The sequence below is a fragment of the Tetrao urogallus genome (assembly GCF_951394365.1).
Source record: "Tetrao urogallus genome assembly, chromosome: 5".
NCBI classification, from domain to species: Eukaryota; Metazoa; Chordata; class Aves; order Galliformes; family Phasianidae; genus Tetrao; species Tetrao urogallus.
The window spans coordinates 58,305,404-58,449,582 of NC_136818.1; the positions used below are offsets into that span (position 1 = coordinate 58,305,404).

Genomic DNA, 144,179 nt, shown 5'->3' on the forward strand with positions numbered 1-144,179 from the left:
CAAAGAATATCAATGAAGTACCCCAATGCTACACGCCCTAAGTGACTGAAGCTTCCACAGGTGTTGGTGATAGAATGGAGGGCCCACAATAACCTCCTCAGCTCAGCTGGGTCTTGCATATTGAACTTACTAAATGCAGATTTTTTTCTTTACCGTCCCTAACATCAGTTCTAGTGCGACTTCTAGTTAAACTAGTTTAGAACAATATTTTGAAGACTTAAACAGAAGACAGAAGGCCTTTCACACTCTCTCTTAATAGTGAATGTTGCTTTCTAGGAATTGACCTCGCACGATTCATTTGTTGTCTGTTTGCTCAAATTTGGCGTTTGCATTTTCACCATACACAACAGAATGTAACGTTCAATGCAAAGGAACTCCTTCTAGAAAAGAATTGGCCCAAATTGTTCTCTAAAAAAATTATTAAGGAAAAAAAACAACTTTTGTTAACAGCACAGTTTGTTTCTATACATTTCATAAGTTCTTGACTATAATAAATAAATGCAAGGTTTCTTTTCCCCTGAAATCTTTCAGTGGAGAAATAAAATGTTGCAGGGAACACTGGGGATTTTTCTGAATGATTTGTTAAAGCCCTATATGTTGCTGAATGCCAGTTTCTGAAAGAAAATGATATATCAGTCCCATTACTAACTCTCTTCGACCTCTTACATGGTGCTGAGACATGGCCAAATTTCCTTCAGCATAAAAATTAATTAGCTCACAATTCTGCATACAGTGGCAAAAGCTTTGCATTCAACATATACATAAAGGACAATGTAAATAATAATAGCAGTTGCAATTCTGTTGCAGTTGTAAGACAGCCTGTTATAATTCACTCCCTTACATTATTCATTCGATCATGATATGTTAGGTTTTGTGATATATGAGACTGTCAACTTCTTTCTAAATAACACGTTTCCCTTGGAGTAGTTTACTGCCGTAATGCCACTTAATATTCAAATTGCCATAATTAGTTTTCTGTAATGGGTTTCCTGTGTATAAGCTACAGAAGTAGCAGACATTAGATTACTTAAAATTCCCAGCTCTGCCACTGATTCACTCTGAGATCCCAACCCATACACGCCTGTCTTTCTACTCAGATCTCTATGGAACTATACTTTGGTATCCCATAGGTGGAAGACGCAACAGGGGATAAAATATTCTGAATTTACAACCGAAGAAAGAGGGATGATGAGATTTTTTTTACTTCATAAAACGCCTAATATTATGGTCAGGATAACCTGGCACTATTTGATAGCTGCACGTAGTGCAAAATCTAAATAAAGTGCCACTACTGTTACTGCTGCAGCAGAGCATGTGCTCAGTCAGTGCCACTAGTCCCTCTGCAGCAGATTCTTGAGTGAACCATGCTGTCCACTCCTCCAGCTGCCCTCACTAAGAGAACCTGAGAATATAGAAGCATTTCTGTAGCAGTGGCAAGACAAACTGGAGTGATCCCCAGGACCCAGGCAAACAAGGAGGCCCTCCCAACAGGCTATATGCATCACTGGCTCTTTTGAAGGATCTTCTGCAGCCAAAGTTCTAATTAATACAATCTTAGATACACTATTGATTGTACACACTGTGCTTGAGAAGCAATATTTTGAAGCCTAATGAGACAAGTGCTTTCTTTAATTAAGGTTTTTTCCCCTCTTATGGAATCTATTGTATGAATGTATTTTTCATATTTACTGAGCACTGCATTTGGTATATGTTATTCAGAGAAAAATTCTTTGACATAAGACGAACAATGTTGATCAAAAATACTTATTTTTTCTGATAAATAAGCACAAAATTTGATTTTCTCTATTTTACTGAGTAGGAAACCACACCACTTTTTAAATGGCTAAAAATACCAATGTGTTTAATGCTTCCTTAGAACAAATGTGAGAGACAGTCAGCATCAATAACCTGATATATGTAGCTCCCAGGCCACCCTGTAACTCTGTTACTGTATCACATACCTAGTCTCAGCTTAAAAATCAATATCAAAAGTAGCTGGCCAGGCAAGAATCTTCATTACAATTAAGTATATATCTTAAAGTAAATTGTATTTCAGCTGAAGAATGTAGCCAGCTAATTCAAATTACAGCAATTTATCTTTGATCTGAGAAAAATGCCTTATACCATATCTGCAGTTTCATAAAATTTCTCCCAAATCCATCAAAGAATTACAAAAGGTCACAAGAAGCACACGCTGTTAATTCCAACCATTGGTGCTGCAATCACAGCTAGTTCTAATACATGAGATACTGAAAAAATCTAAGCAAAATTTGAATGTTGAGCACAGATGTAGTTATGGATAAGGACTAAATATAAAATAAAATTTGGATCTGGGGGGGGCAAGGTATGCACTCTTCCAAAAATTGTTATATTTGGAGAAAAAAATTAGTGGTCAGGCACTGGAACAGGCTGCCCACGGATGTGGTGGAGCTACTGTCACTGGAGCAGTTCAAGAAGGGGGGCATGGTGGGGATGGTCAGTGGTTGGACTAGATGATTGTAGAGGTCTTTTCCAACCTTAATGATTATTAATGAATCTTAATGAAAAATATATTATGGTTTATATGCGATATAAACAATTGCATTATATGTTATGTTTTTTAAGAAATATAACAGCAGTGAAAACCAGTACTTTCAAAATGCAGTGTCTTAACATCTTGCCTAGAGGGAATGTTCTTCTGCCAAAATCCTGCCAAAGACACGATTTCCTTTTCTGCTGATGTAAGCTGGGAGGTGTCCTATGACCACTAATGATTCTAAAATATGGCAGCGATAATCTTTGTGCCAAAATATGGTAAAAGTAATTAGGGCAAGGATCACTGAACCACGACAGCAAGTTGAGGGAAACAAATCTAGCAACCCCAAAATTCAAGTCAGTAATCTTCCTTGAGATCCTTGGGAGTGCTCCAACTTCTTGTTAGGTAAGGAAAGCTGCTGTCAACAGTACTTCCAATGGCAGAAAAGCATGTTACCTGACATCTGCTGCTATCATCTGCCTATCACTACCTTCTGAACTTTCAAAATTTCACTTGTACTGCCTTGCATAAAGTAATCATGCATAACAGGTGAATAAAGTACATTCTGAACCTGAATGAATCATCCCTAGCACAACTAGGATGTTCCACGTCCTTCAATAGTTTTGTTTTTATGTACTTTTGTTGCTGTTGCTATTTGATACTCTCCAAAATGATTTATTTCAACACTGACTCTTCCACTCCTTTCTTGAAAGACAGAAATGCCCACAAATATAAGAGAACCACATCTTGCACATGCTTTTTATTTTAAAGAATTGCTCACTTTTATATTCTGGTTTAGATTATTGTTCTTCAGTTTATTTTTCAGTTTATTTTATTATTACTTACACACCAAACCTTTGACTTCCAGTTACATTCCAAGCACGTATGTAGAACATACTGACTGCTGCATATATAGGCTTGTATGTGCAGCACTAAAAGTGGGGTTCTTCATCAGAAATGATGATTTCATAGGGCACTTCACATTTTCCTAGGGCAATCTTCAGCGTTAGGCTTTTTCTTGTACTGAACTACATTCTGGTATTGCTCAATTTATTACTGAATTCAAATGAATGGGTCTTTCTATTTTTTAAACTCTTTTCCATTCTTCTTTTCATAAAAGTTCTAAAATGTTACTGAGCATGAAAAGAAAACAAAACAGTGAAATTCTGCTATTTTGCTTACTGCTCCTTTCTGTAAAGCTAATGAGAGGGAGGAAAAAAGACCAGAAAAATAAGATACTTTAAGCCAATCATAAAAATTTAAAGAGCAATAAATATTCAAGATTTAAACAACCTGAATCTCCTCAATACTTGAGAAAATAATTATGTAATTAAAGCCTGTTCCAGTTAACAATACATAAACCAAAAATAATTTGTCATTTCAATTCGTTTCATTCAGTCCATAATTTTCACTCAGGAAGTTCTGAGGTTTTTGTTGGTGATTACACCTCCATTGTTAATCTCAGATGCTAAATTTTCCATGGTTGTCAGCATTCTTCGTGCAGTTCTCAACAGCACCATGTGCTTTCTTACTGACCTGAACATCAAGTACGTAAAGCACTACAAACAAAGTAACAGATCGAAAATACAAAGGCATACCAATTTCTATTTCTTGCTCTCTCTCTTCAAGACACTTTAACCCCTTCCTCAGTGTAGGCTCCCTAATGTAGGCTCCTCACATCTCACGGTACAGACGCATCATTCAGAGATTTCTTAAAGAAAAGTGGTCTTTTTCATGAAAGGGATGCAATGAAAATCAAAGCCTTATTTTAATCATTTGCTCTGCCAATGTCAACCCCACGTACAGAACAGCAAGAGAAAACTTTGGCAGCACCTCTCTTGAGTTCCATTTCCTGGGCTGGTAGCAAACAGCACCACTTAAATGGCATAAGACAGAATCAAGCAGAGCCTTTAACTGAAAAAAAACTTTAACTAAATTCTAAATTATGGCATTTCACTATTATTTTAACTGTAGTTACTTATTACATTATTTTGTCAATTTTTTAGTCTTCTTTCTCATTTTAATTTTAGAATAACGTGCTGCCTTATGTAAGGCAATCCAGATACAATTTTAATTAGAATTTATTTAGACTAAGAGCAGGCAATTTCTTCTGAAAATTTTCACAGTAGTAAAAAGGAAGACTGAATTTGAAACCTGAATATCTGTTCTGAATGATTGCCTAAAGCCATGTTTCGGGTGGTTTTGAAAAAACATTTTGCAATTAAATTTTATGTTAAATTTATTATCAGGAGATATCAATCTCTGGAGTAATATATGTGGTTTAAAATGAGTTTTTTAATGACAATCTTCTCATTGATTTTTAAGCTTTTCCTTTTAATAGCAGTGTCCAGTGAAACTATTTTAGTTTGAATTATGTTAAAAATGCTTCAATTATAAATTGTGGTGTGGATTTACAAAAAATAGATCAAATTTGACTAACAATATCTTTCTTTCATAAGACAGCAATTGGTTAGGCAAAAAAAGTGCAATGTCATCCATCTAGATGTTAGTAAAGTATTTGATATCCCACTATTAATTAAGCTGAAGAATTTATATTAAAAATTTTGAGCAAGTAAATGACTAATAGGAACATCAGTAATGGTAGTGGGAAAAAAAAGAGCTGGAAGAAGGTAACTACAGTCACAACTGATCTTACTTAAGTTTCTCTATGTCTTTGGAATAGCAAATGTTTTAAGAAAAGAAAAGAACTCTGGTCCTTATACAGCAAAGAGAGGAGGAATGTCTTTACAACAGAAACAAAAACCAAGAAATTTTTGACAACTCCATTTGGAATCTTTCACCTCACTTTCAAGAAAGATGCATTCAGCCTGGAGTGGGGAATGGAGAGCCCACATTGCAAAGGAAAACAGGGATGTGTCTTGCTAGCTCTAAGAAAATACTACATTTCTCTTAAAACAAAGCAGCCCACTATAGAAATAATAATTCCAGTGATAGGACAGTTGTGCCAATCCCCCTAGAGAAAAATCTCATTTTACCTGTACTGTACAAAAGTCAAAATATTCGAACTAGAAGGATGCTTGACCCGTATTTATTTTCCATGCCTTTCAATAGGAAAATATGTTCCAATGGTAAGCAGTCCATACACCCTTGGTTTGCTATCTGTGCAGAAGATCTTATTCTAAATGTGCAGCTTAATTTCATGTGTTTTAAACTTTCCATGTTTAATCAATTACAATAATAATATATTCCTTAAAGCTCTTCCAGCGAAACCACCAGTTTTGTACTTTTTTTGAAGAACAGTGTTCTTCTATTTATTTTCATTTACATTTAATTCCAATTGTTTCATAGCCTAGTATACTGTTTACATATATTACATCTTGCTAGCATTTATTATAATTACTACATCTTAATTTGTATTCTATTTCTGACCCATCGAACGTGTACTTTTATAACTTGTCTGTTGAACTCAAGAGCTTGAGTTTGTGTTTCAAGATACTAAATCCCATTTAGGACTCATTTTCTCCCTTCCACAATTAATTAATAATAGTCTGAAGTTCATTGACTGCTCCAGTTGTACCAATAGTATTTTTAGTTTGATCGTGTCAGCAAATTGTAGATACCCTGCAAAATCTTGTTCTCGCTTTTTTGCTCTCAAAATACACATTAATCTAGTCTCAGTACCGCAGTGAGACTGCGTGGCCCCAGTACATTAGCTTTGGTTTGGGCCTGAGACTGTAAGCCAGTCTTTTATTCTTTTCTTCAGTTTGAATAAAACCTTAAAACCTTGATAAATGTTTCTCCTGACCTTTGTGATAAAAATTCAGGAAAATCCACATATATACTCCTGGGTTTATATATAACTTCTAAGAGAACTCCCAGTTTTGTATCATAAATCCTATTCTTTCTTTACCAGCATCAAGCAATTTGATTTATAATACTCTAATGTTTTCCCTTGTACTTACAGTTAAAAAACAGAATGGCAATCATATGCAAGTTGGAGGCAGAAGGAAAGAAGAATACTTTCTTTCTTGTCTCACTAAAATATAACCAAGAAATGCTCTGGTCCTTCTGCAATTTCAACAATAACCAGGTCAGGTTATCTTTTGTCTTCTGCTTGGACAAAAAAGCTGCTAAAATGTATATTCATGCACCTATCTGAACAAAGTATGTCTTCTTTGAGATCCCTTTACATAAACTTGTACTTAAATTGCAGGTTTGGGCTACTCAGTCTTGATCCAGTATTACAAGTCTGTGGATGATTTTTGGACGGATCTGTCTGACAGTAACGTTTTTTTTTTCATCACACTTCAATTCATAATACCAACATCTATTGATTTCACAATTATTTTTCCTATTTGCCTTCTGCATATACAGCTAAAATTCAAGCAGAGTGCATATCAACCACAAATGCCAATGGTATTTAATAGATGTGCTCATTTCACAGCTGCAAAATCGATCATCTTCAGTGATCTCCACCTTCATCTCTTTGTCACTTCTAGTATTCCAGAGTAATGGAAAATGGACCATTGATAGCTGAGGTCAGCCTTGGGCAAGCTAGCATTCAAAAAACATTCTGGTGCTATTGTCCCACCTACTTGATTTAAGGCTAGGTTCTACTATTGCCATTTATCTTAAATAAACTTTTTCAAACTTCCTTTCACAAATAAAGGACTTCTGGCCCAGCTTTTCATTAGAGCCCACTACCTGAAATTCAGTAATTTAACAATCCAATGTTAATCCAATGCAATTACATTTTTTTTAAAGTATATTTGATGGTCTCCTAGAACCATTTAGAAAATGCTAAAAACTAAAACAAAGGGCGTGCAAGGCCAAAAACTAAAATGTCTTCTCAGATTTTTTTTCAATAGATTTGCTTTCTATCATAGTTGTTAGGGGGGTATAATTGTCATATTAATCCTTGTTCTGGCAAGAGGTACATCTCTTTCCATTTCCGAAGGTGACAGAAAAGCTGCCCTACATCTAGACAGTATAGTTCCATGAATAATTGGTTTGCACATTCAATCTGATAGTGAAAAGATGAATATGAATATCCTGCTTATCTGAAATGTAAAATGAAAAAAGTTAAGTCTCCTTCCAGGTTAAGCATTATTTTGAATAGTTCCATTGTCTCAAATTCCTTCTGGTAAAACTTCATCATTTATTCAGTAACTCAGGCATTTCCAATGCATTAATTGTGTAGACAGCCCTTGTTTTGTGAATATAACATTCCTGGCACATACTGCAATTATCTAGCTTCTAAATAAGAAAAAAAAAAAGAAAAAAAAAAAAAGGAAGACCTGAATGCAGAATCAATTGATTAATGCAAAAATTAAACACCACGTTTGAATAAATGACTTTTATCACTGCTACCCAGTGCTTTACAAGGAGCTGTGCTGTCGCCACTTTAAAAGTTTTCTAAAATATTTTAAATAAAACTTAAAAATCCATATGCAGAGCTTTACAGTTTCAAAGCACATCATCGGTAGTAATTCATCCACAATCCCAAGACACAGATAAGCACCTGTTACTGCTTATCTTCCAGTTGTTCTGCCCTTAGTGTACACCTAACATGGACAGGTATCACTCTTAGCTGACTCTTAGCACCAAACAGGCTGTGCATCAGTGCTGCAACGTCAAAGACAATGAGAGAACATTTTCCCAGAGGTGAACAGATTATGACTTTCCTTGCAGTAAGTTCAGTAATGTAGGGCTTTTGTTTCTCTTAAAGGAAGGTTCTACTATCCCACCAGCAGAAAGTGCAGAGTAAAAACACGAGGAGAGAAGGCAGTGAGGTTAACCTGGTTTAATCAACATCAAAAGCTTAACTTAGACCTTGAATTAAATTTTCCTCAATGAAATGGTCTGTAAACTAGCACTGTACTACAGTACTCTGAGTATTTAATTTCTCAGAGTTCAGAATTTCCCATTGTTCAAACTCTTGTATGTGTTATGAATACAGAAGAAATATTTCCAGAAGGTATTTCCTGCTTCGTAATATGCACACAGGGCTGATACTGCTTCTATATTGATGGTAAGATATTTATGTTTTCTAGAGAAACAGCAGAAGAAGCTTGAGGTTCAGTCCCACACTACTATTCTAATGCCACAAGATAACATAGCTATTTTTCTCACATTGAGCTATGACTTTTACTATTACCAAAGCCATTCAGAGATCAAACACACATTTTCTTGTGAAAAAAATCAAGCCTATCTTGGTGAAGAAGAGCATTATTTATATAAGATTAGATTTTTTTTCTTTTGTATACTATAAGAACCAATAAAAGATTGCTACCTCTTCTTTCAACCTCAGTAGAAGCAGGGTTCTGCTTTGATGCATTAGATTAGCTATTTAATGAGAACCAAAACATATACCTTTCCTCCTTCTTTCAGTCTGTCTGTATGGCCCGCAATACTCAGCATCAGTTGCTGAAACTGCATGAAGAGTAAGCAGCTTCAGCTCTCTTGTGATGCTTCCCTTCCAACAGCCATGGAAAAACTTGATGTAAAGTATTCATCAGACTTTTAAAAGCTCTGGCAGAGTTATTTCTTGGACGCTGAGCAGTAATCTAAACCAATGTAGTCACTGCTGAGAAAAGTTTCGGTGTCTACTTTTAGAATGACAAATGTCCTACAGGTTGCTTAAACACTGATGTTCCTCTTGGAATCTCTTTTTCTATAAAGGTCTTTTTTCCTCCCAGATGAACTGCATTTTTCTGGATTTCAAAAAAATCGATCTGTGACTCTGGTTTGTAGGCAGTGCTAGATAAGACAAGTCTTCTGTCTCTTTTTGTTCTCTGAAGATATTTGGCTCAGTAGCTGCAGCACTTGAGAATCCTGTTGCTGTTTGTTTTTATAAATTGCTTCCATACCGATGGTAAAAATAGTTAGGCGCTGTTTGTAAATACTATTTCATGCCTCAAGCAGACAAGAAAAAGCTCTGATTTTCCATCTGGCACCATACTGTTTGATTTCTTAACAGGTTTGAGCCAGTTAGGAAGCTACTGATGTTTTTAATTAAAAATAATTTCAGTTAATATTTTTAATAGAAAATTTTTACTGGGGGCATCCTGTAAGGCTGAAAGAATGGGAAAAAAACCATGCTCTTTTCAATAGGAAAAATCACTACATTAAAAGTAGTCCTTATTGTAGAGGAGCCTATGGATGGTATGGAATCCTGACTGCACAAGAACTGCCACACTGGGTCAGGCAGGGGGCTCGTCTAATCCAGTGTTTCTTCACTGGCATCGACGAGTGGATGCTCAAGTAAACAAGAACAGCACCATGCTGTGTTTCCCAAGTATCGACACACCTAACCTTAAACAATGAAAATGATAATTAATGAGGTAATTGGTCTAATTAAGCATTTAGTCAATATACACTTTTTAAAAACCTAAATTGCCATTTTCTGAAGTTCTCCACATTGTCACCATAGCTGGCAGTGGTGAATGAAATCCAGTGCTAACGTGTGAGAGCAGCACTTTTGCCAATTACAAAAACTAGCAAACTTAAATCCTGATCGTGCAACAGATCAATGAGAGTTTTCTCACAGTAGTCAAATTGACAACTGGGACCAAAACTGAACAAAATAATCCAAGCAGCAATTTGCTGCTATAAAAAAAAAAAAATTGTTAATTTCTTTGTACACAGGCTTAAGAAAGAACTGGAAAACTACAAAGATGATGACTGGGAAAGCATCTATGAGACTCTTCGAGCAGAAGTTGAAATTCTGCAAATGGTATGCTATTCTCACTACATATTGTAAGTGCTTGATATTTATAAAGGTGTAATTTAAGATGATTAGCAGTGGTTTCAGATAAGCGTTTTATACTGTATACAAAGCCAACCATCCTTGCATTGCAGGTGCACTCAATTCCCATCTGTTTTAACCTATTGTTTCCAAGTGTCCAGGAGTATAAGCAAAGAAAGAGAATTCAAAGACACATTGTTAACAGAAGAAAGATCTTTACGGGGTACAGCAATAATCATTAATTTCTTGAAAGCTGCAAACTACTATGCATTTAGGAGCTAAGTTAATCTTTAACTCCAGCTGTCAGTTAAATGAAAGATGGGAATATGGAGAAATAAGACCATAATTGCATCCTTTTAGGGAAACATTTTATTTTGCCCACTCACAATTTCTTCACAAAAATCTGTTAAATTATGTTTTTCTCTAGATGTCAGTCCTAATTCACATTTTTTGATTGTCTGTGTAACAACACAAAGAGAAGAAATGTTTTGAAGTCTCATTTTTGAAAACAAAAGGTTTTTAAAAGTTCATTTTGGAGCCCCTGGTTGAGCTGTATGAAGATGCAGCTGTTATTCTGCATCAATAGTGGAATATCAGTCATGGAAATTTTGTATTACTGACTCATGATCATTTTCAAATTCCTGTTGGAGGAATGTAACTTTCTTCTGCTTCATCCATTAATTTTATTATGCCTGTCAAACTTCAGAAACAAAAACAGTGCAATGTTTAAAAGCTTCTCTGTAAAGAACACAGTGAACTCATTCAATTTGATTTTCTATAATTCAATTCTTTCTGTTTTCCAGAAACTATCACAGAAAAAGTCTTCAGACAAGTGAATAATGTGTGACACATCTTACGAAGTGTCACAGAAGTTAGTCTGAGTATTGTAAAACAATTTTACTCGGGGTCTCTCAGGATTGCCTTTCGTGTTTCTCGTTTGGTTTAAACCACAAGTTTGTATGTGCCTTTATTTTACATTAAGATTGATTTGTATTAATTTAAAAGTGGGGGTGGGGGGGTTTGTTCGTCTTTTCTCTTTTTCTCTGTGTTCATCCGTCCTCAATTCAACAGCTATCCATCCTTAGATTCCATCCTTAGATTCCTCTGTTGCTCATGAATGGACAACACTTCATCTGCAACACATACAGCTGAGTTACCATATTACAAACTCCATTCCCTATGTACTGTTTTTTCTCCTTTTAAGTTAGCAATGCGGTCTTATCTGGGAGGAAGACTGCTATTATCATCAATAAATAAACTGTATTAAACAGCTTTGGCTATTTACTTTATAACTTGACAATGCAGTTCTCTGATAAGCTCTCTCAAGCAGCTCAACTCAATTAATACAGGATGGTTGTACAGAATAATTTATAACTCTGCAGACCAGTAGATGTCTCCAGTTATTGTAAACCAGTCTGCTACTTAGCATTTGTGCCATAAAACTTATTCTCTTCTCCCACAACCTATGAGGTACTGAATGCACTTCATCACTTGACAACAGACTAAACTCTATTTAAATGAGTTCACACTTCTGGGGAAGCAGTGAAGAAATTCCATTGAGTAAGGAACCCTCTTCACTCAGGAATGGGCAACATTTTTTCCACCTGAGTGAGACAAATAACTGTTCTGCACTGGTTTTTCTACGCTCAGAGGCCTCAGAGCTCTGCTACACATCAAACTGCAAGAGGTGTTCTATTAAGAAGGTAGGAATCAAACTCTTTGGAAGTTGACCACGTTCTGTCTCAGATGTTGACAGTTTTTTTTCCTGTTCAGACACAGCTGCCTTTTCAAATTTCTGTCAAGGTTTAATCTGCAGCATCAGGATCAAAGAGCATTCCGATTCTTTCTGTTAACTAAGATAATTCCAAGAGGTTGGAACTATCCTCATTGCCAGTGCTGTTGGAGAAAATTCCTTATAAGGTTTGCCTTTCCCTAAAAGAGATCCTCCTAAGATATGTTTAATTTTTAAAGCTGAGATGCTCTCACTCCTATGGGACTGCCTGACCCTGTAAGTTAGGCACCTACTGCTTGTGGGTTTTGGTCAAATTCAGAGCATTTACAAAGTGCCACAGTTGCACATTAGAGTGTCTAAAGACAGCAATCTTTCAGGGTTTCGATGCTGGAAGCAATTATGAATTCATAATTTGCTAGCATGGCAAAGTTTATCCTTGTCATTTTATAAATCTAATTGAGCTTGCCCACATTAAGTATATTAATTAATCAACCAGGAAAAACTTACTTTTAAACTTTTTTTTTTTTTTCCACATACAGTTGCATTATGTACAAGAATCCCTTGCATTTCTTTGGAATGAGCCAATATTTATACTGTTATGCAGTCCATACATGGGAGAAAAAAAGCAGAACAAACCCTCAGGTTATTACATAAAATAGAACTCAGTGGCTTAGATCAGAATTGCAAATGTACAATTTACAGGTAAATGAAATGAGCAATAGCATCCAATAGCCATATTAGATCCATAAATATGATAAATTTATGTCCCTAAGTGGCCTGAAAATACAGCTGGGGAAAAGAAATACAGCGTGCCCTTTTCAGAGTTATTTCTGATTCAACAAAACTTGTTGCAGCTTCAGATTTATTTTTTTGCTTTTTTAAATAGTTGTGAAGGTCTAAATTTTTCATTATTTTAGCAGAATTATAGCATAAGTATAGCAACATTTGTAGCAACTCAAATGGCTAAACCTCTCAGAATCAATAGGACAACAAACTAGGAATAAAGCTCACAGAAAAAAAAAAGTGAAACAAATCAATATAAATCCCATTGGGCTGAACAAATCCCTCAACAGCTTTAATAAAATGTGTATTGTTGGACTCACCCAGCTGTTAGAGGAAAGAAGTTAAACATACTGATTGCTCCAAGTAGAGAAATACATTTGTCACCACAGTCTCATGATTCATATAATCTGGGACCGATATAATGTTTCCGTCTTGAAAATTCAGGCAAAAAGTTAAGTAAAAAATTTGCTTTGTGAATTATCTTTAAAATTCTCCAATCCAGGAGTGACTAATCCTTAAAATAAAGAGCGAGAAAGAATCAGAACTCTTCTTATAGTTAATTAATTTGTCAAAGAAGAGAAAATCGCCAAACTACCATGAAAACATAGATAGAGTTAATGGGAATAAATCAATTATTTCACAGATGACACTCTAATAAATATTATTTTTTTAAGTATAGAACATATATTGGATTGAGAACTGTGTTTTTTAGGGAAATAGAGAAATACCTCACTTTTTTACAGTGGCTAAAGAACTGCTTAAGATTAAAATATTTACCTGATAGGGATTGAGATATGTCAAGAGTCACGTCCTACATGCTTTATAAATGATGAACTCCAGCTTTATCTAGGCTTACATGCTGACACCACAGCACCTCTGCTCTGTGACCATTTCCCCTTAAGATACAGCTGAGCAGACTGAAATGTTTTAAAATCACAGCTCCTGATCATACTTTCTAAAAGGCACTTCTTCCAAGTAGCAGCCCAATGCAAACAGGTGATTCCAGTGGAGAACCTCTGGAGAAAGATAATCCAACTGCAAACTAGTTACGCCAGGATTTAGACCCAGGACTTGTCATACAACTAAATCTACAAGACTGGCTGCTGGGGAAACCCGACCAGGAAGTTGTCAGCCTATGGGGCCATGCTCAGAAGCAGGAGACTCAAAGAGCAAAATACTCAACAAGCCAGAAAACAGAACAGAAATGACAGGAAAGATGATAATTTAACAGTACCAAAAGCCCCTGATGTTACTCACTTTACTCAGTTATCTCCCTATTTTTTTGGTGCAACTGGCAGAAAAGGGTGAAAGAAACTAAACAGTGCACTTATTTTGATCCTTATAACAAGGAGTTAAACCACCACATTTCCCTGTTCTTTGTTGATTATTAACGGCCAAATGAAAGACTGTACATAGATGAAAACCACTAAGATATCTGACCACAGAATAAACTTACAGTTAGCTAATGCAACAGTACCCACACAAATTATCTCTAATTGGTTGATGTAAATGCAATTGAATTCAGAGTACTGACAAATTATTGTTAAAACAATAAACAAGAAATAAAGAATATGTTGTGCATAAACATACATTAAAAGTACATACAGCACAGTGACACACCGAGTTGGGGAGCAAAAAATCATAATATATGGCATGGGACAAAATGCCAATTAATGTCCCAAGTGAAAGGAATATTTATTTTTAACATCTGAAACTGAATTATATGTATAGATCAGAAAAGGCTAGAAAAAGTACCTGCAAGGCCAACCTCTGCCACAAGGCTGTGGTGAGGAACATGAGTGCAGGTCAGTAAGGAACTGGAGCACTTAGAATTGGGTGTGCATCCTAAGAAAGAATATATATCTAAATTCGTAAAGCATCTCACTGTGATGAAAAGCACAGGAGAGACAACAGGCGGGTGTGAGAGAGTCACAATTCCTGCAATAACGATTGGAAAGAACAGGAGAAAAGAGAGCTAACTGGCTTATGACAGCCTGATCTGGAGTAATGTCCAGAAGCTTTCAGCTACAGAAAACAGCCCTGGGAGATTTCTATGAGAAGATAACAGATTTAGTAGGTAAGCTGTATGCCCATTTTGTAAACTTGACAATGCAATAAATAGCTACTGGGTGAAGAGAACTAGCAAAACAGTTCCAGTTCTCTGCTCTGAAAAGAGCTGTGGCACTACAGTATGTTATCTGGGTAAAGGATCAGATTCAACATCTAACGATCTATGCCTTGGTTGTCAATAGAGTATTTAAGTAATTGTTCTGTGTCTTTTGAACTGTTCTAATCAGAGCTGACTTGCACTGCTGATATATCTCAGAAATAGTCCAGCCTTCCAAATTCCCATCATTCTCACTGTATGTGCTGGGATTTGTCAGCCTCTTACACCAATGACTTGTGTAACTATTTGGTTCTTTTACATTCAGTGAATTCGGGGAGGGAGCTGATTTTTACCAAATTTCTCTATGCTTCTTTAATTCTCTAGATATCAGACTAATATTAATAGCTCCTTTTGTATGAAAATATCTATAGTCTGTGCTAAAATGATTAGGTTTTGAAATACCTACAGAATGACAGTTTTCAAATGTCTCGTGAGTAAACATCCTAAAGACCAGATTGGTAAAAACTTCCATTGTGTAGATATTCCAAGTAGGCAATAGACCTTATTCAGCAGGCCAAAGTCAAGGCACCATTATTGATTCACAGTCACCTTGAGTTCCCTGCTGATACATGTAGGTTTTGATGGTCTTCTTAGCATGTTGGTAGAAAGCTCATATTTCATTTATCGTTTGACTAAAATCATACCACAAAGTGAAATACAACAACACTTGCATCTTCTAAAACATTGGATGTGTCATGCTAAGCTATAAGCTTTCTGCATTTCTTTACAGCCAACCTATGCAGGAACTCCCAGCTTTCTCTATTCCTTTGATCGCTCCCATCAGCCTGTTGGTCAGTTTGGACGGCTGAGAAGCCCAACAGTTTCTTTGGAAACGTGCAGTGGGAGCTGATCCTTTCCTCCTGCTAGATATCACGAGTGTTTAAAGGCACGTACACTTGTTAGAAAAATATTGCCTTAGATTTTTACATGAAAATAATATTTTAACTAGATGAAATGCCAGAAATGACTCTTTACAAATACAAAGAACATTTGTTGTTTTATTGAAATGATAATTCCTCTTACTGTGTACTAACTTTCAAGTGGTCTTGATATCATATCTTAGTGAGAAAAGAGACCATACCCTCTCTTTCCCCTTAGAATAGAGCACTGTAATTTATTTAACTGAATTCATTCTAGCAAGAAGAGAACAAGATCCAGCCAGCAATCAAATTGGATTGGAATGGTGCTCAATTCTCTATTAAAAGGGGCATTTGAAATAATTTGATGCTGATTAAGCTCTTTTAAACAGACTCCAAACAAATAAGTGCATAAAGCTAACTCAGTCATAAACTAAACAGTGAACAACATATTGTGTACATCAAACAGAAACAAAGAACATTCATCCTGTCTAATACCATAATGTTATGTCCCTTGGATTCTTCATACTGCGGTTCATAAATTCCTTTTGGTCTTGATTAAAAAATAAGGATAATCAGGCCATCATCCTAAGTGAGAAGACTCATACAGGGATATTCCAGTGCCATCTAGTGGACTTTTTTTACTATAGTACTAATAAATTTTCTCTCCTGAGTGACAATTTTCATTGTAGTATTGCAACTAGGAAATGCTTATTGTTACTGGCAGATGCTTACTTCCTATCTCATCATTTGTACATTATGATGCTGGACACATCAGCTTTAAAATAATTCCATTGACTCTATGTATGCATACCACTTCTGTGAAAAAATCACATAAATACCATGCAGAGCAGGAATATACCAAACTGCATTACATGCAAGGAGCAGACATCCCACTGTGAGGCCATCAATAACCTACTCAGGCTAAAAGACACCTTTTGGAAAGGGGCACAGCTTCAGTTTGAGGACTTCAAAAGGGGGGATACATCAGGCCTATTCTGCTGACTAATTTGCACAGTAATCTTTGTATAATTCATAGTTCAAATGTGTCTGCTGTTGCTTCTAGTGCTTGTTTTTTCGTAAGCTTTTGCTTGTGAGATTAGAAAGCCTTTTAACATCAAGTATATTCCCCTTGTGCTAGTACTTCTGTGCTGCAAGCAAGTTATGTTTCAGACTCTTGATAAGCTTAACAAATTGCATTCTTCCTTTCTTTCAGAGCAAGGCATTTTTCCAGTGCTGAAATAATCTCTGCAGCTTTCTTCCTGCACCCATTTCTTACCCTTTTAGAAACACTGACACATGACTTGCAGGCAATATTCTAGTACCTGTTTCATCAATGCTTATATAAACGTAAAATTGCCTTCCCACTCCTACACACTGCTCTCCTGAATAGATTTCCAGATTCCCATTAATCGTTTTTACCTCAGACATCACATTTCAAGTTGGTGTTGACTCAGTTGTTCAGGCTGATCTATAAGCACTTTTCAAAGTTGCTGCTTTCCCGAATTCTTTACCTCCTCAATACTTATAACCTGGATTTTTGTCAGATGTGCAGCTCTGCATGGGACTATAGCACCATGTTAGCATGGGTTCTGCTTGCCAAGCTCTCCATGTTATTCCGTGCAACCACCTTTTCTAATCCTGATGTCAATCTCAGTACCATTTGCATATTGTGTCAGCAGTAAGGCTGTATTTAGATCCAGGTTACACAAAAAGCCGTAGCATTACCTTGGCTTGAGCACTCTACTTTGGAACACCGTTGCAAACAGCCGCACTGAATAATTATTCATCTCTGCAGTCATTTCTCAAAACCATTGGTTTCAGATTTCAGTCCCTGATTACAGCTGTATGTGCCACGGTGTTGCTTATTTCAGAAAACTGTACTTCAGAACTCAAATGACACCACAGTAGTAGATGCACACTAGAGATCTTAGAGATTTACTGTGATTTTGCACACCATAGCACATGGGATCAAGATGACCTACTCTGCCTTTCCAAATAACCCTACCTACTAACAGGATTCTCATACAAGCTAGCTGCTTTTCATTCATACAAGCCCACAGCTGTGTAGTTCAGAAGCAGTCTGGGTGGGAACGATGCTTACTGAATGTACATGGAGACCAAACAGTGGATGTGGTCACAGTGAGATGGTGGGTAGTGCATTTCAGCAGCAGTATCAGGGATAGCAGTCACCTCCTCTGGGGCAGATTTTTATGAGGGCAGCATGCAGGCTCTGGTCCATCACTGGTGAGAAAGCAAAGCTAATGGAGGTGACTGTGTTGAAAAACAGTGTTTTGTAGCTGAGAATCTTCTCTATTAAATAGTGATACTGTGCTCTTTGTATCTGTTGCATTTTCCATGGAAATAAATAGGAGGCATTACTTTCAAAGCAACATATGCATATTTTGTTTCTGCTGTTAATGATGAGTTACTACTATAATCAATAAGTACATCAGCTAGACTAATCATTTAGAAAAATAAAGACATGCTGATGTGCTCAGGCAGAAATTGCAGTAGGTGGTAGTGTGAGCATGCACATCTTCAGTAAATGGTTTAGTAACTGTAATAGCTGTGATAGCCATTAAAAAATCTGCAGTGCTTTCTTCTTTAACCAGAAATATTTTGCCTAAAAGAATACTGAATATCCGAAGTTAGCTTCCCAAAACAACACAGCTGTATTTCTTATTCATGCCTGTACATCTATAACCAGATACATAAGGAGCATCTTAACGCTTCTCAAATACCAATAAGATTCTAAGCTAAATACACATGGAGGATACCAAAATATAAACAAGTTGTATTCCTTTTCCCTTTCCTTCAGTCGCTTAATTGCTTCTTCACAAAGATTTTTTCATACTGCAATGTCTTAATTTGCCCACTTATTTTAGAGATCTTTGCTTTGCCTTTTCACTTTTTTCTCTGGGCAGCTCACACGTCCTGCTAACCACTTTTTCAAACAGCAGAGAGCACCATCTTCAAGTTTAGAAGGACACACCAGATTTTGAAAACCTGTATGATCACCAAAAAAGCTCCAATTTCCCTCCCTCATAACGGCAGCCCTCCTGTGAGGCCCAGAGACTTTAAAGCAGAACTTTGGATGCCATTTCCCATGCATACGGCAGTCAGAGTGCTCCACTAGAACAGGGCCAGGTTTGGATCGATAGGCATAGATGTAATCTTCATGCAAAAACTACTGCCTGTAAAATGAGAATGCTCATATTTATTTCTTTATGGCACCTGGAAGTGAACTGTTGCCCTGTGGCACATATCATCACAGGAGAGATAAAAATCTCATTTCAGGCAAAAGCGAGAAAAAACTGCATTGAGAGGAGGGAGGAGGAGAAGAGATGCTCCTGCAAGGAGGCTGCAGGTACTCAGAGCAGAGCTGAGGGCGTCATTATGATGCTTGCACATGAAGTGAAATAGAGGAATGTTTTGCAGAAGTTGTGTAGGAGGGTGGCAGGTGATGGGAGCAGACATCAAGCCCTAGGCATAGGAGTGGCTTAGTAGGAGGAAGGGCACCACAGCAGGACTGACAAACAGATCGCAGCTGAACTTGCTGGTTCAGGAGTGTCTGGGGCAATATAAAGAGTGTTCTGAAAACAGGTGAAGAGCTATGTTAATTTGCCTCTCTTAGGATACCAGCTGTAAGGAAAATCATTAATTCAGAAATACCTGCAAACTATTGCTGGGAGATATTTATGATTACCAGCTGTCGTTTGTCCCTGTGTCACACTCAGAGATGTAAACCATAACTCTGGCTCTGGCTGCAGCAATGCCAGGAGCTGAGAAAATAAGCACTCATGCAATCAGCATATACTCTTTCACATTTTATCAAACAAAGCAGCACAAATACTAAAAAAGAAAAAAATAAAAGACTGCAGTAAGAAGGATCCTTCTCAAGTTTCCAGGGAAACTACCTTAACCAATGGGTTAATGAAAATCCTTTTAACACAGTTGTCTCCAAACGTATCTACAATGCAATTATGTAAACCAAGTGATTCATCCTAGTGCTTCTCAGAAAATACTCGAGCAAAAATAAGAAAACAGACATATTTGAAAATCAGGTTACCCTGAGTATGATTTATTCCTGTTGAACTGAATGCACATAAAGAGCTTTTCAAACCCTTTGAGAATTCAAGTAACATAAATTGTTATTTTCTGCTTGCATAGAAGATACGGGTGCGTGCCACTTTCATATGCCACATCAAAAAGCTCAAATCTACTGACGCAAGTTTCTATCATAAACCCTAATAGCACCATACAACAGCCACTTGTGAATATATAACTCATATCTGTGTGCAAATATTGCTATTTACTTGCCAAAATTCCAAGATTTTATTTTATTTCTAATATGGAGCTCTAATAGATCTCCACTGAATGGCACTGTTTTGTCAGGGTGTGTTTTACTACCAGAAAGATAGGTTTCAGGGATTTCTCTCCTTCTCACTTCAAATATAGTTCCTCCTGCAATTTCTTCAAGGAAATAAGGCATCTTAGATTTATTATTCAGTCTCTGTGAGAGGAGAAGTATTACTCATCTACATGAAGTCTACTTGTAACCCTCAAAAAAATGCAACCACTTTTCATATGTATTTAATATGATGCACAAGCATCAAGATCTTTCCTTCTCATGTTTGAGTGGAGCTGGCCTCTAGGTGCTGCTGTGATGCAAATAACTGGCAATGGGATGATGGACATAATGTTATAAATTGGAGCTGAAAGGTGAATGCAAAATTACCCTCAGTTTCATGGCCCTCTGTATTACCTCCTGAGTTTTACCCTGTATAAACACATACAGGCATTTGTTTATACAGCAGGAGGTGTTTCTACAACTGTAATTATGCTTATTGGCTTCCTATTAGCATCAATTTGTTTTCGTTTTTTTTTTTGTTTTTTTTTTTTATGAAGAAAGTTATTGCATGTTGGATCTCATCCTTGTATAGAAGGAGCACATTGCCAGAGCACAGACCCCAGCATAGGAACCAGGACATGTTCTTGGGGCTGATAGTATAGATTAATCATTAGGTCTAATTAGGGATCACAGTGTTTCTGCAAATCAACTGCAACTGTGGATAAAGATGCTGGTATTCAGACATCAACACAGCTAATTTTGGGTGTATGTCTCAGCAATTCAAGGGGCCCTCTAAGAAAATGAGGCCATGATTCTGTTCACAAAGGAATCATTTTTGAAATATATCATCATTATCAATTCTCTGAAAGTATATATTGCCTCACTTTGAGGTATATGAATGTTTATAGCAGACACAGGCAGAACTACAGCGTAAAAGAAATAACTTCAATCATTATATTTCACAAGTTTTTAAAGTTATATTGCAAAGTGAGATATGATAACAGTTGCAGTGATGAAATCCCAATGGAATAAAGGGTGCAGCTGAGAACATCTATAAAGGACAAACCAAAGACCCTAAGCTCTCATGGCTTGTCCTGTGCACAGCTCTGCCCTCTTATGGCTGTTGATAATTCCAGCTTTGGACATTGGATGTTTTACATTAACCTTAACCAACTCAACTACAGTTGGACTGGTCACATCCTAGGTGACCAATGCCTCCAGGACATGGAACATCCAGAACACCTATGCTATATTCATCACAAGACAGGACAACTGAGGGCTTAGGAGACCTTTGTTGTCACTGGAAGATTTTATCTAACATACAATGTTTAAGAAGTAATTTATAAAAACATCTAAGTAGCTATTTCTTTTCATAAAACTAAATCAGACTCTGCTCTGTGAAAACAAGGCCTGCAGACTGCAACCATTGACAAACATTCGCAACTGCCCAATTGGTTTCATAGAATCCCAGAACAGAATCATGCAATCATTAAGGAAGAGACAACTAAGATCATCCAGCCCAACTGTCAGCCCACCCCCTCCATGCCCACTGACCATGTCCATCAGTGCCACATTTCCACAGTACTTGAACGCTCCCAGGGACGGTGCCTCTCCCATCTCCCAGAGCAGCCTGTGCCACTACTTCACCACTCATTGAGAGGAAATTTTTCCTGATATCCAACCCGAACCTCCCCTGGCACAACTTGAAGCCATTACCTCTTGTCCTCAGCAGCATGAACCAACACACAAACCAGCCCTGGGTGCTTTTACTCCTCAGTTCTTCACACTTGGTATTTAGTGTAACAGATCTCTGAAAATATGTTGATATCTGACATTTTTTCAGATATTTTTGTGCACCTCAAATACAAACCAAACTGTACACGCACTGAAATCGATGCTGAAATGCTGGTTCTGCCTTCACTTATTGAAAGCAATGGGAAGAACTTCAGCTGACGGCAAAAAGAGGCGGAGCTGGGCTCAGGTTAAGAAATATTCCAGTTAGACTTATTTATATCTAATCATCGTGTTAATGCCTCTGTATATTGCATGCTGGGCTGATGGCAGCATTCCACTCCCACACTCCTTACACACGAAATGAGTTTGTGACCATGCCGCACGCCACTCTCATTTGGGATAGCTTTTTTCAACACTGTATTTAAAGAACAATTATCTCTGATCCTCACGGCTTCAAAATCAAAAGGCTTAAAATTTTAATGGTAATGCTCAGTGTTTCTGAAGTTCTATTGATGAAACACCGATCCAACTGGCCTGTAAGGCAAAAAGATGCCATCCTGCAGCTCACTCAGTGCATTTACAGGAAAATAGTGCAAATTACTTACTTTTCTTCACAGCCCTCCCCGTATTGGCTGGCCTCTCTCAAATAAGCAAAAATAAGTGCTGTGCCAAAAACAGCAGAAGGCAAGAATGCTTCTGTTAAAACCTGATTTAATTCTAATAGTGCTCCCAGACCAAACTTCCTCTCCGGAGGAGAGGTAAAACAGGGACATGCACAAACCCATGGTGCAGGATAAAGGATGCCGAAAAAACAATACACAGCTTTATTAAATCATTACATGGGTTGCCAAACAAGAAGGTAAGAACCTAAAGATAGTGAGACGAACATAGCAACACTTTTACGTCAACCTGTACAGGACCAAAGTTAGAGGAAGTGCAGAGGAACAAAAACAGCGCTTGTGAAATAGCAACCAAACCCACATAAACAAGGCCACATACAATATAAAAGGCCTGTTATGAAGCCACATGGTTATAAAACTAGTTGTTTCTATTTAAGAGCAGCTAATGGCTTGCATAAGCTACTATCACTGTTTGGCACTATCATTCATTTTTCAGCATGGAGTGCTCTGCTCCAAAAACTACAAACACTGAGAAAAGTGAGATGTAAGGATATTTAAATACCCAGCTAACATTGAAATATACAGAAATCTGGCAGAACACTAGAAAGTACAAAATGACTGTGTCTTTACCTTTAGTCTTTGGACTTCCAGAAATAAATAGATAAGAATTTCATCAAGATACTGAAAATGCTCCAGTCAACCTGCAAGTTATTGTTATTTAACATGACTTCCTTTGTTTCAAGCAAACATTAATTAAGAACTAAAAAAAGTCTAGAAATGTTTCTAAAAGCACGTTTCAGTGACTGTGTGTGCAGATAGTTCTCCCAGTTATCTCATCAAGGATAACCTTCTATGCTGCTAATAACCACCAAGTTTAATTAAGACGTTTTAAAATTTAGAAATACAAATTCAAAGACCTTCAGCTAGAGCATCTATTCCACCACTCCATGTAATCCTTAAAGCGTGTAACAAAATTCATCATGATCAATTACAATTCATTTAGCATAGCGTCCTACAACAGGGTTGTTGAGAACAGCTATGGCTTTTCCATGAATCTGTGAGATCCATTTTGTATGGTATTTAACTCTCTTTTCTTGAACTAATTTCCAACTTCAAAAAGTACCAATGCAATAATTTCAAGGTACATGGCTGATAAAAGAAAAAAAGAAATGCCTGTTATGGAAAATCACAAAAGTTATGGATGTCTTTCACTACTTTTTGCACTATCGATAGCTAATCAGCCTTTTGAAAGTATCATTTTTTTTCCTTTTTTTTTTTTTTCAATCTAAGTTTGATGTTACTGAATTTTGCCAAAAGAAAGTTAAGCAGTACAAGGACTGAAAGTAGATGCCTATCTCTACTCTCTGACATAGACAAAACGGAGCAAAACTCAGAAGCGTAACAGATCAAATCTTATGGTATCTCTAGACTCACATGGAGAAATACAAGAAAAAAAATGTAGGCTTCCACTGGAAGTATAAATAAATCACACAACTGTTGGCTTAAATCGTATTAGAATACAGAGCAAGTCAAACTTTACATTTGGTGCTCTTCCTCTATTTAAGAAATATTTATTATTTGAGTGATCCCAACGAGATTAGCATTAATAAAGATATTAGAAGCTGGATCATGATGAAGGAATAGCAGATAATCAAAAAGTAATCCATTTCTATTTCAGCAGGCAAGCAGACTGGGAAGAATAGAATTCTTAGTAGTATTTAAGTTTTTACTTAAGGAAGTAAAAGTGTTGCTTCCTTGGGGACACTCCTACAGCAGACATACCAGGAAAAGGTGACCTTTACATTACTGCTAGCACTAATAATAAAAACTATTCATACACTCCCCAAAACTGAGTTACATACTCTGTGAGTGCACAGAGGCAGACAGGTAGGTTCCTACCCAGAAAGCTTACTCTCTAGGCTAAGACAGGACGTGTGGTTGCAATTGCAATTCAAGATTAAAAATAAAAAAACTGCATGAGCAGCTCTGCACAATGACTTAAAGGATTTATCCCTTTAGTCCTATCTTTAAAGTCATATTATACGCAATGCCCTAATCACAGAAGTTTCCCTCTTCCACATGTTGCGACAAAAGGGAGGTTTCAGGAGACTGCACAAAGCTGCAGAAAGAATATTTGGTCAATTGTTCCCTCAAGAAATCAAAAATGAATGGATAAAACTTTAAGACAGAAAGAATTTTTCTTTCTGGTTTTGGTAATGAGAGGCAAAGACAGATGTCCATCTACTCTCGCTGAGTGGAACAAGAAGTTTGTTTCCCAGTTCTTCTGGAACAGGAGGGAAAAAACTAAGTTCTCTGAGAAATAAGATAGGTGCATGAATGAGTTCTATAAAACCAAGGCAAATAATATTAAAGTAGTTAACCCAATTACAGCAAAGACTTCCAGAAGCTGACAGGAAAGTGCTGACAACCAGCAATCTTGCTGAGCTATGAGCTTTCCTGGCATTAGCAAATGAGCATGAAAAACCCATTTCATGCTTGTCTTCTGGGTACAAATATGAAGATACCTTGCCCTCCCAGCAACCTCTTCTCAAACACCGGAGGAGAGCTGTCACATTTGACTGCTGCAAAAAGGCAGATGAACTTTCTTAAACATCCCCATCATGTTTTGAGCAAAGCCTATAGCAGTTAAGCTCCCATTTCCAGCTGGAATGATTATCTACAAGGATTTCGTGGTGCACAGCTTTGCATCTAGGACTATGATAACGACGCTGCCATCCTAGGTAAAACCAAGAGACCTAAACCACCTTGTCACTCTAGTGTTAATTTGACAAAGTCACCAAATCTTGTAAGTGATATGAAATTTTCCCCATCAGACTGCCGTTAAAGTCCACATAGCAGCAGGGGGTTGAGGTAGGTTTTGGTTCCAGAAAGGATACTTATTGTAATGGATAATTCAATTTTCTTTACCTCCCCAGAGGGAATACGCACCAAAATACTCCAGTTATAGGTAAGATCTATGAGAATGAAGTAACAATTGTTAACAATTATTAACATTTATTAAACCAAATAGACTACTTTAAAAGTTTGAGTGACCTACTCCTGCAGTACACTTCTAAAGTAGGAAGAAATTGGGAGGATAGAACAAAGTCAGGATGATGGGTGATAGGTGAATATGTGAAGGTAAATTATTATAGTTGGTAGAGTTAAATCAGAAGCAGGTTATGTAGATTAGATACTAATTTTGGGGGGGTGGAGGGGCTTCGTGGGGTCTATTGAATCATCCTTTCTGAGTTTGTCTGTTAATGCTTACAGACAAAAACACAAACATTCACTCCCTTTACTTTGAAGTTATATAACACATCTGAAAATACCGTGCACTGTAGCATCACAGATCTGAGCACTTAAGCTATCACCAAATCCAGTTTCTACCAATATTACCTGGGATAACTTACATGTAGATTTTTTTGTATGTATGCTTCATTCAGCCATTTCTTCTAAAACACCAGTTGGCATTTTTGTTTGCTGAACCCTATTTTGAACCTAGCACCCCCTAGAACTACTTAAACCCCTGTCATATATCTATACATTAGATAGGAGAAAAGAATCATGAGTCAGTGGAAAGGATTATAAAAAAAGGGAGTTTCCCCTTCCTGCACACCCTTTACTTAGGAGGAGCCATAGTAATCCAATAAAGGATTTTGCATTAAAGTGCTGAGATGTGAGTTATGCATTGGCATCTACATACTGGAACAAAGATTTCTAGGAAGGTCTGATCAGAAATGTTAGCATAATAGTGTGGCAGTTGTCACAGTAGCCACAGTAGACAGTAGTGTGACTGTTGTCTGTGAAAAGATGTTGTAAATCTAAAAACTAAAAACTAAATTGACTGCAGTTAATACAGTTTAATTATGATGATCCATGGCAATTGGATGTGGTGGCAACCTGTCCAAGGAACTGTTTTCTCTTGGAGAGCACTCCTGTCATTTTCTCAAAGAAGAGTCAAGTAATGCATCCACTAGCAAAACTACATATGAGATAACTATAAGATGAACAAATAACAGAAGTCGGAGCATTCAATTACATTTTTAACCCTTTTTCATATGTCTCTTTGATTTTTCTCAAGTAACAGCTTATACTTTGAAAACATACATGCTACCTGATCTCTCAACACATTTTTCGCGTGCCGCTGTAATCATCTGCCAAATACAAATTTGAAAAGTTTGCTTAAGACTGAAATATTTAAGGCAGGGAACAGGTCTAAGTGGGATGGTTTTGCTTTTAGAAGTTTGGAACAGGATCCTAAATACTGGGACTCAGGCATCATGCAGATGGCTGTAGCAAAGTAACCTGAAGCCCAACTCAGCATTGCATGGAGATGGAGCACCTAGCTGATGGTAGAAACCCCACTTCTGATGGTGAACGGCTGCATCCCACCTCCCTGTACTTTTTAGCTTTAAATTACTGACAAATGACAGTAACACCCTATTTGAAACTTTGCATTAAACAGGCGGAGTCTCACAGCAACTCGTCTAAACTGGTTCCTGACATCTTAGCATTCCTGACACAACGATAACTCTGTTGGCACCAGGCAGTGTAGCCACAGATGCTGCACGGTGGTGGGAGGGTGAGTGTCCTCTCAGAAGGTGGGCCCAGAGCTGTCCCGCTTCCCAATGGCTGCTCCAAAAGGCTCCTACAATCGCTGCAATCAGCCACGGCGGACTCGAAGAACTCACCTGATCCTTGCCAAGGTAAATGGGATACACAGGAGCCAAGAGTATCTGAGGGACTCAAAACATGGTGGGCATGGGGTATTTTGTGAGTGGTGGAGCAGAGGAGGTGGAAGGAGTACACGCATGAATCTGCAGTGAGTCCGACAGGGACGAACTCTTGGCTCCTAACAGCAAATTACCAACTCCCGGGGACTGTGGCGGGAGGATATGCAGGACTTATTGTAGGATCAGAGCCTGATACCAGAGTTTTCAAAGGATGAGCTGTTAACATCCACAGCATAGTAAGCATGCCCTTCTTTTCTTCTTTTGTCCATGTTATATTCTGCACACCTTGTTAATATGCAGAGTGTAGAAAACAAGTTACAAAGTCAAACTCTACGTGTGTTATCTCACTGACTAATGGTACCTCAGTAATTCCTCATCTTTCCTTTAAAGATAAGTTACTATGACTAAGATTACTCATAAAATACATGCCCTACTTTACCTGAAACATGGCTGGTTCCATGTACTCTGATGGTTACGTATCAGCTAGTGATTAAGTGATCAAGTACTGATAAGTGTACAAGGATGACAGTCTTGAAAACTCGTTTTGATCTTTGCTATTGGCATGTTTTGGAAATGCAGATATTGTGCCTCTGTTCTTTTAAAACACAATCACTGATTAGCACTTATGTGAGTAATTTTTCTTTTAAAGCCTAGGAGAAACTTTACTCTATTAAAAAATGTTGTAGCAAATCCCTTACAAAATTCATTCACTTGCACACGAGTTGCAGCTCTACAGATCAAAAAGCTTCTGTTTGTCAAGGTCAGGAGGGGAATCTTTAAGAGATGCTGAGAGGATATCTTCTATACTCAGTAGTTCCATGGCAAACAAAGAATCTCAAAGGTATTTTCTCGAAACATTGCTATCTTTAAGGAAATGTTCATTCTTTTGGTTCTAGTTCATTAAATGCCTGAATTTCTTCTGTGGTCACTATTACTTCTATTACTGGACCAAGGAAACTTCTAGGTGAATTCTGGATTTATTTTTAATTAACTTTGAATTATGTTGTTTTGGTTTTTTGCTTTAGGTGCTTACAGTATGGATCACTACTCTTTTTCTTCTTGATGCAGCCAAAGGTAAGACACATAGCTGATAAAGTCCATAAGCAGCTGTTGTGCGCAGCTTACTCTGGAATAACTACATTTTAGAAAAAGAACATGTTTCGGAATGGATATCAATAGATTTCTTCATTATCAGTAATGAATTCTGTCATGCCTTTTTAACCTATTTAACCTATCATTCTAATTCTTTAAAGGGTTCTGCAGCAAACAGAAAGGGAATTAGAAAGGTATTGTTATATAATAATGGATTCTAAAATTCTTCCAGAAGTGTTCCCTACCCATGCCGACCAACCAGGAGCATTTATGGCAACCACAACACTTTGCCAACCAAGGCACATACACTGCACAGCACCATGCAGACAACAAGAAAATAGTCCTGGTCTCAAACATCTTCTTACCAGTAGGAAAGCATAATTCCATTGGGATGGATGCACAGGGACAAAAAGGAAAAACACTGAAATACAATCCAGAAGTTCCCTAGCATCAGAGGAAAAGAAAATGACAGAATCTCTAGTGAAGTCCTAAATTACAGCTCTGTAGAGTTTCCTCCTCTGAAAGCATTTCCAATATATGGTGCCCTACCCTGCATTTTGTACCAAGTTACAAATAGTCACGGTCTGATGCATTCTGGTTCTGTCAGCTATGCACGGTGACAGTAGCTTCTCTTTGTCTTCATTGCCTTTTTAATAACCATAAAAATGACTTGCAGTTCCACAACTGTTGTGCTATCATGGTGGATGAGAATGGCATTTAATGGCAACACCCATTTGTCATATTTGTTATTTTATTAAAGCCATCACAGAAATTGGGAAACTCCTGCCATACAGGAACAGATGACACTTCCCTGGGCTGTGCTGTGCTCCAGGCTTGCACTTAGATTCACAGAATTGTAGAATAGACTCACAGAATCATCAAGGTTGAAAAGGACCTTTAAGATCATCATGTCCAACCTTCCACCTACCACCAGTATTGCCCCCTATATTGCATCCCTCAATGCCACACGTACCCTTTTCTTGAAAGCCTCCAGAGGCTGTGACTCCACCACCACCCTGGGCAACCTGTTGCAGTGCATTATCACTCTATCAAAGAACAAGTTTTTCCTAATATCCAACCTGAACCTCCTCTGGCAAGACGTGAGGTAATTTCCTCTCCTCCTATTGACATCATCACTTCCACTGAATCCTTATGTTGATAAAATTTAAGAGAGGTGGTTTATATAAGTGGTAGAGCAACTAGTAGTGTGTTTTGCAAAAGAAGAAACAATTTACATGAACCCCGGAGCATTAGCACAAAATGAAGGACTACTCTGAGCTGGCAGCAGAGGCTGGTTTGTTCTCAGAACACAGAAAGGATCCAGGGCTTTTTTGTCTTTTTTCTGGTGGCTGTTTTAATAATATACTAGACAAATTAATCATACTTTCTCCTGAGCTCACCAAGCTGAGTTCTAGGCTGTTCATGATGCACAAGAACACAACAGAGCCCATAATGTAAATGAACACATGTGCCATGCTGATCTGAACCATCCATTTTCCATTTCCCTGCTATTAACACTGCCCCGTCAGCTTCTTGTCAATGGTCAAAGCTGGCCTTTTGCATTCCTAGAGCACCGACGCTGTTCTTCATGTTCCTCAGGAAAGGAAGTGTGCTATGACAGGCTTGGGTGCTTTACCGACAATCCCCCTTGGTCTGGGATCCCAGGCAGAGAGCTAGCAGGTGTGCCCAGCTCTCCAGCAGCTGTGAACACTAATTTCCACCTTTACACTAGGAACAACATCTGGAACTCCCAAGTAAGAAACTCTTTCTTCTCTCCTACACCTTTACTCGTAGGTCTCCCAGCAGAGGCCCTGATCCGTATTCTACAATCTGTACATGGCTCAAATCCAGTTACAGTTTAATCATTATAAATCTAGAGGCAGGCAAGGCAGTATAAAAGGAAAGCTCAGTTTTGGTCCCATGTCTCAGCTGAAAAATATATTGCAGGCCCACACACATCTTTTAACAATACATTGGTCTCAGAGACTCTGCTCATGTGAAGGTCAACACTGAGCCCTAAAAGCACATAGGGAAGATAATAGAAGATTGGAAGAGAAAGTAAAAGTAATTATCAGAGATGGAAAGGAATGGATGAAAAATGAATGCTGGATGAAAAATTAAAGGAAAGTTAGAAAGGAGAAGAGGAAACTAAAGGAAAAAAATGGAGAATGACCATCACTGCAAATTTGACTTGGGCAAAGCATAAGGATAAATGAAGTAATATAATATTAAAAAAATGAAAAGAATCTGCTTTGCTCTGGTTGTCTTGAAGAAAACTTGACTGTTACTTTGTTTGCCTGTTCTATTTTTTTTTTATTTCATAAATGGCAGTCACAGATAATAGAGGCGTTAATAACTCTTTGAGTCAGCTCAGAACAAGCACAACATCTCCAACTAAAGAGAGCCTGTGAAGTTTTAACTTGAATCAATCTTTTGCTGAAGGTCTATGTGTGCTAACTTGGTCATGACAATCTTTTTAAACTTGCCAAACTATAACAAAAAATAACTAAGTGCCAAGTTTCAAAACAACACGTTATTCAGAATTTTGTTGCTAACAAAAATAATGCCTTAGCTCATGATAAAGCCCCAAGCCTGTGATGTATGCCTGATGGCCTTCCTCATGTTGTCTGGGTTATCGTTAAGATATGAATAACATGAGAGATAAAAGTCCTATGTAAGAAAAACAGGAAGGAAGGAAGATAAAAGTGCACAGAGTCAAAGTCAGCCTTGCAGAAGATTTCTATTTTTGTGACCAATTTTCATAAAATCTTATTATTTGCACAACACATTGTGCCAATGTATCTCAAAGCACTGAGGAAAGGATGTCAGTATCATCAGTTCAATTAGCTAGGAGTTAATGTTGTTGAAGCCATTAGCTAACATTCCCAAGCAAAGCAGTTTAGGATCAGGAACAAGATCCATCTGTTCAGATTTGAGAACTAAGCCTAACTACTGGGTTACTTTGCCCTGTATCAGTGTGCACTGGCAGAGAACATTCACATTGTTGATGTTTTGTTTGTTTGTTTTGACACAGAAAATTTCCGCTTCAAATCCCTCAACTATCAAAACTTCAAACTTTCGAGCATACAGGAAAACTCGCTTCATTATACACGGCCACCTTGCTGGAGCAGACCTGCCCTGGATAGCAAGCATGTGCAGAGTACGGTGCCATCATACTTGTATTGAAAGTGCAAAGATCCACACACACTCCAAATCAACTGCCTTATGATTCCTATCTAGAACTTACTTCTCTGTTTTCTTGTTAATTCTGGGAATGCACGAAGGGGAACCTTAGAAACAAGTTCAGCTTCACAAGACTGACCTGTTCCTACCTATGAGCACAGTGCACTTTAGCCTCTTGCTAAATGCCCTTTTGCTGCATTCACCCCTGTGGTGAAAACTGTAATTGATTGTTTTTCAATTCCTTGACAATAATAACGGGGAAAAAGTCACTTTCTCACCTCAGCAAAAGTTCAAGCTAAACATTTCAGATTTAGTGAGGCATTTGATCTACCAAAACCAAAATGCTCTGTTCAGCAGATTGATTTGGTTTTATTTAGGCATACTTCAAAAATGAAATTGCTTCCGAATGAGCCATCAGAAAGTTCCCCTGCCTGAAGTGTCTAAATAGAATCGTTTGTTTGAGATGAATTTGTAGGCAGAACAGTTCAAGCACGTGAACTCAAATTTGTGAATCCCATTAGATGATCCAGATGTATACATTTTCAAGACTACGGCTTGGACAATAAAAAATAAATCATTCTTTCCTCTTTTTCTAACTGAGGCACTAAGATAAGCTGATCCCCTATAACTAATAACAGCAGCTGACATAGAAAACAACTGAAACTGCTGTGTGTCAAACCTGCAGCATTCAAATCTACCTCCATTCTGCCTCCTTGTGTTGATTCTGTAGCAGTTATGGGGAAAAGGTGCATATTTACCAGTCACACAAACACAGCAGGTGCATATGGCATCATTCTGCAGTACAGCTTTCTGAATAAGAGCGTAAGATTTGAGTAAGAATAAGATTTGAGTTTCTAGGACATTATTAGAAAAACACACTGCTAAATCGAATCCCCTAAGAGCAGTTTAACTTTCTTTTCTTTCCAAATTAATCACCAGACAAGTCCTGAGGATAAACCTGTACTCAACTGTGCCTATTCTCAATAGGAGTTTGAATCAATGATCCTTATGGATTTCTCTGAACTCAGGATAGTCTGTGATTCAATTTATCCTCACTGCTCACCAGTGGGGTTCAGCCCCACTGACAAGAGCAATCACTGCTCTCTGCCCGCAGGTTGGAGCCTACTGATGCTTCACAGGCTTCTGTGAAAGCAGCACTCACGACAGGAGCGGTATGCCAGTTCTGCTAGAGTGAGATGCAAAAATCAGAACTCACAGAACTGAAGGGAGATCCCCACATAGAGTAAAACTAATTTTGATTTGTGTCTAACCTGGAAGTGTTGTACTTCACGATTGTTTCCTTCTGTTTCTATCCCTGACAGTTCATGCTTTATGTTGAAGATGTGAACTGCATTCTGACTGACTGGAGAGGTGGTTCCAGTGGTTTGTACACGGATGCAGTCAACAATGTCCGCATTGTGGGGGCTGAGCTGGTCTATCTTGTGAACTTGCTTGAGGTACAAGTGGAACATGAATGCCAGTGGATCGGTGTCATCTTTAGATTTGATACAACACGGTCAGAAAGTACAGAACACAGTACTACAGCTGAAAATGTTACAAAAGGTCTCTAATCCTGCACAAACTGAGATGCTCCTCAGGATCTGGGTGGTGGAGAACCCAGATAGCACAAAGCCCACTATATTCACCCAGAGGGCATGGCATAGAAAAAGGTGCTGAAAACCATAGAACACTGTAGTCACTGAACAGACAGGTTCAGGGCTGGATATGAAGAGTCAGAGGAGTCATTCACCTTTTGGATAGGCATAATGCTACTTGTGAGAGCAATGTTCAGGACAAGGGGGAATGGCTTTAAACTAAAAGAGGGGAGATTTAGGTTAGATGATAGGAAGACATTCTTTACTCAGAGGATGATGAGGCACTGGCAGTTCTGTCCAGAACAGCTGTGGATGCCTCATCCCTGGAGGCATTCACGGCCAGTTTGGGTGAGGCCCTGGGCAGCTGATATTGTGGGGGGCAACCCTGCCTATGGCAGCGGGTTGAAATTAGATTGGTTATAAGGTTCTTCCAACTCAAGTCATTCTGTGATTTACCAAATTCCCTTTTCCTAATTTCTATCTAAAATGCCCAATCCTAGTGGAGGTTACTGTCTTCAGAGAGTGACTTGGGAACAACTTCTCTTCCACACCTTGGTACAAATCCACCTCCCACAGCAGTAACTTCCCACCTACAGCACTCTCCTTCATCACCTGCCCTTCCCAGTGCATACAGATCGCATTCTGGTCACGAGGGCATGCTGCAATGCCTTTGGCTTGTATCTCCCATTTAGTACCCTAGTTTTCTTTATTTTCCTTTCATCTTCACAGAAAGACTACGGATACTCCCCTGCCAACATTCATTTCATTGGCCACAGTCTTGGAGCACATGCTGCAGGGGAGGCAGGGAGACGAAAACCTGGCATTGGAAGAATAACAGGTACTGAAGCTATTTCAACTGTAGAAGATTTATATTTTAATTCTGCTTAAAAAAGAACCAAAGAGTCACTGCTACCTAACAAATATGTTACAGACACTGTGCTGCTTTCCTGTAACTGTACAGCCAGCACGACATCACTCAAAGGAAGCCATTGCACATCCTATCCCATGCCACTCATTTCATGTCACCTGTCACAGCCCTGAAAAAGGCTGAACTGCAACAGGAAGGTAAATCTCTCCCTATTGGAGCTAAATATATGTTACTTTGCACAGGTCCCCAGAGCACACTGCATATAGTCTTTAGCAATACCAAAGAGCAGGAAGAAGATACTCTACAACATGTGAAATAACAGACTTGTGTAACGTTAGCAACTCTTTATCATGTTTGGATCCAGGAGTCCACTCCAACATAGTATTTCAGTAGGTAAGACTGAAAATCTGAAATGAAACTTTAAACCCCCTGCATTCACTATACATCACTATGTATGTCTATGTATTCACTGTATGCCACTGTGTCATTATTGCAAATAACAATAGCTTTCTGACCAAATAAAAGTTCTCAGACAAAAATGCAAGCTTAGAGTAACATATCAAAATTTAACATCTTTTAGTGATGTGCAAGAAAACACCAAGGAAACAAAACAGACTTATAGCCACCACATCTTGTGACATTATTCCCCTATAGTAAGCCAACCATCCATCCAATTTTTACTGCACCACAATGCCTCTAGACACCATTCTATTAAAACCTGGCTTGTTATTTTTCTGGCTGTCACATATACACATCAACACAAAATAGATTTTTACCTGAGGAGTTAAGAAGGAAATGCAATGACACATTTAGAAAATAACTAAAGTTATTATTTATGTTATTATTCCCATCTCCTTTCATTTAGGTTTGGATCCAGCTGGACCTCTTTTCCAGTACACTCCCCCAGTGGTTAGGCTGGATCCTTCAGATGCAAAATTTGTTGATATAATTCACACTCATGCTGGTCATCTCTTCTTTGACTTTGGTAAGTTTTTACGTAAAGGCCAATGCATACTCAGAGGCAGACTACAGCATATCATAAGGTGATCAGACTCCACTGATTCTGAACGTCCCATCCCTGGAGGTGCTCGAGGCCATGCTGAATGGGGCCCCGGGCAGCTGATCTGATGGGAGGCTACCAGTCCCTTCCAACCTAGGCCATTCCATCATTGTATGATTCTACATATTCCAGCTCCTGGGATTCTTCAGACTTGTGGCCACCTGGATTTTTACCCAAATGGTGGGAAGAAAATGCCAGGATGCAGGCAGCTTCGTGTACCTCCAGCAGTTCGGAACATCAACGACCTTATGAGAAGTACGTATGTTGTAAAGAAGTAATGCCTCATTAGAACTGCGTCTTGAAAGGCTGAGCCAAGGCAAAGCCTTTTGAATGCATCTATTAATTAAATATCTTAGATTTGGATAATCCAAAAATGACTGTTTTCATCCCAGTATTACTGCCATCAGATATATCATTAGCAGCTTTAGTGTCTCCAAAGGGAGCAGCACAAGCTTGAAAACATTGATGATGATCAGATGACTACTGAACTGACAGCTGATGCTCTCCAAAGAAAGCTGGGCAGTTACTAACAGTTATTCTGGGATAAAGCAAAATAGATGCCCCAAATCCTGTCTTCTAACCCTAGCTTATAGAAATAAGAATACCTGTTATTCATAGCTACATGTTTTGAAATCTCAACCACTAGTAGGTATCTGGCTCTCAAAAATGCTTGGTATCAACTGGTTTGAAAAGTTAGGAACCAAGACGGAAAGCTGCTATGCACAGAGTTAATTGGAGGCAAAACACCTTCAAAAGTGACAAAACAAAAACATCTCATTTTTCAGCAAAAATTAAGTATTTCACTAGGCTTCCTTCCACGTTTTGTCATAAAAATCAAACCCAGCTCTACTGAACACAAGCAGATGGAGTGGGTTGTTCATGCAGCTCCTAAAAATAGAGACAGTGTTAACTCCTGCCTCTCATATTAACCTTGCTTTGTGCATATCTCTTCTGTTTGATAATATTTACATGTACACAGTGCTTTTATGTAAAAAAGTGCTTTAGAAATGCTATTTAGTAAGTTCTTTCTACAGCTTTTGATGCGAGAAGGAGAGAGGTATTGTGTTTCCTTTGTGTAGATGTTAAGTGAATCTGGCACTAGCACAAAGTAAGCTTACCATAAGGGCTGAGATTTTTAAATTTAAAGCACAGACTCTTTTGAATTGGTTTGAAAGAAGGAACTGAACTATAAAGAAAACATATTCTGGAAATTCAGGAAACCTTGATGATCCAAGTTGTTTTTGAGAAACACAGATGAAAATACGTTTCTGTTTGTTTCTTCTTTCCCTCTGTGTAAAGAACAAAGGGTTGACCAGTTGATACCTGGTCAACATCAACCAGTATGTCTTTAAGATGCATAAATATTGATGAGCAACTATAGGTGAAATTTTGATTTCACTAGAAACTGTGCCTCCTTGCAATTACTTCAGTGCCTCCACGACATCACCCTATAATTGAGCAAAGTCCCCCCACGCTGCAGCAGAGTGGAGCCTATTTTTATAGCTTGCCATTGGTATATTGTGCTTCTATAAAGGAGAGGCTTCAGACTAATAAAGACAGTACTTATAACAAGGAATACAAATTACACTTTCTTCTGCTCTGCATTAGCAGCTCACAAATTTCTCTCAGAGGGCAAAATGCACTTATTTCAAATAAATCTGACAAAATCGAGGACACGCTGCCAAGCATCTTGCTTTTCTGAGCATTTCACAGAATCACCAATGTCAAATGACCGCACATTTTTCAGAGCTTAAAAACACTGAAAGCCACTGAAGTTAAAATAATTACTATAATTATCTTTAATTCTAGAAGTGAGTGGAAACTGTGGTTTTACAAATTACCACGTTGTGATAATGGTAAGCAAATGAAAACTACTTCATAGTAACTACTACATGTTTTGCAAATGCTGCAACTATGAATTATTCCAGTCTTTGAAATATGAAAGGGAAATTCTGCTAAATTCTCCTCTGTTCTCATGTAAAGTTCAGGCAGTCAAGTGCGTGCATTGCAGGACTGGGGGCTGTGAGAGGGCTGTCAGGTGCATCTCCACCTCAATGGGCTTTCACCTGGCACACACATGGACAGCACCTTGCTTTTCTCCATCGGAAAGACAGATGTAGACACAAGAGTGCTTTGTGCCATAAAGACCCACATATGCTGTTCTGGCCTGGATTTTATGGTAGATACGCACCTTTAATCTTATCTACACGGGGTTTTTCCCAGCATATAGATCTCTTGGATGTGGACATAAAAGAAGCCTCCAGTATTATGCTGAAAGTATTATCACTCCAAATGGGTTTGTTGGCTACCAGTGTGAAACGTACCGAGCTTTTATATCGGTGAGTATCAGGCATGTGTTTATGAAGGAGGTAGGGTTACAGCCCTGCTCTTCTTTCCCTAGTAATTTCTGAGATGGCTTCTGGACTCCAGGTGATATAATCAAGGCTGGCTCTGCAGGCCTACTGACTGCCCTCATCCTCACAGCCAAAAAATGGGCAAAATATAAAAGCAGCAAACCCCAGAACAGATCCAGAAGAAAATGAAGACAATAAATGTGCACACTCTAAGCAGTTACAAAAAAAAGATGAAGATATAAGAAGGCTAGCAAGGATTGGATTCAGCTGTGTAGGTTTACAGCGAGGGGCCTGGGCTTGCTGAAGGCAGCCCGCTTAAACCAGTGCTACGCAAACCTGCTGAAACCCATCATCAAGAGGATAGGTATATAGGATAGATATTTTGTCAATGGCTAAACATCTGTAAACAATAGTAAACACCCACAGCATTTAGAGCAGAGGAGACAAATATTTATACAGCACAGCAGTGCCACACACAAAACAGCCCCAAATGATGCACAGTGGAATTAGTTACCACCAGATGTCCCCAAATAGCAGCAACCCCAAAGCCAGTTCCTCCAGTCCCTACTGTTCAGCATGACACCATATAGAATGGATATGTTATGTTATGGGACTTCTTTTTGGTCATTCCTGGCTGTGCTCCCCTCAGCTCCCTGTGCACCCTCAAACCCTTGCTGGCAGGGCAGCATGAGAAGCTGAAACATCCATGGTTCTGTATGAGCACTGCTCAGCAGCAACGCCAACGTCAGTGCTATCAAAATTATTCTCATCCTAGATCCAAAACACAGAACCATACCAGCTACTAGGAAGAAAATTAACTCTATCCCAGATAAACCCAGGGCATTCTGAGAAGTTGCTGTTACTTGTAGAGATTTTGTCTCATAACTTGGAAGTCTGATGTAACTTGGGTCTTGAATAAAAACCAGAACCCTGTGCAATTTAGCAATGAGAGGGAAATGATTTTGCCAACTGAAGAATAGACAACAGATGATGCTCTATCTAGTGCTCAAATACCCAAGGATCCACACATCCAACTTCTTAAAGAACCTCCAAGTAACTGAATATCACAAAGGTTTTTTTTTCAGCTGAAATTGAATACATGCTTACCCTCATCTCAATGTTCAACTCACACAGTCTGATTGATTTTACAGAAAAAAAAAAAAGCAGACAGAGCAAATAAAATGCAGCCCCAATCTTCGGTGTTCATATGCTTAAATATCATTGCCATTTGAATGAGACACTCAGCTGGAGCCTCCTTGCCAGTGTGATACCCACCCCACAATTATGAGGCCACCTCAGTGGACCCTACGGTAGATAAAAATGTTCCCTGTGTCATAGATCAGGCAGTAAGGTACTGCATACAGTAAGGCCTTTATTCATGATCTCTGCAGAAACATAATTAGGCCAGATTTGCAACTCATTTTTTTCAGTTTTTTTTTTTTTTTTTTTTTTATGATGAAGCAAGCAGGCTGACCACCTCAACTCCTTTCTCCACTACTCAGATAAATACTGAAAATATATTAAGAACTCAGAAAAAAAAACACCTTTTCAAATAAACTGGGGGAAAAAAGACTGAAACACCCTGTTTTATTGTACTTTAAGCTTTGGAATTAAAATGGATAACATCTTGTAACAGACACTTGTTTTTCTCCAGGGAGCCTGCTTCCCATGCCGGAAGGGAGGATGCCCACTGATGGGTCATTATGCTGATGTGTTTTCTCACAAAACTGAAGAGGAACAGCAAAAGGTTTATTTAAACACAGGAGCCCACCCTCCATTTGCTCGTAAGTGCTGGAGTTTGGGTGATGAATTAGGAGTGGCAAGGAAGTCTACAGTAAGAAACACATTTCTACAGAAATCCAATGGAGAAAGAGATGCTCAGAACAATATCTGGAGTTTTATATATGTTAGGAATATGGAATAACAGCTCTGTTTGGAGAAGGGCGAGATAATTATTAAATCGATGCCTGTGGCTTAGAAACCCTGCCAAATTTTGTTAACTGAACAGTGGATTCAAAAGCTCTGTACAGCTGGAGGTTGAGGAATGTTGTGCTGAAAGCGCAAAATTTCAAAGCAAAAAACTTGTGTTGTTGTCATGGACAAAATCTTATAAACAAGATAATTTCAGGGTATTTTTGCAAAGCTCATCAAGTCATTATGACAAGGGGTAATAAGGAAGTGTAATTTTAATTGTGATTAATTTGAAAGAGCTGGGAAATAAGGAAATTTGTAAATAAGATGTAATCCATCCCAGATGATGAACTCCAAGAGTGACACATGAGTCTTTGAGAACATCATTCAGTAGGCACTAGAATACAAAAGCAAAACTAAGTACAAAAAAAAAATCTTATGTCTCATCTTGAGAAAAGCAAAAAGAGAAAAAAATGAATATGAGCACAGAGAAAGTAGGCATTCCTTAAATCTGAATGAATACACTGATGTCATCACCTGCACTGTTGGGCTTATATAAAGCACGGCCCGAAGTGGGTGAAGAGATTCTCCTTTACTGGTGCACGCTAAAGCTGGTTGAAGAACTTCCAAATCTGGTTACTTGGAATCAATGTGCACTACTGTATGTGAGGCTATGCTTCTGCCTTGGGATGACACGGATGTTACAGGATCTTCTGAGGTTAAGATGATTTAAGAAAATATATAATTCTTCCTATTTCAGAGCTAAAGCACCACCTGTGAGACCCCCCCCCAATTCTCCAAAGTGCAAGAAATTACAAATTGAAAAGAGAGGCAGCATGGAGGGTAGCCCAAAGCAAATTACTTAGCAAGGCCAGGAGGCCAGTAAAGGTTAGAACTGTAGTTTACACCACTGTCAAGGAAATTACTATCACCAGAATCACATAGAACTGACATTTGCCTTAATAAAGACAGAGGTATTTGTCGAGCACATCTGTGCAAACCTCTCCTCTCCTTGAAAAACACTGAAACATATGAGAGAAAGAAGCCCCTTCACAACCACCATCTACTTCCTTTTGTTTTCAAAGGCTGGCGAAAAGAGATACGTGTCAGACTATCTGCAACAGAAACCATGAAGGGAAATATAGATGTAGCCTTGACTGGAACTAATGGGATCAGGAGAAAATACACAATTGACAAGTAGGTGCAACATGACTGGGGGAAAACTTGCTATTATACAGAGTTTATAATATATCTTTTTAGGTCTCATCTTGTGCTAGGTGATCTGTGACCTACGCTGGTAATGAAAGAGCTGATCAGCGGTCAAAGGTCTCCATGCTACAGATTGTGGTCAAAATGTGCTTGCTGCTCTCCCTCTCTCTTTCTGTGTGTTTTCTTTTCTTTCTAGACAAAGGTTAGCACAGCAAGGAGGGTGAGAGCAGAGTTCTGTGGCCCAAGGGGAGGCTACTGCTGGTCTCAGACGTGTCTTCACAAGTCAAAAATGGCAAAGCTGAACGATGTACAATCATGTGACCATTGCATGTTAGCAGTCAGAAAGGCACAGGAATTTAAACAACTGACTCATTTGCATGCTTCATTGTTGTGCTTTGCTGTTGGCAGGGGAACTTTCAAGCCAGGCAACACATATTTGAACTATATTGATACAGACATTTCTGGGAACATTTCAAAAGTAGAGTTTCGCTGGAATAAGCATCTAGGTCATGTACACCAAGGCTGTATGGGAGCAGAAGAAGTCATAATAATATCTGGGGGAGATGGAAACGTGTGAGTATGCAGCCTAATTGTGTTTTGTTCTGTGGATCTGGGGAGGAAAAAAAAAAGAAATAGAAAAAGTCCTATTGTGCTAACAACCATTTCCTCACATTTTTCTCCCATTGCCAGGTCTGCGTTCTGTGGCCATGGATCCGTGCAGCCGAGCACATGGCAGACCCTGATGCTTTGCTAGGGCTGGGGGAGAAACGCCATGGCTCTGGCTATGGAAAACCATATTGCTTCAGCCAGACTATTGGTGAAGCTCCTCCAGCACAGATGGAAAATTTACACTGCCCAATACAAAATCTCTATTTCAAAATCAGTGCTGTCTGCTTGTATCCAAACAGGGGAGCTACACCAGCCTTCCTCCCTGAAGAACAGCATTATAGCAACACATCCAAAAGACTGCTTAGGAGCTGGGACTGTGTACGAAGTTGCACAGCACATCCTGAGAAACTCAAGCATCACAGATTGCCACCTTTCAAGTAGGACAGCTGAACGCACATTCAAAAAAAGACATTTGATGGTTGCCATTTTCAGTCACCTGCTCTACTGAGCTCTGCTGAACACTGGATGAGCTGGGGCTCTTTCTTTGTACCTGGAATGGGTACCTTTATGTACTACTAATAATGTACTATTGAGGATATTAAATTTTCTGGCAGCCTTCAAAGTAACAGGTTTCTTTTTACCAATGAAGCTGAATTTTCCAGCTGTACTTCACCCTTCAAAAGGGCAAAGACCTTTAAGACCTCCCATGGTTTTAGTGAAATTATATTAGAAAAATATTTAGGATCATAGTTATTCTCCCTGTGTAGGGAACATACCATATTCTTTTCTGAGATACAAAAATTCCCCACGTTGGAATTCTGATGATGCTGAAGTTAAGCCTGAGCTGCAGTGTTTGCATTACTATAACACTGCCCTCCCAAACTTGAGAACATTTTTATTATATTATCTAACAAATCAGACTACCAAGACTATATTTTGTTTCAATATAAGCTTCCCACAAAATTCCTTTTGGATTTTGTTACCCACTGTGATTTAGGAAATACAGCTAATTGTTAAACTTCGTAATAGGTTTGTCATTTGGGCACAGAAATCCTATGTGAGAATCATGTTGGGCAACACTGCTTTGTCCCATCCCAACAACTGGCTATTCCAGAATAGTTCCACTGAGGTTCACCAGGAGGTGTTGACGACATGAGTTACACAAGGCTAAACATGAGTGATAAACAGGTGTGCTTTAAATTAAGCAGCAATAATTCTGAGATAACAGACTCCAGTCATCTCTTCTGAGACTCGCTTAGGAGGTTTGTGGCAAAGTTCACAAATATCTGCCCACCTTCTCAGGTTCCCTGCCTCAGTACACTCACCATCTCCACCCATAAGGTGAATAGGATCCAGAATGATCCATGCAGCGAGCTCATTCCCCTCCTCCCGGTAGGCAAACTACCCAGGCAAAATCCCCTTCTGCTCTGTGTGGGGACTCTCCTCCTTTGCACTTCCCTGGAGAAGTACAAAACAACCCTGCAGGTACTTGTGCATAGCTGGGAAATAGCTGTTATCAATAATTACACCATCTTGGGCATCTGTCATAAACCAGGCATGGCTCTCTGCCCAAGTTTCACAAACAAAGCAGATGGAGGGAGGGGGAAAGGAATATTTATTCTCCCTTTCTTACGCTCAGGACCTTAAGCAAATGAAATGTAAATATTTTTCCTGAGGTCACAAAAAGTGTGTGCAGCAGGGCCAGGAGCCGTGCAAGATCACCTTGTTTAATGAAGGCCATGGCCTCTTACAAGAAGGAGATAACATCCTGTTGAATTCAGGAGTTTTTGAAAGACAAGCCTTTCCTCTTCTCTCTATACTCGGCTGTGCCTTCATAGCAGTTCTAAACATTAATTAGATGTTGTTATGAATAATAAAACAGATTCTTCCTTTTAAAAAATACAACCTTTCATTTCGTTTAATTTTAGCTGTTGATTTCAGCAGCTTTCTGATGAAACATAGCAACTCATATGGGCTGATTAGGCCACTTAAAAATAAGCATTTTCTCACCCAATCAGTGGAGCTAAAAATAAAACACAATACTTTCCCCTCCTTGTCTTATGCCACTTTGTATTCATATTATAAACTCTATCTTGAGTTAATTTTCACTCTTTGGTATAGTAAACAGCAGCACTGCACATTTTTCCTGACACATCTATAAGCAGAGAAGAAAGGCTTATTTTTATGAGGTAAAGATGAAAAACAGCTGTGTGTTGCTGGTTTAGTTTAGCATCTAGTATTCCTTTCCTCAATTTCTTTTTGTAATTAAAAATGAAAATTGTTGCTTTGTACAGAAAATTACTTTGTACTGTTGGAGCTGGCCAACATAATGCAAGGGCTTGATATTTCACAAAACGCCTATAAAAACAACTGGGAGAGGTGATCGTTTCAGATCTTCATAACAAAGTAAGCCAACTTTTTATCACAAATTAAATTGCATCTTTAAAATGTCAAGTGAGATGTGCAGGTTGAAATGTTTGACTGTCAATCTGAAAGATGGACTTTTTTAATCAAATGCACTTTGTCTGTCTAGGGCTTTTAAGGACGTATGATGATAACCATCCGGTCTTTTAAATTATTTAAATATCCTGTAAAACTGTGAGTGATTCAGAATTACAATAGAAATTTCATCTAATTCTCTTTAAGTATTTGTTCACTACAAAAACTATACCAGAGGTAAACTACTTACAAAGCCACTGTAAAGTACTCAGCCTTGGTCCATCTTTTGTCACAGGAATAACACCAAAGAAACAAAATCCAACAAACCTCTTAGATCTTTTACAGAAGAAAGGAACAGCAGTGTATGCAGTCCATAGTACTAACTCCCAGTTCTGCTTATAGCATGTGCATTTGCCTTATAATTAATGTGAGAAAAAAAAATAATTTTAGAAGGAACTATACTTTTCAAAAAGTGATGAAAACAAGAGCAGTTTGTATCAGAGGAATACAATAAAATCATAGAATCATTTAGGCTGGCAAAGACCTTTAAGATCAAGTCCAAACACATCTAATGCTACAAAACCACCACGAATCCATGCCCCCAAGCACCATGTGCGGATACACATCTCTTATACATCTCTAGAGATGGGGACTCCACCAACTCCCTGGGCAGTCCATTCCAATGGCTAACCACACTTCCTGTGAAGAAATTCTTCCTGATAACCAATCTAAACCTTCCCTGGTGCAACTTGAGCTTGCCTTGTGTCCTCTATTTCAAGCATAGCATAATTCCTCTTTCCAAAAAGTTGAGTTTATCCAAAAGTCCCCCATAAATACATAGGTTACTACAAAAGTATATATATATATCCTGAAGTATAATATATCCTGTATATTTCCATGGAAGAAACAGATACAAAGAACACAATCACACTATTTGACAGAGAAAATTCTCAGCTACAAAACACTCTTTTTCAGAACAGCTACCACCATTAGCTGTGCATTTTCACCAGTGATGAACAAGAAGCTTCATGACGCACTTGTTAAAATCTGCCTTGCTGTCCAAAATGTGACTTGTCTTTCACATCACTGTCACCGCTGCTGAAACGCCGTGCACACCGCTCGCTGTGCTCACATCCACTGTTTGGTCTCTATAAACTTTCAGCAAACATTGAGAATATCAACGGGTGCCATTTTTCTATGCACTTCCATGGCAGATGCCATTGTGTCAGACTGCCCCTTTGCTGGCATGTGTCACACAACAAAATGCAGCAGGGTATTCGTGGGAAGGTTCTGTCTCTACTGCCAACATCTGCCTCGGATATTGTTGGCCAACATCGTAAATAGGAGGTATTACTTTTGGAGCAGCCCTTGTATTTGTGAGTCCAGAACTAGATGAATAATAAATAATAATAAAATTCAGTATACAATAAAAAAAAAAATGAATAATTTGTTCATGAGAACTATTAGGTGGAGACCTCAATGTTTAAATTAAGTCATCTCTCTTCCTGCTTCTGATCTTATTTTTTATTTCTCTGACTATTCAGTTTTTTTCATGATAGCTTGATATTCTAGAATATGTTCATAAAACTCTTGATACTAAACCACATATTTGCAGGAAATTAATTAAAACCTATTGCATCATTCTTTTCAAGAGATCTTTTATCTTTGTTAGAGATGAAGCTTGACATGGCTCTTACACAGAGACTTCATACTGCCTTTAAGACCATCTTCCTTCTGATTCCTTCATATCCCTGACATCTGCCATCATCTTTCCAGTCAGAAACCCCATGGGAAATTTCTTCCTTTGTATTAACACAGTATCAAGGGCTTGACAATTTCAAATAGGCTCCAGGCTGCTTCAAGTTATGCTCATTCTAATCATTAAGGTGCAGATGTTGATAGCACGCCCATATCTACCTTTGACAGCTTTTATCCATGGTAAAACAGAGCCAGGAATACGCCATTTATCTTTCAGTATCAAGGAGCTAAAATATTCCAGAAGGAGCATGCATCATTGCCAACTTTGTCAGGAACAGAGCACACCTACATTGCTGTGTTACCGGAAACCATACCTCTCCTCCCAGCTGCCACAAGATTGGATGGGGCAAGCACCTTGCAACACCAGAAACATAAGCAATGTCTGAAAATACAGGTTGGCATTGGTGTCAGTCCTCTTTCATCCCATACATTTTTGTCACTAGGGAATCTTGGGGTATAATGTGCAGAGTCCAAGACAAAGCCTAAAGCCATTCTTTTTGTTTCTGCTGCTTCCATCAAATAATTTAAATGTTTCAGTGTTAATAGGAAATCAAGCATTCAAAAGGATGACTTCACTGTTTTCTCTTTCAGTTCTGTCCATTAGATGGAAAGAAAGGCTCTCTTTCCCTGCTGATTTTCCCCTTCTCTATCCTGGGTTACTTCCATCACCATCTCTACAATTCTCCCCAGTTGCTATTTTCTTAACAAGATACTATGGTCCATAACTCTTCATCTAACAAACACAGAAGTTAACATTCTCTCTGCTTGCTTTGAGTGATTCAGTGACGAGAGAGCATGTATTATGGAAGGTCATAAATATTTATCATCTTCAAAATATTCCTTTTATTGCTGCTGTGGATCACTGAAGGGGATGAACTAAGGGAAATTGGTTTTGCAGCTATTCAACATAAAGTTTGTTCACTTGATCAGAATGAGCACATCAGAGTTTAACAATAGAAATATCAAGAAATTCTTTTATTCATGGCTCTCCCACTCAGAAACTAAAGGTAAGATTCTCCAAGACGAGTGTTTTTTGTCTATGCATATTAGCAATTCCCTAGGGTTTGCAGTAACAAAGTACTTCCAGGTGACCTCCTTTCAAGCTGAGAAATTCATTAACCAGCTTCAATCTAAAATTGAAATAAGAGAGAAAAACGTTGCTTTTAGAATTTTATTCACTTATCTTGTTATGAAAGCCTTGGTAATTTATACATCACTGCACTTGAAGCGCAGATGCTGAGTTTCCTTTGGAAAACGTGATTTTCTGAGTGTTTTGATTCCTACTAATGTGAAGGCCACTACTATCAGAATAAATGTCCTTGATAATTTTCAGGCTGACATTTATAAAACCATCTGGATGCATTCACTTACATATTGTCAGAAGCACCTGCAGAAGCCAGAATTTTCTTACCATCCATAAAAATCTGCTATTCCTCTGAAGTCATAAAAATAGACCAAGAAAAACTGGCCATTCCTAAAACATGATTGATCTACAAAATGCTGTAACATGGGCTATAAATTCTTCTGGTATTAACTCCAGCTTGTCATTCTGGGGTACATTAATTTAACCTGTTCCACTGCATACGTCCTCTGAAATTCACTGATAGTGAGACCATGTGGAAAACGTGTGTGACCTTCCCATATTAGCCAGGCTACCTCTACTCCACACACAAAACAGATGAAAAAGAAAACTGAAGAATGCAGTTACAAACTTAAATTCATGCCAAATGCTGTTTGCAGTTGTTTGTGTATATTTGTCCCAGGAGGAACTGCATCTCCTGTTTCTTAAGAGCCCATACCTCTGCTCATTTGTAACTGTGGTGCTGGGGGGCTCTGCAGCACCGGTTAACACACACAAAGTGCCCACTCTGTGGAAATTGCAGACAAATATCTGAGCAAACCCTGCAGTTATGGCCTCCTAACAAACATTTTAAAGGGGCCTGGTTTTCACACAGACATGTTCAGTAATTTTGGAAGATCTTTCATCACTAATAGAAGCACTAGGTGTACTGGCTGCTTTCCATACAACCTACATGCCAATACGTTGACAAATGGGGCACATGACAGTCCTTATCTCTTTTATGTGGCTCCCCAGCCTTATGCCTTCCCAGACTTATCTAAAGAGCTCTATCTGTCTGATACAGGTCCCGTAAGTGCTGCCTAATTTCTATCTTCCAGTCAATGTGTGTAAATTAGACTGTAAATCACTTCTTATTAGCTAGATCTCTTCTAGCTAATTTCTTATCTGAAATTACATACTTGTCTTCAGTCTGAGTGGTAATTACACATGAGATCCCAGCACCGACCAACCACTGCTTCCTCAAAATTCCTCTGATAATTCTCTCTAATATTTACCATGTACACGGCGGTGGTTTGCACCACTTCACCACCAAACAAGAATCAAACCACAATCCAAACCTTCACGTAGGCTCTGCAAAGAGCGACACGTACTCATAACACGTTTTTCTACAATGAATGTCAAGCGTGTTATCATACAGAAAAAATGCATCTTTGCTGGTATTTCTGAATTTATATCATCTCTCAAACAACGCACCTATCTCAAGACCACAAACTGGCTTTTCACATAAACCTTAGGTTCAACCCAGGTTACTTCCTGCCCATAAGCATTTTGTTGAATCACTCCCTGTGTAAGGACGAATGTCACCAGTTCAGTTGCATGAACAGGTAGGTGACTATTGCAGCACTCATCCTGTAGGTAGCAGTACAGCGATTTGAGGGCTTGCCCAGGAGCTGAAAGACCTGGTTTGTGACACACTCCTGAACTCATTCAGACCCACGGCCTCCAGGGCAAGAGGAGAAACTGGGACTCATATGATGGACAAGGCATCTAGTCACTAAGCCATTACAGAGAAACAGATACACACGATTATCACCATCCTCTCTTTCTCCTCCTGACACAGTACTGAATGAAAGTGCCTGTGATTTATCAGTGGGGTCAATATGTGCCAGTTTTGTTCAGATCACGCCAACAGATGAGAAAGTTTGGTGCCTATTTTGTAAACCCCACGTTCTAGAAGGACACAAATTAGTCAGAACTGCAGAGAGTAGACAAAGCTTGAATAACTTTACAAGCAAAAGCTAAAAAATTGTCAGGAACCTATATTCTCCCTAAAGTATATGACAACCTTTTCTACCTTCCCCTGTTGAGAAGAACTATGTCTCTCTCTGCAAAAACCATCAACAGGCTTGGTTATGCAAAAATGCACAAGGGTTAGTTTCACTGAGTACAAATATCAGCTGGATCACAGATGGCTGGTCCCCTCCAGTGGGACATAAAAATTAAGCTCATACTCTGAAATGCTTCATAACAGAGGCTCGATCCATTGCGTACAACAGCAGCCTCTGACAGCCAGCCTCTTCATGGAATCATAGGATATCCCAAGTTGGAGGAGATCCATAGAAATCATGAAGTCCAACTCTTGGTTCCACAGCTGACCACCTGACAAGACTGAGAAAACTGTCCAAACACTTCTTGAACTCCAGCAGCATGGTGATGTGACCACTGCCCTGGAGAGCCTGTTCCAGTGCTTGACCACCTTCTTGAAGAACCTTTTTCTGATATACAACCTGAGCCTGCCCACTGCAACTATCACTGGTCATGAGAGAGAAGATCAGTACCTGCCGCTCTGCTCCCTTTCATGAGGAAAGGTGCAGGCTGTGATGAGGTTTCCCCTCAGTCTCCTCTTCTCTAGGCTGAGAGATTGTCTGTTATGAACGTCCTATACCTATATTGCTTTTAAGTGGCAAAATGGCCTCGTTCCATTTATTCAAATCCATAGCAAAACCTTCAGAGGCAAAATTTTGATGAATTAGAAATGATGCGAGAGCTGGAGAGCCAAGAAAAGGGAATATATATTACATCCAGCAATAAGAGTATCACCCTTACAGAGCTTCTTGCTCACCAACATCAAACCAGTAATTAGGCACCGTGTGGGCAGGTCCGCACCCGCGGTGGTGGGACAGAGTCCAAGTGAAAAGAGCCAGGAACAGTCAGGGCTTGGCAGGAGCCATCCGAACACAGCATACAAAGCAGCAACATGGTGTGCAAGCCAGAGTGGTAAGTGGCTGAGAAATCTGTAGGATTTGGGGCAACTTACTAACAGCTGCTTGGGGCTCACGCTTACAAAAAGATTGAGTGGCTTGAGCAGCAGTCCTCAGAGCGATTCCGAGGTGACTTTGGAGGTAACTACAAGGCTGAAACCGTTTCAGTTCTAGGAAATCCCAATGGGACATGATCGTTTCTGGGCAGCTAAGAAAACTGGGTAGGGTCAGTAGAGCTAAGGTAATGTAACAGATAATGTATCTCTGATTTAAAGAGAGATCAAAGGATGGTATTTGTACATGGAATGTGCACTTTTTAAAGCAAAAATACACGAGAATACAAATAATAGCTGAAAATAATAAGTAAGTATTATTAGGAGTATTCTAAATACTCCTAAGAGGGAGAAGGGAAGTGAGGAAGAATTACTGAACTGTTACATGGAAGAAGGAGGCAGATAAGACATGTTTTAACTGACCACCACATACGGAGTAAGTTGTTACCAGCAAAAACTACTCTGCACTTTGAAAATGGCCAAAGGCATTGGTCATAAAGCTGACTGATATAACAGTAACCTTTTTATGAAGAACAGAGAAGTCCTGGAAAGACTTGCAAGTGGCTGGCAGTCAGCTGGAGGCTCCCTAGTCAGCATAGACTTGGCACAGTCATCTCCCCAAACTGAATCATAGCTTTGTCTCTGCATGTTTTACTGTCTGAACACCAGTTTAGGAACAAGGTGAGAATGCTTATTTAGGAAGTCAAAGCAGATGCTGTACTGTGAGAGTGTTTTTAATAGGTTTTCTTTATTACTATCCTGCCATCTCTTTGGATTCTGCACTTTTTCTAAGAGACTGACAAAAGCACCCTGAAAGTCCAAATCTGACTGCAGTTGCTAGCAGTGAACAAATCTGTGTACAACTTTGCGTATATACTTCCCTTTAATGAAGCGCTTTCCACATTTAATGACTTTAGAGAATAACAGGCATCAGCATTCTGTGTCATTGAGGCTGATGCCGTAGTTTTCTGTCTCAGCTTCATTTTAAGCGGTCAGTAGATACTCACACAACCCTACTATTCAGACCAGACGATGTATGTGAACCTTGCCTTGCTTCAATTGCTGTTGTGATGTGCAGTAACCTGGAGGAATGAAAAGGTTCTTGGACATCCTTTTCTTACTGTGATGTTAAGCGTGTGGGTTTCAGCGCTATTCATTTAGGATCAGTTTCCTCACGGAGAACTTAGCTGAACCTAAAAGCTGGTGAGCCAGCTGGAAAGGAGGCTGGCTAATTGCCCAGATGCTCTTTTACTTATTGTTACTTGTTTGTACTGAAGCAGAGCCAAAAAGCCTTCATCTGGAACCCAACTAGGGGCAATTAACAACCACATCTGAGGGATGGGGAGGAGACAGAGATGAAATTAAGTCTTCTACCAATTACGCCAATTATGCTGCTCACCTCAGTAAGTTCACTGCACCACCAGCACTTTGCCCACTGCTGTGCACACAGGCTTTCAGCATGTGAGAGTCACAAGAAACACTCTGCTGAGTGTGAGCTGCTGAGCAGAGACTGAGCCTGGAAAAGGTGGCAATCTTTCTATATTTGTACAAAGACCATCTCTACAAAATACAAATAAATACAATTAAATTACAAAGAAAAAGCATACTTTCAGGTAATTACATACGTCAAATACATACATGATCCCTCTTACCAGGTCTACAGATACTATTGCAGCTATTGATACTATTTTATCCTCTACTTCATTTATCCTTTTGTGCATCATTACAATGTTCAGGAGTGCAATTAGCAAGTGCTATCTGTATGCCTCAAATCCATGCAGAAATTTAACATGAATCTCCTCTAGTCAGGGCTTGCAAGCAAAATTCTGGATGTAGCCTTTGCATTATCAGCTGATCAGTGCACCAGACTACCAAAATATGTGAAAGGCTAAAATAAAACACTGGAAAAGCAGAAATTAAAATAATATTTCCTGTTCAAGGATAGTGACAGTGTATAGGAAGTATGACTGCTGCATTCAGGCAGGAAAGATGGAAAAACAGAAACACGAACACTAAAATGAGTTGAAAGAAGATATAAATGCAGAATTGGAAAAAGCAGATAAATTGGAAAGCCAGCGTGTTACTACAAGGAGAGAGGACACTGCAGTTAGCTCTGTCTGCAGATGAGAATGAGCCAGCACTGCAGACTGTCTGTTCCAGCTCTGCCTCTGCTTGCCTTGAAAGCAAAGGCTGCTCTCCATCTCAGCACAGACTTTAGCTTTCTGTTTGGCCATAGGACGAAAAAGCATAATGTATTCTCTAGAGCTGTGCCACTTCTCACTGTCACATTAAAATCTGATAAAACCCTATCCTAAAAGCAGATGTGCTTTTTGACTCTAGCTTTTTTATTATTATTTTTTTACTCCAGCTGGATGCTATTTCAGGACAACAGAGGAGACTTCATTATTACTACGGGTAGTTCTCGTTCCACCACTGCTGCTCTTTCAGCACAGCATTCATGGCCAGTGGTAATACCAGTGTTAAATGCTCACATGCAACGTAATGCCAAGAGCTAATTCTCATAAAACCCTAATTAGTAATGATTCATCAGGAGCATTCAGTAACAGTAGTGTCAAAAGCCAAGCTAAAAAACACGATCGCATTTTGATTGTGATGTTATGAGATCATGCACAGGAGCAAGAATTGTATCTGTGAATCCAGGAACTGCCTTCTGGTTGTTCCCCGTTATATTCTGCGTTGCAATAATTACTCAAATTTTAATCTAGTTAATCCACACATTCAACTTTTAATCTACTTAACTGTTGCGATAACATATGTATATCATTTTAATTTCTTAACTAAAGTATCGAGTAGCAGAGAATCATATTGGAATTCAAGTAGCACGAGACCACTAATACTGATCTCACAAGGGTGTTGCATTAGGCTGTCAAATCATATAATGGAATTCAATTACACAGCTTTAATCTTCTAACTGTTTTTTACACATTTTCTTTCCTGAGTATTCAGTGGAAAATCCCATTATTCTGCATCAGGCTGATACTGCACTGAAACTCCACCAATCTGGGATGTGAAAGTCCTCAAGTTGTTCTTCTTATTCTTCTTCTTATTATTATTTTACCTGTTAGGATGTCAAATTTCTTCAGATCACATAGGTATGTGCTACTGTAGCTACTTGGCAGCTATGAGCTACCAAAATTCACTGATTTTAAACTATACACATATATATAAACTATACATAAACTATACAGCAACTATACAGCCGTTCTACAGGTCTGGAGTTATTGTCTGAACATAGTATCAACATCAACACTTTTCTTCTGCTGTGAAGAACAGCAGCTGGATTTGGTAAACAGAGAAAAAGAACAGCATAAACATTTCAGTTCAGCTGCACCATTGTGTTTTGCCCAATTTTTTTAGTAATGAATCAAAATCAGGGCATCTGTTTACTTCCTCCATACATGCAATATTTTTTCTTAATTCATGTCTTAAATCTACTGCCCACAAACGTATATGTTGGCATTGCTGCTTTCCTACAAAATTTGTTTGATTTAACTTCTAATTCCCAGTTATCCACATTCCCCATTTTTGTTGTTTTGTGTTCTTTCACATTACCACATTTCACCTATAGATGTTTAACCTCCATCTTTTCTATTTTTTTAAGCATGTAACTACCAAATCTGCACCAAAGAAAACAGAAACCTTTTTCTGCTGTGTAACCACTAAGCACTGAAGGATACAATAAGTGTGATCAAAGAATGGTGAGTAAAATTCTTAGCAATTACATACACAAATGTATTTTGTTTTGAATGAAAAACAATTTTCTACAGTGAGATTATTAAGTTAAAATTGCTGATAATTAAAAAACCTGACAATTGGGCTTTTCCCCCTGGAACAGACTGTGTCTGTGTTTGTGCACATGTCCTGGGAGGTGTGTAGGTACATGTGTGGGACAGTCATTATTCAGACTTCTTCATATCTCACAAGCCATCCACTGGTGGCTCATGAATCACACGTTGAGCAATAGAAGGTGAAGCCATTGTGAAGGATAGCTACTCAACCAGCACACATTTTGTAGATTACAATCTCAACCTATGAATTTTTGTTGTTGTTGTTGTTGTTGCCTCTAAGCTGAACAGCTGTTTGGAAATGGCTACTGCTGTTTTTGGCAGTGCACATCCCATTTCTCTCTGAGTAAAACAGCTGAGTTGAGCATTCAAGGACCTTTCTGCCAGCAGTGCTGGGCTGAGTATACGTGCACAAACAAGTCATTCCTGTTCATCTGGTTCAGCTCTAAGGCTCTTAAGTGCCCAGAGAGGGAACTTTCCCCCATTAAATCCTATACTGCCTCAACTGTTTTAGAAAGAGGCAATATCTTAATATGCTTCCACTTCTTTCGCTGTTAGGTTGAGATAAACCAATAGCGAAAACTCAAGAGCTAAAAAATTACCATCTATTCAAAACTACACACAGAACAGAATGAATCAGCTTTCCACACACAGACACTAAACAGAAGTTTTCTGTATCTTCCATTACTTCCCTACCTGTTCGCTTCCACTTTCTGCTTTCAAAGATAGAGTCTTTGAAGAGAAATTGATCACTCTTGTTTGGCAACAACCTCCCACATTATTTAAAATCACTAGTCATTACTCATCCATTTTCTTCATAAGCTTATTAATTTTCAAGCTGCCTTTCAGATTTCAGGTCTGTAAAAAGAAAATCTACAGCTCAAAATGTTTGCTTTATAAGAAAAAGCGGAATGTGGAAAATGTGAATTGGGTGCCATATAGAACACCTGGAAGAGGAAACAGTGAAGGATGCAAGTGTGGGGAGGAGAATGGCGAAATACGTGGGGCGCCTGCCATAGGAAAGCCAAGGAAGGAAAGTGCAGAGGAAAGAAATCTGAGTAAAGAAGGAACGTGAAAGTGCAGAATTTCAAGGGACCTGGGGTAAAAGTAGAAAAACAGCCCAAAGAAGCTGCCAGGTATGCAGACCCATCAAGTTACGTGGATCAGTGTTTGTTTGGCCACATCTCCTATCTATCTGCTCTTGGCTGGTACTCACTACTGAGGTCACTCCCTCAGCAACCTACATCCACCAGTGGATGTACAAGAAATGCAAAGAACAGAAAACTGAATGAGTAGGCAAGTTCAGCTGCCTCACCTTGCTGGCAGTGCTCCTCCTAACGCAGCCTAGAATACCCATAGACCCCAAAGCACGTTGCTGGCTCATGGTCAAGCTGGTGTCCATCAGGACACCCAGATCTCTTTTTGCAGAGCTGCTTTCCAGCCGATTGCCCCCCATGGGTACTGGGCTACTCTTCTTCTGCCACAGGTCTTTGTGTTACTCTTCGTGTTACAAATAACTATTTGTCTTTGCAGGACAAAAAACTAAATAAAACACCCAACTTGTATATTCAATTTGCTTTAGGTGGCTGGAACATGGATTATTGCATTTTATCTCCTTGGCACAGTAGCAGGTGAGATACATTTTCTATAAACATTCTAACAAGGAGATTACTTTTGGCAAAATAATATAAAGGAGTTAATTACTAATGTCTTTGTTTAAAATTAAGTTGTGGTATGATTTATGTGTCATTTTATGGCAGTGTCGATTACTATGCATGAAACAGATGCTAAAGGCTCCACCTCATTTCAATTTATTTAGAATAAAGTACACAAAACTTTGTGCCCGAATTGCACAGAGTAGAATTGCACAGTCACAGGCCCTCATTCTATCAAGACAGTGCACAAAGAATGGCTCAGCAGCAAGGTGCTTAACACAACAGACTGTGCTAAAAGAGAAAAGCTGAGCTTAAGGGAGCAAAAGACCTATTCAGTCAAGAAAATGCTAACACATTGAAAGAAACTATCATCTCATTCATTATACAAGACTGCTGCGTATATATATCTGTTCCTACAATGAAGTACAGTGCTTCTGGGCAAGAAGCGTGCAGGGGCAATTCTAACACACATTCCTAAACATACTGTTTTTTTTAAAATTTTTGATTTAATCCTTTACAAGACAAGAAAATCTGTTGGACTTGATGACCTTTGAGGTCTTTTCCAACCAGAATGATTCTATGATTCCACATTATCTGCCTGTAAGCGTCCAAAATACAAAACAGTTCTTTCTTTCTTCTACTCTAGGTGACGAAGTTTGCTACCCCAGGCTTGGCTGTTTCTCAAATGACCCACCCTGGTCTGGGATACCAGGGAGACCTCTGACAGGTCTGCCTGAATCTCCTGAAGAGATGAACATCAGCTTCTCTCTCTATACCAGGGAAACAGGAAATAACTCACAGGTGACATTTATTTTTTAACATCAAGAACTGTCTAAAGCTACAAATGTTTATTAACTTGTTAAAAAGTCTACAGCACTCAACATAGAAAATGAGTCAAAATGAGAAGATAGTCTGAAGGTATAGTAATGAATAAACACTGAAGTTTTGGGGGACAAAGCATGAAAACAAAATGTGGTGAAGGAACTCAGAAATTGAACAGCTTTCCTGGTATTTCCTTGCATAAGGATGTGGCTTTTTTTTTTTTTTTAACAATATCTGGGGCCACATTCTTCCTTGCTGAGTGATTTTACACCCTTATCCACCTCTCTATGCTGAAGTTAAGACAGAACAACTCAAATTGCCTATGCCCTGAAAAATCTGAGCTAAGCAATTGTGTAGGAATTGTAAGATGTGGGGCTAGAACCACATCCAGCAAATGCATGCAGAGCTGCTGAATTCCTTGCAGGCTCCCAGAGCAGCATCCCTTGTGCCATGCAGGAATGTTTATGATTCCTCTGCCATGAACTACAAGGGCAGAACTGCCTCAGGCACCACAGCTCTCAGCAATCCTGGTTGTCATGCCAAGAGTCCAGCTCAGCTTCTTTTAAAGGAAAGAAGTTAAACCTGTAGTAAATTTTTACAGCTTGCAGAGTAGGGACGCGTGAACACACAGCACGCACTCAGCAATGGTTACTCATGCATCTTGGCTGTTGACAAAATAAGTCAAAATATACCTTGTACTACTTGCCAGCCACCGAACTTCAACATATCTCTGATCTAGGGCACAGCCCTTCCACACCCAGACTCCCTGAGCTCACACTACAGATGCTGCATTTGTTTAAATACAATACAGATGGTCACAGATCATTCAGAGCAAAAAGAAGATGTATAATTAAGCAGCTGGCAGCAATTTGTGGTGGGCCAAGGTCAGTTTCACCACTACTGCATGCAGCTCGGCATGATATTCTTTCAGCTTTCCTCAATTGACAGGGAAAAAAAAAAAAAAGGAAAAAAAAAGAAAAAAAATAGAAATAGAAATATCACCTGCACAGAGAAACAAGCTGTTTCCTAAGCGTAGAGCAGCTTATGGAAGCCAAAGCTCAGGTCATAAAAGGGCAAACAGAACCAGGATGCATGAAGTTTCCAGAGGAGCTCAGCCAACTCCGGCCAACAGGCATCATCAGATACCACAGCACTTTTGGGCTGTTTCCTTTGCCCAGTATGGAGGTTATTGCTGCACTAAGGAAAACAAGTTAGAGCAACAGAAACCACATGGGCACAGCTTCCTTGGAAATGTAGTGGGACTGAGAAAGGCGAGATTGAGAAAGATGAGATAGGGGATCCCTGGGACCCTGCACATTCAAGACAGATGTGAATCCTACAAAGCATGACTTGGTATTTTAAAAATATTTAAAAGCATAAGTACTTACAAGAGCTTGATTTTTTTGTTTGCTTGTTTACACACAGGTGATCTCGGCAATAAACTCCTCAACCATCCAAAACTCACATTTTTCCTCACGTAGGAGAACCTCCTTCATCATTCATGGATTTAGCAGCACAGGAAAAAAAGGCTGGGTGGTAGAAATGTGCTTGGTATGAGACAGCATTCTCTCTTTTCTATCGGTGGTTGTATTTACGTTCTATCATTATGACTTAGACACTAAGGTTCACCTCCTGTTTTGAAATTCATGAAATAGTGGTGGATGCCAACAAAGAAATTACTAACCAAAGTCAGAATGTTCCCATTCTGGGTGGTGCTGCACTGTCAAGGCTTCTTGGTCATCTCTGACATTATGCTACTCTAGAGAATTTTCATCCCCCAAGCTCTACAAATGAGATCAAAGCAACCAACTGAAAGCAGATGTCCTGAGCCTCTACACTGGTGTCATAGTCAGATTAGGCAGGCCAATTCACTGTGTCTCCTATTGGGAACCACTGAGCAATCTTTCAGCCAAAATACCTTTCTAAATTCTTGTCCTCCTCGAGTTTCAGTCTACAAGCACTCTTCTGCTTCAGATATATTCAGCTGACAGTAAAAGAAAGAAGGGGAAAGAAAGAAAAGAAGCATATTTCATATTTCAAATATGAAATGTGGAAGTTAGAACAAACCACAGCTGCTGCAGTCTGGCCAGCAGAGGGTACAGTGTCAGAGGATACAGAGAATAGAGTCAGCCTTGGCTCTGACAAAGAAGCAGTGTCTTTTGTAAGTTCTTTCTTAGCATTAGCAGAGAAAAGATAAGATGGAAAAAGACCACTGCTGAATGCTGCCACAGCTCTGCAGAACTATTTTGTTCATTAATCTATATGAAAACTTTTAATCCAGAAAGCCACATTTCTAAATTTTCCTGTCTAAAATAAACAGTAATTCTACCTGCCTCACTAGAAGCCATTTCATGGTATGCCTAGAGGAGAGGATGGAGTCCAGGATTCAGTGTCCTACTACTCCAAGGCTCTCCTTTTCTTGTCATTCAGCTTTCACCATTTAGCACAGATTAATTTTTGTTTCTGCTCCTTATTTTTTCTAAAACTTAAGTAAGCCTTAATCGTAGAAATCTAGAACTGCAGACTTTAATACAAGATTCTTATAGTGGAAAAAAATCTGCAAGATTGTGGCCAGTGCAAAAATGAGCAGTGCATTAACTGTCTGCTGAATTAGAAACTTTCCAGTTTGCTCTGACCCATTCCAGTCTAACATCTCTTTCTCAGTGTTAAATACATTTGGTAAACAAGTTGACTTCCTATACTAGTTAAAATACAGATGACCCTCATAAAACTGCACATAGCAGCTCCTGTGTAGTTGTGTGGTTTTTCCAAGTTATTTAAAATACGTATTTCAGTAGCTTATAAAGCTACTAATAAAGCTTATAATAAAATATTTTTTATTATAGTCTTTCACAATTGAGACTTTGAGAATGAACGGCTTATTACATTCTGTTTTAGAAGAAGAATCATTTCAGTGTCACACAGGCTACAGTGAATAATTCTGTTCAGTAAAGAATGAGAAAATTGTGTGAATAGTTACTATTTAATGTTTATTCTGATATCATCTTAATCCTTGTTTGCTATTTTATGTTTCTTTAAATACTCTGCTCTATGTGCTCCCACATCAGCTGTTACTGGAAGTAGAAAACATGAACTGCATTGCTGTCGATTGGAAAGAAGGTGCAAAAGGCACCTATGTCTGTGCAGTGAACAACATCCGTGTGCTTGGGGCTGAGGTTGCTTATTTCATAAAAACTTTACAGGTAAAATAATACAGCTTTACAAGCTACAATTCTTAAGGAAATATAGAGGAGTGAAGATGATTTGCTTTGATTTCAAACTGTCTAATAAGGACAGCCAGTGCTTCAGGAAGATCTGTACAGTGCATACAGTTGAGATCTAGCTAATTCTACTAATTATCAACTCCGTAAGGAGTTCTCACAGCCACAGAAGTCTCCATTCAAGCTTAATGCGGTTGAAAAGAGGTGCCAATTGATTAAAGGCCAGTAGGTGGCAATATCTCCCCATTTCCACACGATGATACCGGTAAGAGCGTTCAGCGCAAATGAGGCTAGATACGTTCAGTGTTTACAAGAGATTATGAGAGAATAATACACGTGGTTATAGGTAAATCAGCATCTCAACAGCACTGAAATGAGCAGGAGCTGGAAGCACCACACAGAACCACTTGCTAATGCCACATTAGCTGTCTGCAGGCACAGTAAAGTGTCCTGGTGCTTTCTAGTTGTGAAGCTCACGTTCACTTTTACACACACAGCACAGAACTGCTCAATTGCAAAGTTTAATACCAGCGTTTCCCTCTGACTTCAAATAGAATTAGGACTGCTGAGATCAGACCCTGCTTGGTTGCAGACTTGATGCTAGTCAGTAGGCATTTGTCTTATGTTGTAAGGGATATTCCGGAGACTGAAGGCAAAGTATCAACTTTATGAACACCTGAGTATGATAGAACAGTTCTCCAGAGGCCACTGACGGTCAATCTCCTGTTTCTACCTAGGGAGCTCTAATAACTAGCTTCACACCTTTGTTTCTTTGTTTTCCTTCCTGGTGTAAAGTCCCAGCTAACTTGAAGTTGGGTCCAGTTTCTCATGGGATCTCTTCATCTGTCTCTTTTCATTTAAGATCTCCATTAGTGTACCAACTTGCAGTCTAGACCTCTTTTCCTTCCATTAGCAGACTGCATAAATGATCCCTAGCTCTTTTCCTAAGTTTTCAAACTTCTGGAAACTTAAGGAAAGTTAAGCTGCGTTGTAAATATATGAACTGCAGTGAAGACTATTCAAAGGATTCTGTCATCTGTTGATAAGCACAGATAGACTGATAGTAAAGATCTGTTAGTTCAGTACATAACAAAATTAATTACAAAACAAAAAAGCTCATGCAGTTAAGCAGCCAATACCTGCTGACTTTGAACATCACAAACCCAGCATATGCCTGTATGAAATGTGTTCCCTGCAGGCAGCATACATGCTGATTAGTTTCCATTTCTGTCTTCAAAGCACATGTAATGCATCAGAATTGCAAGTCTTGCATAGGTGACACTTGGCAAAGGGGAGAATGCTTATCAATCCCCTAAGCTGGTCAGTAAAATGCCTCTGAGTGATATGATCACATTTTCAAAGCAGGCACATGAGAGAACAGACATTAAATGAGAAAGAGCTCCATAACCAACTCACTGAAGAGAAAGCAAGATCATAGTGATGGACCTTAAAATTAGGGGTTAATCCAAACAGGAAACCTTTGTATTTTGTTACCAGGGGTGACTGAACATGTAACCACATAACAAGGCTGTGATAGTGAATCCATCAGCACTAAGCATTTAAAATTCTAGATTGGACCTTTTTCTACTAAGTCTTAGGGTAATTAAAACAGTAATTATCTCAAGGAATTCTCACACTGTTGGCTAAGCAGGAAGTGAGCCTAGAGGTTCCCAAAGGCCCACAGTGTCAGACACCTCCTTACTTGCTATTAAAAGCCTGTGTTCTTGTCTCCCAACCACCACCACCTTACTGATCAGAAACTCTTCAGATACTCCCCTCGTGAGATCCACTTAATTGGGCACAGCCTGGGCGCGCACACAGCGGGAGAGACAGGCAGAAGGGTCCGAGGTATCCGGCGGATCTCAGGTAGGCTGCTCCTTGGGATGCACACCTAACAGGGTATGCTTTTGATAGAGAGAAGCTTGTAGCATGTAGCTTGTAGTCTACAGACCAGAATGAAATCATTGGTAGTGCTGCAGACACCATATATGAGTAAGCAGACTTTGTGCTTCTCAAAAACAGGAATAGATATTATTTTTCTTAGTGAGGTTTAAAGCTCTTTATGAGAGGGGCTCTTTTTTAGTATGTTTGCAGCTTTACTGTCATCCACCGGGCTGCATCAGCACCACACAAAGACAAGCACCGCATCAAAAATCTTTAGTTTTCCTATTCAGTATGCTTGGCAGGTCAGTAATAACATCAGTTGTAATGGAATACTTCCTTCTCAGTAATATGATGTCATTATGTATTCTATTGGAAAATGTTTTGCTTTTACTGGGATGAGTTTGCAGGAAGGTTCACAAACCCATGTTACTGCACAGCCGGTTCAGCCTAGCTTACAGTTCACATTATTGTTACTCAACATGCCTTGTGTAAGGTTGAATGTCTGACATTGTAAATTGTCAAAAAACATTAACATGCTATATGTCTCTTACAATAAACGCGGGGTGCTTTTAGGCTTGGACCCTGCTGGGCCCTATTTTGAAGGCACTCCTCCCGAGGTGAGACTGGATCCTACAGATGCCGACTTCGTTGATGTTATTCACAGTAATGCTGCTCACTTTCCTGCCACAGGTAAGTGTTCATTTGCAAGTAGCTGCAGAGATAAGAATACCACAGAGATACCCTGGGACACTGACAACATCACGTGTGCTCCTTAGGGTTTGGAATATATAACACCACTGGTCACCTTGACTTTTACCCAAATGGAGGAACTCTAATGCCTGGATGCAATGATTTACTTCTGGAAATGAAACGAAGTGATTTTGAAGCTCTAATTGCAGGTAAGCATGCATTCCCAACACATTCAGTATTCTATTTTCACGAACTGTGAAAGCCTCTATTCCTCTGGGAGAAAACAAAATTGAACAAAATTGATTTTTTTTGCCGGTTTGCTCATAAGTAAGAAGAGGAAATAAGAAATAAAAGCTAGATCAGAATGGCGTTACACAGGGAACCTTGCAGGGCAAGAGTAGTCAGAGGCATCACACAGGCCAGGGTTTTGCTTCTGCAGTTTGAAATCAGACCTGCAGAGCATGTAAAAGGGTTTGGGAGTACACAAATCTAGCACCCTAATGATGTTTCCAGTAGATGTATCCCAGGCTGAGGGAGGTGGCATGGCTGAAACTGCATTGCAACTCTGCCTGAGACTCCATCAGGCTTTTGAGTGATAGGCAGAGAAATTCTCTCTGCTCTAAAAGCTTTTTAATGCTGTACTTAATGTAACTTGCTGCAACATCATATGCACAGACTATATATACATGAATTTATAAAATACATGTATAAATACATATGAATACCTTACTAGCCCATGCTGCTATTCTATTCCATGCCTCATGCTGAGGCAAGTACAAGTGTTGTACAGGATAACAGGAAATTATTTAATGGATGCTCATAAATTTTGTCCCAACAGACACCACAATCTTTGGAAGCTGCCATCACTCACGCAGCCATGAGTTTTATTTTAAGAGTATCCTCTATCCCACTGGATTCATTGGATATCCCTGTGAGACATATGAAGACTTCAAGTCAGTAAGTATATCAGCCTGGGAACAAATGAAATATAAAGAAAATTATCAAGATAGATCTCACACACAGCACACCTGAATGTGAATAATTCTGCTTGTGTCACCTAGCTAACAGAAGACCTGAGCTCAAACACCAGCTCCAGCAGCAACAAATGTAATGGAATAGTGGTGGGAAGGTTCAGCCTCTACTGCCATGCCACCAACGTCCTCCTCTGGCTAACATAATAAAATAGCAGGCATTACTTTCAGAGCAGCCCTGATACATGTGATCCTTTTATCCCCCATATAGCATAGCAGACAGGTTCTCTTCTACTGGGAAAGGGAAAGAATGTTCATATTTTTTCCTATGCTCTAGCTGAAAAATAAACTCCCCGAAACATTCAGACCATCACATGCACGCATGTCACATCTACTTATTCCACGTTCCACTCATGTGCGTGCAAGTGCAGAACATGATGTCTGGTTTTATCCGGTTTCAACAACAAAATGCAGCAATGCCCAACTTTACAAGGTCTGAACAGGATCTTGACCCTTAATATTGTCACAGAATGAAAGATGTACTCCTCATTAACTGCTGCCCTTATTTTTCCTAGGGAGAATGTTTCCCATGTCCCAAACAGGGCTGTCCAATGATGGGGCACCACGCTGACAGGTTTCCATACAAACTGAAGAGAGTAAACCAGAAGTATTTTTTAAACACAGCAGCAGAGCCACCTTTCGCTAGTAAGTGCAGAACATCTTTTACAGTTATTCAAGTTGGAAAGAGATTGCCTTGGCATGATTTATAGTCATGCTCTTCTGATACAAACATTGGCTGAGACTTCTGACTGAAAAAAAATGCTGTATTATCAAAATTCAAGACTTTCATTTACCTTCATGAATGAATTCTGACTAGGAAAATAGAACTTTCCAGGATGCTAGCAGTTTTAGATCTCTCCTATCAATGACAATCCAGTTTTATTCTTTTTTTTTTTTTTTTAATTTATTTTGATGCAGGTTGGAGACAAAAAGTATTTATCAAACTGTCTGGTGTAAAAAAAATGAGGGGAGACATAAACCTGATATTCCATGACACAGAGGGAAATACAAAAGAATATGAAATTGCCAGGTAGGATAAATTAATGTTCCTCTATAGCATTGAATGCTACTAACATTAATATGTAAGCAGTGCAAAGCCTTATTTGTTGCACGGTCTTGTTAACATTCGGTATGAAAATAAGCTATCATGTAGATAAGATCTATAAGGGCAGAAGGATAGCTGTGACAACTAGAATTCACTTTCTTTTTCATGAGCTCTGTGATTTTACAGTGAAATAGGAACCTGACCTAACAGGAGAAGGGTCACATTTCTAGGAATTGCTCAGGAAAAGAAGAAAAACTGCACCTTTTCTACTTATGTCCTTCTGGCTGTGATCACCTGTTGCATACTCACGTTAGCACAGCAGCTCCCACGCTCAGTTGGACTGCATCACACACTGATGTGTTCCCCCCATGCCAGTAACAGACTCCCCACACTGCCGGTAACTTGCCGCACAAACTCACACAAGGCAAAATTGTGCCTGAGCTCTTCAAACATGCAAGGTGGAGGTGTCCTTCCTCCCTAGGATTTACTAAAAACTATTGCTTTCACCTTGATACCAATGGCATGTTAACGCGGGCTGCGCAGTGCTGAGGACACACAGACTGCTATGGCCATCCTAGCTCTGCTGGATCACATCCTGATGGTCTCCTTGCCACATGCCCACTGAAGCTTTCCAGTACTGCTTTTTGTCTTCTCTCTGCTCAGAGCGTGCCACAAAGTCCTGGTCCAGTGCTTGTGCTGCTGAAAAGAACAGCAACTGTGCACATTTCTTTGTAACAAAGGGAAAAAGCTTAATCATGTGGTGAATTCATTTTAGTCCAGTAGGTCTTTTATCATTACATCACTGCTGTCTGCATTCTATTTCCAGCGGAGTCCTCTCTGGTGACAAAGTTTATACAAAATACCTCGATGTTGAAATTGACCCCAAAAAAACTAAAAAAGTTGAATTTCTCTGGAATAAAACCATATTCACTCTGCTCTGGGCAAGAATGGGAGCAGAAGCGGTCAATATAATACACGGAGAAGATGGACGTTGGTGAGTATGTCCTTTTGACAGACCAAAAAGAATAGGAAAGGAGCTCAAAACTCTAAGAAATGGGATTTAAAAATGGTCTTCGTAAATTGGACACATGGTTTGCAATCAGCAGCACAAACTTCAGTACTTTCAAGGACAAGATACTCCTCTTTAGACAGAAACTGAAATGTTCCAACGCAGAACAGTGAGTAACTGTCTGGAAAGGAATCCATCAGTGAACAATTTAAGGAGTATGTTGTGCCACAGCAGAACAAGTACAAACCAACAAGTCTCATTCCCAGGTGCATTACTACACAGTATAGAGGATCCAGAGAGTAATTATTCTAAATTAATTGGCGGGGCTGAGAATGTAACCAGGAGTAAGATCATGTATGATGCACACAGATTGAAGTCCAGATAAAGAGCAAGAGGAAGAGATTTAGACAAGACGGTCTGCATAGAACAGGTGGAGGAGGTGTACACCTCAAGACAAAGAAGTTGAGAGTGGGGCATAAAGACAGACGGACAAGTTGTGAAAAAGCACGGTGTACTGCTTCACATGGCTATGGGTTTAGGTCAATAATTGATTGGTATATTTTACAACAGAAAAAAATAAATGTTAGATGTCAGGAAAATCTTTCTTATCATTTGGCCTTGGCACGGATTATTTAGATAAGGTCCCCAAAGAAGCTGCAAGGCTGTGGGAAACCTATTGAAACAGATGGCCTCGCTTAAGAGGTCTTAACAAGGTGGTTTTCTGACTCCTTACCTAGAGCTCTACTTTTGTGAACCTAGAGATGAATTACATCTTTCTACCAAAATCCAAATTTTACAGCTTCCCCCATAAGAAGGAAATTCGCCTTGTCACTGATAACATGTGAATGCCAATAGGCTTTTAGGAAGGCTTACATGGGATTATGGAGCAAATTAACCTCAAGGTGAGAGCTGACGTCTTTTCTGTGCCTTTCCCTTGATCAAAGCTTTTTCCTTCCCAGGTCAACTTTCTGCGGCCGTGGAACAGTGACATATGGAGTTCCCCAGCTACTTACACCTTGCTAGAGGTCACCAAGAGCAGCTGTTCTGTACCCCACAGCTGAGTAAATGACCAATGTGTGGCAATGACAGTGTACAAGGCTATTAAAGCAAATTCTTAAGCTGACTATTTCTCTTTTAATTTTGACAAATGCATTTGGAAATTCTGAATTTTTTTCAAGTCAAATTCAAGCTTGTTGCACTTCTAAATATGGAAGCAACTGAAAATCATGTATACTTATAACACCAACATGGTCTTGCTCTAATAGTATCCCAAGAAAAGTAGGTAAAAACTTCATTTTAAATGTATTTTGAAGGTTGGAAGAGGGAGTAGAAGCATACTCCATCCATGTTGTGAAAACTGTGGTACTGCAGTGCCTCCAAGAATGGAGACTGCTTCTCAAATTTTTGGCTAAGACAAAGTACGGTATCCATTAATTTGAATTTAGGTTCATATGATACTGTTCTGTGGTCAGATGTTTGAGAATAACAGATGAGCTAGTTCAGATTCCTGCATATATTTATACATATAAATAGGGAGAGGGAATACATTATTTCTTCCAGAAAGTTTTATATTTAGCATGATATGTTTGACCAAGCCGTTTTTAACTTAAAAAGTACCCAGACCTTAGAAGTAGACTTCGAGCAACAAGACTTTGAATAACTCCAGGCCTTGTAAACACTGGGACTATTTCACACTGAAGCAAACACTGCCATTCTGCAAAGCACAGTGTGCATGAGCCACCTGGGGCTTTAGGAGACCAAGGCAGTTGTCATTTTTCCAGTACAAAGACCAAGTCCAAACTTAATGACTAGGAAGAAAACGAGTTAATCTTTTATTCCCTCCCATTTCCCCATTCTGAGAAGCAATGCACAAGCTAGATAGACTTCCAATAAATTTCAATTGAAATACAGTATTTTGAATGTTTGCAATGGGTATAAATATTTGAATAAAACCTGCAAAAAAAAAAAACAAAAACAAAAAAAACCCAAACACAACCCAATTCAGTATAGTATTTTTGCCTAAACACTAACCTAACAAAATTAAAAGTACAGTTAAACACAAGTCTGATATTCAGCCAAGACAGATCTGCAGCCATCAGCGCTGCAAATCCCTCAGGCTTAGCAGGCGGCAAAGGAAGCACGGACAATGCCAGGAAGGCCCACACCACGTCCCAGGAGCAAGCTGGGGCCTTCCTGCTGCATGTGAAATCCATTCCACTGATGGATCCGCTTCAGGCCCTCTTCTTATTTTAAATACCAGCATCTTCCACACTAAAACATAGCTGGTTCTTTATTTGCCACTTGCTTTCTCAAAAGCCATCCTTCTTCTGACAGCCCCTGAACTGAGAGGCTCCAAGTGCCAGAGCAGCTCTATAGAGAGCAGTGGCTGGGCCACGAGATACAGGTTTGTCCAGTTTTTCAGTTTGTCACATTTTTTTCACCACATTGTATCAGAGAAGCTGACTACTTAGTATAAAATCTTGCTCAAACCCTTTCCATTAGCTCTTACATTAAATTGGAAAGACCGTTCCTACCTCATTTTGAACAATTATTTAGTTCTAATAGGGCATTTGATGATTCTTCTGCATCACTGATAGGAAGATACTTAACAAAAAATTGCTTCTTCAATCAAATATTAAACACTGAGATCTAAACAAGTATCAGAAGTAATGTTTTGGGAAAAAAAGAAAACTTTTAAAGAAATGGAACCATAAAATCATTTGAGTTGGAACTCCAGCTCCCCTGCAATGAACAGGAGCACCCATAACTCGATCAGGTGCTTAGAGCCCCATCCAGCCTGACCCTGAATATCTCCAGGAATAGGGCTTCCACGTGCATGACAACACCTGATACGCATGCAAACAGCTGGTATCCAGTTGGTCTTTCCCTGAGACAGAGATTAGCAAATACCTGTTCTTGAAAGTTATGTGTAATGTAAGAATAAAGAAAAAAAAAAAATGGACACTTACTAGGTAAAAAGTTGCTCTGTATTCTGCTTGTTTGTTTTTGTCCACTTATGCCATTGTAATACTGCTACAAAACACAAAGCAGCCAGATCCCAGTGTCTGGGTGAATTTTGTATGTTATCGGTATATATTTGCAGCATGGTTTCTGGAAGTTCATTACTTAGACAGACGTTTCCACAAAACTTGGGTTATAATGGGAGAATATGAGGCACCCACAGGGGCTGATGCCCATTGTTCTACATCCCAGAACTTCAACATGGAAACAAAAGAGACACTAGAAGAAGATCAAACTCTTTCATTAGGAGAAGATCTACAGACAAATATTCCTGATGGAACAAGGCTTCTCTGAGCAGAATTGATATCAGAAAGTGGGCACAAAAGACCCACAAGGCAGGAGCATTCCACACACACAACCACTTGATGTGGGTTAGAGAAGCAGTCTTAAAAACTTATCACCTAGGAGACCCCCACATCCCAGCTACACAACACTAAAACCAAAAGCCTTCCCAGCTAAGAGAATCCAGTTCTTCACAACATAAATTACTGCTTGTGAATTGCCCTACACCTGGAGCAACAGTCTCATTCTGGGTCCAGCACATCAAGTCAAGAAATCTACGTACGTCAGTTTTGGACTTCAGAGATAAATCAGCCCTAAAGACATTTTCCAGTTTAGATATAAACTGTAATCTGAAATAAACAAATTTTACTATCTTTCTAGGAACATTTCCAAGGATACAGCAAAGTATAAAGTACATGCAAAGTTTGCCCATTACAGCATGAACTTCCTACGCTGCACAGTAAGTAGTTCAGGTTTGGTGGCGATCCATTTATCTTGTCAGGTGAATGGCTTAAAGGGGAATGGTAGCACACGTAGGTGTCCTTATGTTAGTTCTAAATTAGCAGGCATACAACTTAGTAGCAGGACAGAAATCATTCTGGTCTTGAGCTAAGCCACTAGCAGATTTTGCAGCACCATAAGCTTTGCTGGAGCCAGGTAACATAAAGCTGACTCACATGTCTTGTGTGGCAGTCATAGGGATAGGTTGCAGGAAAGAAAGGTCAGGACCCTTTTCACCATAAGGAAAATCAGCACCAGAAAGACAGGTGGGCTTGGTAATCAAGCAGGTTTGCAAATCCTAGCTGCTTCTTTTTCCTGCTGTTCTAGATGCTTCGAATTGGGATATTCTCGCTACTTCTTCTCTGCACAGTCAGGGGTAAGTATATGGGGTTATTGTTTATAAAACCTTTCTATGATGCTTGACTTTGTGAGATATTTTTCTGCACTAACACAGAACGGGTGAGCAACGGGGTGGCTTCTTCCTTGGTGAAAACTGTTGATTTTGAGAGCTGAGACAAGGCAACAGCTGGACTTTGCACTATTTAAACTGGAGAATTTTCAACAGGCCGAGAGATGTCTAGAGAAAAGAGTCTGTATGTTATGACTGCTAGTCTGCTCTTTACTCATTCAAATATTCTTGGTCTGATCTGTATGCTACAGGCTCTGAAGTTTGCTATGACAGAGTGGGATGTTTCACAAATGATAGACCATGGTCTGGAACTACACAGAGACCAATTTATGTATTACCCTGGAGCCCAGATAAGATAGACACCCAGTTCTTCCTTCACACAATAGAAAATGGTAATAAATATCAGGTAAGAACTGATGTGGTTTAAATATTGGTAAATTACAAAACTTTTACATGTCTGTACAAATGAACAGAGTTCAGCTCTGCACAATTTTGATGCACTCTTTACAGAAAAGAGTTTTAAAATTTTAATAATTGAACATCCACAACAGGAGATATCTGCAGTTAACTCTGCAACAATTAGGAGCTCAAACTTCAAAACAAGCAGGAAGACGAGATTTGTTGTTCATGGATTTACAGATGAAGGAGAAGAAGGCTGGACCTCAGACCTGTGCCAGGTACGTACCGCAGGGAAATCCTGTCTCTAGGAAGTTCCTCAGCTGGTATTTATAAATGTATTGCTGTACATTGTTTGCTTTCTCTATTTCGAATCACTATATTTCATACTACTCTTAGTGATAAGAAAGGGAAAAAAGGGGACATATTTCAGTTGCTAATAATTTGAAAATAAGTTGTTTATTTTACTTATTTACAATACGTATGTTGGGGAAAAACATTAGGGGAAATGCATGAAATTCTTCACTTTAGCGAAGTGGGTGACAACAGGATTTGGCTCAGCGAGTGTCTTTTTTCTGCTCAAAACAGCTCAAATCTGGAGCTCTTTGCTTTCTATCAATTTTTGCACTGACTCTATAGTTCCTCAAGCTGTTTCTTCATTTTTCTCCAAAACAGAGCTGCAATTCAAATTTGTGGCCTTCTCAAATCCTCTAAACATGATTTCCATTGCAGCTGCTAAAGAAAGCTGCTAGTCATACAGCGCACAAAGCAAAATAGCAGTTCATGGCACATGAACTATATGGACAATGCTTTTATTTAAGTATTCACACAACTTCAGTTTTCTTTAAATTATATATTCCTAATTTACTTAAAAGAAAATTATAAGGAATATAGTTAAATTCCACTAAAATCAAGTATTTCACATTTATTGCATCCCTATTGCCTGCTTCTCTTTTTTACTAGCTCAAAAGAAATTAAATTTATTTGACAGCTTCTTGATGGGAAATATCTATGTTGATTATCATTTTAAGGAGATGTAGGATTGACTGTTGGACTTGTTAATACTTTGTGCCAACTAACAGAAATAGACTGATCTTTTAATAACTTGCTGTTTTGATTCTTAAAATGTTCCCAAATGTATTCATGCAGCATTTATGAATTTGGCTGTATTAAGCACTGTGAGTCCATTTCAGATTGTACTTCTGTGGGACTATTTTTATGTCTTTTTTTAACTATTTTATTATTATTGTTATTATTTTTATTGTTTTTACAAAACAGAGAATGCTTACAGTGGAAGATGTGAACTGTATTGCTGTAAGCTGGAAAAAAGGGGCAAGATGTACATACTCTCAGGCATCGAACAACGTCCGTGTTGTAGGCGCTGAAATTGCATATTTCATCAACGTGCTCATAGTAAGAATCTCCTAATTATATAACTAAATATATAAAGCTGATCTGGAAACTTTCATGAATGTGAATGTAACCAGCAACATTATTTTTTTCTACTTAGTGATATTTTTGGAAGTTCTGCTGGAAACAACAGACTTATTTCTGAGTTGGAGAACTATGTGATAACAGAAGGGTTAGTCGACTTAGAGGACTGAAGTTCTCCAAGATAGCTGAACAGTTATCCCATGGATGTTAATATCTGTATTTTAGATTTAAGTATTTATACTGGCAAAAATGTACCAAAACCCTATAGGAGCCTATAAGAGTTTTCAGCCCATTTTTAACTCTCTCTGTTGTTGATAGAAACTGAAGTAATAAATTATTTTCTAAATATTTATTTTTCAGGATGAATATTCATACTCTGCAGCCGATGTCCACATCATTGGTCACAGCCTTGGTGCACACGTGGCAGGAGAGGCTGGCAAGAGGAGGCCAGGGATTGGAAGAATAACTGGTAAGGAAGGGATCTGAGTCCCGTACTAAAGACACCATTGCTTAACGAACAGCACAGGAGCAATGCTGTAATGCAGCAACATTCCACTGTCATTGCTATAAATGAGCTTTAATTAATTGCTATAAATAATGAATGTACAGTCAGAAGCAGCTGTAGCTACAGTTATTAGGTGTTATTAAAAAAAAAACAAACTTCTCCTGCACTCCTACACTTACTGTATACAATCTTAATGTTATTTTATATAACACATCTAGATCTTTTCTTCCATACATGATACAAACATTTTTCTTTCAGGACTGGACCCTGCCCAACCTTATTTTCAAGATACTCCAATTGAAGTCAGGCTGGATACAACCGATGCAGAGTTTGTTGATGTTATCCACACAGATACAGCTCCCCTAATTCCCAACTTAGGTAAGCGTTCTGCTTTACTGTATTAGGACCTCATTATCTGTGCTCTGTGCACTCGAGAGTCGTGATCAAGACTCTGGTGTGTTGATTAGTGCACAGGCAGAAAAACATACCATTACAGTTACTGAAAACTTAAGATAAACTTAAGCCAACAGTTTGAAGAACTGTATGAGAAGCGTATGAGAGAAGACAAATGTTAAATGTATTTACCTCCACTTTAAATACTCCAGGTTTTGGAATGGCTGAAGCAATAGGACATCTTGACTTTTATCCAAACGGAGGAGTGGAAATGCCAGGCTGTGATAAGAATCCTATTTCACAGATTGTAGATCTTGATGGCATCTGGGAAGGTAAGATGTTGATTACATTACAAATTCAGAGGAAGATCAGCTTCAAAGTGTACTGACTTAGCATTCCTTCACTCAGGTGTTTTGTATTAACTTTTCATGTATGCACCATCAATGACAAATACCCAGCGCAGTGAAAATTAGCATGTTCAAACATACCACTTTCCTATAATTATTGTCATGCAGGGATCAAATAAGACAAAGGGTTTGATCTGGAAATCTCCTTTAAAGTACTTAGAAGTAGAAACAAACACTACTTAACCCTTCCTAAAAATTGTGCAGGGTCTGTGACAACACATACATCTTTGTTGGTGGAAAGGAACTTTAAGACTCCCACTTCTGGTTTGGGATCTTCAGCTGCAATTCTTCAGTAGAGCAGTGCATTTAATTATAATTTTTTTAGTTAGCTATTACAAATCTGGGTTGCACTGAAGCAGTGTAATTGTGTCTATTTTCAGTCACCTAAAAAGATTGGCAAGTGGCTACCCTAATACGCCTTTAGTTGTTGTTTCCTACAGATTTAATTTTTAAAAAATCTATTTAAAATTTTTTTATAGTATAAGCTTAAACTGCACATAACAGAACATTTAAAAAGAAAAAAAAATTCACCTCTAGAAACCTTTCAGTGCATGATCCAAGATTTACATGGCTGCAAACACCTTAAATTCTCGAAACCCATCAACTTATTTGTGATACCCGGCCTTTTTCTCTAGGTTTTATTCAAAGCAGCTGGAAGCTTTTTTTCTTTCTTTCTTTCTTTTTTTTTTTTTTTTTTCTTTTTTTTTCTCCAAAGAGTAAACTTGTTATCAGTAATAGGGAGTTAAAGCACAAAGAAATAGATGTTGTATATCTTCTTTTGAACCTAAATTCAGGAAAATTAAAAAGAAAAATAAACAGCAACAAAAGGAAAGTTTTCATTATTTTAAGAGTTTCTTTTCTTTAAATACCTTCAAATAACAATAATTTCTCAGGTGGAGTAAATCAGCACTGTCCTAGGGAGTTCACTGTTAGATGTTGGCATTTGTTTTTCTTTTATTACAGTAATACAGCATTGCCTACAAAAGATCTGCTTTATGCAGCTCTTGTTTCTATTGTGAAACCTGGTCAGCTTACTTCCTGGGAGAGGGAAGAGGGCCTGGACTGCCAGTTCAGTCCCTGCAAAGCATTCCAGATTCACACCTTGCACCTGCTGGATCAATAACTTTCTTCACATCATCAACTCATTTCAACAGCAAGGCTCACATCTCAAGTTCACAGCTTCAAGAGTAGCAATGAGGCTTCTGAGGAGGAATGACCCATTCCAACAGCACAGCAAGCACAACGTGGGTCTCTTTCAACAGAAATGAGAACTAACCTGAGAGCATCTTTTCACAGGAACTAGGGACTTTGTGGCCTGCAATCACCTGCGCAGCTACAAGTACTACTCTGACAGTATTGTCTACCCTGATGGATTTCTGGGCTATACTTGCAGTTCATACGATGCTTTTCAAGTAAGTATGTTTCAATGTCTCACTATGGGCCGTTTCAAAAGCAGTGCACTTGTCAATACATCTGAAACTCTATTTACACTAGCTTTTACCCAATGGGTGCACATGTAAGATAAGTGACAGACACCTTACAGTGGCTTAGGTGACACGAGCTAAAGTAGGAAAAGGTAACAACGAACCAGGGATAGCCCTGGTACACTACTGCTGCCCTAAGGTATTACTGGAACTGGTGTGGCTCCCCAAGCCTACTCTGGTGCATCACACAGGGAACAGGTAGGAAGGAGAGCCTGCCCCAAGGATCATCATGTCATCATGTCATGTTAAAGAGCAGCAAGAGGGATCTCATACTACAGTAGATAAGCTTTCAAAATAACAAGAATTATAATAATATGTAACGGCCCTGATGGGGTCAGTCTATGGTGGAAGTACTTTGGTGACTTAAGATGGCTACAAGGACAAAGCACATTAGTTATGGATCAAGAGCAGGGAACCCTTCTCTGTGTCAGAATGGGTGATACTGAACTACCTGAATGTGGCAGTGAGGCAATAGGCTCATCATATCCTGCAGGCAGCAGAGAAAGAAGAAAGCAGAGCAAGGAATATATAAAGGTATATAAAAGGAATAAAATTGATCTCCATACATTCTGAGTAGATGATAGAGGCTTTTCAGATCACTTTGGGAGAAGGCAAAGACCTGTTTCTATCACAAGGATACAGAGCTGCTTTCAGGACAAAACGAGCTTTGTTTTCAGTACAAAGCCTTTCTTGAACCAATTTGGAGGTAATCTTTCTCATCTGCTGCTGAGAGAGAGACTCCTCCTTCTCCATGTTCCTCTTCAAGAATACTCAAGGATATCACTTGTGCAGCTGGAATGAGCTAGATGGCATGAGAAAAGACATGGAGTCCTGACAAATCAGAGCCTTTCAGAAATCTAACTAGCTTACACAGTCTTTCTCTAGTCACATAAACGGTTCCTTGAAACTCACGGTTGCTGTGATTCATGACCAGTTAAAAATAAGCGTTATCACTAACAATTTCTCTGGGCTGTCTGGATGACTTTATTAATGCATGTATTTCTTTTCACTAGGAAGGCTGCTTCCCGTGCCCAAGTGACGGATGCCCAAACATGGGTCACTATGCAGATAAATACAAAGGGAAAACTTCAGGTTCTACTGTGAAACTTTACCTGAATACTGGAGAAGCCAAAGATTTTCCTCGTGAGTTTTGATTGTTTCCATTGCTACTACTCCTTGTAAAAATGCTTTTTCTTTCACATTTCGCAGTTAATTTTAACAAATGACCTCATAGCAGTGCAAATGGCTCTTCAGTCTTTTGGGCCTTTTGCCCTCTTCTCTTCCAAAACTAACGATATTTGTGCACACCAGTTGGTCTGAAAGATGTCAGACTGTAGAGCCAAGTGGAAGTTGATGTTTGCTGGGCTACACTACAAGGTACATGCAGGAAGGATGATAGGCAATGCACATTAGTCACAGAAATATCTTATTAAATATTTAAAGTGTCTGTGACCATGGCAGTGGTTATAGGCAGAAAGAGAGGCCTGGAGAAGATGTGAAATCTCCAACTTTGGAGGCAGTCAGAACTCCATTTGTCAAAGGCCATAGAATCACAGAATGGCTTGAGTTGGGAGGGACTTCAAAGATCATCTAGTTTTAAACCCCCTGCCATGGGCAGGGTTAAGAGCAACCTGTTTTCAGAAACGGATGGACAAAATTACTTCCTTTATAACATAAGTTATTCTAAATGTCTCTTAAAATGTCTTTTGCTTCACCTTTGTAAAGAAGAATTGGAGGGAGAAGAGCTACTTTTGTTAGTTGCAGGCTAAAAGAAAGTTCCCACTCATAAGAGTGAGCATATCAAATATTTTTTTTAAGCTTATTTTACAGTATGGATCAGCATTTGATTCCCAACACTTCTTTCTTTTCAGCTTCACTATACATAACAACATTTGGGGTCAAATTCTCAGGGCTATGTTTATTTACCACAGTACAAGCTAGTGTTTTTATTAGTTCCTTAGTTTTGTGTGTTTCTTTTTTCTTTCTCTTTTCTTTTTTTTCTTCCAGAAAGTAGTACAAATGTCTGCCCATTGCTCATGTTGATCATAGTAAGACATAATAAATAATGACAGATCTGACTCATTGGTGTATGGTTGTAACTCAATGAAAAACTGTCAGCCCCATGTATGACAGCGTTATGTTAACTCCATCCAGTCCAGGCAGCCTGGGATGTAGCCTTGAGCTGAAAGTACAAGTCAGTGATAGTTTCTTTTGCTTTTAACTATGGTGTACAGAAAAAATATATATCTAACCCAACTTGACATTTTTGATGTTTTGATACTGTTTCTCTCTCTTGGTGCTATCCAACTTACTGTATTTTTTCTGTGTAGTTTGGAGGTACAAAGTATCTGTGAAACTCTCTGGAAGTTCTAAAGTAACAGGATATGTAAATATTGCTCTGTATGGCAATAATGGAAACACGAGGCAGCATCAGATTGTCCAGTAAGTTCAACATTCAATGGAAAATAAACTTATCTTCTAGAATGTTTAATTCATTTCTAATAATATTTCCTTTTTAACTGGGTCTCATTTTGCAGAACAGATTCTAGCCTCTGTTACAGCTCCTTGATGTAAATGCAGAGACAATTCAGTCACTCTGGATTTATTTTAAAAAGGAAAAGCGTGCAGAATTTTAAAACATTTGAATTTTAAAATGTTGGAACTTGGTGCAGTCTCAAATTGCTTTCTCTATTGATGTGATGGGACATCAGTGGCCAGATTATGAACCATGGTGACCCAAGAGACCATACACGTTTGACTCAGTCACAGGGCTGTAAGTTTGAGAACCTGTGGTAGAGAATCAGGCAGCAGCTTGTGGTAATCATTTTGGTCAACCAAATACAAAACCTGTATCAGATAAATGAATTTATATTATATGAGATTTCACTTATTTGCAAAATAATATAAACATGCTCTACTCATATAAGCAGCAAGACACAGCTCTGCCTTCTCCATGGGGACTGTCCTGTAATTGCACCTTCATAGTAAACTGTGACTGCAGCACAACAAGGCAATCTGCCTTTTCTTCTGACGAACTCCAATTTTTTGAATGAATTTCATAGGAGAATAGAGAATAATGTTGTAACCATGATACAAGCGAAACACTGCCTTACAACCAGCTTTCTACTGACCTTGCTACCACAGCCAAACAGTTGATGTGTCTAGTAATTATTAAATGCCAGAAAGCCTCACATATGCAATACGCTATTTTTCACAGGGGAACCCTCCAACCAGACAACACTTACACAGCCTTTGTTGATGCAGAAAACAACGTTGGAGAACTTACAAAGGTTAAATTTCTTTGGAACAACAATGTGATAAATCCAACTCTGCCTAAACTGGGAGCTGCAAGTGTCACAGTGCAAGTTGGAGAAACTGGACAAGTGTGAGTATATCCGCTGTGAAAATCCCAGCAGCTATTTGTGAGGGCAAATGACAAAATTATATGAGGGACAAATGCATTTGCACAAGAAAAGGTGCTCAAAGCATTGGAAAGAAAAGACTCTAGGGAACACTTTTAACTTCCTTCCTTTCAAGATACTGCTCATTCATGATTCCATTCACTACTATTTCAACTCTCTACCTTAAGTAACTTTGAAGAAAAAAAAGTTCCAGTCTTCAGAAGGGTAAATTTCCTGTAAAAACCTTTGGGTGAGAAAGATTAGCACCGGCTTAGATTATCAGCATAATTCTTGCCAACTTCCTATTTGCTGTCTGCAAGAAATGACTATGTCTGAGCTTGCATTTGGTTGTCTGATTCAATGTCAGTGGGAATTAGAAGATTTCCATTAATATCAATGGTCACTGAGATTGTTAGACAACACAGAGAGGCAATAATACTTCTAACATTTCAGTGAATACAGAAAATATTTGGAAGCTGTACTTAAAAAGCAAAATACAAATTGATATGAGCTAAAACATACTTCTGTAGACTCTGTGGAACAAGGCTTGGATGCTCAGATTATAGAAGTAGATTTTACTGATCCAATGTAACTTGTGTGTTTGGGCTTTTTAAAACAAAACCCCTCATTTTCTTTATCATGTATGACTGGGTGTCTAGAAGAAGGGGTACAGCATATGTTCTAGGCCCATATGCAAATGCACAATTCAATGTAATCACTTAAAAGACAATATTGCAGACAGAAATAGTTTCAAGCAAAGCAAAACAATTACGTCCCAGCAGCATTGCCTCTCAGCAGAGGTAGAGCAGTTGTAATTTCTATTCATCGAAACATGTTGCTGACCAAGCATATTCCTGTAAACAAGCACTTGTTCTTCTATTGACTCGTGCCCTTGCACGTGGAGTTGTGTTCATCCATCTGGTGATGGTAGTGATGGTAGCACAAAAACTGAGGGGGAAACAAAAAAAGAAAAGAAACTAGAAGTGGAGGAGGACAGCCAACTAGAGTAAATACCGTCCATCAGTACTACCAGCCGCAGTAGTACTTCAAACAGGTGCTTAGAGTCCCTTCTGTTCTTCTGGGGGAGTGTGGTTGAGTCAAATGAAAAGTCTGGTTGAGATAGCAAGAAAAATCCACATGTATAATCTCAGTAAATCTCAGGAACTCAAGACATTCGTATGTTTTTGTTTTCTTCAGATTCAATTTCTGTGGTTCTGAGACAGTGAGGGAGGACGTTCTGCAGACCCTTACTGCTTGCTAACATGGATGCCCAAAGCCTCGCCGCCAACAAATGCTGGTCAAGCATTAAAGACCAGAGTCTGCAGTCTTTACAGTTATAGTAATGGAAGCTTCACATGCTGATTAATAAATTGTATCTTTTAGATGCAGACATGCAAAAAGAAACCTTCCTTGCTCTAGCATGCTAATGATCAATCAAAATAAATAATAATTATCCAGGAAATTATAATATATGAGGGTTTTTATTTCTTGGGGGGTGGTACGGGTTTTGTTTTGTGAGTTGGTGGTTGTTTTGTGTCCATGGATGTCTCTCTATAGACAAGCCTGCAAAATACATAATTCTTAGAGTAGCTTTAGGAGTGAATGAGCTAATGCCTATTGAAAAAAAATTCCTGATTTCGGTATGCTTCAAGATAATTTCAAACAAGGGGAAGAAAGGGGGACAAGTAATGGAATCTGGTATGTGACTTCTGGGCAGTGCCAGAAGTGAAAGGAGACATGCTGGTAAGAAGAGAGAGATTAAAACAAAATTATCCTAAGATGCCATATGTTGGCCCTTGACCTCAAGCAAAACTGCCAGACGACAAAGTAGCCAAGTTATAAAATGTGGAATGCAATGAGAAAGCCACTTCCTCCTCATCTCTGTGACAAACACTATCAGCTAAAGTGTAGATAGCTCACAAATTCAGTTCTGCCCCAAAGTAATCCAGTCTCTGGTCCCTCAGCCTGCTGCAGGGACCCCACTCTCAAGGGACAACACAGAGCATCAAGAGCCTGGAGACTCACTACTCCTTGAGTCGCTTTCTTCTAAGGATTTTCTCCTGAGGCTCCCCAAGGCTGAGGCCCTCTGCTCCTCCTTTCTGCATGACCTCTCAATAACCTTGTCCTGAGCTGGAATAAATTCCTTAGGTCAGAAACAAACCATTCCTTGGTTTTACCCAACTGAAAAGAACATCCCTCAGCGTTTCCAGTTTTAGTTGGAGATGCGCAGACTTACTTTCATGTTTAAAAAACTTTGTAAATTGCACCCATGATTCCTGCTCAGATTAAAAGGCAATATTCAATTGTGTTACCTTGAGAGCACAGCACAAACCAAGTTTTATCTTGAGAGTCACTGTAACATAAATATCTGAGAGCTTACTTTATGCAGGATGGTAGGGAATAAATTTACAAATTAGAAAAAGAGAAATAGATGTGTGGGGAACTAATACGCTAAGACAATTTCTCATTCAAGTTCTCTCAAGAGCAATATAAAGATATTTTCCACTCTGATGGTGCTACTTGTGCCTTCCACTCGTTATAGAGCTTCCTCCCCTCCCCTCTGCAGCTCCTACTGGCAGCATCAAGTGCACAGCAGAGAGGGGTACTTTGCGTGTCTTTTTCCCAGCCAAAGCCTTCCCTAAGGGGTATAGGCTAACATCTATTTTGCCTCCAGTTTTCCCCTCTCTAGTCAGCCTTACTGTAGTAGAATAATAGAGTCACAATCAGTTCAAAGATATAAATAATTTGTCTATACTGGGGTATCAGTAAGACCAGTTTTCAGTTCCTCCTGCAGCCTTTCTCAGCCTTTCTCAGCTCTCTGCATCTTCTTGGCTCTAGGTTTAGAGGAGGCAGAGGATCCAGCCAAGGAGCTCTGCACACTTTCACAGATCACTCATTAACCAAGGAAGAGCACCCTCCTGTTCCAGGGAGGTGAACAGCTGACGGGTTTGCCCATACACATACCGCCACAAACACCAGAACTAGCATCTGATGCAAGGCTTCCATGCACCCTACTTCCTTTGCCATAACCATTTTACTCTCCTAGAATTTGGCTTCCTGATCTCAATACCTCCTGCCAAGGAATCCTCAACAGGGTTATTAACTTCCTAACACTGCAAAAGAGTTTCTCCTTTGTCTTTTGTTCCCTTACTGTAGTATAAGCAGATTCTTGCCTACACAATTGTTTTGACAGCCAAGATATTCTCTGCATTATCCTTTGCCATAGCCACTTCAGCAGCCCATATAATTTTAACAAACACCTAACAGAATCAAGTCGTTAAAGCTGACAATAGCATAATAAAAAATCTCCTTTTAATAATGAACTGGAGCTGCCGTCATCTTGTTTTAGAAGAGTAAAATCTCTCCCCCCTCCTGAACACTTTACAAAGCTATTACATAAAATGCAATGTTAAATGAACAACAAATTACTTTCCCTTTAGCTAGCTTTTAATGCAAATGGTGCTATTTATTCCTGACCTTTTCAAATATTAGATTTTTTAAATGACAACATAAAACGAATTCTTGTTTGAAAACGCAAGCGACTTTAAACCACATGTTATTACTTGTAAGTATAGCACGCACATGCATCATTCATTTCAGTGTCCCATTTAAGGCTAATTGGTATATATTTCAGTTGACATATATTGTTCTCCTGCAAACGTGTCAAATTCCTTAACGATGTCGGTGACAAAAGCATAGTGCTTGAGATATATAAATTACGCTCTTTACCATATAATCATTCTTATCTATTGGGAATGCTATTTGTGACAAATCACGTTCAAAAATACATGCTAAATTGATTATTTTTTTTAAACTTTAATATCACACCATTCGTGGTGAGTCTTTGATTGAATCTTTAAATGTGGAAATGTTTTGATTTTTATCTGCAACATTTTGCAGCTTTTGAAAAGCTCTCTCTGTTTATTAAAGGAAGAGTAGCGCAGCGCGGATCTTAAGATGTATCTTTTGTTATCAGCACAAGAAAACAAATGGGCTATAATTGTGGTTATAGAACGAGTAATTTGGTGAACAATGCTTGGTACTATAGTTTAGGTTTTATAATTCCAACCAGAAATTACTATTATTTTGTTGGTGGGCAGCATTGCAATCAGAATTTTAAATATGAGAGCCAACTTGGGCCATGTATTTTCACTACATTTTAGATTGCCTTGTGTAATGTATTTCTCTCACATGCTATAAATCATCTGAGAACAATAAAAAAATTGAAGATTTTGTGTGACTCTAATTATTACTGAGATATAGCAGTGTTCTTTGTTGTCTTTAGACAATGCTGCCTATAATCATTACTTTGCTCTGTAAATCAGTAGAATAATGAGGTTTCTGTCTTTCAAGAAATATTTGAGAGTATCTTAATTTGACATTGATGTATTCTTCTTTCTGGACCTCCTGATGTTTTTTTAATCTAGTTTGTCATATTAGGGCTTTCTTCACCTAGCCACAGCTGACAGTGCTTATGTACACATATTTATTACCACACCTTTCTGGGATGTGTCCTTAGAGGCTGCAAATAGGAATTTTATGATGTTATGCCTGAAGGCTATTTTGTTCTTAATTTGAGTATAAATCACAAACTGTTTTGCTACACCCTCATGTTTCAGAAATGCATGCTCTGTATGGTGGCATACAATTCTGGTAAAACGAGGCTAAACATGTTAAAAAGTATCACTGCTTTTTAAAATTGCAAATAGTTTCTTTGACAAAACAGAGATTTACTTGAAGAATATACTGTCTTTTGTCCAAAAAATGAAAAAGATGTGAGTTCTGATATGCATTTTTTTTTCCCCTGGAAACAATCTAAAGTTTGAAGGCAATGAAAAGTGGGGAATATACCTGCCTTTTTAATTGACCAAAACAGAATACATCAGTGGGGGCTGAGGAAGAAGGTTAATGTGATGCTCCCACAGCCCTACATGAAAAAAATAATAGTACTGGCCTAAATGCCACTTTCTTCTAAATTGTGACTGTATATAAACAGAAACAAGTTGCAAACAACTCTTTAAATTAGTCTAAATGCTGTATTCACTTGCATAGTAACAACTGAGTGGCAACTACTGCACTTGCTGGCATACTGAAGACATGTATTATGTGAGACCTAAAGACAAAAGTTGTATTCAAGTCCCTCTTTGTGCTATGGCTCATGTAATTACTGTTGCGCTACATATCGTATGAAAAATCTTACCTTTAATTGCATTAAGTGGATAATTGCTCCACATCAAACCAATTAGGGAGGTGAAGGGAAAAAAAAAGGATCTAAACCTGCAAAGCCATGCACTCTTTCACAATGTAATTTTAGATACACAATCTCACATGATCTCATTAAAAACAACAACAAAGAACGATATGAATGGCTCAGATCCCTCAGTTCGGGGTCTGCAATTTGAAGGCATGACAGGAGCTCTGGTTTACGTGGGAGCGCTGGTTGTTTCTCCAATCTGGGAAGCAAGTCTCGCTTGGGAGAGCGGCGTCCCTGGCTCAGAGGCAGAGCAGCTGCCATTGCTGGGGAAGGCCCAGTGCCGGGTCTGGCGCTGGTGCAGCTCTACTCAGGCACAGTTTTTGGAGTTCTTCGGGAAGGAGGAATAAAGTCATCTCCTCAGTTACGTGGTACGCTAAATACACTACAAGCACACACATGTCTTGCCCAAGGAGCCCATCCCTCCTTCCCTGAATGCCAAGCACTCTGCTTGCTAAACGCAGCCGCACTCAGGCTAAGGAAACCTCCCAAGAGGCTACTTAAAAAAAAACCCAAATTCCTGTCTTAGACTTGTGATCTTTTTCTTGAGAGCCTTAATTCCTTAGTAATCAACTGACCACCTCTTATTTGTGAGGGAATAAATATCAGCATGAGAGAAGCGCTAAGGAAGTTCTCCACCACCTCCAACCAATCTGGGCTGCCCTCAGCTCCCCAGAAGGGCTGAGGCCTGACCTCACACCTCTCTTATGACCTTACTCATTTCCTCTTCACCGGAGGGGAAGGATAGCTGTGCCATCTGACCATTCGTGCCCCTTCAGAGGCACAATAAATCTGATGGGGCAATAGAGAAGAGGGTGGTTTTGTTACCTCTACAACCTCACTGCGATAGTTGAAGTCCAAACCTTGTTCCTTCCATGGGAGGAAGGGAAGGAGGGTTTGGAAAAGGATGCTTCTCCACCTCACTGAACAGAGGCTACAAATCTTCACTTTAATTCAAGAAGGAGTCAAAACATCTTTTCTGAGTGATGAAAATTGTCCTCTCAGTACCTCCCACTGAACCAGAACTGCAGAAAGGACACTGAAGAGCAGTTTATAGCACAGATGCGCCCCTCCTTGCTGGATCTGCAAAGGTAACATCATAGCAGCAGAAAAGGGCTTATTTTTGTTGCAAGGGGCATTTGTAGGGAATTAACTTCTTTTTAACCAAGGAAATTGTTGAGAGTGAAAAGTGACTGCACTAAAGGATAATTCTCCTTTTGACCCGCAGAGAAAGAGGTGCCTAATGAAAATATATGATCACGGACAGTGTGAAGATAACTGTCTGATCAGATAATGGAATTGTTTTCAGTGATAAGAATGAATCCATTACTAATGCAAATAACGATAATAATTATAATTTGCAATACAGTAAAAATCAGCTAGTCTACCTCCTCCTCTGACAGGAGACTGTATAATAAATTATAGGCTGAGAAAAAAAATTCAAAGGGATAAAGGTTAAAAGAGTAAAAAAATTCTGAAACTTAAATGCTTAGCAGGGAAGTCAAGACCTGAAAGCAGAAATTGGTGCTATTAAATAAAGTGATTGTAAAGAATGAGATATTATGGAATTGATTAACTAACCAGAAACAAAACGCTTCCTTGTATCACTACCTCTTGTCACAGATTTCAATAATTCTGAAAGAACAAGAAAGAGAATAATAAAGAGAAAATTAATCATTTAAATATAGGTGAATATGCTAATAGAATTCTAGGAAGATTAATATAACTTGACACACCAAAAGATCCTTAAAGGGTTCAGTAAGTTTGCGGGATTTCACCGGCAGTTCTTGCTTTAGTGTCCACTAAAGCTCTTCTATCACTCTCAATGAGGATTCCATCAAAGGACTTACCAGGCATATTTATAGGCTAGATCTTTTGGGGCTCTATGGGCACATTCTGATTCTCACACCAATCCTGTGATTTTCTTTGTTCATAAGAGGGCTTTTGGTTATGAAAACAGTGTGGAAAATGTTTCATCTCACCTTCCAGGGAGAGGAGAAACAGATCTTCTCTTAGAAAGTTTGCACTACAGTCAGCTGTTTGTTGTTTACAGCAATTCTGGTTTCTCCATGAGTTAACAAGAGTTGAAAACAGTGCCATTATAGGGCTTACCATAAATTGTTGGCATCCTATCTGTCATATTGATTTAGGTGATGGAGCAATGGGAATCTTCCAAGACAGCTTGTGATTCCTCCACACCCATCAATTTTGAGTAAAATAGCAAGTAAGTGACTGAGTCTAAAACACTGTCTTCCAACATCTAGATTCTGATTTTCCGCAGTACAGTACATCCTGGAAGAGCCACAAAAGCAGAGATTGAGATGACAGGGAGTACATAAGGAAGACTTAACAGTAAAGGTGCTGACATCTAGTCCAAAGTGGGGGTGACTACGAAATGAAGCTGGCATTCTGCAGTTTGAAAAGGGCTACTTCATTGCTTTTGAAATCCACAGTTGCAAGTGCTACAGCTCAATGCACCCTGCCTAAATCTCCGCAGAAAATCTTTCAGGAAGCTGAAGATTCTTCATCCTCTCTGAAACTGCTAATTGTGGCATTTTGCATGTACCTGAAAAGTATAACACTCTTCTATAAAGCACAAGAAGTCCACTGGAAATTCTATAGCACAGAATTTTAAAGAGAATGCTTTAATAATGCCAATTCTAAAAGCAAAATGAGTGCAAAACTCATACTATGTTTCGTAATCATGGTTTCTGGTTACTTCATAAATGCAATTTATCAAAAACACACCCAACTAATATAACTTCAACTATTGCAACAAGTTCGTAAGGCTTAAACGTGCACCCCTCAGATTGCACACCACAAGGCCTCTAATCAACGTTTGCAAAAGTCTAAAATACAACATGCCTCAACTACTCACATCACATTGACTTTTTGTTGACGCTTGGTGAGATGTGCACAACAGGAGTCCTCTGAGTGCACACAGACCGACTTCAGCATTTGTTTCTAAATGTCTTTCCAGCAGCAAGACAAGAAACCAGCACCGACTGTCTAAGCTTCAAAGCTACCAATGGCTCTGGCAAAAAAAAAGATTTGCAGGCCTACACAATGTTATTGAAAGACCAAGGGTTTAATTAAAGAACTAGATGGCCATGGCATTCAGATATGTCAAAGCTATCAAAAGCAGGAAAGGGATTAAATATTTGTGTGTTCTCTAGGAGTATTGACAGCCACAGAGATTCAGAGCTGACATTACACAGAACTTCATGAAGGTGAGTACAGTGAAATACAAGTAAACTGCCTGGGGAGATAGCAACATTGCAGCAGCACCCCTGAGACAAAGCAAAGTAACTACAAAATTAAGTTTTGGAACACTCTCAGTCACGTTACCTGATTCTTACACAGTTATCAGATTGCAATGCTGAACTTGTTTGCCTATACTGTTGTACCTATTTTGCTGCCCATTGATGCACTACTTGCTAAAGACTTTTCCTTGGATAGTTGTGTGTTCCCAACATCCTGTGGATTCTTCTGCCATTTGCAATCTTGTTCACTTATACAAGGAACACAGGGAGAATTATTGGAAGTGAAGAAGAATGCAGTAGCATTGTTTGTGAAAAAGTACAGTTAAGTACAGGACCCTCCACAGATGCCATGCAGGACCAGCACCTTTTCTATTACATTCAGCTGTGCTCACAATTACTCTCCTTCATCTTCTCTGATTTTGAGGAGTCAACAGACACATAAGATGTGAGGGGGTAATGGGCTAAGAAAACAGATTAAGTATGATCACCACTTAATGATAAGTAAGTAAGATGATAACTCTGTGAACAAGACATTATACTGCAATGTCTGAATGGCAGCCTTAATATGTGTTAGCCAAGAGTCAACACCACCACAAAGACATTATGCAGTGTGTTTGTGTCAAGGAAGCATCAGGTCAGCACTGAGGTTTGTCCTTTGTACTACAAAGGAAAAGGATACGTTCAGTTTAGTGTCCAGCTAAACTTACCAGCTTATGGCAGAAGGAAGTTCTAAGCAGAGGAGCAGAGCTTATTCCTCCAAGGGAAGGAAACACCCCTTGTCATTATGAAATAGAAAGTCACCTTATAACTTCTTAGATCACATTGGGTTAGCAGTTCAAACCCTCTGGTACTCACAGCTGTCAGTCTCCTCATTACTTTGCACTTTGAAGCCTTCCCTGATTTGAGATATGACTAACATATCTGTCCTCCCACGTAGCCAATATTGTATTTCTCATTCCCCCATGTTTATGTAAGCTCACCTGTGGACAGATAGAAGGATCATAGCAGCCACAATCTATCAAGTTCTTAAAATCCATTTTCTTCCCATCGCATGGTAACAAACACATGCCTATGCTTGGTGACTTCTGCTCTAGGCACAAAGCCAGCCTGACCCAGGATAGGAGCACCTGCTAATCTTCTCTAAACTATTAAAGTCCTCAAAAAAATGAGAAAATAATAGTACTTCACAATTTTAGCCAGCACTTATACACTTACATGCTAAACAAAGAAGACAAATTCTTGGCTTGCAAAAACTGTTTGCTATTAACTGAGTTATTTCATATACACTGAGTCTCTTTATATCTCTTAGGAATGTGCTCAGATGTTTTTGATATACTCCTTAGTGATGCTAAGATTTATTATTATTATTATTTTTAATTCCAAGTAGCTTCTCAAAATATACATACTTTCTAATATGCTACAAAGGAAAGTGAAGGCTTGGCCAGCAGCCAGGATGGGCTGGACTCAAAGCTCCCCTAAAGTCAGTACAAACCCTTCTGTTGAGTTTAATAAGATCTGAAACGGTCCCTAATCAGTGAAAAGGCTTCCTCACCTAAGTATTTGTGTCATTTCCACTGCACTGTCAAAACTATTACACGGGAATCCACCTCCAGGCTGCCAAATAGCAGTTTCTACAGGACACAGGTGATGTCCTGTTTCAGACTGCCAGTTTGCACGCTGTTTGCTGTTAAAATAGCTGCTCTGTTCAGACACCAGTGTTTGTTGGTAGCAGCTGCATGAAGCAATCTGGAAAAAAAAAGAATAGTGACAAAGTTAAGAGCTACAGCTAAGGAATACTTTATAGGAAGGACAGATTATAAATGTAGAACAGGTTTCATGGGCATCTTTTCTAAGTCTGAAGTACAATGAAAAATACCAGTGCAAGATTCTATTTGATTGAGATGAAGGAAGAAGCAAAAACCTGGACTACAGTTAAACCCGAGTTGATGCAAAGTATTTTTTATTTCTATAGAAAATATCTATATAAAAATCAGTAGAAGAATTCCAGCCCGTTTGTAGTTAAAACATAAGAATCACAGAACTGTAGGGGTTGGAAGGGACCTCCAGAGATCATCGAGTCCAACCCCCCTGCCAAAGCAGGTTCCCTACAGCAGGTCGCACAGGTCGGCATCCAGGCAGGTCTTGAACATCTCCAGAGAAGGAGACTCCACCACCTCCCTGGGCAGCCTGTTCCAGTGCTCCGTCACCCTCACTGTAAAGAAGTTCTTGCGCATGTTTGTGCGGAACTTCCTATGCTCCAGTTTCTGGCCATTTCCCCTTGTCCTGTCTCCACTCACCACTGAAAAGAGTCCGGCCTCGCCATTCTGCCCCCCACACCTTAGATATTTATAGACCTGGATCAGGTCCCCTCTCAGTCTCCTTTTCTCAAGGCTGAACAGACCCAGTTCACTCAGCCTTTCCTCATAGGGGAGATGCTCCAGGCCCTTCACCATCTTCGTGGCCCTCCGCTGGACTCTTTCCAAGAGATCCCTGTCTTTTTTGTACTGGGGAGCCCAGAACTGGACGCAGTACTCCAGATGAGGTCTTACCAGGGCAGAGTAGAGGATATATAGTATATATAGGATATATAGTATATATAGGATATATAATATAAGGGACATCATGTGTTCCTCAACAGCCATAGTTAAGGTTACAGCAAAATTTGTTGTAAAGGGAGGAGTTAAATTCTCTTGTAATAGGAATTATGCAATTTACTGCTAGCATTTTTCTATTAGAACAGTGAATTAACATTCAGGACAATTAGAAAGAAATGCTTAGCACAGTAAAATTCAAGAGATTAAAAATGCGTTCTCTGGGAATTCAGACTTAGAACCAACATAAAGGTTCCTTTTTGTCTCCCAAGAACATCAAATTTAGCCCTGTGGAACACTACAAGAAAAATCTCACAGACTCACTTTCTTAAGCTGCCCTACACGTAACAAAACTACCAGTCCTCACTGAGCTTATACAGCTTGTCCAAGATAAAAGGAATACATTTCCTGCATTGCCTGTTTGCCTCTGTCAGACAGTGTAGCAGATGCTGCGCAGACTTCTGAGCATATATCTAATGAAGGCAAGAAGCTACATGCACGTTAAAACCAGGTCCACATGCTAAGTTATGGGCATGGTAGCAGAATTGTTATGAACTCATCACATCATGAGTGGATCATGAACATTTTCACTTCCCAAGAGGCTTCTCAGCACTCCTGGTGCTTGCTGTGTTTAATTTTTGGGATAGCAAAAGACAACATTATTTTGCTGCAAGAAACTGCAATTTGCACACTGACAGATCAATGGCACTGTAAAGATGTAAATTCTTCTTTTGCTTGAACATTCATTTTCAGGTCTCTAACTTAAAGGAATAAAAGCAAACAGTTATGCCAGATTTTGCCTGGCCAACACCTTGTTGTCTTTCTGCAGCAGTCAAACCACAACAATGTCTCTCTTTGTTAGAGGTGAGGAAGGGATGAATGAGAATTAATAAAACAGAATTTGCACCTAAAAAAAGTAACTACAAGTTCTCCAACATCAGCATGAAATGAGATCAGAAAATAACAGGAATGAATATTAGTTGCACAAAGCATCTGCAGTTGTTATCAATTTATCTTAACTACATCTGTTGAAAACCAGGCATCTCTTGCACTGAAAAAGGGACTTCAGATTGGATCTGCTTGAGAGGGATGTTTGAGTGAAGTTTGTGGAAATGGGACACTGCTGTCAGATTGTTTTGTAAGTTGCCTTATTCTGTGGTTATTAACACCAAGCATGAAAACATCATCCACACATTTTAGTAAGGATTTCTGCAATCCTGGTAGAATCAACATAAGATTTACACAAATTCCTTCCCATCAAGATGTGTCTGTAATTTTAAATATAAGCACTCCCTATAAAAAAATGTGCAGATTTAGAAAAGTCCAGTGAAAGGCCCAAATTCTGCCAATGAATGCACATAAAGGAAACTCCCCTGGGAATCAGAGCAATGTGCTAGAACACTGAAAGCAAAATTTCGTTCTTAATGTGTTCCTGAAGACTGTAATTATATTTCCCATTGTACTAGTAACATTAATTGAATGTTTAGCTGAAATCAAGTTCATTACAAGTTAAATACAGTACCTAGCCTATTAGGATGGTGTTTATAATTATAGTCATAAAGCACTTGTAAAACATCTTCATTGCAGCAAATAGGTGGAAGTTGGGGTGTAGTACTGCTACGCATCTCAGCTCATTCTCTGCATCTTTTCATCTTTGAGTAGCATTGTGGCATAATGTCATACATGTCACTGACACATCTCCATAGCAAATGCCAGCCCTCCTGCATTTTAGGGACACGGCCTACAACACTTAGGAAAAAAATGTATCATACAAACCATTATGCAAGTTTTTCAGTGCAACAGCACATCACTAAACATTCCTATACCTAGAAAACCACACAAAAAAAATCACACTAAATATATATATATATAATAATAAATATATATATATATATATATAATAACCAGGTATATAAATATTTACCTGGTTATTGGCCAATTTATTGGCTGATACTACAATATTAGCAAAAAAACAGCCCTTCAGAAGGCTATGAGACTACAGTACTTTCTGATATGGCAATTTTTAGGACACTTTGAGGGAAATGGTTTTCTCTAATACGGTTTGTACCCATGCTACTGACATGAATAGCAGCTGATTTTATTAGTGTAAGTCACTCATGAATTGTAATTGCTTTAATTAACACAGTAACAGAGCAAAATTTATCATTATGTATTTAGTGGTCTCTAACCTTGTAGTATTTTTATTATTCATTCCAAACAAACACTCCTGCAGAAATCAATGTTTACATGAAAACTTAAATGATACCCACTGTACCTGAATCAGTTTTCTTAACGAAATGCTGGGTGTCTGGCAAACATCTACCTTGAACATATTCTAGACTATAAACGTCCTGGAACCAGAACAATAATATGCTTCAATGTGGCACAAAAATCCTTTCAGCTGAGATGTTACATTTGAAAGGAAAAACTAAATCACAAAAGGAAGAGAACAGTAGTCTATACAGAGAAACAAAAATAGTTTGCAGTCAGGTGCTTCTACTGGTTGAAAAGAGAGAAATAGCTAAATACGACATTGGAGGACAATGGGAACTAAAACCACAACCACACCCAGGTGACACTTGTGAGGCCTTCAGGTAACAAGTGGAATAAAGAAGACAGAGAGTTGAAATGGATTTACTTTGTAGGGAGATGTTAAGTCACTATTTCAAAACCATCTTCAACATGAAAGTGACAAGAGGGAACTGAACTCTCACAGCGAAAAGAGCAGATGGCTTCCTGCAGGGGGCTGAGAACATCAGGCCAGTACCTGCAGTTAACAGTGTGGGCTCAGGTATGGCTATGGCTGAGGGCCATGGCTGAGCTGGAGCACCATGGACATCTCCTCCTCAGCAGTGGCCTTCCCAGAGAAATGTTGGATGCATCTGCCTCCTCAGGTCCAGGTGCAAATACCTGGGAGCTGCAGTTATACACCAGTGTTGGTAGCAACCTAGAATTTTGTGAAAGAAACCCACGTGCTGATATCCTCTAATACTAGTGGCTTACCATTTCAAAGGAATCTCCCATCCTTCCAAAAGCAGTACTCTGTGAAAACACATTAAGTCTTTCCTGTAATAAAAACATAAACCATTCAGTTTTGCTTCTAGAAATGTTGCATTTTCCCTGGATCTGAATACCATCCAGATTTTCATCCTCAACGTCCTGCCTGTTTGTTTCCATGGGCTGTAAGAAGGGAACCTCCACACACACAGACTGGTTCTTTTACATTTTCTACACTATTACTTTTTCTACTTATCATCAATGACCTTTGTGAATTTTGTTGAGAATGTCACGAAAGAAATGCCACGAATCACGAATTCAGCCTCAAGCATATTCATTTCCCAGCTTTCATTCTGATTCAGAGCATCATTACAGGAAAGACCTAAACTGCTTTTGATACTGTCCAAAGTCTTTCTATCTTAACACCAACAGTCATCCTATTCAGAGCTACACAAACTGCAGTAGGATTTCGGTAATCACCAACAGTAGAAAGTGAGCTCAGGTCAACACGGACTCCAGGTGTCCGCACATCCAGAAGGAAGAAGAAATCTGATATCCAACACTCATGCATATGAAGGTGTATCTGACTGCAAGTATAACCACTTGACCCTTCACAGCCATTTTCATCAAAGTAGAAACACCCAAAAAGAAAAATTAGTTTTACTGTATTTTATTTGACATGGTTGAGGACACAAGAACACTCAAGATACAATCCAGAGAAGTTGTGAACAGCTCCAAACATCTGTGAAATCTGAATTTATCTTGCACAGGGGTGAACAAGACCACAATGGTTGGTTTTATAATATAGTTTAAGACTATTTCGAGCAGGTGTGTATTGTGATGTTATGCCCAACAACTTTTATGCTATTCATCCGCTTAAGCCATTTCGTATGATAAATATGCAGCTTATCTCAGCGATTAATTCTCTGCAATACATAATTAGCCTTCTCATAATAATGCATTAAAACTCCTGTATATATTCACTGGTATGAATATAGCAATATTAACCATCCTAACCATTACTGCACATGTATCATATTCTAATACAAGTAATCATTCTATCACAATTCGTTGCTAACTTTCAGCCTAGATTTAATTAAGTTTGACTCAAACTTGCAAGTCCATGCTTAGAGCAAAACTTCAGTCAGAGCTTTTGGCTTTGCCTAAGGATGGCAGGCCTTGTCTTTTCAACATTAAGTTGCACAATGTCATCCGAAATCCCTACCAAAAATACAGGAAACTTCCTGCATAAGTATCAGAACTACTATTCTAAAAATGACTCATAATTTCCTAATAAATTTCATATTAATTTTACAGCCTAACATCCTCTATCAAAATGGGCATCCATTTCTCACTTACAATGTAAAGTTGTTCAAATGGGTTATAAACTACAGATCATAGCATAACATTCTACTTACAATTCTAATTCCTTAGAGGGACAGGCTAATTTTCCACTCTTAGATTTAAAGAAGACAACGAGGACAATTGGAAGTTTGCTCAGTAGTTCAGTGTTCTGCATAGAAGAGCTAGATAGTGCTCTCACGAGACTGAAAAAGGAAGTGCAAAAAATGCAAACTCTTCACATTTTACAGTTACAGTAGAATCACTTTAGCAACAAGTGCCTGCTTGGATCATGTCAGAATCTTACAAAAGGTGAATAAAAAAGGGCAAAGAATCTCTACCATGCGGGGAACTACACTTCAAAAGAGCTGCAGAAACTACTGCTAGCATTCCCAGCAGACGGGCTGAAAACAGCACAAAACCCAAGGGCTGCAAGATCCTACAGTTCACCTCCTCTTCTTGGTGGGGGATTGCAGATCCTAACTATATCAAATTCTGCATTAACCTAAGGCCACTGGAAACAAATCTTGTTTAATTGGAACCATTCAGTTTAACATAGGATGCAAAAACAGTGAAGCCTTCTTTTCTTTAAGAATTTAGTGTTTGGTAGGAAGTAGTGACAGACAGAGACTTGCAACTACTGTAAAGCAGTGATACCTGGCTCTGGAAAGTGTATATATATATATAATATAATATATATATAGTATATATATATACTATATATATATAGAACTATATATATAATTTTTTTTGTAACTAGAAAAGATCCTTAGTAAAACTCCAAAACCTAGAGAGGAAGCTGTATATTCAGATCATACAAGCTAAATATAACTTTGTTTTACAGGAGGATTCATCCATTATTATGAACTGCTGGAATGGTCACCATCTGAAACAAAGAAATGAAATCCCAGCAAAATACAAGTGCATCTGTGTAATATGCTTAACTGGTGTGACTTGCATTGCAGGAAGAATGTTGTATTTTCTGACACATCAACATTTCTTTCCTATTATTATAAGATCAGCCTTTTACATTTCATATCTTACCATCTTTAAAAGCCTATAATTATGGAAGCTGATTGAGAAACTATGTTATTTAAAATTAACAGCTGAATGAAATCAACAGCGGCAAAGAGCATTTTTATACAAGAAAATAGCACTGTAGAAAGAAAGAGTCTGTACAATATTTAAATATTGTATATACATAAAATTATATTGTTCATAACTCATCTTAAAGTTTCTCCTGTTTGTAAACCATGGAAAGCAATACACAAAAAATCCCAGTATTTAGCTTTTAAAGCATTTAGCAGGCAGCAGGAAATTGAATGCTAGAAAGCACACTTTGTAATTATAGGAAAGTATCCAGCCGGATACTGTGACTCCATTCTCCATAGTCCTTTTATTTTTTTTCTTCTTCTCTTTTTTTTTTTTCTTTTTTTTTTCTTTTCTTTCTTTCTTTTTTTTTTTTTTTTAAGCTGAATGCAGAACAGATTTCATATTCTACTAGGGAATTCTGCAACAGACACAGAAAACTCAATGGCAAATGCAGCAGACCAGTTCTGCAGCTCTTGACAGTGGCAGATCTCCAGGATAAACACAGAAAGCTTAAGTGCAGGATTGGAATGTAAATCAGTGAAAACATTGATAAAGCTTTCATTTCCCAAAAGTGTCAGTAACTGATAGAACTCATGCTCAACTTAATAGAAAGGAAGGTTTAGTTTAAGAATTAAAATTGCAAGTTCCAAAAATATAATGAATTCCAGCAGGTAATCAGACAGCTCTATATAAATGCTCTGAAAGCATCAGCATTTGATGGTTATTCAGGTTAGCATCAATCTGCCAGCTGGGAGTGGATTTAAAACTGAAGTTATCAGTTTATCCTCCTGGACAGCCATCATGTAACTGTACTTCCAAATATGGGAATTAACAAGAAAAAAAATATGACTATGAGAGAAGTGCAAAGTCTTAAAGCTTTGGAGGAGTAACTCCATACACCAGTATATGCTGGGGGTCAACTGGCTGGGAAGCATCTAGGCAGAAAAAGACCTCAGGGTCTTGGTGGACACAAAGTCTTCATGAGCCAGCAATGTACCCTTGAGAGAAAGAATGCCAACAGCTGGACTGCACAAGGACTGCCAGCAGGATAAGGAAAGTGAATATTCTTCTCTGTTAAGACCTGGTGAGACCACATTTGGCATCCAGTTCTGTGCTTCTCAGTACAAGCAACAAGGACTGGTGGGTTGAGTCTGTCAAGGCATCAGATGAAGGGATCAGAGCATCAGTTGTAAGAGGAGAGGCTGAGAGATCTAGGACTTCAGACTCTAGAAGAGCATGCTTCTGGAGCAATCAGGAATGCGTATAAATGTCTGACAGAAGACAGTAAAGAAAATGGAGCAAGACTTCTCAGCAGTTTTCAGCGAAGGGATAAGAGGCAATGGGCACAAATTAAAATACAAGAAAATGCTTTTAAAAACATGTGGTTCTTTGTTGCTGTTTTTTGTTTGCTTGTTTTTTGTTTTTTGCTTTTTACAGTGAGCACTGTCAAAGGCTGGAACAGATTGCCCCAACAAGGTTAGGCATCTCCACCTTTGAAGATATTCACAGTCTGAAAGGACAGAGCATCCTGTTCTAGCTTAGAGCTTATTAGGGCTTAGGGGTTGGACCAGATAATTTTCAGAGATCCCTTCCAACTTCATCTGTTCAGTAATTCTGGAAGGAAACTAATAAATATAAGTTTTTAAGACCTAAAAAGGGAAATAACTTTGCTCTTATTAAATTTCTGAAGTACGAGGGCAATGTTAGCTACTTAATCCAATAGCTAGTTCAAAGAGCTTGACAAGAAAGGCCTTCTTCTCAAGCTCGGGCAACCGACATTAGGCTACTAAAATATGTATGTTTCCTAAATCTACTTTTAAGGATTTCTAAGGATTTTCTTTTCAGTGTGATCTCAGAAGTGAAGACACTCACTTCCTCCTTCTTCTCGTTCCTGATTTTCAGCACTTACATTGTTGAAAGTGCAGGCCAAAAACAAAAAGAAAGCTGTAACTTGTTTCCACGCTCAGAGGATGGTGCTGTTTCAGAAAGACAAGCCATACAGATACCCCCCTACACCAACCACCTGGACTAGCAAATGTGTCTTGGGAGGAAGAGGAAGAAGAACAAGAGCAAGGCAAAGAGATAATGATTTTATATTTCTTAACCAATCTTCAGGATGCAATAATAATACTTAGTAAAGGCAGATCTTTGCACATGCTTGAACAACTAAATAACTTTTACTACTTCTGGAACTTTTCCTCCTCAAACTTTTTAAGGGTCTTTTAAAATCCAGCCTTTGGTCCTTCAAGGGCACAAGCATGACATACCCCACCTTATTAGCTGTTCTCATATAGCCTGCTGAAATTCAAGATGATTACGTGACACATGAAAGTCAAAAAATGAAATACTGGACGATGAGTCTCACAAACAGGCCATGGTGGGGCAAATGATCTGTTAGTAGTTTAAGAAATCAATACCAACTTTGACACTTTTAGAGGTGGCAACATCAATGGCCATGGCTTTGATCTCAGTGTCCCCAAATTGCATAAGTGTTTTGATCTCCCGTCTGTTTGGCACGGAAGCATCAGTTCCTGTGAGATCCAGGCGAAGGGTGCCACACTTTTTCACTCCAGATTCAGTGATGAAGCTGACATTATCTTGTTCTGAGCTATAGATATTGATCACTATTACTAACTGAGAAGGTTTGGCAGGTGTGTAACTGCGTGTCACAGTTTCTCCAAGGGCGACAGATTGGTCGGCGGAGATAAATTTGTCAAAGACATCAGTGCACCAACGCGTGCCATCTTTGATTAGCAGCTTCTCCGGTGGATGCTTCCCTTCCACAAACCGATTCAGCACACCCACACCATAGGTGAGAGGCGAACGCCGCACTTTGATGACAGCAGGGTCTAGACCAAAGAGAACAGCTCCTTTGAGGATAGTGAGCCCCACATCCTGAGGAATGATGACTCGACATCTCGAACCAAAAGCGCTCTGGACAGCTTGCTGGAGTAAAGGGGATTCAGCGAAGCCACCCACCAGGAACAGAAACTTGACATTGGTCACTTCTGGCTTATCGAACACATCACCTATACAGAAACAGAGCCCATTCAATAGGGAAAAATTCAGTGGCAAAGCAATTCATTTGAAACTCCAAATGCCTGATGCATCCATGTTCCATGCGCATGCATAAAATCTGAAACACTCACATCTGCGCCCCCACTGCTGCTCTCAACATGCATCAGTTCCACTTCTGAGGTTTCTTACTACATTCTGTTTCAATGGAGCAATGACTGTGAATGAAAACTTGCTTCAAAGCAGCTAACATTTCTGAGGTAGCATTTATGGTTTCTAAACAGAATTTTTATTTGGCTTGTACCAGCAAAGGGAAACAGACTTTTTGCAAAGAAATCTCCTACGTTGAGGAAAATCAGACAGTTCTGTTGTAGGCTCATCCACAGTCAGTTCAAATAACTGCTGCAGCACAACTAAGGTATCTGTCACAATTAATGTGAGGCCTCTCCCTCCCTGCTCACACGGAAGCTATTCTGTCCTAGTTGTCCTACTAAGTTGTGGTCTCTCAATTCCACTTAACAAGTCCTCACACAGCAAGTGTGCTAAGCTGGATATTCTATTCCAAATACAATTTGATTAGCACTTTGTAATGAGTAGAACAGCAATACTTCACTCAGCATATGTATTATACTCAACACAAATCCAATCTTTCATGAAAGAGAGTTTAAATAACAGATTTCCCAATAAACCTGTGTCATTTTTCATTGCCAGATAAATAAATCTATTACTGCTTAAGATTCCTATGGCTGGAATTTATTTTATTTTTTAACAGGACCCATCATTTATTTATTGCGTTCCTGACATCTCAGTGATTCACAGAGTCATCAAAAAATAGGACTTTGTAAGTCCTCCCACTGATGAGAAATGAAATACAGGTCTTAATTTCAGCAACAATCAGATACTAGTTATGATTCTGGTATTATTTTGTTCTTGTCTGAAATAAGAAAAAGAAAAGTAGGATCTGGGCTGAAGCAGTGCTCTTTAGGGAATGACTGTAGCCCTGGAAACACAGTTTACGCAGCAACAGGACTGAATCACACTGAAAAACTAGCTCTAGAAATAGGTAGTTAGATGCATTAAAGGCGATGTCCCTTACTTGAAATTACCTTCCTAATCACTTTTTAAAGGACAAATGTTTCAGAACTAAACTCCTTGCCCACATTTAGGGCATAATAGCAGTCTTCAGACTCAGCTTAGTCAGAAAATGGAATTACACACAGATACTTACTCAGGTGTTGAACAATCTGGTCAATTGTAGGTTTGAAGAGTGCATTCATTGCATCTGGGCTCATCCTCAGCATTCCTTGGGAAGACCACTTCACAAAGTCCACACTGAAAAATAAAAATAAAAGCATTTAGAAAGGATATTGAGAGTACAGAGTACAGTCAAGCACTCATAAGACATGACACACAAATAATGAGTTTATAGAATCTGTATGCAGTTTGCTTGGAAAAAAGTACTTCCTCTAACTTCAGCCCCACACCAAATGGAATAATATAAAATTCCCAGGGACAATTGCTATTTTTGCTTGTTTAATTGCTGTGTTCTTTGCCTGATTGCCTCCTGCAGCATTACCAATGTTTATCTGCCCTCTGAAACAGCTGGCAGTCAGTGCACTGTTCACTCATCTGAAACAGCACTGATTCAACCCCAGAAGGGCAGCATTTAGATTATAGCAGCAGCAGGCCAAAGCCATTGAAAACAAGCAAGGAAAACAAGCAAGCAAGCAAGCATGGGAAGTCTCAGGAGAAAGAGAGAAGAACAGTATTTTTAATGAGCTGTAATATTTGTTAACTGAATAGAGGCATTATATGATTTCATTATGCACATCCATATAGCTTAGGAATTTCCTTATCATTCATGCACATCCTATGTTATCTTTATACTTCCTATCTCATTATTCTGTTAGTTTCAGTATACCTGGAGAAACACTGCATTCTGGAAACAGACACTTCTTTTGCATTACTGTCGTTCAGACTACATGTGATTAGGATATTTTAATTGCCTGTCTTTTTAAAGACTAGGCAATTCTGCATCTATTTGGGTTCAGTCATCTACTCACTTGCTTTTCCTCAAGGCATGTTCTACACTGTGACCTCGAAACTTCTTATAGTAATCGATGAAGGAGAAAGGCAGAGTGATGTTTAGTGGATTGGTCCTGTCTGGAGCTGCTGCCCGTTTACGGGACTCAAATGCTATCATCAGATCTACCCAGGCAGCAGGACGCTTGATTTTAAATTGCTCAATAAAATCTTCTCCAAATATTTTACACAGGAGCTTTTCAAATTCATAGTCCACACCTAGGGAACCATATGGCCCACCTGTATTAAAAACAAAACACAACTTTAATATTCTGAAAATCGCATTAGATTTCAAGTAGACCAAATACACATCAGATTGACACTACAAGGACTGTCGCTGGAAACAGTCTGTCTAATACAGAACGTGATCTTACCTTTGCCTCACTTTTACACCTACATTGTCCTAGACTCTGTAACACTACAGCAGAAAGTTGTCTTAAAGCCACCAAGACTGAAGACACTCAGCAGTGAACGATACAGATGAAGACCAACTCAAGTAAGTGCACAGGCTGTCTTACAGGGTTAACAGCTTAGCAAAGACAAAGAGGGGATTATGGAGTTCAGGAAGGGAGTATCATTAAAGCAATTGCATTTTATTGCATTTATTGTTGTGGATCTATCATTGTGAGTTGCTGCCAGAGGATGGCAGACCACCTCTGTTATACTGGCTGTGGAATTACTGGAACATACAAGCCTTCCCTAAGATCTAGGGAAATTTTACAAGGATCTCAATGTGACACACTTGGCTTTTCATACCTCCACAGCACTTCTCAGAATAGCTGGTCAGAGACCTCTTAAAGGAGTGGAAGATCACAAATTTACTAAAAGAAGGCAGACCAGGACAGTGACCCTTGTCCAGACAGCAGATAGATTACATTATTTGGAATACTGGTCTGATTCGAGGAAGAATTGTTAGTGAAACACAGTGATCAGTAAAGACATGTATTTTCTCCACAGACAGAGTACTGCATAAATGCAAGCACTGGAAGTGCCATCTACCTGTTGCTTTGTACAGTTCCTTAAGATGTCCTTCAGGGAGCCTGATCTGATGGACAGTCATATCCACTGTGCCTCCTCCACTGTCAACAACGATGTAACGGTCACCTGGTTTGCCAAAGGAATAGGCAAACGTGATGTATATTATCACAGTGACATATTGCAATGAGAGAAAACGACTTGCAGAAAGTTATAAATCTCTATTCTGAAAACTTCCTCTTTATTAATAGTGATTTATAGTAAATACAAAATTTAGGTATCAAAAAAGATATTGGTTTAACACAGAAAGAAAAGGGATTAATGGAATTGCTCGTGCTAGCGGTGTCCACTTTAGGGGGTTACCAAATTAATACTGCCGTATATTCACAAAGCCTATTCCGAAGAAATAGTCTAGCTGTACTTTGAAACTTGGATTATACTCTGTCATCTCCTTAATAAACCATACTTTGCTATACAGAACTGCAGTTTAGCTTTAGCAACTCAGAGCTGCATATGCACTTTAATTTCTTTGTTTTCCAACTCATAATCATTCTGAGAACAGTGCAGATTTGTGAGAAACACTCTGTTCGTCAGCACTATAAAGCCAGTGAAAGCAAAGTTTATTCAAGAAAGGACACTACCTTCTTCCAGTTCGGACCAGATTTCTCCTATAACATTTTCCACCAAAAAGGTGCGACTCTGTCGATTGCGACGGACGTGTTCCTTAGCTAGTCAGAGACAGAGAAAATTACTGAGCGTTACGAAGCATAAAGAGTTTGATAACACATGGTGCAGAAAACAAGTGCAAGTACGCTGATGGATCTCATTTACTGCTTCTTAAAACAAATGAACAACCACTGCACTGGTTTGGGGAACATTATAACATTACTTCTAGAAAGAGCAAAAAAAAAAAACATTTTTCAGATTTTCTGTTCTTTCTTCATACTACTGGAATTAGAAACAACGACTTAGTGTGAAGGCTATGGGCAAATCCTTCATAGTTACTGTATTCTGACTTCCAAGTACAAGCTGGAAGCTGTCCTCGCTGCCAGCCGCGTTCAGGTACACACTCTGCCACACGGTGGCAGCCCTGGTCCACCGCAGACCTGAGCTGTGACGGCAGGCAGAGAACACAAGATTTTCGAAAGCAACTTCTGGTGCCGTGTGCTGGGGCAAGGCCTCTGGAGACGTTCAGGATGTCATACTGCCTCAGTGTAAGCAGCCAAAAGCACTGCTTCACAGCTTTGTAACTTCTCAAGTCTCAAACTGATCACTAAGTCTGACCCTCTGATAACTGAGACAGATGACTGAAGAGATTAGCGACTATTTCAGCCTTTACTTCTGAAAATCCTGGTTTGTTATGACAGCCTGTAAAGCAGAATCTAGTGCTGCCACGATAAGCAATTAAATTATGTCTTGACTAAGACTTGACCTATTAGAAACATGGAGGACACTGGCACAGCATATTTTAAATTTACAGCAATTAAAAATCAAGCACAATCTCACACCAATACTTCAGCTTACAAGACTTAATTTCTACTTAGACATTCAAAAGATGAAAAACAGTCTGTAAAGAGAAAGTAGAGCAGTGAGAGCCTTTGCTATTAAGCTTCTCAATCAGTCTGTACAACTGGATGATCAAAAGTCATTTCCTGTATTACTTTCATTCACTTTCATTCAAAGGTGCTATATAAAATAGTACAGAAGACAGACATCCTGCAATATGCGAAGTAGGAAAATTGTTGAATGCATTTTCCTTCTCATTTCTATAGTGTCTATGATCAGGAGATGAGAGGCTTTGCTTTCACCCATACCTGCTCCATAAAGACCCTATGATGCAGACAAGTTGTCAGCCTCATACACCAACAGCTCAAATCACACAGCATTCAAAGACAGAACAAGCAAGAGGTCCAAGCAATGGACCTAGAGTCCACAGAAGTCAATGGGAGTCCTTTCACTTTGTTTCTGTGGACTAAAAGTAAATGGAAGAGCCAGTCTTTACCTGGCTTTACAACAAACAGTAATTTTTTTGTTCTGACTTCACTGCAATAAGACAGCCCATGGAGTGCATCTGTTCATAGCTAAATGGTTTTCCTCCTTAATCTGTCCTCAGCTGGTCTTGGGTACCTGCCATGCCTTTATGAAACTTTCATTTTAACCCCAAATTAATTCCCTCAAACTTTATTTTCATTAATTTTGACAATAAACCTTTCTCATCCCCAATGGCCTTTACCTTACACAATTAAGAAAGAGAATGGTTTCCACTCGCAGAAATCCAACATCTGCCAGATTCTGCCCAGCTTTAAAACTTTGCCAAACACAGAACTTTTTTTTTTTTTTTATTATTATTACTTATTTTCTTAGAAGCAAATCCCCCTGCAGCCCAAAAGCAAGTTCATGGAAAAGTTCATGGAAAAGTGCATGGAAGTGGAACAGTGCAGGATGAGACCAAGGTGGAGAATGTGAAGGGCCCTTGAAAGGACTATGCCCTGCACAGGCCTCCCTAAAGCTGAGCACATCTGACAAGTGCTAGCTGGGAGTGATGTGGCTAGGAGAAAATAAGGAAATGACTTATGACTCCAACTAAGAAAAAATGCAATCTGGTAAGTACAGGAATAGCTTTACAGGCTCAATTTTCCATGTGCCTGTACCATTTTGACCTAGTAAATATGATGACGAAATGCAAATTCTTTTGAAAAACTCCTCTGGGATAAACTGACACAGTAACACTTACATCAGTGCAACTACTGCAATTCACACGGAGAGGAAATCGTTATGTAACAAATACACCACAGCAGTCCACTATCTTCTTTTTTTTGCCCTTCAGTCTAAGACAAGATACTAAATCTTGCCTAAGTCTTTGGTGATGAAGGATTTTTTGGCAAGTGACTTACTTACACTGTGGGCCCATCTCTGCAAGTCAGTCTTAAAGCACCAACATGAGCAGCAGATCACAGGTCAGTAAGTTAGAATTGCCGTATCTAGTTTCTCTTCTGTGAGAAGACAAATGCATTGCTGTATTCCATTACCATGTGCTCTTCCAAGTGTTAAAAGTAAATAATGGTATTTCACAAAGATGACCTCAAAAAGCATCTGCTGAAACTCTGGAAGAATACTTCAGACTGAAAGTCTCATTGAGATCCAATAATAATGCAGCTAATTGAACACTTAATTGCTTTTAACAGATTAAATATAAAATGATCCAGCATAAAGTATTAATTTCAATAAAGGCAGAAAAATAGTGTGGTGAAAACGCTATGGGACAGGATGCTCAGGGAGGTGGTGGAGTCACCATCCCTGGAGGTTTTCAAGAAACTTGGAAACATGGCACAGAGGAACACGGTTTAGTGGGCAAGGTGGGGATGGGTTGATGGTTGCACTAGATGATCTTAATGGTCTTTTCCAACTTTAATGATTCTATGATAAGCACCTTGTGTAAATCCAGTTCCGATGGTGTCACTGGGGCTATAGCCATTGACAGGTGCTCTGCTGCTCAGCTCTATCATCTGGTGAAGGCGGAGCTTCCGGCAGTAGATAGAAGCTGCCTCGGGTTCCAGGGCGATGATCAGCTGCTCGGGGTTTTCGGGGCTTGCCATTCCTGCCTGTGAGAGAGAATCCATCAGAGAAGCGAGCTGAGAGGTCCCGTCACCTAACAGACCCTTCCAGCAGGAGAACAAGCACATCCCCAGCTCCCAGGTTCAGTCAGGTCAACCCTCGAAGTTAACACACAAAGAAGCTGCTGCTGCTCCCCAAAAGCCTTTGGCTGGGATTCATCCTGCCCACAATGGATAGCCACTACTTCACAGGCTGTAGCAGGGAGGTAGGCATGCACTTACCATGCTGTCTAACTGAGCAGCTGTGTGCGTGACGGGAGGAGAGAGGAAGAAAGTCCTCCTGAGGCCTGTTCTGAACAGCCTACAACCTGACCTCCTAACTAACCCATGAATCTGCCTGCTAGCAGGGGCTCAGCCTCCTGTCAGAAATACCTTTGGCGCCTCTTCTCCCGGTGACAATTTTAGTATGCCTTGCTTTATATCCCAGAAGATATAAGACATACACAGCCCTCGCCAAAACCGACCTTCCCCCCACTGTGCAGCTTACTAAAATATATGATACACTTTGCCAGTACTGCATTTTTTGACTTAAAATCAACATTTCTCTATTCCAAAATAAATTTTAAGCACAATCAGTTTTATAATAGCTCAAAAATGCTCAGTTTTCAAGGAATTGAAATACAATAGGACACATTCCTTAAACTATAATGAGAAAAAGCCTAAAAGTACTTTAACTAACTTTTGCAAGCCTGCTCATTGCAGTGGGTTGGAATTGGATGCTCTTTGAGGTCTCTTCCAACCCAAGCCATTCTATAATTCTATGATTTGCCATTCTTTCTATTTGCTTTCTGGATTTTCAGTCTTCACATACCAAAAAAAAAATTGTTTTCATTTCTTTCATCCTCACTTCCCCCTACTGTACAATTTTCTGTTAAAAGATAACTACATTCTTTCAACTCTTTCTGCTCAACTTTTTGGTCTGCTCGTTGTGGTTTTTCAGTTAAGTGTGTGAATATAAAAGATTAAAATATAAATGAACATTCTATTGTCTCCATGGTCAGTGTACCAGCAAACTCTCACTTCAACTTACACATATACATTGTGTTTGCTTCAGAGCATCCCCAAAAGAAGGCAGAATCACATGGAGGACTGCTAGCTTGGACTGGACTTAGCTTCCTTCATCAGCTACGTTGTGGGCCGTGCTATTGGTGGCCAGGCTATATCTGCAGCTAGAAACTCAGAGTAAAGCTTGTTCAAAAAATCAATACCAGGGTAAAATTTGGAGGCATAAAACAGTCCTTCCCCTTTACTGATTCATTTTTCCCTTTCTATTACAGCACATAAGAAAGATGCATCTTTATTGAAAACATTTTCCTATTTTTATCGGTAGCACTGGAAGGTGCAACACTCCAGACACGAATTAGTTCTTGGTCATTCCTCACATGTTTATCTAACATGTCACATAATTCCAACAATGTACAGTCTGCTCACACAATCTATCCCAATATTTTCCTGTCTTTGCCTTTGGAAATTTTGTAAGAAGTCTCATTTGAACCTTTCTTGCTGCAACTTTAAGACCAGCACTTTTTGTCTTATCCAACGTGGGCACAGAAAACAAGCAGTTCCCTCCTTCCCTGCTGCAATTTTCAGTCTTCTCTACGTACTGGGCACACATCAGTAGCACAGATACAGCAATTCTAAGCCTTGTGTCATATGTGCCCAAAAAGAAATAACTATGTTTTAGGGAAAAAATAATTTGTTGCTAAGGACATTTAAATCCAAAGTCTGCATCATAAAGTATTTGCAGAGATGACAAGAACTGAGTTATGTGCATAAGAAATGCACTGGTATTTCCTAGCTAAGAAAAAAAAGAATATATTAATTACAAAGTCACCTATTCTGGGGGAAAGGGGAGATTTAGGTGCTTATTTTTCCAGGGCTGGTCCCGCTAAAGGAAAACAGCAAACTATTAGCACAACCATTTGCTTCTGCCTCTTCTCTAGTTCAGTCTGTATTAAGAACTTTTCACGTTGCAGCCTGCATCAGTAGAGGAAGGCAGTGACCTGCAGAGCCTGAACTCAGATCCATGTTCTCAAACCCTCCAAGTATAGCAGATGCTATTCTTGCTACTTTTTCTGACTAGATACTATTTTAACAGATTCAAAATATCTCCCGAGGAAAACATTCAACAGAAATGACAGTTTTTAACAGTTCAAAGCACAGTTGATCCTAATAGAATTTCATGAAGCTTTTTTTTTCTTGTTGTTATCGTTACAAAGCTTTCCTTACAGAGTTTGACAGGCCAGTTAAAAATGAGGAACGTGTTATTTCATCTCAGAAAATAGCCATACCAATTGTGTACAATGAAACATAAGACATCCTACATGTATATATTGTAATGTCTAAATCTATATGTACACATACATATAGATCAATACTGATGTTATATAATACACTGTATACATTGTATTTTTCTCCATATATCAAGATAGCACATCACTGTATATACATATCTAAAGAACGCACAGAATGGGAGAAGGGGAGGTGAGATAAATGTTCATGCTGCTAGGGAAGAAAGGAATGATGAGATTACGTTAGTACAAGGTCTGGGAAGATGAAGACATAGGAGGCAGCATCTGCCCCATTGCTACCGCTGAGCAGAAAGGGACAGGAGGAAAAGCATGCAGAGAAAGAGCAGTAAAAGTACCAGGCAGTCAACGCAAAGAAATGGTGATGAATTCACTACAAATCTTAACTGTAAAAGTTCCAAAATTTGCTGTGTTTTCCATTTGCCCCATTCCATCTGCCCTGCCCACTACTGCCCACTTGCCACTGCACGTAAGTGAAAAGTTTTGAAGTTCACAGGGTTGATCAGAACGGATCTAAGCAATATCTCAGGCCTTATTACACAGATCATTTTGGCAGCTGACTGATTTGCCATGGGCAATTAACAGTGGACTTTACAACAGACCACATCCTGCCTCTAGTCTGAGAAGATCTTTTTCCTCACTTGCAGTATAAATCCAGCCTTCACCAATGGAACATGAAGGAAGCAGAAAGAATGCAAATGTGGAAAACCATCACAGATTTCCCTTTTTTTTCATCACAGAAATCTTGTTAGCATTAAGTTCCTAAAAGTGATTTTCTGAGGACTGTTGCAGCTATACACCTGGAAGAAGCAAAGAACTAGATGCAGAGTGCCCCAAACTCACTCTGTGCATCTGTTTGAGCACCAGGACCTCATGCTATGACAGGGCAACTCCCACACTTAACTCACTCCAGTAAAAACACACCTCTGAGCTGCTGCCAGTGCACTGCTGCTCATTCACGAAGCTGCATCACCACCAACAAACCTCAGAATGCTTCAAATCCTTAAGCACTGGAGCACATATAACTTTTCCATCTGGATAGAGGAGAATTCTTATCATGATACACCAGCTTTGCTGTTGCAGCCAAAGATGTCTTACTGCATGAGAGCCATAGCTGACCTCAACTATATTCTGCCAAGTGTTATCTCAGAATTTACAAATACTGAGTTCTGGACTGTGGCTCAGTACAGCAGACTGAATATACACAGAACTAAATGATACTCATCTAACATGCAGGCTCATCACTACTGCAGATTGAAGACGATAAAACCCAGCCCCACATGCCATGCTGCACTGTGAGAAAAAGCAATACACTTTCTTTTTTTTATTTAATATTATAACTTGTAAAGCCCTAAAGTCAGCATCAGAGTAGAATGGAGCTTGAGTCTGTCTAAAAGGTGCAATGAAAGCCATGAGGTAGATCTGCATGAAAATTCCCCACCTCTGAGGTGTAGCTATAGGGAATTCATCCAATTTGAGTGGAACAGACAGAATGCATAACCTGAAATTTAAGCAGAACCCAAAAGTTATCCAAAAACTTAGCTACTGAGCTTTTCTGGATCCAGTCAACCAAATATACACACCAGAAGCCCACTAGGAGCACTATCTTCAGAGACGCAGCACCTGCTATGAACAACCAGTCCTTGAAAGTACCAGGCTGCTCAGATTGGAGAACATCTATTACATTTTTAGCATCACAATGAAGCACACCAAGTTAAGACCAAATTAAAGAGGATCCATGCTAGTTGGCTCTAGGAGGGTCTTAACTTCTTTGGATCTGAAATGCACAACCCTGCTTTGATCATCTTCTTGCAAGGGCTGGGGAGATAAAAATATGAATAGAAAAAAATGATGCATTTAATTCCATGCGTATGGGATTAGATTCATGTGGTTCTTGTATCAGAGTGCTATGTAAGGTAGGCAATAACAAGTCTTCAATCTGTCACAATGTGGCTGCATGCATGTAATATAAAATGAGCAACTTCATTATGGCAAAAATGAGGCTAACACATGTATTAATCTCATCACAGCCTGTGAAAAAAGGCTCAAAAATATACAAGAGAAATGGTTAAGAGTCCATATATATTAGAAATAACAGAGGTGACAAAGGAGCATTCCTCAGATTTAGAGCTAATCAAATCTACACAGGCAGTCTATGAAGTCTTGACCCCTATTTAACGAGAATTTGGAGTCAGTGCCAAAGCAAACTACAGCTGGGTCTACTACAGGGCAATGCTCACGTTCACTTCCAAGCTGCTGCAAGAGGAGGCCAGAGACCACTCTGATCCCACGGCTCCTCTTTGGTCAGGGGAGTAGCTCCATCCAGTCCTCTGAACCAGAGAAAGTGATCTGAGCTAGGCTCATTTTCTTTCAGTAACGTTTGCTGTGTCACTTTACATCACTTCCAGTGTTAAATGAGATCAGTGAATTATTCCCACGCACGCACATAAATTTTTAAAAATGCTTTTTCTCCGGATAAATATAAGCGCTGTGCTTTTACTTTTACCCTGCTGCAGTGCAACCAGTCAGATGATCCTGGGCAGGCTCTGTATCCTTAGCAGCTCACGTTACCTACCCGTAAAACAGGTACACTGCTGCCTTTGTCCTTTATGCACTGAAAGGCAGTAAAGGAAAACACTTCATAACCTAAGTACAGAGTAATATACTATGTTATTTTCATAGTGGGTTAAATTTTATCTTTCAGAAAAAGAAATAAAGAATCGGGTCTGACCGGAGGAATTCTAATTTACTGCTTTAATAAATTTTATAATCATCTGAAGTTCAGTTCAGTACTGTGTAGGTGCCATAGGCGCTGTAGTTACACTTTATAAGACAGTTCCAGATACAGAACAGATTAGTATAAACAAACTGGACAAATAAACATGTGCAAGAAGAATCCTCATTATACAGCTGGAGAGGCACGGAGATTAAATGTCTCAGAATCATAGAACAACTTGGGTTGGAAGTGGTTTTTCAGGGGCCATCAAAATGGACTTCAGAGCCTTGAGATGTCTGCTGAAGGAATCAAGGGCACAGCTCCATGGTGGAACTGGATCAGTGATGAAGCTGATTTCAGAAGTCCACGCTATTCAAGTGTTGGGCCTCCATGCAGCTTTCACAGTTGGCCACCTCCACCAAGCACGTTACTCTATTTGCTTTTGAAGCAGTGGCATAGACTAGGTGGGAGTAACGATCTACTCTTCTTGGTGGCAGAAAGAACATTTAAAAACTGTTTTTACCACTAACGGCATATTTCCAGGCTCCAGAGATAAATTTGAAAAGTTGGATTCCATGAAATAGCTTTGTAAAGACAATATGGCTCATTGGGAAATAAAGCCCTGCTTTATTTCCTAATAAAGTACAACATCATTCAGCTAGAAAAACGGAAGCTGTGAATTAGCATCAACATTTCTGTATTTTCCAAGATATTTATTATAATTAGTAACAATAGGAAAGCTATGATTGCAAGTTAAGCACTATGCAGCCTGCACGAAGAAAGTATTGTGTGACTCCATCCAGGCAACACAAAACAGCAGTTGGAAATTAAGAGCCTCGTGAAATTTCACTGTTTAAACTAATCAGTTCATTGTGTTAACAGATTCATGATAACACCAGCCACTTAGTGCCTCACTAAGCAAGCTCTTCTCTAATCCTCCTCCTTTTTCACTAGCTAGCACTTTCTCCAGTTTTATGGCATCAAATTAGGATGTCACAAATAGATGACTGAGACCTAATTAAGGCAGAGAATGCCAGGAAAGATGAGCAACATGAGAAATGAGCCTCAGTATTGTTACTCAGAAGCACATAAGGAGAAGCTGGGTTGACAGGGAGTGAGGCTAGAGGATGTCATTTTGACTGCATCAAAAATACAGTTTGTACAGTTTTGATAGACCTTCAGCCTTGACACTTAAGGAAGACTCATGAAAGACCAGTCTGAAAATCACTATGCCATCATCACAGACCAATGCTCTGCCATTAGTCTTCAGGAACAACAAGAGTACCGCAGTGCAGTGTGCAACTCATGAATAAGCACAGCAGAGGGAGGTCAGGCAGCACCTTTAGCTCAGGCAACTTATTGGTTCAAAGACAGGTTCTTAAAATTGCTCTGCAGCCACAAATAAAACAGAACATTCAAATGCACCCAGATTCCTAGAGGTACCACAGCACAGTGACTGGTTTAGGCAAAGACAGCAGGAGGAGCCACTGGGAGCTCTGCTGCTTTGGAAAATTTATCTTTGGATTTTAAGTGCCTAGATGAAAACAGAGAATTGATTTTTCCCCCCATTCTTTCTCTTTTTTAAATAGTCAACCCAATGTTTCAGTGATAATTGATTCTATAAAGATCTGATACTTACAGTATCATAGTATCACTTGCTGCTTTTCAGAACCAAGAGCTTTTTGCTCTCTCTTAAACATTATTTGCTATGCATATATGCAAATATATGTTAAAAAATGCATATATTTTCAAACTATTGTAGTCTGTTGCCCTAAATCTAGGTTTGTGGCACAGGCTGTTCTTTGTCCTATTCAGATCTGGTCGCACTGATTGTATTTTGTATTTCACAAGTGAAAACATAATGGATAATTATCATGGCTACAGAATTCCTTCAGTGTACATTTCTCCAGCTTATAGTTATCTGCTAGGACAGAGATATTCATCTCTGCATGAGAAAACTACTTGAGAGAGAAGTGAAAACTCAGGTTATGAGTGAACAGCAGTAACTTCATTTTGCAGACAAAGGAAATACAAATCATGAAAGACAACAAACATAAAAGCCAATCAGTTTAAAGAAAGGGACACTAAATTGGAAGAGACTCTTGGAATAATTCTCATTTGTACACTTGCCATTAGCATAATTAGAAAACACGAAAGACTTAGAATGACAAATCCCAATGGAATTCCATCTTCAAATGGTCCTTGGCATTTGGAGATTACAGATAGCTTTCTTTGAGAACCCAGGTGTCTTCCCTTCTGCCTTGACGAAGTAGAAACCTTACAGATATGTACACACACTCACACTCACACTCTCACACACACACACACACACACCTTTCCCTTGTATTTAAGAATCAGAATGTATGCTTTTCAATGGTTTTTGAATTCCCAGTGCCAGCATATACCAGCAGCTCACACAAAGTACCTAATCCACAGAAAATTTACGCACTTCTTAAGGCCCTCATATAGGAAGCCTGAACTGCTGCTTACTGAGGAGCTGCAGGAAATCAGGATAGACAATTATAAAATATCTCGAACTTGAACTCTTATAGTGGGTTTGGTAAACATCACCAACCAACACATATTAACAAGTTTATTCCAAGAACTGGCTGATGTGGCTGCCAAGCCACTCTCCATCACATTCGAAAAGCAGGCAAGCAGGCCTACAAGGGCTTAATGAGATTCAGTACAGCCAAGGGCAAGGTGTTGAACTAGGGTTGGGGCAATCACTGAGATGACTACAGAATGGGACAACAATTCAGTGACAACAGACTTGTGGGGAAGGACTTGAGGATCCTGGTGGATAAAAAGATGGACACGAGCCAGTAGCATCCTGCTCGAAAGGTCAACATTATCCTAAGCTGCATCAAAAGAGGGGGGGCCAGCAGGGAGAGGGAGGCGGCTGCCTCCATGCTCTGCTCTTGTTGAGACCCCATCTGGATGCCTTTGTGAATGCTGTGTCAATTCCCTGCCTATATCAGTGAGCATTTGGATCTGACAGTATGACAGCAGAACAAGCCCAAAATTATTCCAGACCTTATTTATTTCTGTACAGAGTTCAGTAACTTTAATGAGAAATTTAGAGTCTTCTGGGATCAAAAGGAAACATTTCTTACACAGTCTGAAGGCTACACTATTTATGTCTGAAAACAAAAAACCACAGCTGTCCTAAGAGGTCCTGTAGCTTTACGCCACAGTCATCCTAAGAAAAGATTAAATGCAGAGAAGACTATAAATTCACTGAGGCTGCAGAAGCTGAGTTTAAAGCACAAAAAAACCCACCATGCCTCAGTTCACTGTCTTTTCATGGAAGGAAACTCAATTCCTAAGTAATTTATTTTCTTATATTTGGCTGCAGAGAACCAGAAGACCACAGGAGAATCTATTTCATACTTTATTTCTATTTCCTGCTCTATTAATAAAACTATTCCCCTGAAAACAAAAAGCAGAATCGGTAATAGTGCTTCCTCCTAACAGCTGTTCAGAAACCATGGCAATATCCCATTCTGAAAAGCAGGAAGACAAATGTGGCACCTGGAGAAGTAATGAAGTGTGACTTTTACTTTTAGCATGCTCTTTGAATAATGAGTTTTGTGGACTAGTATTGCCTAAAGTCAGTTCTGCATTCGTGTGGTCACTGATTAGATGAAGGGATTTGTTATAGATGGCTTGGCTGTCTTATGCAGATAAATGCCTCTGCTAAGCATGGTGAGACTGCCTCAATTTATCTTGCCTGAGGTTGTTGTTACCCAGCTCAGCGTACAGCTGGTTCAGATGGCTTACCTGTACATTTCCATTCTTTATACCATATACCTTGCTTCTGTAGCTGAATGTGACTCACGCGTTACTGAACGGCAGTTTGGTGATGGAGAGGCTGTGCTGACAGCCTGATGGAAGGTCAGTGGGACCACTGAGTCATTGAAGCAACGTTAGGGTGATGTTTCTGCAGCCTGCCCCCAAATGCTTGTTGCAACAGATCCCGCTTAAACACTAAATGAAAGCATATCACCAAGTGGCATCATCAGGATTTTTTTCCTGTATTTTATTCCCTAAGATGCAGAGGACATTAATTGCAATTTTTATGACTAGCATGCATTAGAAAAATTAAGCCATCAAATTCTCATAAGCTTTTCAATTTTTCATATTGTATCATTTCACAAATGCCTTTAGTACCATGGGCAGGTACTGATTACCACAACAGAGAAGCCTGACTCTCCTCCTTTTTAAATATCTGCCCAGTGTGTCACTTTCTCCCATTCCATTTGTTTCAAAATAACCCAGATGTAAGTCCTTATGTCTCAGGCTGATTTTTATTACGGACACAAGTGGCTCTCACTGAGCTGTTTTGTTAGTTGCATCTTATTTTTTACCTTAGGCTTTCTGATTTTGACATTTTTAAGCATAGTTTCCAAATTCAGCTTCTATTACTCCTTCTCCTGTAATGAAATACTGGCACTTAAGATGTCTTTTCGACAGATCAATTATCTTCTTTCATTGGCTTTCCTACAGATATATTATAAGTAATCCTAACCAGTAGTTTCAGACCAGCCCCTATTGATTTACAATTGTTTTGCAGCCTTGCAGCAGTCCCCCACTAAGCTCCCCACTGTAGTTTAGAATCTCTCAGCTGGCCATTTTCATCTTTTGACTGGAAACATCCACATAGCACAGTCTTTCCTCTACATGGAGGGAAGATTCTGATTTCCACCTATTTCTCTTAGCTTCAGGGTCCTTCCAGGCAATTTCTAAGATCCTAAGAAACACATGTTGAGCGTAGCACTCCTTTCTTCACATAATGGAGATTCTACCTTACAGGGAGAACTACTAGAGCAAAGAGCCTGCATTCAAGGAAGCTACATACTTTGCATGGCAGGCACTAATCTGTTTATCTGCTCATACCTAGAATGCTACGAAAACCTGCTTTACTTGCAAAATGAAAAGCTGCAAAAATTCCAACTTGTGCCTCAGCAGTGGACAATCAAAACCTTACAGAGCTGGATTAGCAGATGGTTTTGTCAAGTGCCTGCACCTTCATGTAGACCTGGCTAGGTAATTAAAATGTGTAAATTGAGATCAATTAGTACACATTTCCCACTGTGCTGAGCTCCCACTGTGTAGATATTCGCTCCTTGATTAATCATTGCTACAAGATGCAGAATCCTTCCAAATATATCACTTCATAAACATCTTAATCCTTATGATTAAGAAGATCTTAATACCACAAAAGTGAAAGCATGGACTCGGCAGAACCCCAGGCACTACAAATAATCAGGATGCTTGATACGTAACACACTTCTGCCTTTGCTAAGTACTGCTTTCATGCTTTCACCAGCTTCTCGCTTCTGCTTATGCCTGAATACTATTTGCTTTTTATGCAGTTTACAGGAAGTCTGTTGAGCTGTGCCTACACACAAACAAATTTCAGTTGTAAGTGCACCACATGCCAAAAAGCAGACTATACTTAAAAGAAAAAGCTCAGCTTCAAATCAGATATCAAACAGGTTACGGCTCTTTAGCTGTCTTTTTAAATCACATCAAGAGAGGAAATGACAGAACAGTAAAAGCATGTTCAGGCTCATAGCCTGCGTTTAAGAAGAACTTTAGGTCCCTCAGTTTTTCCATCAGCATTGCTCAGTGCCTGCAGGCTGGGCCCAACATGCAGGCAGTTTCGCCACTCCACACCAACGGTTGGTTTAGGTAGCAGATGCTGGCAAGGAGCCCGGTGCTACTTCAGGAACCTGTAAATAGCCCAGCACAGGGCTGTTGCTCCCACTACCATCTCCATATATGGTGGAAAAGGGCCCTAACTCATTTTTCTTGCTGTTCATATAAAAATCCTGACAGAGCAGCTAGGCACAGCTGCTGCTGCCTCTGGGTCAACACTGCCAGGGGTTTCTAAAAATCTCAGCATGTCTCGCTCGACTGGAGAAGCAGAACTACGCTAACTAACGTGACAGATGCAGTAATGCATTTACTGTCCTTTAATTAAAGCGACTCATTCACCAGTTATATTTTCAGTTTACACAGTTACGGCTCTCAATAAGCACAACCTCCTTATCTGTTCTGACATCTCTATTGTCTTCAGCTTCCTGCCTCTGTGAGTCCCCCTCAGAGGACAGCCCCAACTGCGATACAAGCCAGGAGGACCGCAACTATTTTACTGTCTTCTTTCTCCCTTTCCCTAAAATGAAAATAAATAAACAAACAAACAAATAAATAAATAAGTAAATGCTTTCCAAAAGGTAGAAAAACACGTGACAACAGAACAAACACATCTCAGAGAAAAGCACAAAAAAAAATAAGTGTGCTATTTTTATTACATAAATCCTCCAGAGATTTACAAAGCGGAGCCCACCTAGGCAGCTTGAAGGGAGCTCTTTTAAGCCAGTGTCTCGTTCATTTCAGCTGGAAGCACGGCTTCCTTGCTCTTTCTAACCAATTTCAAGACAGACAGAATCTAAAATCTTTTTTTTTTTCCTCCAAAAATATCCTAACTAAGAATAAATGCAAGCATCATTATGTAGGAACACTGGTTCAAACCAAAATTTACTTAGCCCGAAATATCACCATGAAGATATTGTGATATCTAGAAAATGATGTTCCACAGGACAATCTTAACACGGTTGTTTGCATCAAAGCTCACTGTGGACATTACGTTTGGATGCTGGTTAAATCCTGACACTCGAAGACTCACAGCCTTTTCACAAAATATGACAGTATACATATTGAGCTCAGCCTGAGTATCAGCTCTTGCAGAACCGCTCAGCACCCAACTGTTTGTAATAAGCAACTGCTACGTTTTCATCTGGAAGAAAATTGTTGCCTTTAACAGATTTCCTGCTATTTTAGCAAAATATTTCTTGCTTAAAGTTGTGCACAAGGACAATATTAATTAATGGTACACAAAACACTGGTTGGAGATTAAAATGCAAAATGTTTCTGGGTTTCTGCATATAGCACATTTCCGTTTTAATCTTAATAGTACCAGTCTTTTCTGAGAGTGGCTTTTGAGTTCTCACATAGTTCTCACACTTTCCAGGTGTATTGGCAGAACTATTCTGTTCTGAATCTATTCTTGTCCAGTAATATCCTTTTGAGGCCACATCAGTCATAGGCTCACGATCTAAACAAGGCTGTGGGATTTATACACAGGAAAAAGGTGTTGCAATATTCTCCATATTGCTCACTGTTCCCACTGCCCCTCCTAAAATCCTAAAATCTCGCTTTGCAGTTGGAAGGAGTGGTTTTGTGTTGTTGTTTTTTTTTGTTGTTTGTTTTTGTTTTCCCTGTAGCATCTTTTTTGATATGATATAATCCATTTAAAACTCTTTCAAGCTTGGCTATTTATTGCTACATTCCAAGGTATTCACACTTACACTGGTGAGAGATTCTGTGCCACCAAGTTACTCTCTTTACAAATTTGTTTACTCTTCTAAGAAGATTCCTACAGAGCAAGCTAGTACTGATCAGTGCAGTGTAATGTAAGCCAAAAGACAATGTGATAATAATTCTCATCATGTTCATTCCACATTGACACTAATAAATATTCAGTGTAAGAGCCAGTTAAAAAAAATCCCCTACAATTCCAGGCTCACACAATTAATCCTACAATCTAGATTGCCTGTTTATTTATACAAGCTTAACACGCAAATAATTTTATTTGCTATTTGTAATTGGAATATAAATCTACTTAAGAGTCCTGAAACTTCATTTCAAAATCAACAGCTCATAGTGGAAGAAAAGATGCTAAATTATCTCTGAGTAAACCAACAGACCGACGTTTGTAAGACTGTAGATATTTCAGGCAAGCTTATGAAAAAGCATCATCTTTCCCTTTCCCTTGGTCTGCCCTGAGTGCATTTGATATACCATATTTTGCTTTTCTATTTTACAGCTTCTGCACCAGCATAATTCTCTCAAACTCCAAATTCTCCCTTAAAACTTTATTTCTATTGGCACATTCAAGAAATTCCGGTCTGTAGATTCTGCTCCATGCTTACTGTGTCTGAAGAATTTGTATTGAAACACGAGCTGTAAGAATGCCTTCACTAAAAAGAAAGACTCTGCCAAGAATATCGGATCTTGTGTCCCTCTGATAAACAATCCACAGTGCCTGAATTTCATTTGGAAAAGGGATTAAATTTGCTGCTTATAGTAAGTAATATGTTAAGACAACAAAGTGCTGTTAAGACTGAACCAAATATTCCCACCTACCAGCATTCCACAGATTTCTATACAAGTGCTCTTGAATACTTTCAGAGTTTCATCTTCCCACTAGCAGACACTTATTTTTGACCATCAGTAATCCAGGACCAACAGTACACTGAATTCTCTTGTGTCCATAAGACCTCAGATGACACACAGATGGGATCCTGGCTTTGTGTCCATATTCACACGCCGTGCTACTAAGGCTGAATGTTCATAAGCAGGAAGCGGCCTGCCTAAGCTCTCTTCCATGGTGAGGTCTAAACCTCTGCCACAGCACAGCTCGATGCATTTGGCAGTCCCTCCTTCTTTGAGAACAAGAATAAGAGCAGGTTCCAGCTGGGTGAGTGGGATGGAGTCCTCCCACATGCTATCCAACTGGACCACACTGCCAAACTCACCAAAATAAGAAAGCATTTCAGTCATTAGGATTAATTTCTCACAATGCAAATTCTTCAGGAGAATGGGAATCCTTCTAAGACTGGTAAACTCACAGCTTCTGACGGAACTACAGTAAAGCAAAGTATTTGCAACAGAAGAACTAGAATACAGAAACAAGGAAAGTGAACACTGTTTATGATGCCCTATGTATTTCATGGTGAGGACAATGGGAAACCTGATTGATGCATCCTAAGAATCAGATGCAATGAACCCTAAAATCTGCAGACATGCTTTAGGATCCTACAGAGATGACATGCTCCACTCTTGTCACAGAGCTCTCTCCCGGCGTGACCAAACCTCAACAGCAGTCACACGGCTTTAGAGCTTTCTGGATGCACAGAACAGCAAGAAGTGTCTGTGGACTATTATCCAGAAACAAAGCTATTTCAGTTCACAAAGTGAGGCTGTAAAGACATGAAGATCTCTACAGCCTACCAAACTTAATCTTTTGAGAGATCCCAGAGAGCAAAACAAATGAGAATAAATGTCTGCTTCGCAGAGGTAGCAATTCAAGTATGAAGAAAAGGAGTTAAGAATATGAAAAGTACAACAGATGAATTCAAATAGTGCAGGCAGGGTAACAGCAAGAAGCAGTGCAGAGCAGTTTTCCCATCTCAGTAGTTCACTCACTGTCACGTTTTTGTAGGTGTGACAGAATATGCATTTTAGAGAGGGTTTCAGAGGAGGAAAATGAGTTAGCATTATAGACACTCGTGGCCAGGACATGCAGCTTATGTCTGAAATGACACAGGTGAAGGAGGCAAATGCAGGTTGACTCCCCGTCAAATGTGAAGTGACAAAACCCGTTAGTGGCAGCATTCTAAAGAGATGCAAAAGAGGCCAATTACAGTTGCCAAAGCTACGAAAATGATGTTGCAATAACTGAGATGCAAAATCAGTGACAACTTTGATGAGAGCTCAGAATTATGCACAGACATGAAAAGCTGTTAGGCAGGTAGAATTAGCAAGACTTTGGTAGGCTGGATGGGAGGTCAGAGGAAGAATTGTGAGCTGAAAGGAACACCCAGATTATACCTTGGAATGACAAAACAGCACAGCATCTGGAAGGGAGAGTTGTGGGAGCCCTCAAACAGACTAACAGTTCCAGGAAGTGTTTTGTTTAAGGCAAGACAATGATGAGTGGATGTCAGAAATGCACTGAGATTGCAGGCCGGACAACAGCTGATAGATGTTGAGAGCAGAAGCAGACCTACACCACTTTACTTGACCTTTGTAACTCCACGTAATATTTAGATTCGCCTAACAACCATGTAGCATTTTGGTAGCACTGGGAACCAAAGACTGAAGTCATCAGTATTTTTGTTCTCTCAGAGTTCCATCACTTGCCACAGATCACCCAAGCAATTGCCCACATCTCATTTCATTTCCCACTATCAGAAGCAATTGTACCTCAGCATGTTTTCAGCAACAAGGTTTCTACCACTGCCTTTTCAACGCTGTTCTCTACTCAGTGCTCCAATTACTCTCATGAACACAAGCTCTTACTTTCATGACACTTGCGTGCTTTGATAGCTAACACCAAGGGCTGGAACTTCTGCTCTGTCAGCATGCACTGGTTTGAAACACATGCTGGATCCTGCAATAGGAATCTGAAGACTGAATGCTAAAGTAGAACTCTCCGTTTTCTGCATTTCTGTCTTTGTCCCCTTTCCTATAAATATCAACTGTGTCAAGTAAACATACAATTACTTCCCTAGATGCTTTTTTTTCCCTGTAAATGATCACACACCCTGAGTTAAAGGCCTTGCCAGGCCTTGCTATTTATCAAGCTTGCCAATAGAAGAACACAATCACAGACAAAACCACAGACACAGACACTAATCAACAACATTCCATTGTGCCACAAATGAGAAATGCCAAGAGATCTACCTCTCTCTGCCCTGCTCCTTACACAGCTCCCGTTTTACGAGCACACATGCACACAGACAGCAGGCAGACAACAATATACAGAGATAATGAATGGGTCTCTAGTGTTTCAGATTTACCTACAACCGTGTCCTTCCATCAGAACTTTAAGAATGTTTTGCTTCTGGCACTAGCATTAGCAATCCCACAATAAAGACTGTTAAGAAAAATGTTGCTCAACATTAGAGATAGTCAGGAACAGTTAAAAAAATTCCGGGTGCTTTCCAGGAGCACTCTGCAAATTACACACAAACTGCTACATGTTTCACAAACCACACATGACGTATCTGCTGCCAATGGGTTATGCAAGTCTGTGACAGAAAATAAGTAAAATAAAATGCAACGTGAGTATCTTGATGAAAAGAAGAATGCACGCATCGTGTCTATCAAAGACAGAAACTGAATTTGAAATAAGCAAATGCGATATGGAATATGCATGACTGTGGGGGCTTAGAGGGGAGGGGAAAGGGTTAAATGCTGATAAACTGGTGAAAATAACATTTTTATTTAATTTTATATCCAGACTATCTGGACATGGTCTTTTCATTGCTACTGTGGGAAAATGGGAACAGAAAAAGAAGTCCCTACTGTGGAGGGTCTAAGCTTTCCCTACTCTTCCTTATTTTTTCCTTATTTGAAAAAAGCCTGTGATGACCTAAAGAAATTAACAAAACAAAACTATGTCCACTGTTTTACATCAGCTTTCTCGTTGGTCTCAAAACTGCATGTGTTCCACGTGCACTAAATTCAACAGGAATATCAGGTACAAGATGACTAAAATATCAGTCTGCAGTGAGGAACACCAATACACAAAAGCAAATACATAAAAAGGCATTTAAAATGTGAATACATATGGTGTGAAGCCACTGCTTTGTTGAGCTAAATTCTCTTTCAATGTTTCTAACCCAACTGTTTTTCCAGATTAGTTTATGTATTTTATATTCGTGCTAATTGTCCCAAATACAGTTTAACATTTAGCCTTTCAAGTAAGGCTTTAAAGGGTATTTTTAAGCTCACTCTGTAACCTTACCTTGTAGGCAGCTTGTCTCATAAACTGCTTTGCAGGCTGCTTCCAAATAGCAGGCACTGTAATAACCCATCTTACTTCAGTATTTTCAAAGTCTGAACCTGCTTGGTCACTGAGCTCCTAAATAAAGAGAGACAGAGGTGAATGTAAACTGATGGGCGTCAACTTGGTAAGAAAATATTTTCTGCAGGTTCCAGCAACAGAAACTCTTTTCAATCCTTTTTCTGCTACACCTATGCTACAAATCCAAATATTTAAATTATTACCAACCTTTCAAGAATGCTTCACTGTGCCAACAGCTAGGATTTGGGCTGACACTTTCTGAAGGAGGCCCACAGAAAAGTTTACTACTTAACATGAAATAGAAAAGCTACTTTTTCCAAAAGCAGCACGTGCACTGCTGAATATTAGAGAATGTTTACGTATACTCGTAGTCATAGTGGGGGATTTGCAGCTAGTTTGAAGAATTCATGCTTACATCTGGATTAATACACAGAAAAATATCAGAAGCATTGATGAACATTAAGTTTTACAATCCAGATTTTTCAATGACTCCTTTATAAAGCACTCACACATAAATTAAACTTTTACAACTCGGTTAACAAGGCAAAGTTACAGCTGAAGTCTTAAAAGAAAAAAAAAAAATCAACTGATTGCTCCTTGAAAATTTTACTTTAAGCAAGCACTGAGGAGTAGTTTAGTTACTTTATTGTTCTTCCCCTCCCCATTAAAAAGAGGAAAGTCTGTATTGCATTTGCAAATTAGGTGATATACTGACATGTTTTGGGAAAGGTTCCAAGTAAAATGTCATTACCATATGTCCTATCTAAATCTCCATCCAAACAGGGAAAGCTTCATAAAGGTGAACAACAGGCCTTTAGAATGTAAAATATGTTTCTGTGTGTGCTGTGCCAAGGTGTTGTGTTTGCTTAGTTATACTGCAGTTTAAGAATCTGTGGTAGAAAAGCAGGACCTCTATACTGCTCAGGGCAGTCGGTATGGACAGATCATAGTCCTAAGCAACAGCATGAACTCACAAATCACAGGGATGTTATATTGATACCAAGTAAGGATGCAGCCCAGAACAGGCAGCACAGCAACTATGGGGGATTCATATTCACTAAACACTTCCCCAGGCAATGAATGCATGGGTACAAGTCTGTGACTGACTATTCAATGCAATTCCAACAGTCTTAGAAAAGATAATTATTTTGAGTAGTAATGATATGATTGTTCCTTTATGGCCATAAAGGCAGAATAAATTAATCCCATTCAGAAAAGTAGGTTAGCTTTACATCAACAGGGCTAATTTCATGCAAGCACTGCTTAGGATTGTGATTTGGCCCAGAAATTACTACATGTTGGCAATATACAGTAGCACATCTGAAACTAATGTACACTAAATTCACAACTGGTTGTTTACATGAGACCTTAAATCTAAAAACTATTTACTGGAGACATGTATTTCACAAGAGATTAACAAATTCAATCTCGCGACCCAAGGATAAGATTACAAGTGAGCATTGTAACATTTCAACCAGGAAATGGAAAATGCAGTATATTTTCCAGTTCCCTACCAACACCCGAAATAGTAGCTTAAAATAGGCTAATATACTGAACCTCTTAGCCACACCAAGTAGCCTACACAGATCACTGCAATAGTGAAATCATACTGCTCCCACCATATTAACTAGCAAGTCATAACTGTGGAGAGTGACACTGAAAATTCGACTCACCAAACTGTGAATCAGCTTTTCATAATCTTCTTGTTACAAAATAAATCCGGCTCATCTGACTTCCCTACGATCAGTCACTAAAACAATGTCAGATTGGGACTGCAGAGATTGGAAGGTGCCCAACCAGTTGTGTTTCATGGTGCTCACTCTTCACCATGAGAGAGAACTTTGAGAATGCACAACATTGAATTGTCCCAGCATCAGAAGCGTGGGGGGCAAGACCAGAATCCAGTCTCAAATTTAATTCTTTGCAAGTTAAAAATGCAGACTGAGTGAAACACTGAGCTCCAGCTCCTGCACTTCTAAGTTTTCTCTTCAAATCAACATTTTTAATGATAAAAACAAAGCAACAACAAAAAAAGCAACACAACAACAGAGAAGTTTTATCCCCTACGGAAGATACTCAGAACTTATTACTATTATTGAACCAAGCTTCCCCTGTGCAAGAGGAAATCACCACAGGACTACTGAGAGCTCTTTTAGAGTGCACAGCCTGCCTGGAGTTTCTACAGCCTGCCTTGCTTTGTTTACATCAAATACAACTGAGGTCAAAGCTCAGCAAGGTTAGGAATGTTATGCTCACATTTATACTAGTGATAAATATAGAGAATCTAGATAAGGAAGCATTATTCTACCTTTAATGCCTGTTCCTTAAAAAATTGCAGGGCGTAAGCAAATATCTCAAGTGCTTTGACTTTTTTGCCATTTGCAGCTGTCAGGTCCGTCTCCATGGTAAGATTCTACATGAAAGAAAATAACTGGAAGTTATTCAAAGGAAAAGGTAAACATAAGATGAATTCTCACTGCCTGAGGAAAGGGAATTCTTCTTTATCCACCTGGCTAGGAAAAAGTGACAAAATTGTTCTGGAGAGGATCTAACTCATCAAGTGAATTTCCTGGACTATTACATTTGCTGTTTATTTTAAGCTTTGTTTTTAAACATCTACTGTGTCTAAAAATAACTGCAGACAGAGAGAGTAAAACAGAATAAGTATTAAATAATTACAATAAAACGCATCTGTAATTAATTGCTGCAAGCTGCATATGAAAGATATTTCATCCAAGTCAAGAGTTAAAAGCACGCATTTTTGGCTTCCCACCAACACATGAAACCAACAAACACCCACCTCAATACAGAAAGTACTGGCCTGGCCCCAGAAATCTAGAATGGTTTAGTGGAAAGATCAACATATAATCATTAGGAGTAATGTCAAATTAACAACATGATTTCCACTTGCAATTACTACGAAGAACTCTGGGCCAATTTGTTGCTGTGCATACGAGATCAGTATGCTTCTTATATTCCATTTCTGCTCTCTGAATAGATTCTCCAAAACAAACTGACCTCATGCAGATTCCCTGCACAGCTAAGAATTTCACCCAGGAAAAGTAGGGATGCAGATACTGAGCTTCTGAGATCTACAATGAATACAAGCAAAACACACTCGCCAAACGCATCAAGAAGCAAAATGAATTGGAATATATTAACTGACATTTTCATTTACTTTATTTACTCTCGAAACAGATCTAAACACACACACATACATATATATATGATATACAGCTCTCTCCACAGCAAGATGATCTGAGCTGTAAACACAGAATTATTAAAGAGTGTTAGTTATTACTTACACTAGTGGTATGTAGCTTCATCTTAAACTTCTCAAAATACAACCAGTGCTTCGATTCACTGGGATCCAAGTCATGGTAGAAATCTCTCGCTGCGTACCCAAAGCTATGAAACTTTCTTTCTGGTGTTAAGAGGATAGTAGTTGGTGTCTTCTGGTTGGATACACCTGGATCTCCACCTTCCCATCGTCTGTTCAAGTGAAAGAGCTTCAATAAGTGATATTAATGCTTACAGCAGCAGAAAAATTCAGATACTCTTAGAAAAAATGTGGTAGAATATTGCACTTACTGCTTACCCCTCCGAATATGTTTACATTGATCCTTATAATACCAAAAAAATGGGCTTATTTACATTGAAGAAAAGAGGAATGCAAGTCTCATTTCAGACGATTCAGCAATGATGCTCAACAAGCCACTCAAACCAAAGCCCACTCATGGGCTTCACCTCTTGGATGCCAGAAACACTGAAGAAATGCTTGCAGGTGTTGAGCTCTCTTTGTTGCACACTCTATTCACCTTTATTTACCTTTAGACTTCTAAATGGTAGTAAAAATTTTAGATTAAAAAAAAAAAACAACAAAAACCTGTGAAAAATAAAGCAGACTCCCTCAACCTCACAACAATCCACTGAAATCATGAAAATAAGTATCCTATCTTATCAGGATCCCACAGGCATCTGCAGGATGACCTGCTAGGCACAAAGGTAGTAGATGGAAATAACACAATACTTGTTTCAGAGATCGAATAAGAAAATAAATAACACTGAATATGGGAAGACCCTCTGTACTTTGTGTTAAATGCAGAAGGAATTTAGGAGCAAGTAACAGGAAATTAGGCAAATAAGGAAATTAGGGCAAGTAACAAGATCATAAAGAACTGTATCACAGAGAGCTGTGAGCATTCTGCTTTTCTCCTGACATCTCCATTATGAAAAAAGCAGAATGGAAGAACAAGAAACTCTCGTTAATGTTTCCCCCTGCCCCACACACAAGTACTTTCAGCATGGGAAACAAACACTTACCAGACAACATTATCCTAAAAAAGCACCAGTGGAAAAACTGCTTTATGCTATCAGCTATCATCACAGTGCAGCTCAAAAAGGAACCAAGATCACAAAGGCAGTTGCATTCATTACTAAAACACATGTTGATTACTTTTTTCTGAAGATAGAAAAACATGCTGTCATAACACACTACAGCCAAAGTCCCTGTTCTGAGGTACAAAATGACTGCTTTGTTTTGTGGTTCTTGTTTACGTGACGTGTGAAGATTATGTAGAAGCACTATTTTTTTTTTTTTTTTTTTTTCATTTGAACCGAGTGAATCAACTGAAAATTAATTGACCTCAAGATCATGGCAGACCATTGACACAGAAAAATTCAATCTTGGCCAAGCAATAAGCAAACAGGATCTTATAGACTGCTGGGAAGCTTTAAGACCACGCAACTGGATCAAACAGAGCAAAGTGTGCCCTTTTTTGAACCAGCAGCAGTGATGGCAGGGAATCTTCTAGTACGGAGAGCAATCCCACTGATCTGAAAACAGAAACACCTTCAACCACTCAGAAATATTTTGCTCAACTTCACTGGTGCTGCTGCTCAGCCCCACACCTACAGTCAGCTGGGAAGGGCTCTGCTGCAGGGCAGTGCTCGCAAACCTCTGCTGGAACATATCTGGGCAACTCCAACACCAGTGAGCACGTCTTACAGCAAACATATGGTTCCACTGCTAATAAGCAGGGGTTCCACAGCCCATAAGCAGAAAGCACCGCCTCTTCCACCAGAACGTTACGTCCCACACAAGAGAGAGGAGACAAACTGCTATCGTGTTCACTTGGAATCATTAATGATTCATTGTGAGTCACTGGTGGGAAATTCCATAAATAGGACGTGTACTTAGCTGCTGCCTAATAACAATGCCTCTTTACTTCTCTTTATGGGTAGGCACATTTTTCTCTCCTGGAATAGATACTTATAATACTTAAATGAAAACAAACTCATGCTCCGTACTACGGGCTGAAATTCTCATTACCATCCTGAGCGTTAGGTGTTCATTTCTGGATGTGTTGCTAATGAAAATCAGACACTGTAACTGCTCAGCAAGTACTGAAGTTCTCAGCCTGTGTTACTGACAAGAGAACAGGAAGCCTGACGTCACCATTTGTAGCCAGAGCTTTAGAAATATTCCAGCATGACATCTTTTCTGGAAAGAAGCAGCTGCAGCCAGAGGCATGTGCACACAAACCTGACTGCTGCATTTCTCAAGGGGAAGCCCAGCTTCATTCTGCTTAATACGGGCTAGCAGGGCTTTGGCTTGCTGTTGAGCTGCTCAAACCAGTTCAGAGTCACTCAAGACCTGACTGAATATTAAAGGCAAAAAGAGACAAAGCAAAGTTTCTGTGGAAAGGATCATAAGGTTACGCTAAGGTTAGAGAAATGCCCTTCCTTACACAGGAATCCAGCTAACAGAGGAAAAAAGAGCACTCCTTGTAGTGAGATGAGAATTTGATCTAGAGCTGCAGCATAACAGGGAAGCAAAGCAGCAGGGTCATCTCACAGAGCTGGATGCCTCCAGGAGCATGCATGCAGCAGAAAGGCAAGCACGTGTCTGCCAAGAATCATAGTCAAACAGGGAAGAAAAGAAAGAAAAGACTGAAGCTTGAAGTTATACTGAAGAAAGACCGTATGCTCCCTTCTACCAAAGACAGCCTGCCCCTTCAAAATCCCATAAGTTTTTCAAAGTTAGGAATGGCCAACGATGGCCTTGAATATCTTTATAAATATCATACATGAATGATATATGAATATCAATAAAATATCTTTGATATTTTTAAGGAAAACATGCTTGAGTATGGGTGGGAAATTTATGTTTACTCTGTAGAAACGTTTGTAAATTATCCTACATATAACCATCATTATACCAAGTACTGGAACTTATTAGCACCTTTTGAACCACTGAAGTCTTAACTCTGACCCAACACAGCTCTGTTCATTGCATCTCATTATTTCACATTTATTAAAATATGTATTATTTTACTGTACATTTCATAATTCAGTATCTGCTGTATGTTACCCCAAATCCTTCTCTACCAGCAATACATTTTATGAGCTTCCTCAGTACACCTTCAATACTTTTTAAAACTAAAAACATAATACAACTTTGTTATCAAAATATTTTCAATTGTTTGAAATAGCCATTGGAAATATGAATAAGTGTTTTTCCCCATCTAAGACACATTTCTCCTTTCTGGTTGAAACAGACAAATCAGTTTATTTATTTTCAAATCAGGATCTCAAATAATACCTACACAAGTCTGAAATCACAACCACACTCTTGTTATCACATGAGAAACAAATAGTGTTTCAAGCTGTACAAAGTGAAATGCCAGTTAAGATTTGAAACACGTGTGCTGTCCATAAAGCACCTACCTTTCAGCATTTCAGTCAACAGCTAAAATCCTGTATCCAAAGGGTTCGAGGGACATTCATAAAAGCAGAAGTTGTTATGCATCATAATGTAGCCACAAAAGTCACAGAAACAACATGATACATAAGATTGAGGATTGCTCAGCTACAGCTCTGGAGATGGTATGCATGGGTTGTGACCCCACCACCCTGTAACCTGGCAGCAACATGTGGTCTGTCCTCTGACTTCCAGCACCAGGCAGCTCCCTGTGCCGTCAGGTGGACTGAATGCAAAAGAGGCCTTAAAGCATTACTCATCCTTATCAAAAATGGCAGGCATCTCTGTCACTGTACAGCCTACTACCATTCCTGAGTTCCCCTCTCTTTAGATAGCATTTCCCATCACCCAGATGTGTCAGATCTCTCTAAAATACAATGCAGCCACACACAAGGTGACCGTGCAGGCTGACTGCACAATGAATTCTGTCTGCTGGGATTTAAAGACTGGCATTCAGCTAGCAGCTGCACTTAGAAAAATTACAGTATATCATACTGGACTTCAGCAAGTTTGTCTTTTTGCCCTTTCCTTAGAGCAGGTGTTGTTTTTTTTAATAACTTCTGTGCCTAAGTTCATATATACCTTTCTCATGCCTGAAATTATCTGTATCTTGGCCTTGTTACAATATAGGCAATTCAAAGATACTTTAATAAAAATCATATAGGCTTTTAGTCATTAAAAGGTCTGAAAAAAATATCAGATACACTACAGAAAGGGATTGTGGCACATCCCCTTTAGATACCTCCAATAACATTTTCTGCATTTGTGGTTGCATTAGACTTACACATATCAGAACTGCAAAGGGAAAGAAATACATCACATTGTATTGATTTAAGCAAGAAATAACAGAAAATTATAGCCCTGACAGAAGTGTACATTGTTACAAGACTAGATAAACCTGGTCACTTCAAGGTACTGCAGGACATAGCTATAGCAACTGCACAGATAGCTGCAGATGGCAATCCAAAACCAAATGCTGCATTGCAGCTCTTACCTCATTACATGAATACATTCCGGCTCCTTGGTGAAGCTGTAGGCGTAGCCACTGGATGTTGTGCCAAAATCAATAGCCACAACAACGAGAAATAACTGTTCTACAGCATCTTCTGCATCAGAGTCCTTCTGTTAAACAGCAGAAGCAAAATAGATGCTGAGTCATTGATTAGTGTAACTGTAATGTCTTATCCTTCAGTATTTCTGCTAAGACATGCATCCCACTTTAACGGAAAGAGGAGGAAATAGGAACTTTGCCAAAGCTGCATTCATGAACAAAGTCGTTGTAAAAACTTTCCGTATTCCCATTAGGGTGGAAATTTAATATACAACTCAATCATGTGTTTGCTGGAGGATATTTTATACACATCCTCTTGAATCAGGAATTCTTCTCATAATCATTTCTTGGCATAGCTGTCATCTTGAAGCACTAGAACCTATAGTTAAACACTAGGTTACAGCGTGCTTTTTTTCTTGAACTGAACAAAGAATGCATTTATATCCATCATTGTCTTCAATAGGACTTGGGGGTTTTAGGAGTCACCCAGGTTATTATCTTGACTCTGAGGTACTGCTACCACTCAGAAGTAATACAGATAGAACCATCTAATCTGTAGCAACAGCCTTCACATCTCAAGATAATTATTTATCAATTTACAGAAAGCTTCTTTAGGAAATACTCCGTGCTGGTGGTGGTTGTTGCACAAACAGCTTGGCAGGACAGAAACAGAATGAGCTGGTAATACTGGTGGAAAAACCACATGCTTCAGGCAGGCGGATGGTGAAGGCGGGCAGTGCACCCACCTGCACACGTGCCAGCTTGGTAAAACCAACATGGGACAAAACTGTTGACCTCTAAGTACAGAGATCCTGTTTGAATCCCCTTCTGTTGCTGTTCTCAAAAATACTGAAAAGCAATTATTATCTTTACAGAGGAACCACCAAAGGTCCTCAGTCTTTTGCAGCATCCAGCCACCTTCCTCATTAACATCCTGCAGCTTCACAGCTTCATGCCTACTTCTTTCAATGCCTTTCTATTGTATCTCTACATTTTCCAAGATCATCCCATATGCTTGATACTTCACAAGGGTGTGAGAAAGGAGAAAGGAGCATAATAAGGTTTCACTGCTAATAATGCAGGACTTACTTGGATTCTCCTAATATATCTTTACAATCAGAGGAATATGTGTTTGTAGGTCTTCCTCAGGGACCTTAAGAAGCAAATCTAACTTGAAGAGGGAATTAAATCATCAGCATGGGAAAAGTAAAAGCTGTAGAATGTATGGAGAAAGATAGGAATGGAAGCTAAAATAATGAGCAACAACACATGAAATCCCAAAGAGGAATGTTGGTCAACTGAAAACTTCAGAGCAAGAAAATTGACAAGGATAACAGTGTGTTCTGAACATGATCACTTGTGATACCAGGAAATACACTATGCCTATATGTGCTACAGATTATGCAGATGACCTTAAAACAGATGGAACTTAATTTTAACAGGAGTTTTTTAAAGTAAAACAAACACTGCATAAGATTAAAATGCATTATCTCTATGGAACATTTGCTTGCTTCTAAAAGCTTACAGGTAGCTATTTTCCTTTGGAAATTAAAGTAGCACTGTTCTGAGCTTCTCTGTCTGCTGGAGAAGACTCTTTTTGCTGGGAGTTCATATTATAGTGTTGAATACCATTTATATACTTTTTAAATATATATAATTTTTTTTAAGGGTCTGCATAAACAAATCAGTGAGACAGACAGCGACATAATTTGGAAACCCTGAGGATCAGGAAACCCCTCACTGATATAAAAATACACAGAACAAATCTATTAGCTCAGCAAGGAGACAAAAAAAAAAAAGAAAGAAAGCAGGATCCTACTGAAACATACGGGATCTCCACCAGAAACTCCAGTAGGATCAAAATTTTATTTGAAACTATGGATAGCATAAAAGGGGCCAGCATGTGAGGAAATCACAGCCTTCCAATGAAACAACTTCCCTTACCACGATATGCGACGGAGATAGCGGAGTGATTCCAGGGTCTCCCAAACTTTTGGCTGGTGATGAGTAAGCAGATGTGGAAACTGCATCTGAAAGGAAACAGAAATTCTTTTGTGTCAGTAAGCAGAATAAGTAGAATAGGATAGCTGCTTTGCATAATATTATCCACTTTTCCTGATGTAACAAACCTGCTGAAAAAGAAAGCAAATTCCACAGCCTCCTCATAAAAGATACTTTTTGCCCTTAGAACATGCTAAGTCCAAACAGCAGCTTTGCTTTTGAAATGCTTGGTCTTCCTGACTAACTTCAATTCTTTCGCATCTTAAATCACCACGTTCAATTGCAGAAGCCCTCCTGAATATACGGAGAAGTTCCAGCTAATATAAATGGCTTTAATACAATACACTTACATTAACAGCCTAGGATTAAACCATGTGAATGCAGAAATTAGACACAAGTTGAGATATAATAAAGAAAGACTAATTTTAAGAGAAAAAGAGCAGTTGATAACTGTTTGAAAACACAGTAAGAATAAGTTGCAATTATTCCCTTATGAATCTTTATTCTTAAAATTTCTTCATACTGCCTCTGTTTTTATTCTTCAATACACTCTGCACTGAAACATTTTGCAGCTGTTAGTATTACTGCAGGACAGAATCCAGCTGGGAAAAAGGAAAGCATTATTAACAAATCATCAAACAAATATTTCTGTCCTGCACACAATACTGACATTTCATTTAAAGGAATAGAACAACTAAATGACAAGTACTGTCACACATTATTTGTATTTTCCTTTCTTGTATTTACTCCATGATGACTGAAAAGAATTAAAATAACTAAGCACTGAAGATTCAGATGGGTTCCTACGTCACATATTATGTCATGAAAACTACATAATTTCACAGAATGAATGCAGAAAAGGTGTCAATACATCCTGCAAATGCTCATTCCCCCCACTCCCAGATTTAAGCCTTGAGAGTTCATTGAGCTAATTAGACGTACAGCAGAATTATTTAGTAAGTCTTTAAAAATGAATAATAAATGTTAAACAACACACTAAAAAAAAACAACAAGTGTTTATCTAGCCTACTTGGATGTACCACACAACAAAATGCACATGGAAGTATGGCAAGGAATTCCTAGACCTACGACTGATGAGCCAGACCATTAATGTAAGGTAGCACAGGAGCTGCTCTGCAAGAAAAGACCTTATAGCTACTTTTCAGGGAAGATGTTTCTGAGTAGACAACGATGGGATAATCTGCTCATCGGAAAGTTTTCTTCCAAATCCTAGCACTGCTCTTCCAAAAATGTTTATTTTTGTTAGTTACCCCAAGTATGCTGAGTTAGATGTTCAGAAGCAAAAGTAGAACGTTCATATTCCCCATACAAAGTTCTTCAGGAACATATTACATTACTGCTTTTGTGGTAAAGTACAAAAAGCCATAGGCAGCACAGAATCTGCCTGTGACAGCAGACAATCTGCTTGATTCATCAAGCTCTATTTGGATCAGATGCTGTTATCAGCATCCTTAACCATGTGTACAATTTCTTCCTCTTTTCAAAACAGATTTATTTCTGTACCATCATCACAGCTTTTTTTCTTAGAACTGAAGAAAGGGACAACAGAAGAAAAAGAAGGATTCGTTTCCTTAGTTTCCTAAGGAGAAGAATTAGGTTCCTTGCATCCTGCTGCCTTTCCTGACTGAATCAGAACCAGCAGCAACCCTGCCTGAACTGATTCACAATGCTGACTCCAATTTTTGCAGTATGCTGCATTTCCCCTCTTAGGATACTCCTATAGAGGACAAAAAGGTAGACATCAAACTACTACCAACAAATATTATCTGTATGTCCAGTGCTCCTCCTTGTTACCAGCTCTTTTACCTATTTCAGCGCTCCAGTTTCAGCATTCTATTTTCCAGCCTGTCTTCAGTTATCAGCCTTCACTGTGTGTGCCTGGAAAAGCTATTCATTGCTCTCTACAAGACTCATAAAATCCTGTGTGGCAATAGAGGTGATTAAAAAACTGGTGTGATATTCATATCCATCCAATGAGAGCAAACTAATTTGGATGGAGTTCTATCAAGAATGTACTTGACCCAATTAATTTGCAATTATCCAGAACTATAAAATCTATACACAGGCATTTGCCATATCTGCAGGTACAAAAACTTGTAGCGGTGAAAACACATAAAGCACAGACCAGAGGGCTGTCACAGCACCCCAGAAAACATTACCTAAAATAGTGAGCAGATTAACAGAATTAGGTAAAACCCAATTTCAACCCAAATCTTTAAAATAACTGTCCCTTTCAGTTTCAGAAAGCTCTTGAGACTTATGCATAAAGGTTGAATTTGTGGGAAGGTTCACTTGTTTTAATTCTGATAAACTGCTCAATTCTGCTGGAAAGTTAAACTCTCTGTGATGTACCAGTATTTCTAACCAGAAAAAAAAGCTCCTTCCAAGAACATAACCATTCTGCACTATTACTCCCTGTTATACTGCACCTCAGTAATGCGCTGCTTCTGCAATGCCCAGCTAAGACAAGCAGAAGATGCACTCCATTAAACCAGTTTATTTCTTAATATCAGTAACTAATCACATGCAATAATGGGGGCAACCATAACTGTTTTAACATCAGAGTTATAAAAGAGGCCTTGACATTACCAGAGTTTGCAGAACTAACAGATGAATCAGTGCAGCTCAGCATAGTAGGAAGTCAAAGCCATTCATCCAAGCTGCTGGCACTTACACAAAATAGCTTGCAGGTCAGTCGCTCTGGATTTAATGAGTTCTACAAATTAGTGAAAAGGTAATCAAAAGCACGTGAAATTAGGGAATTTGTGTGCTATCTGCCCTACACAAACAGAAAGGTGTCGAAATAAGCTTATGCATGCGGGAGGATGGGGTGAGTTGGTGCTTGCTTAGGGGAAAGAAGTGTGTGTGTCATAATTTTACAGATCTTACACGAAGAAAAGTAAATGCACAGATATTCCTGAAGGAGTTGCATATTTTGGAATCTCTTACTTGTAGACAAGTGTGATTGGCAAATCTGAAAGAAAGCCAGAGAACGGGCAAAGGGTTGGAAGGAATCCTATTTAGAACCATGCAACAAACACCAGTCTCAACTGAAATTGACCTAGGAGCCAATTTCTCCTGTAGACAATTAAAAAAAAGAATGACAACTAGGGCAGTACCACAGTATTTGATTCTGTGATACAACAGTCCTTAAAAGTAAATGACTTATTGAGGCTGCCTGCTGTAATGCAAAAACACAATCAAGTAGCGTAGCATGTAGCTGAAGTTCAAACTTCACCTCTAGCGCTTAGCAAGGACCTCCATCTCCATCCAGCTACACACTAGGAAAAGATATGTAGTAAAATAACATGATAAGTAAACATCTCATCCATGACAATTTGCACACCAACACAAACAAAGGAATTTTATTTTGAACCCAAATTTAAGTAAGCATTCAAATACTTAGATCAGCATTTAAAATAACCTTTCTCTAAGACATGATGAGAGATTTACTTATTTCCACAGTAAATGCTTGTAAACATTCACTTGAAATACAACTGCCAACACTGGAGGTTGGATAATTTAACTAAGTATGTATAGAATTAATTCAACCTGTCACTGCATTTTCTGACCTTGGTCCTACCCTAAGGAATTGCCCAAATACATTCTGAAGGATAGCAGCTAAAAAGGAGAAAACAGAGAAGCCTCTCTCTTTCACTTCTTTGCGGATCTTTTTGTTTTGTTGGGTTTTTTGGTTTTGTTTTGTTTTAATTCAAAAGTTTCTATGCAATTTCAAAACCCTGTAATATTTGGGGAAGTGATAAAATGATGACACCAGCAGCTACTGTATTAATAATGATCTATATCCATTATTTTATTAGCTACAATTGCTGCCTTAGCCGATTTTATTTATATTTTTCCTTCTTTTTATCTAAACACATGCAAGAGTTTATTTTCCATGGTTTCCTGCAGCAGCTTATCAGTTTAGCTTTTCCTGTTTTTCAGTAAACGATTGGCCACGTTTTGGTTTTTCACCTTAGCTTATGACAAAATGCAGCAAAGGAATAAGCTTCAAGACTCCCAGAATACTCACAGAGTAAAAGGAAAGTCCACAATATTAATAACTCAACTGATGCGATGGCTGAGACAGCAGTGCTGAACCTTTCTGGACCTCACTCACTTCCCAGGGAGGATCAAGCCTCAGGACTCGTGTGCACCTCTTTGCTAACCCTGGAAAGTATGTCATGTCCCAGTTTACGCATCTACAGGTAACTTCTATTAATAGGATCCTACCAGAGTGGTCACAAATGCAATGCTTGCTAATTCAACTCTTTTAAGCTTCTGTGAACCAATGAGAGGATCGATGCTATTCCCTGTTTCAGGTGAGAATTTCAGCATTTTAAGAAGTGTTTTCACAATAACGTTCAAATATAAATGAGTATCCCAAAATCATTTGTTTCAATCCATAACCAAAATGCAATGAAATTCATTTCTTGCATAAAGGCGAAAATCTGGCTGAGCTTGGGGACTTCACTGGGACAATCAATAGAACACACTCTTTTCTGGAAGCTCCCAAACTGGGTATTCCTGCCCTACACAATCCCGACTCAAAAGAAAAGCTCCAACAATCCATTTTTGGTTCATATAATTCACATCTACTGTTCCCTATGCTCAGCCAAGCAGCCTCTTGGTTATTTGCTGGCTGATGAGCCAAATGGACCTGCCACTACTGCAGGCGATCTCCATGCGTCCAGGAAAACCAGGTAAACCGAAGGCACTGTGCTCAGTTTCACAGATCAACCACTTGCACATAGAATTATAGGATATCCCAAGTCGGAAGATACCCATAAGGATCATCAAATTCAAATCCTAGCTCTGCAAAGGATCACCCAAAAATCAGATCTTATGTCTGAAAGCGCTGCCTATATCTTAGGGCAATTTTTCTGGAATGTCCAGCTATCCAGAGGCTGGTAACAGTGACTACTACATGTGGATCTCATTCAGTTTGCTGCTTATACTAAAACCTTGATCAAATTCTTCATTTTTCCATTTGGGCAACATCTCTGGATTGAAAATAAAAATGGATGTGCTGAATGAAATACGGGTGTAGAACAGCCATCATGCAGCAAAAGAACAGAATTCAAAACATGGCTTTTCATTCCAATCACTGTGTATCATTTTGAGCATCAATAATCATTTTGCTGCAAGCAAAGCTTGCTAATGATGTTTGCACAACAGGGGAGGAAGGGTTTTCCATATTGCTATTAGTTGACAACTGCTGCACTGGTAGAGAAAACCTTATTCAGCTTTTCATTTTGCTGAGACTTTGCTTTGCATTAAGCACAAAATGTCATAGCTTCCAAATGTAACATGACAACCTAGAGCAATTTTACTGCAATACAAAGATGGCCTTTGAAAATAATTATAGAACAACAAAAAGAGAGAGATGGGGAAAAAAGCAAATACAAAGAAACACTTAAAAGATTCTCTTGCATAATAAAAAGATATTTCCTATCAGAACTAAGAACCTCCTGCTTCTACTGAACCCAGCGACACTACTGCTATTAACATCAATGGAATCAGAGCTCTTTGTTTTAAAATGCCAGTAGGCATCCAGCTGGTTTGCTAAAGACTGCAACGCACTTCCCTTCTCTGAATACAGCCATGGCAAATCCCTGAGACAAATCCAAGTTTCCTGATACTCTTTCATAACAACTGGTTACTCAAAGAACTGATACTCATTGCCCCAATATCAATTACAGCACAGTAATTTTCTATAGCAACAATTCTGCCAATTTTTTTACACAATTCTGAAAATAAGAAATCTCATTATGAGCTATGAACTTTCTCACTTACGCTTCTCCGTTGTCTCCCATTATGATTGCAGTTTGACTGGAGGTGTTTACTTTTTCACTATCTATCAAGCTTTCAAATATCATTCAAGTCTTCAATATTTTTGCTAAGACTATCAGAATAGAATCCCACATCCATCCTATCCCTCATTTTGTGGATAACATTCATTTTTCCACACCTCACCAGCAGAAGGAAAAAACAGACACCGTCTACTTTTTGTGAGTTTAATTTAAGATGAAAGACACGCACAGGAACTTGCAATAACTTACTGAATATGCCAGGTGCTGTAAGTCCAGATCTCCTCTCCTTGGCAATATGTAGGATATTACCTAATTTGATCTGACCTCCCTAGCGCATGGTAAAGTGGACTTCAACAGAACTATCAAGCACTCTTCATGACTGGGTCTGTAAAACCTCAGCCAACTCTTCACCAGACCCAAGACTTTTCTCACATGCTCAGAATCTGCCACACCCCAGAGCCTGGGGTTTGAGAACAGAGCAGCAGCAGCTTTGCACTGATTGCTCACTTCTGACCTCCAGCTCTTTTGCCCCAAGAACAAAATTGACTCTGCCTTATGCATTGTAAGGAAAAGGCATTTTGCTTTAGCAGATGCACGTTGTGATAAATGTGGGTTAACAAAAAATTCTGTGGCTCACTGTAGCGTAAGACAACTCTGCACAATCATTCTAATTATTCCACAGACACAGGTATGCTACAGGCACCTTTAACACACCCTAAATAACCTCCTCTCTCCTCAACAGGCTCCTCTGAACCTGCTTCCTTCAGGCTTCCTTGCACTATCAGCCCCCATGCAAGCAGTTTTCTTTATCACTCACCTCCTCCCCCCTTGTTTCCAAACAGAAAGATCTAAGCAACAGAAAACAAACCACGCCAATAAGCAGAATCTAGATTCTTTGAAAAGAGAGCTTCCTAGAAAAGGTCTCCTGCCGCTTCTCTTTCATCAACATGTCTGTCATCATCCACCTCATCTACTTGGTTCACTGCAAGGTTGTCAGGAATGGCACTAATAAGATTATGCTCCAGTTCCCAGGACCACACATAGAACAGAGCATGTGCAATGTTGGTCACTTGGGGAAATGCACCACTTGCCAGCTGAGAGCGGGCTGGCTTGTTTTTTTCCTTTAAAAAACAACAGGAATCAAATAAATACAGCACTACAGAATTCCCTGTCTTACTGCGAGTTCCTACATAAGATCTTCTCGAGATGTAATTACATCCTGAAAACAAAGCAATGCTAGATTTTCTTTTCTGGGTGAAGATATTCAACGGAGAATTAGTCAAAGACTGAACAAAAATCACCGTTCAGTTTTTCTGTATCTCATGTCCAGCAGAGGAAATAAATTTGTCTCCCTGTCCCCCCACTTCTCCTTCAAAAGCAAGCAAACTAACAAAAACTAAGGAAAAGAGCTATATGAATCCCTTAACATTCTTCAAGGCTGAAGTGGGAAAATAAGAGAGCACTAGCTGTTGTGCAACTGCAAGAAGCAGTGTCAAATCTGACAATCCATCAGCAAAGTCATCTGTGAATCTATAGTCTCTGGGTTTTGATTTAGATTCAGATTGACACTTCCCAGCTAAATCAAAAATAAGTTTGTGTTTCTTTATTCTTTTTAACTTACAGTCTTGAGAACAGATTTGCCATCAGGCTTAAAGGAAAATACCTTACGAGGAGAAAAGCGAAGGACAGAAGAGAGAAAACTGATGTTTAGGATCCATGGAGTAGATCATAAAATCATGCAGACACTGATTAAAATCAATTTCCAGAGGTTTTTAATACCAGCACCCATCAGGACTACATTCACGACTACGCATACACATCACACAGAGGCCAACACCAACCTAGGAGACAGCCAACTGAAAAGCTGTGCTTCCACAGGATCCAGCCTGCTATGGGTAAAACCAGAAGCTGAGTAAGAAAGAGAGCTACTCTAAAAGGACAGGTTTGAATTCAGCAGTTCCATTATGACAATAGTGGAAGCTTTTGCAAATGGCATGCCCTACTGGTTTGATTACAGCATGTGTTCTAGCGAGGTATCCATGGAAACTTAAGAAAGCGATGTTAAATTTGTTGGATCTTTTTGGAACAAGGGAATGGGGCCATTTGCCAGTCAGCCTATCATAACCACAGGTACTTTGGTCTTTAAATAGAGAAAAAGCCTCAGGAGTCCTCAAAGATGAAATCTGCAACATCAAGTTGTCAGGAATGCATTTCTCAAACAGCGACTAGAAGGTGGTAAGAACTGAATAAAGCAACTGTGATTTTAATATTCTCATTATCTCTGACTAAAGACAAACAGCCTGGCTGCAGTAACAAGGGGGGATATACCCAAATATCCACTGTCCAGACTTCATATGAAATGGGAAGAAAAAAAACCATGAATTAAAAAAACCTCGTGACAAAAGGCCATGCTGCACAGGCAAGCTCAGAGCGCTCTGAACTTCAAAATGGTTGGAGTACACACAGACTGAGACAACCCTTAAAGAATGGTGCAGAAAAGCATCATCAATGTAAAATATATCTAGGTAAGAGCAAGTCAAAGCAGAATTCATAGATGATCTCTATGCTGCTTGCTTCACCCAACACAAAAACAACTTGCCTCCTTCCTCAAGGAAACTACAGTTGACTGGGGACATTTCTGTAACAGAGACGGTAGTTCTTCTGAGATGATAGCAAATAAACTTGCACAGATTTCAAGCAAATGCTGCTATAAAACTGCATTCATATACATGCTTCTTTCTGGACTGCAAACAATACAAGCTGACGGAAACGTCTCTCAGAATTCCTAGGAAAAGTGCATCTCCAGGGCACTGACTGAGAGTTGACCAAAGCTTACAGAATTACTGATGCAACAAACAGAGGAAGACCCTTCCGGGTCCCTTGTATTTGCAAATTAAGATACTTCCAGAGCCAGTCCACGCGCCCAAACCACTGCCGAGTGAACCCAGCAGCTTGTATCCATAAGCAGAGCACAGCAGCGTGCCAACAGCGGGGCGAGCCAACGCGGCTCCCCGTGCAGCTCCCTGTTCCTGACACACCCTGATGCTGCCCTTAGCAAAGGCATCAGAAGACAGGAACAAAGGCTTTCCAGTCTCAGCACTGACCTCCAGATTCTGAGTATTTTTTTGTTTATTTACTTTTTTTGTTAGAATTGACTGCATTTTCCTTTTCATTTACACAAAATCCTCTCTCAGATCCCTTTGAGGCAGACTTCGAAGGAATTTCCTGTTTTAATACCCACCGCCATCCTAATTTTAAAACAGTGAAAAGTTACTGCTTCAGTAATAGTTACAGTAAAATTTAAAACTTGCATATGTTTATTTTAAATGCATATCACTATGTTCCTTAACACAACAGCAAATGGGTCATAGTTGACATATTTTGAGTAATGAGATCTATGGAATGTTCTTTTTAAGACCAAAAGGCACCCGGTGGCTGAGCAGAGGCAGCCTCAATCTGATGAAGCCAGGAGCCAGGACCTCTGCTGCAGTTAGGAACATGAAGTCTTCACGTACGCTAGGGGCACAGCAGATCCCTTCAGTTCATACTTGACATCAGCTTTCTCTGAGTGCAACATCAACATCTGGGACCTCATGTTACAAACCAGCTGTGCACTTTTTCAGTAAAACATCTGTGAAGTGAGCATACCAATTACAGTCACAACTGATGGACTTCAGAGTTCATTCTTGAAACAGATTCCAAGTCTTCCTCTTTTCTAGTGGGAAAACACAGCTGAGTAGCTCTGCACAACTGTGTCATAACTTGGAGCTTCATCCATTTCTACTGCCAGTTAGTGAGGGTGCTTAACAGGAGAGCAGAGGATAAGCAGGGTAGATTTAGGTTGGATATCAGGGGGAAGTTCTTTACTATGAGAGGAAGTGAGGTGCTGGAACAAGCTGCCCAGAGAAGCTGTGGATGCCCCATGCCTGGAGGTGTTCAAGGCCACACTGGATGGCAGCCTGGTTTAGTACTGCATGTGGAGGCTGGTGGACCTGCCAGACAGGGTGGTTGGAGATTCATGATCCTTGAGGTCCCTTACAACCCAGGCCATTCTGTGATTCTGTGAGAGTGACAACTGTCACTCAGAAGGTCACCACAGAAGAAGCTGAAGTCACTTCTGAATGCAACACTCAAAGAGTCTCATGATTTCACTGAGCTGCTTACGGCAGATCTCAACAACTACCTTACATATAAATAAATAAAACAAAAGGAATAGAGCCAAGCTCCCATAAAAAGTTGTTTCAGAGCTACTTGTGGTCACGACTGTTCTCCTCCTGGGAAGTCACATCACTTGAGTGCCATGCTGTTTATTCCTTACCCATTTCTCTGTTATCATTCAGTGAGGGCCGGCAGTGCTTTTTAAAATACTGGACTAAGCCAAGCTGCTCCTTTACAATATGTAGACTAAAATAGCCACAGAGAAACACTTCTAAGCTACAAATGTTGCACTCTTTGGAGTAAATGACTTCTGAAATCCCACCTAATACAACACCAAAAGGCAGAACTAATTCAGGTACAGAAAATGGAGGTGAAGGGATTCAGAAGTGACATCATAGCAGAGTACAGTAAAAAGCATTTGGCAGAAAAGAGCACGAGGCAAGACACCAGTCAGCTCATGTGTAACCCCAACAACGGGGACAGAGTTAGAGAGCAAAACAGAACCTGCACCAGGACATTTACACCTGCAGATCAGATCTTCTGCAGCTGAGGCAGCATTCAGGTCTTCCTGCATAGCATCAGCCTCCTGAGGCTGCTGACTTCAGCTGCATCCAAAGCCGCAGCCGCGTCCGAGCCGCACTGCTCCCAGCTCTGGGCCAGCACAGCGGTGTCACGCCATACGAGTGCTGAGCAGTGCAGGGCCTCCCTGCAGCCAAACCCAGCTTTGGGGAAACCCCGCAGCTCAGAGCAGGGCAGCTCCCTGCACTGCTAGGCACCCGCTGCTACCCCAGGGGAATGAACTGAAAATTCACAGGGTGCGTACAGTAAAGGAGAACTGAATCAGCATCACCCATTGGCTGACCAGCACTAGAAGGCAGTACAATGAGAAGTTCCACATGCAACAGCTCAGGGGCACAAATGACTGCATCGAGGCTCACCCTGAGCAATCTGCAGATACCGCAGTGCTGTGCTGACTGGAGCTATAAGCGATGGGCAGATTCCGCATGCAACGCCGTGCTGTTTTACATACAGACCTCTCTTCTACGCATTGTACTATGCTGCAGTAAGTGGCTGCAGCCCCTGGACTGTCAATACACCACCTACTAAATCACGTTTTATCCCTGAAGTCTTTCTTCTCTGACAGCTTCAGCATTCCAGAGAGTGGAAAGCACATAAAGATTTCTGGCATAGCAAATCATTGATTTACTGCATGACATTCCATCTTCTAGCAAAACCCCTCCTGAACAAATTCTCCTTCTGTCACAAGTCACTTATTCTCAACACTGCCTTGCACTAACCTTGCAGCTTTATTACAGCAAACAATACACAGCGCTCTGTCACCTAACACACAAATGTCACTCAGTTCCTTCCTGTTGTCAGCTACAGAACTGTCACAGGTACCTTCAAGCAGAGTAAGCACCAGCGACTTATACAGAAAGCACTTAACATGTGCATGATGGGGGTGAATATGCAGTAAAGATCTTGAAAATCCAACCAGTTTATAAACTGTATTATTTGTACTGTTTGAAATGGGTACTCTTTTATTCTACGCGTGCTACAGTTTACCTCTTTTATTTAAAGTGCTCCCCAAATCCCACTCACAGATGCATTTTTTTCTTCCTTCTCTCCAACAGAGAACCTCAGTTTTGGGGGGAAATTTTGAAAACAGGCCTCCTGAGCATCACCACAAGTTCTCTGTGCAAAGAAGGCTCTGCTGTCTTCTGTAGGAAATCAGTCCATAGGGAGGCTTTCTGACCGGTCCTGTGGCTGGTGCTTGTCTGCACCCATCTGAGTCACCATCCCCACCTGCAAAACAGAGCTGCATCCCCAGATGTGCTGAGGCTTACAGCTGAATAAGCTCATCAGAAGAGCTTTCCTTTAATTTATTTCCAGGATTTGTTGCTGCAACCTACCTCAGAGAACCTGCTTTATCAGGGGCTTGGACTGGATGATCTCCAGAGGTCCCTTCCAAAGCCCACAATTCTTTGATTTGTACTAACAGTCTTTTAAGTTTCTCTGTATATATACCACCACCACCCAAGGCTCAGCATCCATTTCCCCAGTCTCTACACCATTCAGTGAGGAAGAAGGTTTGGAGAGACACAATGAGACGAGCCAGGTTAAGCCCACACTGTCCTTCGGGCTGTTCCCCCAGCCACGCATTTACAGCATCCCCAACAGGAAGGGATCATCCCCGTCCCTGCGGAGCTCTGCCTGTCACCGGGCGCAGTGCGAGCATCGACGGACCGCAGTGAGACCCTCCCTGCAGGCCCGCGGGGAGCAGCCCCTTCCAGCCGCCGACCCGCACGCACCGTCCCGGCGCCTCGCCGCAGTGCTGCCTCCCGCCCGGCTCTCCTAGCACACCACAGCGATGCCCGCATCCCGCTCTCCCACTCGAGCCCTCTCTCTCCCTCCCGGCCGCCGGGCGGGACGGCCACAAAAGGCCTCGGCGGCCGCATTGTTCCCGCACCCCGCTCCCTCCCGGGTCGCCGCAGCGGCTCCCCGGGGCTGCGGAGGGCGGCGGGCTCCGCTCCGAGCCCCGGCTCCCTCCCGAGGTGCCGCCCGCGGTGCTCCGCAGCGGGCAGCCGGCCGGGATTCCTCCCCCGCTTCCCCTCCACCGGTCCCGGCCGCCTCCCCCCGCCGCGCTCCCGCATTGCGGCGAATCCCCCCGCCTCACCTGCCGCGCCGCCCTCGCTCTCCGACATGGCCGCCCGCCGCCGCCCCGCGGCTCCCCTCAGCCCGCCGCTCACCGCTCCCGCCGAAGCATGGGCCGGCCGCGGAGCCCAGCCCGGGGGAGGCTCCGCCGCTTCCTCCCGTCCCCACCCCGCCGCGCCTTCCTGCGGGCGGTGCCGCTGCAGCCAGGCCCCGTCGCTGGCAGGGGGCGGCGCGGCCCCTCCCCGCTGCGGGCCCGGCGGCGGCTGAGCGAGGAGCGCTGTGGCTCGGAGGGGACGAACGTTCCGCAGTCGCTGACAGGTTCCCCAGAACCACGGACTGCGGGGTTACCGTCACAGCACCGCAGTGCTTCATTGGCCTTTGGAGCGGGCTCTTTCTCGACCCGTGTCCTTCGGAAGCTCCGATCCCGCTCATTAGCTGATTCCCACCTCTGCAGGACCTGGGAGAGAGGCACGCCCACGGGCACTTGCACCACCATTAAGCTGTAAAGGTTTTTCCAAAGACGCTATAAACCCGAGAATAAAAGGCCGATATCCTGCAGCCAGAGCAACCGTTAGTTACCCTGTTCTCCCTTGCTTTTCGGGTCCAGTTCTCCCTTATTTTCCAGCCTCAGCAGCCATTCACATTGTGGAAGCACTGCTTGCAGTTCTCGTGGAACAAACAAGGCTACTGACTGCAGTGCAGCTCCTTACTGACTTCCAAGCTCAAGAGATCAGTGAGATTCACTGTAAATTATTCATGCCACCAAAGATTGCCCTGAGCCCTCTCACCAGAGGAACCCTTTGAATCTCTGGAGGACTGGCAAAGTCTGAACCAAAGTTTGGGTGCTGCAGATGCTCGCTCAGCACATTCTCCTTTTTTTTCCCCCCAGGTTTCCTCCCTGAGTGCACGGCTGTGAGCAGAGCCCTCACTCAGCCCTCATTCATGCAGCTCCTTGCAGCCATATTCCCTCTGTGAAAGACCAAAGGTGCAATGCACAAGGTAAAGCCCCAGTGAAATGCTTCACGTGCTCACAGTTGACTCACCTGGAAGGCCTGCACCAATCCTGTAGGCACCACAACCAACACCTCCTCCTGAAACCCAGAGAATATGCCAAACTCCTCCGCTTTCTGCCTCCCAGAAGGACGTGCTGAACCGCTGAGGAGCAGCGAGGGACAGAGCAGGAACAGCAGGGGGATGGCAGCACTCCGCCAGCCCCAGCTGAGCTTCTGAGGGGATCAGGCTCCCAAAAAGTGGGGACAGCGTGCCCCAGGGCTGCTGCTTCTTGTGCTTCCCTCTGGCTCCAGGCCATGCAACAAAGGGAACATCTGGCCAATAGTCTGCTGTAATTGCATGTTTAGTCAAGCTGAATATTTATGCTGTCATCAAACAACCTCGGAAGTAAGAAACCAAACAACTTCAACACTTGTTTTCCTGACAAGAGGCTTAAATAGCAGAAACTTCTGCTTCAAACTAAATGCACGTCAATAGTAATTGACCGTAGGCTTTAAAATGTATTGGGATAATTAACGAAGGAAGGAAGAAAAGAAAAAGAAATAAGAAAAAAGAACAACAAACATGCACCCAAATCGTATACTTCCAGGAAGAAAGCCTGCCATGCAGGCTGCTCTTGCATGATGCTTCAAGCAACAACACACATAAAAATAGCATTTGCTGGGTACAGACATCCTTCTGAATGTCAAGGCAGTGACTGCATTATTCAATATCAAGCCAGGTTGCCTAAGCTACGCATTCAGCTGTAGGTGTTGTGAATAATGCAGAAGGAGAATATTTGAAGGCATGTGACTGCTAGCTTCAGAAATAAGACCCTTCCCAGAGAGCTTAGCATCTCCTTTTAAAATCTAATGAGAGGAACTGGGGGAAAAAATGTATTTGTGGTAAATTTGGATTTTTATTCTGAAACATCAAATATTGGACTAAGGCACCTTAAATTCTCTTTTGTTTTATAGAGGTAAAACTGAATTATGCAGATAAATTACAGAAAAATTAAGGAGTA

The 144,179-nt window shown here is 39.6% G+C and overlaps 5 protein-coding genes across 5 annotated transcripts in view; 4 read left to right on the forward strand and 1 right to left on the reverse strand.

Annotated features, from left to right (window-relative positions):
- Nucleotides 1-11,059, forward strand: part of CCDC172 (coiled-coil domain containing 172) — a gene marked incomplete at both ends in the record, with an annotated part of 18,928 nt that extends 7,869 nt beyond the window's left edge. Inside the window, 2 exons of the mRNA XM_079535976.1 lie at nt 10,124-10,211; nt 11,027-11,059. Of these exons, the coding sequence (XP_079392102.1) occupies nt 10,124-10,211; nt 11,027-11,059 (121 nt within the window). The remainder of the gene's footprint in view (nt 1-10,123; nt 10,212-11,026) is intronic.
- A 16,042-nt stretch (nt 11,060-27,101) lies between these two features.
- LOC306946839 (pancreatic triacylglycerol lipase-like) lies at nt 27,102-41,528 on the forward strand (the record flags this gene model as incomplete). The annotated part of the gene is made up of 13 exons (XM_079535940.1): nt 27,102-27,179; nt 28,232-28,280; nt 29,898-30,052; nt 31,333-31,458; nt 32,804-32,938; nt 33,806-33,914; nt 34,810-34,929; nt 35,137-35,259; nt 37,228-37,343; nt 39,013-39,142; nt 40,355-40,466; nt 40,887-41,049; nt 41,169-41,528. 13 exons carry the CDS (start codon nt 27,102-27,104, stop codon nt 41,526-41,528), a joined length of 1,776 nt encoding a protein of 591 aa, XP_079392066.1.
- Nucleotides 41,529-47,942: 6,414 nt separating this feature from the next.
- Nucleotides 47,943-65,585, forward strand: LOC306946840 (pancreatic lipase-related protein 2-like; the record flags this gene model as incomplete). The annotated part of the gene is made up of 13 exons (XM_079535941.1): nt 47,943-47,969; nt 54,788-54,836; nt 55,507-55,661; nt 57,108-57,233; nt 58,751-58,885; nt 60,661-60,769; nt 61,361-61,477; nt 61,564-61,686; nt 62,316-62,434; nt 63,024-63,153; nt 63,427-63,538; nt 64,380-64,547; nt 65,522-65,585. The coding sequence occupies 13 exons, from the start codon at nt 47,943-47,945 to the stop codon at nt 65,583-65,585; spliced, it is 1,434 nt and encodes a 477-aa protein (XP_079392067.1).
- Nucleotides 65,586-68,693: 3,108 nt separating this feature from the next.
- On the forward strand, nt 68,694-78,056 carry LOC306946269 (pancreatic triacylglycerol lipase-like; the record flags this gene model as incomplete). The annotated part of the gene is made up of 12 exons (XM_079535254.1): nt 68,694-68,742; nt 69,027-69,181; nt 69,327-69,452; nt 70,450-70,584; nt 70,966-71,074; nt 71,369-71,488; nt 71,716-71,835; nt 73,207-73,322; nt 74,408-74,537; nt 75,725-75,836; nt 76,612-76,779; nt 77,993-78,056. 12 exons carry the CDS (start codon nt 68,694-68,696, stop codon nt 78,054-78,056), a joined length of 1,404 nt encoding a protein of 467 aa, XP_079391380.1.
- A 17,668-nt stretch (nt 78,057-95,724) lies between these two features.
- HSPA12A (heat shock protein family A (Hsp70) member 12A) lies at nt 95,725-142,164 on the reverse strand (the record flags this gene model as incomplete). Its single annotated transcript, XM_079535942.1, has 12 exons — nt 95,725-96,359; nt 97,574-97,677; nt 98,409-98,667; nt 99,427-99,531; nt 100,044-100,130; nt 102,833-103,004; nt 119,644-119,760; nt 122,012-122,116; nt 123,009-123,195; nt 127,461-127,588; nt 129,462-129,547; nt 141,678-142,164. 12 exons carry the CDS (start codon nt 142,162-142,164, stop codon nt 95,725-95,727), a joined length of 2,472 nt encoding a protein of 823 aa, XP_079392068.1.
- Between the last annotated feature and the right edge of the window lie 2,015 nt (nt 142,165-144,179).